Genomic DNA, 144,179 nt, shown 5'->3' with positions numbered 1-144,179 from the left:
CTAGAGAACCCTGACTAATTCACATATCAACCAAGCTTTGTTCATTCTCTTTTCTTCTGCAAGGATGGCTCCTCTGACTAGGTCTGGACTAGCTTCGTGGGAGAAAATTGACTGTGGGTTGCACTATCACAAAGATGCTTAGCCATGGTTGCATACCAGTATTTCTGAAAGGGTGCGAGATCCTTCTCCCATTTCCCTCATCCACCTGGGGCAAGTCAGGGCCAGTGAAGACAAAGATCTGTTTTATTCAACCTAGACAATGCTCAGCTAGATTTAAGCTAAGTTGGTTGAAGGAGAGAGCTTTGAATGGTCTAGGTCTTATAAGAACAAGTTTTGACCCTGTCCCCAGGATTCTGAAGCCTATCTGACTAAATCAGAATCAGATTTTAGTTTTATTAATGAATATACATTACACAAAGTTCAAAGGGCCCAGAAGGGTATGCAGTGACAATGTAAGCCCCCACTCATATCCTATGTTCATTCTCCCAGTTTCTTTCTCCAAAGGCAATTAGTGCTACCAATGTCTTACATGAATCTCTAAAAGGAGCCTGTATGTTTCTTGATGTATAATCTATTTCTTCAAAATTATGCTGGCAATCTATATGAAAAAATTGTGTCACATTTTACGTTGCACATCTTGAGGATCATTCCATATTTGGACACAAAGAGTTGCCTAAATATAGTAACAGCTCTGAAACTTGTCATTGCACCGTGCTCTTTTTTTACTATTGAAAATAGCTTTTCTCTCATCCAATACATCCCTACCACAGTTTCCCCTCTCTCCACCCCTCCCAGCTCAGCTCCTCTTTCTACCTCCCCTTGTCCCCAGATTCACCCCTTCCATTTCCTTTCAAAAAGGAGCAGGACTCCAAGAGACAACAACAAAACAAGACACAAGAAAACAAAGCAAAATCCTTCTTATTGAGGCACAAGGCAGCCCAACAGGAAGAAAGGCATCGCAAGAGCAGGTAAAAGATTCAGAAACACACCCAGTCCCACAGTTAGGGGTCCGTTAAAACACCAAACCAACAACTGTAATATATATGCAGAGGACCTGGGGTAGGACCTATGTAGCTTCTGTGCTTGCTGCTTCGGTCTTTTTGAGCCCATGTAGGGCCTGCTTAGTTGATTCAGTGTTATATTCTCCTACTGACCTGCATCCCCTCTAACTTTTACAAAGATATATCTTTCCATCTGATGTGAGAGAATGGTCTGTATTCTGTCAATTATATTTGAAATAAACGCTGATTGGTCAGTAGCCAGGCAGGAAGTATAAGTGAGACAACCAGACAGGAAGTACAGGCAGGGCAATGAGAATTCTGGGAAGAGGGAGGCTCTTTCTGTAGTCTGGACCCAGCCACAGAAGAAGCAAGATGTGTCTGTCTTGCCAAATAAGGTACAGAGTCACGTAGCTATCATAGACAAGAATAATGGGCCAGTATAAGTTATAAGAGTTAATAAGAAGTCTGAGCTACTAGGCCTATCAGTTTATAACTAATATAGACCTCTGTGTCATTTCTTTGGGACTTAACAACTGCAGGAACCAGGCAGGACAAGGACTAGGTGGTACAGAAACCTTGCCAACACCCATCTTCCTCGGTGTTTCCAAAGGGGAGGGACCAGATAGATACCTACAATTTAGGCCTCTCTCTGCATAGTGTCTGGCTATGGGTCTCTGTACCCACTCTCATCTGCTACCAGAGGAAGCCTCTCTGATGATGTCCAGACAAGGTACCGATCAATGATTATAGCAAGATGTCATTAGTAATAATTTCATTGATTTTTTTTTTTGGTGCCAGTTGTATTTGGTTCTAAGCTAGGTCTCTGTACCATGCTTAAATTTAGTTCACTCTCTCCTGATGTCCCTTTGGGCTGATGTTAGTCCTTTGCTTTTAGAAGAGCTCTGTTGCCTCAGGTATCACAGATAGTAATTTGTAGGCTAAAGGTGGGCATGCTGAGTCTAAAGACATTGCCCTTGGAATCTTGATACCTGCCGCTTCACTGTCCTCTATAGACTCTGAGTTGTCTTCCTAGCAGCACACAACATTGCCTACATCTGCACCAACAATATGGGAGCAAGATTTTTGACTCTTGCCAGTCGACTGAGTGATGATATTTCATTGAGGCATTAATTTAGATTCTTGTGTAATGAGACTCTTTTTGAATCTTTCACACACACACACACACACACACACACACACACACACACACACACACACATATGCATTACATGTGTGTCTCTGAACCTCATTCTCCATGGGTCTGCTTGTCTCCTCTCCCAAGTTTTATATTTCATTGTTGCCCCCTTTTTCTGTTGATTTATTGGTACTTCTTGGCGAGAGCATTTTGCTTCTCTGTGTTTTATATTTCCAAGTGACAAGACATCATTAGTTGATGTCTTTGTGTCACCATGACTCCTTTCCACTCATTCTTTTCACCCGTGTGAAGGAGAAGTCAATTATCCAGCGGATAAATTTGCTAGTTGGATGTATTCATATTTAGCTCAGCCATTTATCTGTCCCTCCCTGCTTCTGAACTTGTTCCACAGGGAATATGCCTTTCAGACAGGCCTCAGCTACACCCTAAGCTTAGACACAAAGACCTGACACCTGCCAAGCAGAGTCTATGGGCTTTCAGGATGGATGCGTTGGGTCTCTGCCTCTCTGGAGATGACCAGGAAACCAAGGCAATCCTGTAGCTGCGGCCTTGAAGGCAGAGAGAGTTTGCAGTATTTTGCCTCTTTTCTTCTGATCAAAATCAACCCCAGGCTGCAAACGTGGGATCACTTAGAGACCAAAGTCTTCCTGCATCAGGTCCTTGTTATTGTGTAAGTTCCTTTCTCATGTTATAAGGGAACATGCCTTCCGGGGAGCATAAGAAGCCATGTGCTTCTTTCCATTGGCCCCTCTGGGCTAAGCAGATTGAGGACCGCATCAGTTTCTTCCCACCTGTCTGTTTGCAGCCCCTCCTTCTGCCCACCAGCCCATCCCAAGATAATCAAACGACCTTGAGCTTTCTGTTTTTCATAAGCATACTTAAACACCGAGACGTTCATTGGTCTTTCTCTGATTTCTTATGTAAATCAGTGTGAATCTGGATGAACGTCAAGATGCCTTTTGTAGGTGTTTGTAAGCTGACTGTTTATTTACATTTTATTTATTATACCACATAATTTCTTTTCCTACTGCCAAAATTAGTTTTATGTGATCTTTGCTTAGTGTTTCTTTCCAGCCATCTCCCTTTCCTGTTCAGATATCCCCGAGAAACCTCAATATATGATGTACAGGCAGTATACTACAAAACTACCTGAATACCATTGACTTTATGATTTATAGAGCTGAAAGTTAGCGTGGAATCAAGGGCTCTGGCAGCCTTGTGACCATCCATCCTGTGGTCACAATTTACATAGGTAATTTTAGTTCTTTCGTATAATTAATGACTCATATGTTATGTCCTGGAGCCACACGGAAAGATTCTTCGGGTTACCTGCTGTTCTGTGTTATCCATGCTTAAGTCTCACACTAAGGCATGTGATTAAGAGTCACTCCCGCTTTCTTAGTTGAACCAAATCGAGAGGGTCAGAAGGAAATATCAGTTCCCCACTGAGGTGTGTGTGTGTGTGGTGTGTGTGTGTGTGTGTGTGTGTGTGTGTGTGTGTGTGTGTGTGTAATTCAGATGCCATTGAGGCTGACACGATCGGGGAGGGCTCATCTGATTCGGAGAGGAATCTATGCATTTCGAAGATTTGAGCTGCAAAGTTATTGCTCTGTGGGTGGGTGAGCTGCAGAGAAACCTTTCGTCCATGTGGGAAGAATATTTGAGAGGGGAGGCTTTTTCTTAATTGCCCCAGGGCCCATCAACTCTGCAGCCAGCAGGTTTGAGTGGAGTTTTTCCTGTAGCGAGGCTTTCAACACATTGTCAGTTCAGGACAACCAGGAGCGTTCTCAGCCTTCTGCTGCAGGAAAGACAGGAAAGACAAAGAAGTTGTTTTCCGCGATGCTAACTACTGGAGATTATAGACCTATGACTTAGAGCCTGTCAGTCAAAGGCATCGCTCCAGAACTGGATCAAGGGAGGCCAAGAAGCGGGAATAACTTGGGATTTTCTCTCATTAAAGTGGGATGTGCCTGAGGCCACATGCCCAGTGGTGGTGGATCAGAGAGTCTGCTGGGGCAGTGCGGAATTCTACGGTGTCTTCTCCCTTGCGGCCCTAGCTTCAAGCCTAATTTCTGGTCCCCTCTCTGCATATTTCCTGTGAGTTCTGTAAACTATCCAAGTCCTATTTTCCCAACAGCCCATTTCTGCTTAGGTCTAACAGTGTAGGAGCCGTAAGAGGACTTCTCTCTCCTTATAATCATGGTGACCCTCGCTGGCAAGTTAATAGACCACCTCCCTGGTGGAGGGGGTAGAGGAAAGCCTTTATTTGTGGTTCTTGTTTGCAAATTTCCTTGGCATAAATATATTCACCCACAGGCAATTTTGAAATGCCAACTTTAAAACCCAGGCCTAACAACATTCCTGAATCTGTATTCATCAGATATTAAAATCTCCTGAAGCCAGCTCCAGCACAATGCTGCTGAGTCTCGGAATGCAGAGGCTCATCACAGGACAGGAAGGATGTTGTCAGCATAGTTACCAAACTGATTATATGGAGTCCAAAGAGAGGAGGTGAACAAAATATAGTTGGTGAACTGGGGCATTACAGGTGAGGCCAGGGATCAACACTAGGCAACAGATTTGGTCAGTGAGAGCCTTTTTCATCTGTGGGAAGAGAATGTGTTCATTTCTATGCTTTGTTGTGACCAAATGCCTAAGAGAAACAACTTGGGAGGGCTTGTTTTGGCTCATGATTTCAACAGTTCCATCCATCCTTCCTTCCTTCCTTCCTTCCTTCCTTCCTTCCTTCCTTCCTTCCTTCCTTCCTTCCTTCCTTCCTTCCATCCTTGGTTGCCCATGTACCTGGGCAGTGCATTACAGCCATGGGAGTGTGTAGTGGAAAGGGGCTACCTGCTTCATGGCTAGCCAGAAAGCAGAAAGAAGGGAATGCTGCCTCTTGACTGGCTTTCTCATCTTCCTCTTTGATTCCTTCTGGGCTATAGCACCTGAGAAGGCATCCTCCACATTCAGGGTGGGCCTTCTCTGGAAGCACTCTCATAGACGTACCTAGTGGGATGCCTTGCCCGCCTTCTAGGTGATTTCAAATCCAGTCAAATTGACAGTGAAGATGAAACACCACAGGCAAAGATCTTTTGTTTTGATGGCAAACCCTGATTATTAGAGTGGTACCTGCCATACCAATGTTGTAAAGTACTTCTAATTGTCATGCCTTCTGTCTGGAAGCCATGGCAAGATAGCTCTGCAGGGAAAGCTGGGGCTGAGGGACTGAGTCTCAGGAGAGTCTCACGGTGCCTGCTTTGGGGTTTTGGCACAGGGAGAGCCTGCTGTGTGTCTGTGCTGTGTGCATGCTGTGGTGGAATTGGGCCCCAGGGACATTCAGCTCTGTGTGGCTCCAGGCATGTGTCTTGGATTACTGGACCTCAGCGGGTGAGCAGACGGCAGAGCCCCGTGTTAGAGGACGTGAAGAGGATTTGAATGTTTAATAAGAAAAGGATGGCCAAAACATGCTACAAGAAATCCACAAAATGTCACTGGCATCAGCTGTCCTGTTCCCTCTGGCGTGTGTTGACAGGGTTTTGTAAATAGTCTGATTAATCCATGGCCTCTTGTGACCTAAAAACTCACAATTGGGCTTCGGTTTGTTCCTGAGACTTAACATGTTGGTCAATCAGAGAGAGAGAAACAAAGGGGACTCTTGATGATTTCCTGGCCTTACATCAGAAAGGCCTTGAAAATAGCTCGTGGGCTTCTGAGAGCCACTGGCCTTCACACGCCAGCAAAGGTCACCCTGCTTGGAGGTCTGAGACACCTGGTGTTTTATGACCTATGGCTTCTTAGCCATCCTGGTTGATTCGTCTAGAATTAATTAGGGCTGAGCAAGAATGAAGCTCCAAAGTTCATAGGTGATGCTACCTGACCACTCAAGGGACTCAACTGTATCCTTCAACCTCTTTCCTTCTTGACCTCTGAAAGCATCCCTTTGGCATTGAACCATAAAACACTGGGGGCATGAATAGTGGCCTCCACCAGCAGCTTTTTTGTGTCTGAGCCCTGTTAATTCAAATCACCCCCAATTTACCGGTTTCAACAAATGACATGGCTTAGCTAACTTTTGTTAGTACTGTGAGGTGTCTCGGGACTCTTGGTTCAGACTCATCGCTCTACCCCATCACATGAGCCCCACTGGCATCTATCAGCACATCTGAGCAGAAGAGAGCATGAGACTGAAAAAGTCAAAAGGAACCTGATACTGGCTGTGATCATCCCAAGCAGCTGATTGAAGCCTGTGCGAGAGTCTTCCTCAGTGCCCAAGGCTCTTGCAGGGACTCAGGTGCAGATACTGAGAGAGAAGCCATCTGCATGCTGCTTTACCCCCACTTTCCCCAGGCCCTCTGGCTGAGGACCACAAGTGTCCTGAAGAGGTAGGCAAGCATAGTTTAATGACTTTGGACTTTACTTGAGCTATACACATCTTTCTCTTTGAATCATGCATGCATCAGGCTGTGAATCTTGCCTGCAAGTACTGTGTGCATGCAGCCATGTCTGAATAATGTGCCTAGCAATCTGCTAGCAATACCTGAACCCCACTTGCATTGAGATGAACATATGCCAGCTTTAGAAAGTGGAAGCAAATCACCCAGCAATGGGCTGACCCAGCTTGAACTGAGGGGTGTAACGGGCGTTATGGCAAAACTGAATACTCTGATATTTTAGTGAGAGTCCCTATTGATCATGTTATGCTTATGCACAATTGTGTGTATGATTAAAAATCAGATACATTATGAGAAGGACATATATGGTAAAGAAATGACTTTATCTGTCAATCAAAACAGAGAATGACCCAAACCCTAGTAGCTAAGACACTTCTCTTGAATCTCATAAAAGAAAGTCATGGAGACTAATCCTGGAGTATTCTTGGTCATGTGTCCTGCTGGTCTCTGATTCCAATCTTTCCTATTGCTTTGCTTTAAATAGAATTTCCCTGCTACTTTGCAATCTGCGTGGGCTTTTATCTCATGAAATAAGAGGCCAAGATCCTGGAATGCCTGCTCCAGGTCCTGACCACTGGGACCAGTGAGGGGACCTGGGAGAGAACCCTCTGACCTACTCCCCTTCTCTTTGAATAACTGGACAAAATGCCATTTGGTTGCAAAGATTGAGGAGGAGGTATGTGCTCAAAGGCACTTTTTGGGAGATAAGAATTCCCCAAATTATTCGGTTTTCCTCATTTAAAGCATGTGAAAGTAGTAGTCTAGGCTTGAGGTACTGTGTCTGAAATCAATGCAAAGTTACAATCAGTCTATGTTTATAACTTTCACAACCAGCTGGGCGATGGTGGTACATGCCTTTAATCCCAGCACTAAGGAGGCAGAGGCAGGCGAATCCCTGTGAGTTTGAGACCAGCTTTGATGCGGGAGAATTGTCTGTATTCTGTCAATCATGTTTTGAATAAACACTGATTGGCCAGGCAGGAAGTATAGGTGGGTCAACTAGACAGGAAGTAGAGGTGGGGCAATGAGAACAAGAGTATTCTGAGAAGAAGGAAGCTCTTCCCGCATTCCAGCCCAGACCACTGAGAAGCAAGATGTAACTTGGGCTAAAAGGTATCGAGCCATGTGGCTAACATAGATAAGAATAATGGGTTAATATAAGCTACAAGAGCTAATAAGAAGACTGAGCTAATGGTCCAATCCGTTTATAATTAATGTAGACTCTCTGTGTGATTTTCTTTGGGGCTTGCCAGCTGTGGGGTAACAGGTGGGATGGAAACCCCAACAAGCTGGCCCTCATGTTATACAGCCTGGTCTACAAGAGCAAGTTCCAGGACAACTAGGAATGTTACACAGGGAAACCCTATCTCAAAAAACTAATAAATAAATAAGTAAATAAAAAACTTTCACAACCTAGAAGGTATCCCCTTGCCCAAAGAGATACCACCTGTTATCAGCTGTAGACATGCAGGACCTTGTGGCTAAGGACCAGAAGGCTTTTCAGAGATAACTTTCCATTGAAGAAACTCATACTCATGCCTGGCCTGTGTTGGAGATGAAAGGCAGGATGGAGCATCCCTGAGTCCCAGATTATTACGGACTCTTCTTGTTATACGGTAGCAGGATATTCACTTAGGAATTAATCTAACAAGGTGAGATTCATGGTGCTTCTCTGAATATTACAGATGCTTTGAACACTGAGTAGCAGGGGGCAAGGCAGTACTGGGAAAATACTGGGTATTTTATTCTTTTAATTTGTGTGCCATTCAGAGCACTCAAAATGATTGTATCAGTTGTGCTAGGGAAAAGCTTGAGCTGAAAATCAGGGATGTTAACAGGCTAAGTTAAGAACCCAAGATAAGATGGGTCTTACTTAAGGGAAATCCTCTGTAAATTTCTGCCTTTTGAGTCTTTGTGTCTGGTGCCAGTAAATACTCATGGTCATTGGGATGTAGCATGTGGCTGTTGCTGGGATTGGTGATGTGCTCCTGAACAAGGATTAAGGCGTGGCCTTCCTCCTTGGACCCAAGTAATCCTTGAATGTGCATGTTCTTGAATGTCCATGCATGTGAGTGTACATATGTGCATGCATGTGTGTGTGTGTTGAGGCAGGATGAGAGGACTCCTTCTTGTGATAGACAGAACCCATTTGATGGTGTCATTTGACATGGCAATAGGTTGAGGTGGCTTTAAGAAGACATGCTAAGAAGTATGTAGTCTTCCTCTTTTGTTGAGTGTGTCTAAAAGTGACCATCATCTGGCAGGCTGAGAGACAGGAGGGATTTGAGGGCTAGGTGACAGAGTCATATATGTTACTTGATGGAAGTAGAGCAGGCAAGAAAAAAAAGAAACAATGAGTCTTTATTAGACTGAAGGAGGCTCGATAAAAATTCCTCAGTAACCAAAGGCTGCACCCCAATCCCCTGTCCTGGATTCAGATTGCCTACAGCTGTGATGGAAACCCAGTTATAGTCCAACAGCCCTTTTGGGCTAATAGTAAACACACTTTTTACAGATGTTGCATACCCTCACTGTCCCCTGCGGCTCCCGTAGGCCCTCACCCCTCCTCCATAGGGCTCTGTGTTTCCATTCTTCACTGGAGAGGTGAAGGAGGCCAAGACTAGGACGGGAAGTTGGGAGGAGTCTGGCCAGGCATCCCTGTCTGGGTCTTTGAGGCACTGGATACGGGCAGCTTCACCTTCTGCTAGCTGTTGGGCCCACCTGTTCTTCCGTTTGAAGACTCACAGTACACACTGGTTCACTTTAGGATTCTGAAGAGGTGGTCTTGCCTAAGCACAGAACACTGGCTGCGAGGTTGCTGCCACCTATTGCACCGGGCGTAGCAAGGGGCTTATTTTGACAACCTTAATCCACAGTATAAATGAGTAGTATCTCTATGATTCAACGTATCTTGAAGGCTGCCCTCAAATCAAGGCTTCCCAGTCTCAACACCACCTAGCTCTATTGCTCTTTCTCTCTGTATCCCTTGTGGATTAGTTACTTTTCTATTGCCACAATGAAAACATGACCAAGGTGACCTATAGAACGAAGAGCTTATTTGGGCTTATGGTTCCAGAGGGTTAGGGTCTGGGGGGCCAAGCAGAAGCCTTGGCAGCAGGAACAGCTGAGAGCTCACATCCTAAGCCACAAACAGGAAGCAGAGGGAACCAACTCAAAATGGCACAAGTCTTTTGAAACCCCAAAGTCCACCCCTGGTGGCATACTTCCTCCAGAAAGCTCCAACCCTCCCCCAAATAGCCATCAACTGGGGACCAAGTATCCAAATACAGGAGACTTTAGGCGGGGGATGTCTCATTCCAGCCACCATACTATGTATCTCCCTTTTTGGACATGCTGAGTGTTCCTGAACAAGTTACACTCCTCCCATTTAATTTATATATGAGCCCTCCAACTTCTTTTCTGCAGAATGACATCATATTTGGAGATGAATGACTTTGAAGAAGTAACTCATTTGAAATGGGCATATTAGTATCGGTGGCCCCTAATGAAACCTGGCTTGTACCCTTTGAGGGAGAAGAGACTGAGCCACACATGGACGAATAAAGGTCTGTTAAGCCAAAGGTGAAGCCTCTTCAGCATCTAGCCCCACCAAGCTGTTGGTCTTAGACTTCAAATTTCAGAGTCCAAAGACATAAACATCTGTTGGTTAAGATTCCTGCCGTGCTTTCTCTGCAATGGCTACCTGAGCTGTGCTACCCTATGGTCCCCAGGTGGACCCCAGAACTGAAAGTGCTCCCCACTCTGATACACTTACGCTCCCTAAATCCTGAGATCGTGCTTAGTTTCTGCAACAAACAGTTAACAGAAAACCAAGCAGTTCCATTTCTTTTCTGGGTTGTTCTCTGGTGTATTTTGGTTCCACAGCATCGTGTTGATTCATTCAATTGCCATGAGTCTCGGTTGTGTGTGCCTGTGCAGTGTTTCTCCCCCTGCTTCTGTTATGATCAGTTCTCTGTGTGTGTGTGTGTGTTTACTCTTTTACCTTCCTGTTGGGCATCTTTGGGTAGAACTTGTTCCATGGTCCATCTGTGTGTAGCACGATAGCAGACATGTAAGAGATGCTCAGTCATTATTTTCTAGATAGAACGAAGCATCGCCGCTGTGTTCACCCAGTGAGAGTGGGTCTCAATGTCAGCCTGAATTTGCTTAGGATGCTGGGCTTCCCACCTGCACCCCTGGATCAGGGAGGGCTGTGAGAAGGGGCTTTTGGGAGAGCAGATGTGGTGGAGGTGAAGTCAAATGGTGGTGAGAGCACCTGATCTGAGTTTCTGAGCAATCGTCCATATTGATTGATTGGGTTTTCAGGACCTCAGGGTTTTTCATGCAGAGCAGACCCAGCAACCACAGGAAGACATGGGTGGGTTACATGCAAACTCCCTGGGCTGTGGGCTTAGCTCCCTGGCCAAGTTCCTTCCAGTGACCCCAGTGGAGCCAGAAGGCACAGGTGACTGGAAAGCAGCCAAGCCTCAGGCCCACTTTGGGTCCCTAGATGGGTCACTGTGAGTGTCGGGTCACCGGCACCAAACCGGTGGGCTGCACGTGCATCTTGTCATGCGTGGTAGCCACACAGCAGTCTGAAAGACCCAGCCTGGGGGAGCCACCCCCTGGAGCGGCACTCTGACACCCTCCACTCTGATCTAAACACAGGTTTTTAATTTCCCAGTGTTCTGCCCTTTCTCCCTCTTGCTGGTTGGCTTCTCTGTCACTTCATTTCCTGCTGTGCTCTCATCTTACAACAAAGGTGAACGGAGCTGACCTCTCCTTGCCCCAAAGCAGAATAAAATACAGAACAGATTTTTTTGTGAATTAAAAATAGACCCGAATACCACCAGCCAGTCACTGCGGTGCTCCACGAGGTCCATCTGGTCTACTTCATACTGGCCCTACAGTTTCAACCCTGGGGCACAGAAGCAGAGGCAGGGCCAAGCCCTGGGGCAGGCAGTAGACAGAGGCCAGCTCTCTGAGCCTCAGTGAGGCTAAACCAGGTGGTGTTGGACAACTCTTTCCTGTGGAGGGAAGCTGGGAACATGGTGACCTCCTTTCAGGTTGCCCTCACCAGGGGACCAAGTAAGAAAAATTAAAATGCTAATCCCTTATAGGGAGGAAATATTTGGAACATTGGGGGAAATTACAAGAAGGAGGCCATGTCTTATCATGGCAGCAGTGACCAGTTAGAACCGGATAGGCCCTTGCTCTTTTGCAGCAGGCTGTGTTATGTTAGGGTGAAGACACTCCATCTCAGTGGTGCCATCTATGAAATGGGTACAAGGAGGCAGATTTTAGGGTTAAATAAGACATCACATGGGGAGTGCTCATCACAGCTCTGTGGACTGTGCTTTGACCGTTTGCTTGTTAGCCTGTCAGTGGGATCCCCTGGGACCTCATACCCCCAACTTTAGTCTCTCAAAAGTGTCCTGGTATTTTATGTCAGTTTTCTGCACAGACCAATGCTTCCTTCTTTCTGTGTGTGACAGTTGTCTCGCCCTAGAGCAGACTCTCTGCTGTATTGGCCGCTGGGGCGCAGCTCCCATCCGGGCTGAGCAGCAGGTGTACTCATGAATGCTTCACTGAATAACTGGATGTACCAACAATTGCTGTTTTAAGAAATGATGTCAAGACGGGTTTAAGATGCAGCTTTAGGTCGTGTCCCTCCATGCCTTTCCCTTCCCTGTTGAATCATAAGTGAGGCCATGCTTGCTGGGTTTCCCCTGGTCTTCAGAGAGCCCTTGCTAGGTTCAGAAGCAGAAACTGCCTGTAAGACGCTTCCCGTGCTGAATTTTGTTTTGAAAAGTTCTGAAAGCGTTGGAAAAGGTATAGTAGATGCATGGAAGGTGGGTGGGGGGAGAGTACAAGAAAAGTGGGGGAAGGGAGGAACATGACAGAAGAGACATTTCTCCCAAGTTTCAGAGAAATTCCCAGAAGCATGTGGGACATAAGGGCGCCCTGGAGCTTCTCTGAACAGCTTTGGTTGCTCAAGTGCTTTAGAGATATCATGGTTAGGAGAGGTCAGCACCTGGAGGATGTGGGGGGACCTGTCCTAGGGCTCTCTGGGGATGGAGTGGCACCAGCAGAATGAACTGGGATAATGGATATCTGTGCACAGACTCTCTAGGATTGATGGTTGATGAGTATATAGGGTCTTCCTGGTACCCAGATACTGCTTACAAGGCTTTAAAAGGCACAGGCCCTGGAGAGGCAGAAGCTAAGGAAGGGGATTAGGTCTAGAGCTCAATTGTTCATTTCCTTCTGTACTGTCTATCTAAACACCAAGTCTTTTTACAGATTGTGTAGGAAGTACGCTGGGTCTGTGTTTGGAGAAAGGGCACATCTGGGTACGAGCAGTGTCCTTCCTGGTCCTAGGTGGCTCTGTTGAGCTCAGGGTGCCATACCTTTGAAAACTAAAGAACCTGCCTATCAGGCTGCATTTTGCCATGAGCAAGAACATTCGTTATCTTTTTCTGTAAAGAAACTAAGTTTCACAGAAGGATCCTTTGTCCTCTAGCTGATGTCTGATGCCTGTGACTCTCCAGGGCTCTCTCACTCTGCTATTTCAAACATCACTATTCAGGAGGCCCTTGGAAAAGCCGAGGCCCTCAGATGGGAACGGTGAGGCTGAGACATATCACAGTGGCCAACTCCATGCTACTTTGCCAGGGAGCTTCTGCTTGGTTGGCCCTGGACTTACTGATTCACATCTCCATGGGACATGGCAGGCCCTCCTCCTCAGCTCAGTCTGAGAGTGGGATGGGGTTCCCCTTCCCACTCTTCCCTTGGCATTTCACTCTCAGATGGCAAGATGCCCTCCATTGCCTTTTAAAGGGCCAGCTTCCAATGACTTGCTTAGGAAGACAAAAGTAGAGATGGTGTCCTTGTCCACACGGTCTTCCATGCCTGTGTCCAGTCTTGCTGGTGACATTGCCCCCTGGTCCCGAACACAGATGGCCGGGTAGACTCATTCTTTCCCTCACCGTGGTGCTCAGTTCACTGCTTTGTTTCCATCACACACCACAAGCCAGTTATCTTAAGTCATTCTTCTCTTGGGAGCCAGAGCTGTTCACCCGGGACTGTGCCCAGCTGGGGGACTGTCTTCAAAACAAAGCCCTTGGGGCTTTGATAGTTTTCTTTATAGTAAGTGAGTATTTTCAGAGTGAAAGCATGAAGGAAGGACATGGACAAAATGACCCCAGGAGGCTTCTGTGGGAATCTGCTGGGTCATTGCTTTCCCTTTGGGATTAGAACAACTCTTCATCTGTGGATCCTCTGTGAGATGCTGTAGGGCCTGGCTGCCGTGGTGACTAGAGATGATGTACTCCCTGTTCCTAGGAAAACTGACCTTCGGGTCATCATTTAAAGTTCAGACCAGGTCTGGGAGCAGCTAGCACATTGCGAACTGAAGGCAGAGGGTACCGTCCAACAAGAAAGAAGACCTGAAGAAGAAGGGTATTGTGTGAAAGGTATTGGCATATCACATGTTAGCTGTGGGTTGCAGTGTGAGATGTGTTTCTAAGTATGGGTTGAGGTAAAGTGATGAGAAACACACTAGGGAATTCCATGTGTCATGGTAGTGGTGATGGGCAGTGGTGGTAGTGGGTGGTGGTGGTGGTGGTGGTGGTAGTGGTGGTAGATTGCAGCGGTGATGGTGGTGGTGGTGGTGGTGGTAGTGGCAGCAGTGGTGGTGGTGGTGGGTGGTGGTAGTGGTAGTAGTGGTGGTGGTGGTGGTGGGTTGCAGCGGTGATGGTGATGGTGGTGGTGGTGGTGGTGGTGGAGGTGGTAGGTTGCAGCGGTGATGGTGGTGGTGGTGGTGGGTTGCAGCGGTGATGGTGGTGGTGGTAGTGGCAGCAGTGGTGGTGACGGTGGTGGTGGTGGTGGGTTGCAGTGGTGATGGTGATGGTGGTGGTGGTGGTGGGTGGTGGTGGTAGTGGCAGCAGTGGTGGTGGTGATGGGTGGCGGTAGTGGTAGTAGTGGTGGTGGTGGTGGTGGTGGTGGTGGTGCAATGCTGAGCTCTTTCCAGACAGTTTCTTTAATTGTAGAATGAAACTTTACAAACTGTTCTTTCCTGAGACCAGAGAGGCAAATGGAGGGGCCTCAGTGAGGAGTTGGAGGCTGGAATTCTGAGCTGTGATATGTTCCTTTCTTACAAGCTCACCCCACTTCCACGTACAACTGTCTCTCTGAGTGGGGGAAACAATGGTGTCCGTGTGCCCTGCTGCCCTCTGCTGGCAGTCTCTGTAACTCACTGCAGCTTTAACTTTTAGCTTGGGTTCCTGAGGGCTATGGCTTTCCAGAATCTCTTGTTTTTTGTAGGAAAGAACAAGGGGAGGTTGATTTCCAGGTGGTTTTGTGAGGTCTCTGCCAAGGCACTTCCCATTAAAATATCCACCCCTTGGGGAGCGGGAGAGGGCTCAGTGGGTAAGAAAATTTGCATGAAAGCAAGAAGACCTGACTTCAGGTCCTAACTACTCCTATAAAGTATCCACCTTATCATTAGGTGGATACAGGTAGATCCTAAGAGTATGATGGTAAGCTGGCCTAGTCCAATAGCAAGCTTCAGTTACAGTGAGGCCTTGTCCCCCAATTAAGGGAGAGCAATAAACAAAAATGCTTGTTGTCTTCCTCTGGTCTTTGTGTGTGTGCGCGCATCTACAGACATTTGTGTGTGCGCGCGTACACACACACACACACACACAGACACACACACGCTGACCCCCTCAAGATATAGGCCCATGGACCATGGAATAAGGTAATGGACAGAGCTAATGGAAACATACCTTACAGTCAAAAGGTTTGATGAGACCCATTTCTTTCAGGGCACTTAGCTATGTGCCGTACACTCTTTGGGCATATATTACAGAGTAGTACCTGATATCAGAAAATTGAGCTGGTTGTCTTTTTAATTTTCCTTTGCATTTCCTTTTCTGATGCCACTTGCAGATGTTCATACTCCCCGCTAAGGGTCTAATCAAAGTCCATTCTGTCTCTGACCTCTTAGAAGAAGAATGGTTTCACTGCAGACTTTCTTCCTTTAATCTCTTGCAGCATTACTCTGAGGCAAATGTCTAGTAAGTTAAAAGGAGACTGGATGTATCTCAGCATTATCCCTCATTTGAAAAAAGTCAATTGTGCAGATCCACCTCTGAGGTCTAAGTCAGGGGCTTTCTATTCATGAGTCATGCATCTTCAAATCCCAGGAAGCAAGTGTTTACATGCAGTAGATCTTTAATAATTTTCATGTAAGAAATTCAGTCATTGTATGAGTAGGTGGAGTCTCAAGTGTGGTACTTGAGTTGTAGTTACAGAATGTCTAGTTACAGAAGTGAACTCCATCATTACATGGCAGGAGCCATCAATCCATAGTCAAGTCAGGGTATTTCAACAATGACACTGGAAAACCCAAACATACATTCGGCAAAACTAGCACCAAAGCATATTTCAAAACAATATTGTAGGTTACTAAACCATCATTTTATGAGGATCATGGGTGTGAAGCAGGAAGTTTTTAAATTTTAGACAAATTCCACTCTGCTTATGACTTCAAGAATCTCCATGATGGTTTGCCCTGGGAATGTGATAGTTTGAGTGTAATTGGCTCCCATACTCTCATAGGGAGTGGCGCTATTAGGAGGTGTGGCTTTGCTGGAGTGGGTATGGCTGTGTTGGAGGAAGTGTCTCACTGTGGAGGTGGGCTTTGAGGTTTCCTATGCTCAGGATACCACCCAGTGTCTCAGTTGATTTTCTGTTGCCCCCAAGCTGTAGGACTCTCAGCTACTCCTCTGGCGCCATGTCTGCCTGTGTGTCACCAGGCCCCCTGCCATAATGATAATGGACTGAACTTCTGAAAATATAAGCTCCCTCCCTCAATTAACTGTTTTTCTTATAAGAGGAAGTGTGATCATGGTGGCTCTTCACAGCAATACAAACTCAAACCAAGACAGAAGTTGGGACCAGGAGTGGGGTTGGAACTTATGCAGACATATCTAGTCAACTGCAGCTAAGATGTGATAAGCAAATGTCTACTCCACAGACACAACTTCTGGGCTGAGTTCAAAGCAGGGTCCTCAGCTTAATAATGATGAAATTAACTTTCCTTTGAAACTTCCCATGCTGGAAACATTTTGAACAGAAGATAGAAATAGTTCTGGAAATTCAGGGGCTCTAATGAAGATGTGGAGAAATGTTAAGTGCTTATTTGAGTTCTTGTCCACTTCCTATCATAAAGAATCGTGGAGAAAATGTCTTTCTTACTCTCTTGGTTGGAAATGGACATTGTTTCTAATGGGAGAGAACAAAGCTTGTCAGTAATGTCTCTCCACACCAGAGAATTTGCTTGCATGACTTCGGTGTCCATAGAGCCATGGACATAGCATGTACTAGCCATGCATAACATGGATTGAAGTGACATTTAAATGGTTAATAAGACTAAATGATATGATTACAGATTTAAAAAGGAATATTGGGATGCTACAAAATAGTTCACAGCAACATATCCCAAAGCAGGTGACATGCAGAATAATCTTAACAGAAACGTGGGTAAATATTTGTGTTTTAATGGCTATATCTTCATTTCAACACATTAAAAACATTTGTAGCTCAAACAACTTACCTGTGATCTTGTGACTAATTTTGTGACTCGTTTTCTTTGGGAAAGCCTGAAGTAGAAGCAACAAAAGATGAAGAAGGGAAGGTATGCTAAAGAAGACTAAAACTAAGATGTAGTTAAAGTCACGAGGTGAGTACCCAAATAATGAAACTTCAGGAATACACTGCAAAGAAATATTGTTTTTCCCATTCAGGGCTGGGAATTGAACCCAGGACTTTGAGCCTATCAGGCAAGTACTCTTACTCCTGAGTTGCATTCCCAGCCCTAAGCATTAAGTGTGTACCATCAAGTGTTAGCTGCAATTCAGGAGTTCATCTGGAACAAAAACAAATACTCAGAAACTACCAGCAACTTGGGACCAAGCTCAGGTGCTGTGGTTGTATTTGCTGAAGTCTTGGGAGTGTGGTTGAAGGGAACCTTGTAAATCTCTGTTCCTGTGACTTCACCAGCGAAGTTCACCATAAGGCAGGAATGACTATGCTCAGTTCCTCTTTCTAGGTGGATAGACTTTTCTTCTAAAATGGAGCCCAGAAATCCTCCCAGGGAATCAGGGAGTTCCAGAACCTTCCCTTTGTCCTTACTAGGATATAACTTTCCCCTAGCAGCCTCATACCCCACAGGGCATCACAGTAGAGGTCAGGATAGCAGGTGAGGTTCCTCTCTACCACCCGGAAGTGTGACCGTGTGAAAACTCCAGTTGTATCCCTTGGATGAAGACAAGGCAATAGGCTCCCCTTTTGCTCATATTCTTAAGGCTTTGTGAGACAGAGAGACAACTAGGGAGGGCAGATTAGAGAACATCTCGGCTGTGGAAGATCATTTCCAAGGTCCTTCCTCGTAAATATTCTGAAATAGAGAATCTATTCTGCATCTGGACTTATTCCAGATTTCTAGGGGCAGTGGGGGTGGGTGGCAGCTTGCATCAAGGTGGGATGTGGGATGCCAGTCCTGGATAAGGTCCAAGGAGGACTCATCTGGCTGAGTGCTCTCCTGGAGCAGGTACACTAAATACCCAGAGCTGGTGCTGGGGATGCCATTTGGTGGTCTGGGAGTTGCTGATTGCCTTCTCTGTCACAAAGCCTTTGATTTCTACTGGCTCATGTGTGCACATGTGGGCATTCCTGGTGGCCTGACCATTGAGCATAATTAAAAGAAATGATTGGCTTTCTCTTGATGCAAACATCTGGTTTTACTTGAAACAAGATGACTTAGCTGTTTCAGAAACATTCTTGTAACCCTGGATTCACATTTTCTTCTTAAAATATATATTTTCTCTGTTCGGGCAGCATGGTAATGTAAACACTCCGTGTAACTGACAACCGACACTTTCAGAAGTATGTGGGGCTCCAAGCACCGGAGGAACCGCAGAATGATTGCATTTTTGATTTGATCACTGGAAATCTGTTTCAACAGTCACTCTGATTTAAACAATTACTCTGATTTATACTCCAAACGCTGTAATTTGCAGAAAATGTAACCATGTGAGGACATTTTTGTAGAGTATGTCTTGGCATCTCTGTTGTGTTGTGATGTCATTCCCCTTGGCTTCAAGGAAACAGAAAGGGAACAGAAGGAGGGAAATGGGATTTTTCTTTTGATGTGCTTTCTTGACTGCCATGGAAAATGTTGCCAAGTCTTCCTGGCACAATGCACCTTACTCCCTGCCTCCAGGGCTACCTCTGCAAGGCTACAGATGGCATTCAGAATGGATGCAATATCAAACTCTCCTGAAAGTCAAATAATTCAGCTCAGAGGATGAGCTAGGTGGTTTTATTATGGTCCCATCTCCCATTCCTACAATCTAGACAGGTTAGATAAGCTGTCTGCTCTTACCTGACCTACACACACATCCATGGTAATGAGGCTCAATTTTTTCATTTACCAGGAAAGGAGGTTCAGCTAGCTCAAAGAACACTGCAAAGGTTCTAGAGAAAGCTATTTTCAGAGGCAAGAAAAGGAGTATCCTGCAGCCACTTAGAGATGTAGGTAATTGCCACTTAGTCCTGTTTGGTGTGTAAAGAGTTAATCTCAACAGAATGAGGGATATATTAGTTGGATGCTGTGATAAAATGCCTGACAAAGGCAACTTAAGGAAGGAAGGAGGGAAGGTTTTATGGTGGTTTACAGTTCGAGGGAATCTATCAGGCTGGCCGCATTGGACCCACAGCTAAGAAATAGAGAGTGGTGAACCAATGTTTGCCCTCACTTTTTAATCTCTTTTGTATTCAGTTTAGAAACCGTTCTCATGGGAATGTTATTGTTCATATTTAGGGTGGGTCTTTCTGCTCCAGTTAACTTACTATAGAGAATCTTTCACATGCATCTTCAAACATCTATTTCCATGGCGATTCTAAATGCTACCTAGTTGACAGTCAGTTACCATCAAGGTTGACAAATTTCATAAAAAAAAAATAGGTGTCCCATATTTTGTAGGGTTCATCTTGTGGGAGTTAATATTCAATATTAGCTTTGTTTAAACCTGCCACCCTCCCAGTTCAGCCAATTGTCCTTGTGCTGCCGGAGGGATAGCCATGAAAGGCTTGACTGTGAATTGACCCCACAGACTCACATGTTTGAATCCCTGGCATCTACATGATGGCACTGTTTTGGAGTCTCCCGACTGGACCTCTGTTTAGAACTCTAAATATCTAATTGCATTCTCAGCCTGGGTATCTAACTATAATATTATCTAGCCACTTTTTTCTTCCTCTTTTCTCCAACACTTCACCTTTATCCTATGCTTTTTAATATTGATGGATGTCATTATCATCCATTCAATTGATCAGGTAAAAATAGTGAGTGTTTCCCTTGAGTTCCCTCTTCATCTCATCCCTCACGTTCAGTTCATGGGCAAATTGCATTGGCTCTAACTTCAGAATGTGTCTCGCACCGTAAGCACTCTTGGTAGTCACCTTGGGGACTTTATTCTAAGCTACCTCTCCTCAGGTGGACCACAGCGGCAACCTCTGAACTGGGGTTCCTATCTCTGCTTTTGTCCTTCCAGAGCTGACATTCTCATCCTGCGGTTTTTTTCATCCTCCAGGGGACATTTGACCATATCGGGAAATATATCTGGTTGTAACTCCTGTTATCACCGAGGGAAGGGCAACTGGTATCTCATGGGTAGAAAGCATGGATGACATTGACAGTTTTACTTTGTATAAGATAAACACCACCAACAAATTCCTTGTCTCCAAAAGGTGAAAAGTACTCTAGACAGATAAATCCTTCTCAACACAGCAGTCAGTAGCCAAGCTAATCTTTCTATAGTATAATCTAAAATATGTCATTTCCCTTGAATAACGATAACACTTTCTATTGCCGTTAAAGATTATTTACTGGTTTATAAGGCTCTATAAAAACCAATTGCCCACCACAAACTTGACCTCTTTCTCATTTCTCCATCATTTGAAAGGACCACAGATGTTCTGCTGATTTTGATTCTTTGTGTGAATATGGACCCAGCTCCAAACCCCACCTTAGTTGGTTTTAGAAATATTTCTCAATTTTATGAACCTCTTTCATTTCCTGATCTAAAAACTAATCACTGATAATTGACTTATACTGCTCCAGACACCAGACCTGCAGCACTAAGCATGTCAGGACATCTCAGCCTGCCGTTCTCTCTCTGCTAGGAGCTGTGTCTTACCTCATAGATCTGAGGTCTTGGTTACTCAGGCTGGGAGGTGGGGAAAGGGGGAAAGCATGGAGGTCTTGGGACTTCTGTTGGACGGACCTCTGACTGAAGAACAGGACAGCTAGAATGGGGACAATAAAGGGGAAGTGGAGTCAGGTTGGTCTCAGTTGGGGGTCAGTTTGAGAAACTGATGATGAATAATGAGGTTTGAAGACTGCCAATCACAAGAGGTAGAGGGAGGCAGGGAAAGATGGCTTTTACAAAGGGTTTCTACATACTATGATGGGCATGCTGCTTGGGGATTTCCTTAAGAGGCCATGATACTGATGGATGCTGTTCTTGGTGACTTTGATTACCAGTCCAAAGTTTCTTTTCAGAGTCAAGATTCTTAAGAGAACAACCAGGAAACTAGACTTTATTCAGGTAAGAACCAATTTACACTGTTGTCATGAGGATAAAATATGGATTTTTGTGTGTAAACATTTGGCATAAGATCTGGTAAACATTAGGCACTAAATAAAATTCCAGTATTTGCTGTACCAATCCACAATGAAGATGATAATTTTCCTCTGCTCCCTCAAAATACTGAGTCTCAAGAGTATACATCTTCCTTATTTAGCCCTTTCTGTTTACCACTTATTTAGTGACTATTTTTACTGCTATGGGTTTTTCCTCAGCAGTTCCTCCCCCAGGCTCCTGAGTATCAATCATAGACTAAGTGCACACTCTTACTTTGAGAGTTAGAGCGATGGGATGGAGCTCAGCTGTAAGGGCGCTAAATCCCTTTCTCTAGATCCCTGGGATATGTCTTTGTGAATTAAGAAGAGGGATAATTCTAATGAGAAGTAGATCAGTTATAGATCTGAGTCTTTATAGTAGATGAGGGGTCCCAAGAATCCCTCCTTCTGAACCCAAAGAAAAACATATAGGCATCCTCCTGAATATTAACCTTCAGCAGGCGATGAGAGGAGACAGAGACAGAGACCCACATTGGAACACCGGACATAAATCTCAAGGTCCAAATCAGGAGCAGAAGGAGAGAGAGCACGAGCAAGGAACTCAGGACCGCGAGGGGTGCACCCACACACTGAGACAATGGGGATGTTCTACTGGGAACTCACCAAGGCCAGCTGGCCTGGGTCTGGAAAAGCCTGGGATAAAACCGGACTCTCTGAACATAGCGGACAATGAGGACTACTGAGAACTCAAGAACAATGGCAATGGGTTTCTGATCCTACTGCACGCACTGGCTTTGTGGGAGCCTAGGCAGTTTGGATGTTCAACTTGCTAGACCTGGATGGAGGTGGGGGTTCCTTGGACTTCCCACAGGACAGGGAACCCTGATTGCTTTTCGGGCTGAGGGGGGGGGGACTTAATTGGGGGAGGGGGAGGGAAATGGGAGGCGGTGGCGGGGAAGAGACAGAAATCTTTAATAAATAAAAAAATTAAAAAAAAAGAAAAAAAAGAATCCCTCCTTCTGACAGGCCTTCCTTGCCCCTACCCTGTATCTGTCTCGAATAAGTCCATCTTATGCTCTGCAGTTCTGAGAGCAGCTCGCTCCTCCACAACTGCAAGCTCAGGGCAGCTTGGTTATCATCTCTTGTGTGAATTATCAGGACAAGGTGTGACCCAGGTATGGGCACTTAGAGAGCGCTCGTGAGAACCCAGGACCTGGCATAATGCCTGGATCAGCAGAAAGGCTCCTGATAGTACTTGCCCTTGCTTCCCCTCACAGCCTTTTTGCTGAAGCTATGCTTCCTCGTGTTGATCAGGACTCTGTCTTTCCCTGAGAGGAAGCCACATGGAATGGTAAAAGATAGGTGCTGAGAGCTTAGACCTGAATTCCAGTCTCCTACCCCCAGCAGCTGATGACCCGAGTCAGTGACCCCATCTTCTGTGCTTCAGCTTCCCAATTTGTGAAGTGACCGTGCTAATGATATCTGACCCATCTAGTTGCTATGAATGTACATAAGTTAATATTGCAAGGCATGCAGGGATCAGTATGTGTTTGTGAGGATGATGATGGTGGTGGTGGTGATGATGACTTTGTTCCTTATGACAAAAGCATCCATCCAGGGATGGCCATCTAGAGCTGGGTACAGAATTGTTTGTTCTAGAAAAATCTCTTACTTAGCATAGCTTAAAGCAAGCCAGACTCTGAAGGCTCTGGACTAGGAGGTGGTCAATTTAGTATGTCTTTAGGAGTACTCGTGGGCCACCCTGTGGGCAGGAATGCTGGAGGATGTCTATATTCATGCTACAGAGAGTAGAAGAGCGCAGCACCAAGTATAACCCCAGGCACACTTAGCCCGTGCCATCATGTGACGCTGAATTAATGCAGATAGCCACAGTTATTGATAAAACAGGGATTCTCCCTTTGACTACAGATGCTCATTCCTTCCTGGGAGTGAACTGCCCACGTTGCTGTGAGAATGATTGAAATCTCTGTCAAGTATTTGGTTGTCACGGGAAGTGCGTTGGACGTGAAAAGCTTCTTCTTATGACCCACGCTCAGTACCCCGAGGATGACAAAGCCAGCACTCCAGGTTTCTAGTTTTTTTCTTTTCTTTCTTTCTTTGTGTTCTGCACCAAGAAGAGGTCAGGTCTTCCTGGGGCTGAACAGGTGAAGTGAAGTGAGCTAGGAGCCTGATGTGGGAAGCTGGGTTACCCGGAGCTGTTTGAATTTTACACTATAGCAAATCCCATTTCTACCTTCAATCGACATCCTCTCCCTCGCTATTATGGGTTCCACACTCAAAAGATTTATTGAACGTGCTATGGCATCGCGAGGCCAGCATGGTCTTTGGAACAGCTAGAAAAGATGGTGCTAGGATAAGCCACAGCTGGAGGCTGACAGCTGTAGAGTGAAGCTTTGCTTTGCTTTCTGCCCTGACCCAAAGCTTATCAGGGATGATCTGGCCCCACGAATAATGTGGGCACAAAACTATCCTCTTACAGGCATTTCTCATCAACATGGTAGGGAAATTCAAATGTGCTGTGTTGACCCTGGCTCCCTCCAGAATGTGAGAACACCACCTCATTCTCAGGTGATTCTAAATCCTTTATTCACAGTTGTATTAGGGGCTGTGACTTCGTTGGGATCATCTGAGGTATGCCCAATGGTATGGAATGGTATGGGTACCATCTCAATTTTGGGCTATAAGAATGGAAAGAGAAATCCCAATTAGGGGTCTAGGATAATCAAACCAGGCAGGCCAAAAGATATACCTGAGAGAGGGAGGGGCTGAAGGTCCCTGTGCTGAAGCAGTGGCTTTTTTCCAGTGTAATTAGCTCATATGCATCTTTGAGGCTTTTACACAGTGGCTGGGGAGGAGATGTCTACTATGTGAGTTGTGTTGTCTTGTTCTCAAATCTCAGGTGTCCTCTGCTTATCAAGGGTGGAGACTCTGCTTTAGAAGGTTATGGTTACCTAAACTTGAGAATACAATGTTTCCAGATGGTGACAGAGCTTCACAAGCTGCTCTCTCAGGAGTTTCAAAGATTTTTGAGGCATATTGAGGTATTGGATTTTATCAGCATCTTATAGTTAATAATAGCCTTGCTTACATTTTCTTTTTAAATGGTGGCAACAGTTTCTGTATACACTGCTCTTATGTGTCTGGAAGAGACACACAGGACAAGGTGGACTAAAGATTTTCATGTATCAATGTTAAAGGCATCTTTATATAAAGAAGAATGGAAGGCAACAGCTATCTATTGAATTCATGATTCTATAGGCGAGATTTGGGGCTGGGATCACTTGGGTCTGCCAGGTTCGGCTACTTTTGGTTAGACTACCTCACCCGTCTGTGGTCAGTTACTGGGTGGACTGGATGTGTTTGGCTGGAAAGGGCTCATGGAGAGGCCCACCTCTGACCCATGTAATCTGCTATCTGCCGAGTCTAGGTTTTAGCCAGTGACAGTGATGGCCTAATCCCAAGAGGCGTGTAGAAGCATGCAAAGATGCTTGAGGCACGATGTTGGGGCTCATATAACATTCTGGTCTCTGCATTCCATTATTTAAACCAAACCACAAGGTCAAGAAATGGAGTCTACCTCTTAACGGTAGAAGCTGCAAAGAATTGTGGCAATTTTTGCAATTGACCACAGGTGTCCCCCGTGCTTTTGTTAGCTTTAAGGGTTTGCTTCCAACCTTTTGAAGTCCCTAAAGTCACTCAGGAAAGTGAAATCTGAGAAGAATGCCAGTGTTTGAGAGATTATAAGGATTCATTTTTAATGTCAAAAAATTTCCCAAACTCTGCAAAATAGTTCAAGGACCTTTCAAATGAGTGTTTGAAAAAAATTACTTAATAACTAAATGTTACTGTGAATTTGAGAAAATCTTGAAGTAAATTTGTATCTTTAATCATGCTGGCTTTTATATGTGTTAAAAAGCATTTAAAGTTCATATGAAATAAGATGTATTAAGACTATAGGCCTTGCTCAGTGTACAGAAAGCTTCATGGAGCTCCTTGGAGTTGCTCTGGGACATGGTAAAGACTTGGGGACCCTAGTACAGGGACCATCGTTCCAGACCAACTGAAAAACTTGTCGAATGCTTTCGGATTGTGTCTCCCCCTGTGTCCTCTGCCCATAGGGAACGTGCAATTACATCTGCTGGGGCTGTCCTTACTGAGATGCTGCCCTGGAAACTTTCCCACATCCTTTTTACATCCTCACCTCTTACCCTCAAACCACCTACCTCTTGAGTCAACCATCAAGGTAAGAAATTCCACCATGAAAGTTCAAATACCACGCTTATAATGTCTAGGGTGAGCAAACAGCGTCGGCCATGTGTGTGTGTGTGTGTGTGTGTGTGTGTACACATGCACTACTGGTGATGGATACCATTTTCCTGTTTGTCCTTATTTCTCTGGTGTCCTGGGCAAAGGCCCGATACCTTAGCAATGGCCCAGCCATCAAGTAGTCAGTCTCTTCCCTGTCTGCTGAATCCGCGCTTTGCGGTTGGTGCTTTGACAACAGGCTTAGCACATAGGAAACCAATAACTCAAGTGCAGTTTATTTTGCTAAGGGTTCAAGCACTATTTCTGGTTGACTACAGTTTCCCCAGGCACTCATGGAGAATCAAAGGCAAGAGACCACAAGGGAAGAGGGGGAGAGAAGCAGGCAAGAGCATTTTCATTGGTTTTGGGGTGTCTTGCTGGGTGTGTTTCTTGGAGTCCTGGCTCTCCTTATGGCTTTGATGCTAGAAGATGCTTTGCCGCCTTCCAACGCGTCTCCATTCTGATTTACACCAGAGCCAGGGCGAGGAGAGCTCTCTTCCTGGCCACATTAACAATAGTGATTAAGACACATTCATTTAACAAATTACCAGCATGACCATTTGATCTTGCCTTTGCTGAGTTCTTGCAGCTGCCATCTTTGCCATGAACTCTGTAGCCCTTGCTAAACTCTAGGACAGAAAACGGATTTAGATAATTACTGTGTGGTGGCCAAGAGTCACCTCACCTGTGTATATGGAAGTCGTAGATTAACGAATGTGAATGTCGGCTGAGCATATGTGAATGTCACCTGACCTCTGGTGACTGTCAGCTGACCTGTGAACGTCACCTGACCTCCGGTGACTGTCAGCAGTCACAGAAAAATCAAGAGCAGCCATCACTCTCATTTTCCTCTTGTAACTGGAATGCTTAAAGGAGTTTTGCCATTTCCTACTCCAGTGCCTTTCAGAGTTCAAGTTTCCTCCTGAGGGGCTGCTCTGGATGAGAGCGCCTCATTTCAAGCCTGATTTCATTCAGGAAGTTTCTGGGAATTAGGCAAAGCAGTAAGACCAGCAAACTAAAAGCCTCTCCACATGACTTAGCTACCCTCTCCCTGGTGCACTTGGCAGGGGGTCAGTCTTCAGATACTGAATGCTTATTTCTTGCCAGTTTCCTCATTGTCCCTCCCACCACTGATGCCAACTATACTATCAATCCCATCTTTGCAAATTTCCAAACAATGTTGACATGACACTAAGATCAGCACTCTATAGACTGGTGTTAACCCTCAATGCTGATCTTGGCCCTTCCTGGGAGAGCTAACCAGGAGGATTACGCTCACTCACCTGCTTTTTCATCCTGCAGAAAGAGAAGTAGCCTAGTTGGTCTGGGAACTCCCTGTGCTGTCCGATAGATGAGAGCCCAGAACCTGTCTATCTGGGAGGGAGTGGAGGTCAGGAAGCTACAGGTTCGTTTTCTATCTGAGGGACACTGACTTGTACTTCAGACTGTTGAATCCAGAAGCTCCTGGCAGGTGGGAGTACCAAAAACATAGAAAACATCCATCATGGTTCAAGAACGTGGCGGTATTTATTCATCAGTGGGGCCAGTAGGGCAGAGTTTTGGAATTTCCACTTTATTGGGTGTTAGCCTGTATAGAGAGGGCCAAGAAGAATGAAAGCTGCTCCCAGGAGATTGCGGAGGCTGAAACCCAATGTGTGACTTCTCACCTTTGGGACCCGGATAGATAAATGGCAGCGAAATGTCATTTGTGTCCTTCCAAAACCTGCATGTTGACATGTAACCCCTAAAGTGAAGCAATTAAGAGATGGGGCACTGGAAAATCCTTAGGCTACAATGGCTATTTTGTGAATGAGCCTGGTACCTTTATAAGCAAGGACTGCAATGGGGCTTGTTGGCCCCTTCCACCACTTGAGGGATAAACAGAAGGTTGGGTGCATGTGAGTGACCCATGCTGAATGAGCTAGATCTTGAAATCCGAGCCCACAAAACCATGGGCAAGACATTTCTGTTGTTAATAAAGTATTTACTCAAAGGCATGCTGTTGGGGCAGCCTGAATGGACAAAGAAACAGCTGCTCAGAGATGATGGAGCGGGGGGGGGGGGGCACAAAGTAACTCCCGTTTCCTTGGAACAAAGCTTTCCACCCCATGAAGCTGATTCCTCCTAGGACCTGAGAAGCTCATCCCTCTGGCTCACAACTCTTATCATCATACGTAGGCCGACATTCCCACATTGTGATTTGCTAACTGTGTGTCTTTCGCTAACTTGCGTAACCTCACAAAGCCTTAGTTTCCCCAGCTGTCAGATGGAGATAATTATAATTCCAACTTCAGAGTGAAGGTTAAATGAGACGGAAAAAAAGTGTGCAAACATTTTTGTCACCGGTGGCCAGGAATGTACTCAGCAAGCGTGGCTTTACTGACAGACCCCTGGTGCTAGTGCTGTATTCTGCCCTGTGTTAGCACAGGTTGGCAGTTAGCAGCGCAGAGAGGCAGGGAAGCCGCCAGCTGCCTTCTTTAAATGGTATCAGGGAAGAGTCTGTCATATATTGGAGATGTCAGCCAAAGAACATTGAATTTCCAGCCAACCACCTTGTTTGTTCAGCTACCAAGAGTGGTCTAGTTATCAGAGGCGAAGCCACCACAGCCACAGCTTTTGTGTGTGTGTGTGTGTGTGTGTATTTTTCTTTTTCTTTTTTTGTCTCTGGAAATTTAGCCAGAGGAGGAAATTTGAGCCATGGCTTGGTTGCAACCCAAGTTGCAGACATTTTACATTTTCACTTTTGATAGGCGCATCCACCGCCCTTTCAATGGCCCCGAGAAACACGCAGGATCTGAGAATTTCAGTCAGCGGTCAGCCCAGGAATTGATAGCATTTGAAAGAGGGTGGAGAATAATGCAACTGTCATGTGACCAGTGCTCTCTGCACATTCCCTTGTAGGAGGAACAAACCAATTAACTAATGGAATGTGGAGCCTCTCTGGGAACTACAGGGGCTCCGGGCAGCCAGGAAAAGTCACCAAACAGGTCCTTGTGTGGTCAGGCTTTTGCTGCTGGTGCTCAGTTTGGCCAGAACTGAAGCTTTAAACTGGCTCTGGACATTCTCTTGAATTCTGCTTGTTTTCTTTCTCCCATGCAGGCAGTATATCCCTCTTTGAATGGGCGAATTCCTGTGTCAGGGAAACAGCAAATCTGGTTCTTCCCGTGCCAGAATCTTGCTGAGTCCCTAAGCATTGGCGACTCTCATGTTACCTTCTGTGGCTATGGTGTCTGATCTGTCTTCTCTGTTGACTCTTGCCTGTTCAGGCTGAAGATGCCATTCTCTCTGTCTGTCCCCCTGTCTGTCCCCCTGTCTGTCTGTCTGTCTGTCTGTCTGTCTGTCTCTTTCTCTCTGTATTTGCACATGTACACACCTATGCACATGTGTTTACAGGCCAGAGATACACAATGTACACAATGAGTATGCTTTTCTTCTACTATCTACTCTAGATTTTCAAGACAGGGCTTTTACTGAACCTGGAGCTTTCCCTTTCAGCGAGACCAACCAGCCACCAAGTCTCCAAGATTTGCTGGCTCTCTACCTCCCAATACCGGGTGATAGGTGCACGCCGCTGTCCATGGCTATTACATGAGTGCTGGGAATATGACCTCAGGTTCTCATGCTTTCACAGCAAGCACTTTGCCCACAAAGCCTTCTCCCCAAAGATGCCAAGTCTATGATTTGACTCCCAGAAAGAGAGATTTTTGCTGGGTGCCCATGGAGCTAAGTGAAGGATCTGGAGCAAAGTGTGCAGTGATCAACTAGTGATGTCTGCCATGGACAGGGACACATAGGCTAAGTAGGAGCCAGCATGCAGTGAGCCTTTTCGAAGTGTTTGGGGAGTGGATGGTCAACTGAGTAATGAGGAGGATGGAGGGGGAGGGGTCTTGCTGAAGGTTGCATAGACAGTTTGTGCCAGAGTATAGACTAGAAAGCTGTTTTTTTTGTTTATCTCTTGAAAAGGTCTCTCTATTTAGCCCAGACTGGCCTGGAACCTGGTCTCCATAGTAAGTACAGATGGCACCGTGGTTAAGAACACTTGAAGATCCACTGCATGGATGCCTGTGTTTGAGAGCCTCGTGCTTGTTAAACCCACACCAAAGACAGGATAACATCCCATGTAGGTCACTCTAGCTGGATAGCAGGGCTTTCTGTTGGCTCTCTTTCTCAAGGACCAGTCCTTTGGCTATGACTGCTGCATCCTGTCCACCTCCAGGGATTGGGTATCACAGCCCTTGCTTTCCAGGGACTGGGTAAGAGGGTGTCAGAGAGCGGAAAAAATTTAGGGAGCCAGAGCCTCACTGTGAGGCTGCATGGGGTATGTAAGGATATATTTTCAACTTTCATTTAATTTTCACTTTCAGCATGACTGGATTAATACACACCTAGGCACCTGGGTACAGTGGCACATAGCTGGAATCCCAGGACTCAGGAGGCAGAGGTAGGAAGATTGTCACAATTAGGAGGCCAGCCTGGCTACATCTCAAGCTCCAGTCCAGTCAGGCTACATAGTGAGAATAAGTCTTAAAAAACAGATCATTTAATTAATTTAAAAAAAGATTAGGGTTTAATAAGGTATACCATTGGGTACAAGTATAAGGATATTTCCTGAGAGGTCTAACTGAGCAGAATGTATGTGTGTGTGGGGGGGAGGGGGGGCTTGGGGGACACCATTATACAGGGTGCTTTTGGACTGAATATAAAAAATGGCAGGAGGAAGTCCACTGCTCACCTGCATTCATCCTTCCCTGTCTCTCCCGACTGTGGGTACAATGTGCCCAGTACCTCCAGCTTCTGACTCTAGACACAATGTGGCCAGAACCTCCAGCTCCTGATAATGGATACAATGTAGTCAGTACCTCTAGCTCCTGACTGTGGACACAATGTGGCCAGTACCTTCAGGCTCCTGACTGTGGACACAATGTGGCCAGAACCTCCAGCTCTTGCCACCACCTTGCTTTCTGTGATACAACCGATATTCCTCAGCTTGGAAGCAAAAAGAAACTCTCCTTTCCTTAAATTGCTTCCTGCATTTGGTCACAACAAAGTAACTAATACGTGGTGTCTTTACTTGGGAGGAGGCGTGGGGATGAGAGACTGAACTAAAGGTGTGAACTTGTGGGATAATCTGTTCATTTCATATACACGCAGGTGTGTGTGTGTGTGTGTGTGTGTGTGTGTGTGTGTGTGTGTGTGAAGTTGTATTTAAACATAAACATTCTACACTTTTATGTCCCACATGTGAATGCATAGGGCAGGTGCCAATGCGACATGCATATCTCCATACCCGTGTTTGGTTTCTGCTTTGGTTATCATGTCAAGAGGTGATGCTTAGACTATGTAACAGCCTCCCAGGGGCACCAAGCCATCAGAGCTGACACTGCAAGTAATCACTAGTGGTCATTGGAAATTAAAAAGGTCCTAGTATGCTGTAAACAAATAAACCACCAAAACAAAGTTATTTAATACCCCATACCCCTACAAGTCTCAGTTTCTCCATCTGTACAATACATATCTCAATATATCCCTTTTGGTTTATTGTAGCATCATGAACACTATTCATACCAGGTGATCTATAGCTGAGACCTGTTGTTATTTTTTCAATGGCATTGGTTGGAGCCAGTGACATAGGTTGGAGCACTCTCTAGACTGTCAGAACCTGAAAGCCTTTACAGACCTTTGGATTGTCTGTGTCATTTCACGGAAGGGATTGCTGTGATGGAGAGGTGTGACAGGACCAACCTCAGGCCTTTTGGGCTTGCCTATGTGTGCCAAGTGAGCTGGCTCTATCGCCCAAGAAGCTTCTTCTCACATTGCAAGGCTTGTGTTGATGCTGGGATGTTGATGTTTTAGTGGCACAGGCAAAAATTCCATTTTGACAAGGCCTACCGGAACCCAGGTACCAAGTATCACAGAAGCCAGTTGCTGCTTTTAGGGACGGTGGGAGGGCTAGAGGCTGGTGACGGATTTGCTTGCTACTCTGCAGAGTGTGTTTTTGGAGGAAGATCCAGAGATGATAGCAAAACTTTCAGGACATTTACAGTCTGTCAAATACCTAAGCAAACAGCACATGTTAACTTTCACACTTTGCACAAGGAGACTTTGCCCTGAGTCCAGGGACCTCCTCATTTTTCCATATGAAGAAACGAGGAGCACTAAACATTCAGTAGCTGCCAGGCCATGCCCCTCACAGGAAGGAGGGGAATTAGAACTCAGAGGAGGGGTCTGGGGCCTGAGTTTTCTGAGCCTCAGGTGGAGGATCGGACAGAGCACGAAGCCCCTTCTTCTCCTTTGGTGAGATTTGGGCAGAAGGCTGGGAAAGTGAGAGCAGAGGCATTGATGCCAGCAGAGGGAGGCTCTGGAGCTGTGAGGAGGGGCCAGTCAGGGCTCCCAAAGGGCAGCTGATGCCACATTCCAAGGCAGCCATGCACAGTTGCTTAGAGAACCTCAAGGGAATGTTGGGAACATCATTAATCACGGGGACCCTTGTCGGGACAGTCTGCTTTGCCCTGCCTCTCCCCTTTTCCTTCTAGAATTCTCCATGAGAAAGGGCTTCCATAGGAAAAGCATATTTGGATACTCTAGGATGGGGTCCTGGGGTCACCAATGATCTGTGGCTGGGACCAGCTTTGCCCAGTTTGATTGATACGGCTTTGCTTAGCCCTGCCAGAGAGGCCTGGGCTCCCATCACTAGCTACAGAAGGATCAAGGTTTGTGAACCAAAGGTCTGGCTATGGGAGTTCCCAAGCTGTGCCAGAAGAAGGAGAGGGGACTGACAGCCAAGAGGAGAAAGAATCCTGGTAGGGGAGGGGTAGGGTGAGAGAAAGTCTACCGGAGGAGAATAGTGTCGGGAGCTTTGAAGGTGTAAAGAGGTGACATGTCACTGGGCAAACGAAGTTAAGTCACTGAGGACTACTGGCAAAGCCTGGTCAGCCATTTGTGAGCTTGTGTCCTTTGTCAGCAGGACTGGTGGCTATACAGTGATGGAGCTTTGCTCAAAGGGTGTCCTCATACAGGCATAAGCAGAGTTTACCTGGGTCATTTATCTAAGTGTATTCAATTCTCCCAGTCCCTCTGTCCACACTACGGAGAAGGGATGCTCAAGGTAAATAGTTTGTGGTAACAGAAGAACTAAAGACAAGTAGCTAGGTATCTCCCACCCTGCTGGAGTATCCCAGCTGAGCCCACCTCAGGCAGAAGGGCCAGCCAAGCTCGCTGGAGGGGGTCTAGCCTTTCCCCAACACCTGAGATCGCTAGACTTGGTATCTAAAATTGCGCTGAGAGACCCCTCGTGGCTATTTAGTGGTACTGCACCGTGGGAGACTGCTCTTTTCCCCTGATATTCTGCCTGCAGCCCTGTGACCACTACTCTCCCATATTGTGTGCCTGCGGGAGATGCTTGGATGAGCCAGGAGGAAGGGAAAGCCCTAGTTAAAACCTCTTATGTCTTAACTTCCAGAGAGGCACGGTCCCTGGCCTAGTCTTGGAGAATTTCCTGGGAGACAGGCCACTGGCATTAGGAGGGCTCCGTGTCTTTCTCCAGGGAAGCCCACAGAACATTCAGATCCACCCTTTCCCCAACGCTCAGCATCTTATAGTGTCTAGGAGAGGAGTGCCATTAGGATTTACATACAAGAAAGAATTGTAAGTTCATTTCTTAGCTGGTGACGAGTTCATATCCCAGTAGGCAATGGGCTCCTCTCGCCCCTGAGCAAGCCTGAGGCCAACACAATGCCCTCTGTGGGGAGGTGAGCAGTGGCATGGGGAGGGAAGAAGAGCTGGAGTCTCGGGGGTCTTTGTGACTTGGAAGTCACCTCTCTGGGGCTGCCACCCCAGCTTTATGTTTGGTTCACAGGCATTCATATTAGACTTTTGCAGTTAATTCAGCACCCATAGAAACCATGCTCCTTTTACTTTCTGACCTAAGATCACACTGGTGCCAATTTCCTCTTAAAATAATTCATTACCTGTAGGCCACTGGCGTGAAACCTCAGCAGTTGCGCCCCATCAACCCTCCCTCCTATAATTCCAAGGCCTCCCCTCTCTCACCCTCCTCTAGGGGGTCCCTGGCCTCTATGTGTATACACTCATGTTTTTTTTCCTCACACAGTCATTGTGTGACTTTCCTTCATTTGGTGTCCCACCAGGTGCCAGTGGGAGACCACTCAAATACTATGTCAGTGATCTCAAAATTGAACCTCAGGGCTTTTTTTTCTGCCTGCAGCCCAGGCAGATGTGTGGCACACTTTATTAACTCAAGTACCCACGAGTTGAAAATTTCATTAGTTTGAGGGGAGGACTAAGTCCCATCAAGAGACCTGGTCTGGACAGATTCTTTGTGTCAACCTGACCCCTAGCAAAACGGATTATTGTTCTAAATGAGACAAGTGATCTAATGTTCTGCCTATTAGGCACCCACGGCCTGTAACCTTTTAAGACACAAGTGTGGGAAAACAGCGCGTCCTGCTACATCCCTGGCTGCACATTCCTGACAGGTGGCAGGCAGCATCTTAGCAACATCACAAGGAGTCCAGAATTATCCGGCGCTTCCCTAAGGCCAGGTATTGGGTGGGGTCAGGAAGCCACCTGCTTGGGATAAAGGGGAGCCAAAAACCAGAGATCAGCCTCCATTACAACCCTGTGATTTTAAATTAGAGGATAGCTGTGGCCAGGTTGGAAACTGGTGGGAGCCTAGGGGCAGCCTGGCTTTTGTTTATCCTGGGCCATCCTTGCTCTAGGCTTTGCAGTGGGACACAGGAGAGGGGAGTCTGACTGGTTGGTTGTACTTCAGAGATGGCAGCCCCTTTCAAAACCATCTTCCCTGGGACCATTCCCCTGCCTCCGGAAAAGGTAGCCACCCTCATCCTGTTCAGCACCTCGGGGATCCTTCCAGCCTGTGGAGGAGACGGTAGAGCTCCACCGGGGCCCAGGTGTGTACAAAGGACGGCACTGGGAAAGAGACGGAACGGGGTATGGCAAGGGTCGTATTCACATACAGAAGGTGGACAGAGGACGTGGCATTCTGCCCTAGGGGAGGAGAGTAAGCGCAATGTTGGCATAGCCAAAGAGGTGAGCTAGGGATAGGGTGGAAAAGCAACACAGGAAAGAGTGGGTCAAGGAATGGGGAAGAATGGCGCTGCTGCCCTGAGTTGCTTAGACCTGTGACTGTTCATAACACATTACCTCCACATAAACCTTGGGGTTTAGACACAGGTTGCCTCCAGACAGAGAACGAATCCTAACGGAGAGTACTTAGGCAGCATTCTGGTGGCCCTCTAGTCTCCAGTGGGGCCTGTGATGGGATCCAGACTTGGACACACCCAGATCTTTCGAGGTGGAAAGCTGGAAGCCTCGGGATGCAGGCTGAGAACCCGGGCTTGGATCTCTTAAGAGTTTCAGGGACCTGGCCTCCCAGAGAGCAGAGGGTAGCGCTACTCTGGCTTCTGCCATCTAGCAGACAGAAAGCAGAGCTGGCTGTAAAAACTTAATTAAATGAAACATTTTAACAAGAAATTCCAAGAACAGAATGCCCCGCTCATAAGCAAGCCATCACAAAAATAAAAACTGACAGGAAGTGTGTGCTCTGTCGAGCAGGGGAAAGTTTCTACAAGGAGGAATAAGAAAGTACCAAGGGCTGTATTGCGCAAGTGCTGAGCTGCTGGTCCCGGGGACAGAACCCCACTTGTCAGGGTCTGTGTGGGGCTAGAACCATCTGGCATTGGAGAGTTTAGACCACCCACCCTAATCTGCACACTTTAGACCTTTTCATAGCTTCTGCAATGAGCCAGGAAGCGTGTGAGGCTGTGGGTGTACAATGCCAGCAGATGGTTTGACAGGGTACTACTGAGGCAAAACTGAGATTAGCACTCAGGACCATTGGGTCCACACTCCCATCCTCAAATTCTTCACAGTTTGATTTACCTTTCCAGCCTGGCCACACCCTTCTTGGGTTGGAGAGACACTAACAAGGGCATCTGGCTGAGTCCACAGGCCCACACAATTGCAATCTCTAGGGATGGAGTATCTCCTTCTGCAGAGAAAACAGTAAAGCCTCTTTACACAGCAGATGGAGCATGGTCCAGGACCCTTCTTCCCATCCTGCGTCCTGTAGCCCAGGAGATCCAGGGACTCATTCCTGCTGGAATGCCAGGTTGTGTCAGGGATGCCCTACCCGAAAGAGGTGAGAAAAAAGGGAGATGAAGCATTGGACAAACAGTCAAATGAGTGAGCTCAGGCGAGGGTTGGATGTTCTTGGAAGGCTTCCAGGAGGAGACAGGACTTGAGATGACCTGGAGAAGGCATTCCTGGAGGGAAAGTGATATAGAGATGGGAATAGATGGCTCACAGGGACAGGCATGTTGTAGGAATGACCAGAGAACATCAGAAGGGTATGTGGGATGAGGCTTAATGGATCCATCCAGATATTAAAGTCAGCTCTGCAGACTCAGGCAGCCAGCACGTGAGAATAGCAACTGTTAGACTTGTCAATTCCTTATTTCTTGGATTTGCTTACAGGGCACACTATAGAAAAACTCAATTCGCAGGATGTCGATATTGGTCAGGCCCTAAGGATACTGAACTAGAAGCTGTGGTGTCAAAGGTCACACAGCCTGTTATGGTGGCGTAGAGATCTGCTTCTGGTGGAGAGACCTGTTTATAGAAGAACTCTACCGGCTCAGGATATAGAGGTTCTAGGAGGTCATATTTCTTCAGGGTTTTTCCTCTCAGGTCCTAGAGCCCCCACAAGGAGCCTGGAGGAGCTGGTTACCCCTGGAGGAGAGGGAAGTTAAAAGTTGGAAAGTCATCTATCTATTCATGTTATCCTTTGGGCCTGGCATTTCTGGGAGTTGGGGCTGTGTATGCATCCTGTCATAACATTGTGCCTTTGCAGTACTCAGGGCTGAGGGGAGATCTTAAACCCTCACTTCCCATCTTTTGCTGTCAGAGAAAAAGAGCTGGTGGGTCAAGGCCTCTGGGCATGTGTATGGGATAGGGTGGTGGGGCAGAGATGACACGCAATCTCACATGGCAGGAAAGAGCAGCTGGCATGGAAAACATTTACTCAAAGGTGCTAGCCTTAGGCCATTGGAGGCAGCACGGCATTGTCAGATACCATGGATATAAAAACACCCTGAATGAATTGACCTAAGACAGCAGTTCTCAACCTATGGGTTGCTGCCCCTTTGAGGGGTCAAACGACCCTTTCATAGGAGTTGCATATCAGATATCCTGAATGTCAGATGTTTATATTACCATTCATAACAGTAGCAAAAAATATAGTTATGAAGTAGTAATGAAATAATATGATGCTTGGGGTTAGCACAACATGAGGAACTGTATTAAAGGGGTGAAGCATTAGGAAGGTTGAGAATCACTGGTCTAAGACTTCAGAGAAAGGGGAAATAGTGAGAAAAGTTATGAGAGATGGACCAGTGGACTCAATTCTAATTCTATAAAACCCTAATTTCTACCTAGGTGTCTCCTGAGGACAAAGAAAGTAGAGGTGGCTAAGGCTGAGGTCTGGAAAGGTAGCTGGCAGGAGGGTGGGGCTAGAGGTTATCAGGGGAGAGGCGGGAAGGGCTGGTAAGGGATAGGGTAGCTCTATGGCTTGCAGTTGGTTTAGAGGAAGGGACAGAGGTGCTTTTCTGTGAAACCACTGCCAGCTCAGCTTTTTCACAGGACAGGGACATTATCTTTCTCTAGGACTAAGTTGGCCTTACAAGACTCCCATTCCCCAGCCCCCATGAGAGGAAACAAGCTGTAGCAGTTTCACAGAGCACCCAATTTTTCAGTGACCAGACAGCACATCCTGGAGCTGAGTGAGGTATCCTGGAGGAAACTGTAGATGGAATACTTGTTTCAGTAAACAATCAGGAAGCAACTACAAGGCCTTTTACTTTCCAGTCGGGTAAAACACAGGAGACATCCAGCAATGTCCTAGAGGGAGTCCTGGTAGAGACCCAGTTTGGTCTGGGCAGCAGCATGGGTCAGGGTGAGAGATTAATGCGGCACACAGCCAGGTGAGCTTGAGCAGCGGTCAGAGGTGAGATGCAAGGACCAAAGATGCTTTCTGTGGGAACTGTAGGGTTTTCCTAGAGCAGTGATTCTCAATTTTCCTGATGATGCAACCCTTTAACACTGCTCCTCTTGCTGTGGTGACCCCCCCAACCATAGATTTATTTTTGTTGCTACTTCATAACTAGAATTTTGCTACCATTATGAATTGTAAGGTAAATAACTGTGTTTTCCAGCGGTCTTTGGCAACCTCTGACATGTGAGTCCCCAAAAGCGTCCCGACCCACAGGTTGAGAAAAATTATCCTTAGTGGCACAGAGAGGAATCAGTCTTGAAAGTCTAAGACTAGATTGGCTAGGAGAACTCAAATCCAGCCAGCTCATCTAGATCACATTATTATTCTTTCAGCTAGCTTTCAAATGAAGTTCCTGAGGAGCAAGGGTGCCATACATTTCCCAGGGCACTCCAGCTATTTGGGCGGCAAACTCAGAACTCACAGCCAGCTCAGCCACCTAGGGGTGACATGCTTCTTCTTGCTTCCTTTTGTTTCTGTGACCCCAGGACTGTTGTGAGTCCTCATCTGGACCTCTCCCAATGTTGAAGGTCACCTCCAGTCTCCCGTGGAAGGACTGGCACATTTTCTTTTTGAATCTAGAAGTTTAGGATAATGCCTGTTCCAGAGAAGAGGCTTGCTAAATGCAAACAAAGGCATGAAATAATTTCCCCTTGAAATGGAGTTGTCCCTCTAAAAAACCCTGGAGTCATGAACAGGAAAAGGCAACATTGGATAGTTTAATGCTTAGTGTGTGCTAGCCTCTTAAATATTTCTCTATTCCTTCTATGTTATTAGTCAGTTCATTAGTATAATTTAGCTAGTAGCCTAATAGACAGTCCAGCTACTTTCTCAGTATCAGAATACAGCCACAGCAGTAAGGGTCCCTTCCACCCAGTGTGAGCTGTCATTGTCCTTTCTTCTGAAACCCATCCCGGATCGTCAGTTTACTGACCTCCTGTTTAAAACTCTACTTAAAAAAACCAAAAGTCATTGGTTTTCATTGAGTTTTAACTTTATTCCATCTTCTGAGACTTGCCATTTCATCCTATAACACATTGGTACAACTCTGCATCATTCTTATTGGACTTATACATCACTAATTTTGACTGTCACACTGGGACATGGTGGGTTTATCTCTGTTCTGTGTACCAGAGCTGACATTTGTTATCTCATACACTCTTCCCACCTACTCTAACAATTACTTCATTTCCCAGCAAACCTATTCTGTTGTGCTCTGTGCTCTGAGGGTTAGAAAAGGCAAGTTACATAATTCATGAATCAGCTGAAATTTGAATTCAGCACTAGATCTATTTTTTTCCTGAGCAAGAGGGGAGTACTGACTTTTTGGACTTTTTTTCTTGTTTAATATAAATCAGCAGATATTAAATATATGGGACAGTGCTGTGCCCTACCCCCCCCCCCACCCGATCCTTCTGTAAGGTCCAATGTATCACATCACCGTCTTAGTGATGCTGTTCTGCTCAAGCCAGTCCAGTTCTAATTAAAGGGCTTTGGGTGTCCTGAAGTCATCTTGGTATCTATTACTCTGTGAGGACCTTGATACCCTTCTCAATGGGCCCACTTTGCTGGAGGAGTGATGTGGGAGGGTCTTCTGTTTTGTATTGATTTCATTGGTTAATAAAGAAACTGCCTTGGCCCTTTGATAGGACAGAAAATTAGGTAGGTGGAGTAAACAGAACAGAATGCTGGGAAGAAGGGAAGTTAGGCAGATACCATGTCCCTCCTTTCCGGGGCAGACGCCATGGAGCCAGCCACCAGGTCAGACATGCTGAATCTTTCCCGGTAAGCCACCACTTCATGGTGCTACACAGATTATTAGAAATGAGTTAAGCAAGATGTGAGAATTAGCCAATAAGAGGCTGAAACTAATGGGCCAGGCAGTGTTTAAATGAATACAGTTTCTGTGATTATTTCGGGTGTAAAGCTAACCATGCGGGAGCTGGGCAGGATGAAAAGCAGGCCAGCCCGCAGCTCCTTCTACAGAGGAGAAGAGCATGAAGCCAAGAGAACCTTTGGTATGCTAGGGAAAATCTATGGACCTGGATTCTTCACAGAGCTGCCCCCTTCAGGACAGTGTCTCTAACAGGCTCTGTACAGTGAGGCTTGGTGTTCCTGTTACACAACTGATAGCTCGAGTCAAAGTTAACAGACAAAGTGGGACCACAGGCCTGCAGCTCAGATACCAGGTCATCCCCAAGGCTTGAATGATTCCTCCACTCTAAGACTGGATTAGATAGTGTCAGTCCAGGGCTTAAAAGGACACAGGACCAGAGCTTAAGTGTCCATTGATTTGAGTAGCACTGAAGTTCCTCTCAGATACAGGAGACAGGAACCATTTTGGAGGATAAGAAGAGGGCTCTCAGCTCATGGAGACACATGTACCTGCTCCACCAACATTTTATGAGGCTCTGGAATGTTGTTTGTTGGTGACCACCCAGCCATCCCACCAACAAATGGAGCACCCCAAAGGGAGTTGCAGTGACCTCTTAATGTGAAACAGCATGTGCAGAGATGAGCTAAGAGGAAGGGTCTGTTTCTGCACATTTATCTCTGGTTATTAGACACTTTTAGAGAGAACATCTGTTTGGCCACTCTGGCTCCCATATTGTAGGCCCCACTTGAAGGCTGTTTTGGCCCTTTCCCTGACTGAATGGGGACTAAGTCATAAATTATAACCATGAGGGGGGCCCTAGAGTAGGATTGTCAGAGGGGGATATTTACTCATCTCACCAAGAAAGGAAGACCTGGTATCTTCAACTGTTCAGTCTTCAAATGGTAAGTCAAAGAAAGTGGAGACCACACCAAATGCACGTCGTAAGCTCAGTTCATATCAATCCATTCAATATAGAGTTTCTGCTGGGGACAGTGCTATGAGCTGGGGCTGGACCTGGGAGTCAAGTCACAGCATGATTTGATCATGCTTACAGAGTTTTAGGGACCTGGGCAGGGCGCCATTCTTTGATTTCTCCTTTGATTGGAACTGTGGATGTTTGTTTTATAAGAGGAAAATCTGTGATTATAGGACTTCCCACGTCACCTGACAGTATGTTCTTAGGAGATGTACAAGGTGATTCACTTGCTGGATAATAGGCCCACTCATTTTACAAGAGAAAACAATGTGTTTGCTTATTAATTTTCTAAGCATATGTCTAATCTGTGCTATGTTGTCCCCATTTTGCTGGCTGTTGTTCTCTGGCACACATCACGATCTGATCCAAGTAGGAATTTTCCACTTGAGCACAACAGTGTAACTGGGTCTCTCCCATGTGGTGCCACAGTTGCATTGTGACTGTGACAATCTCGGAGTCCGTCACCCGCACCTGTAATTTCCTGCTCATCACATTATTCCTAGTTCTATTTGTGTAGGTTACACAGGTTCAAAATATTATAACTCTGAGGTCTGCCTTGCCCATTGCTATGGCTTGAGGGTATTCCTAAAGTCTTGTCCGAGATCTCCAAAGCAGCAGTATTATAAGGACCCAAACCTTATCAATGAATAAGGCCTTTTAAACAAGGGACTTGGTTAGTTATAAAACGGGAATTCGATGTCTGTCCTTTCTTCCTGCTTTCCTTCCTTCCTCCTCCCACCTCTATCACTTTTTTCTTGAGTTTGATTTTCATTCTACCATTTCATGACTGTGCTGGCTAGTCCTCATGTCAATTTGACACAAGATAAATCAGCTGAGAGGAAGGAACCTCAGTTGAGTAAATGCTTCAATAAGATCAAACTGAAGACAAGAACATAGTGAATTTCTTAACTAGTGATTGATATTGGAGGGTCCAGCCCATTGTGGGTGGTGACATCTCTGGGCTGGTGGTTCTGGGTTCTATAAGAAATCAGGCTGAGCAAGCCATGGGGAGCAAGCCAGTAAGTAGCACTCCTCCATGGTCTCTGTGTCAACTCCTGCCTCTGGGTCCCTGCCCTATTTGAATTCTTGCCCTAGCTGCCCAGTGATGGACTGTGGCATGGAGGTTGCAAGTGAAATAAACTCCTTTCTCCTCAAATTGCTTTTGGCTATGCTGTTTCATCGCAGCACTAGAAACCATGTCTAAGACAATGACCTAACATGAAAGCCCTCACCAGACACTGATGCTGCACTTGCGTTTCCTCTTTTTTAAAACTATGAAAACAGTTTTTCCCTTATAACCTACCCAGCTCTTCCATGCTCTTCCATCTCTTTCAGCAATCCCTCCAGTTTCCTACCCTGAACTCACTAAGTCATCTTGGTCTCTTCCAGTCTTTGCTTTGAACTATGAGTCACTTGATCCTCTCAACCCTGCCTTTATGTCAGCTTTTATTTGGATCCTGCTCACCATCCCCAACATTCACGACTTCTCAAGTCCACTTTTTTAAAAAATATGGACCCAGGCACAGTCTTATATTCCAGATTAAGTCATGCATATGTTACCACATTGATTTCTGTAACCACTGGTCAAAATGTTCCACTGGATGCCTTTCTCCAACAGTGCAAGTATCTCCTTTCTCCCCAATGCTCACATACTCTGAAGTCCTGCCCGGCTGGCCCATCCATGCGGTCTTCCTTTACTCCCCTTGTGCTCTGTCTAAAACATGGAATCCAGTGTTCACGCAACACACTTGCTTTTCTTTTTTTACCCATGTTTCTCCTCTTTGTGAATTGTCCCTTGTCTTTTATTGTCCACATATCACCATGGTACCTTCCAACCCTCCCCACAACAGCTTTCTGCTCCTTAACCTCTTCTATTTATAATATAACCATCACTGTCATTTGTTAATAGCCATCATTCCACTTAGACATATGGGAAGATTATCTACTAATCTGCCTCACCATTGTAAGCGATGATGAGTGAACGATCACTGAGGAGGATCAATTGCTCCACCTCTTTTCTTTCTTTAACATAAGTTTACCTTAAACAATAACCTCATTTCATAGTAATAGTATGTTGCTTAAGTGACAAAATATAAGGTTTATTATTAACCTGTTTTATAGGTAATAGAATTGAGGATTCAGGGGTTGAGGAGAATAAACTCTGTCAGGTTAAAAAGAAAGGATTCCAGCTATTATTTGAACCTGGAAAAATATCCTGAAATACATGAGCAATGCATAGAATAGCAGAGTCCAGACCTTGCTGGGGGCTCATCTTCCTTCCAACTTTATTCAACATGATGCAGGCATTCGAAGCGGATCATTGCACATCATATGGGGGATAGCAGGCTGGGAGCTGAGCTGGGGTAGTGTGTAATTGTACAATCATAGAATTCATAGCCCTCTTCCCCTCCAGATGTTGAGCTCCAGATATTGGTATCATTTCTTCAGTACCCAGGTCTTCCTTAGACTCCTCATTTCCCTTTGAATGAAGCCATAATTACAGGCTTCATCGCAGTTTGAAGATTCCCTAGGTTGTGGCATTGCTCCTCTTAGCTCATTATGGAAATTCTGACAGAACTAACTTTGGAGCAAGTTGCGTATCACTCTGGGATTTGAGCCTAATTTTCTACCTTTTTTTATACCCAGAATTGTCATTTTGGCTCATAAGTTCTGTACAGAAGAATCATGCTAAGGTATTGATTGTTGAGCCAAAAGTATCTCAGGACCTGTACCTTGAGCCCTATAGGACAGAGAAAAGCCTGGCTGGAGTTCAGGGTCTGTTGGACAGAGAAAAGCCTAGCTCGAGTTTGAGCAAGGTAGGTAAAACTAGGTAGATGCCCCTTCAGCCAGAGGAAGGGTTTGGCAGCCTCTCATTGGCTGGAGGTACCCCCACATCACAGGATGTCACTAAACATGTAAAGCTGATGCTCACAGTAATAAATTGAGTTCCTGCTTTGACTTGACTCCCTATCATGACTGATTGTCATGCGTTGTTGGGTTGCAGAAAGGGCGGGTAACACCCACCTTTCCTTGGGGAAATGAAGAGACTCAGGAAGCAATTGATAAACTGTGTTTCCATTTTAGAAGAATTTTAGAAGAATGCTTGTGAATTTTAACAGTGTGCTTCATCAAATGACACAAACGGGAAAATGGTGGTGATCGGAAATGACACTTTTCTAAAGAGCCCTCATTTAGGACTCAGAAGACACCAACTCTTGATTTCTAATTTCTCAAGGGTCCTACTCTCTGTTTTCCAACACCATTGATGCGATGTGCCATTTGATCACTATCCTCCTTGCTTGTCTCAGTAAAATTTCTGTCACCCACGTCCTTTGTGGCTTCCCAAGAGCTCCAATCAGAGGCAGATAAATGTTGTTCACATTCAAAATCAGCCTTTGAAATGGGTGCTCCTGGCAGAGTAACCCTCAGACTTTGCTCATACTTGGTATCGTCAGATACTGTATTTAAAACAAGGGGATGTGGAAATTTAAATGCATGTTTTGCTTGTAGAAGCACTTAGGGAGTCCATGTCTGTTTCTCCCTCATACCTTTTGTTTTTTGCTTTGAATAAGTCCTGGCTGAGCTATAGGTAGATATGTTGGGTGTCTCGTATCCTGAATGAAGCCCTTGAGTCTAGTACTCCCAAGTTATTCCCTCTTCCCTACTAGGAGGCCAAGTCAGATGAAAGTCTAGTTGGTTGATGCCAGATTGGAACAGAGAAGAATCTTGCCCAACAGACACAATCAAGTTGTCAAGGAAGATTGTGTGGCGCTTAATGACATATGAGGTACATGCAATGTTCATCTGGTTAAATTTATACAAAACCCTTTCTTGCTCACATAGTTAATGCAGTTAGTAAGATCAACTGAGTAGGAAAACATTTTCTTCTATAACTTTTCCCTTTCTTCTTTATTTTTATCACTTGAATGTGAGTGTGTGTCCTTGTGGAGGTTAGGAAAGCCAGAACCTTTGAACTAATACACTCAATCTAATGTTTCAATACAAATGAGCCAAGTTGAAGGGTCTGATACACAATATAGAAGTCATTTATTTGCTCACCCCTCCCACACTTAACAAAATAACTCAGATCTTGATTTTTATCTAACTTGTAAAAGTATGTCTTCCTGAATTCTTGGTTCTCTGGCCAGCTTGGTTGCATGCCTAGGGCACACATGCATCTTGCACTTCCTGGCAGCTGCAGGACTGGCTCAGTTGGATGGTTTTAATAGTAGCATCACATCTCCTACTATGTAAAGGTTTAATTATAATAGATGAATAAATGAATCAGAAGGTGATAATCAGTTCTCCTGGGGCAAGTTTTACATAGGAACTCACATTATTGGCTGTGGCCACCTGAAGCTCTTTCAGTAGCTGGGTGACATATTTTAGAAACACGTGGTAGCTCTGGACAGACAGGTCAATCAACCTTGTGGACTCAGCAATGAATTTTTCATAGTAGTCAGAGAGTTTGTCTGAAAAATCTTGCAGTTTGGAACTGAACTGCTGGTGGTAATCAAAAATGATTTCCTTCATTGCAGGGGCCCAGCTTTTAATTGCTTCCTTTGCGGTGATAGAGAGCTCTGCAATCTTCTCCTTCCCCTTTCCATCAATATCAGCAAGGATGCTAAGATAGTCTTGGATATTCCTGGACACAAACTGCTCAACTTGAGTTGTAATATTGTAAACAAAATCAGTAGCCCTGGCACTGTATTCAGAGTGGAAATCTTTAAGGATAACTAAGAGGGACTTAATCAGGTCAACCATCTTTTCTTCGACTTCATAATACTTTACTGTCCAGCCAACTGTGCTTGGATCAAAATACTCTTCACGAAGAGCCTTTATGTAATGATAGACCTGCTGTAGCTTGTAGGACGCCTCCTGAAGTAGACTTTGAACAGAGTCATTGAAATCACTGAAGATAGAATATAGCTCTTCTTTTAGTAATTGAAAAGCACTTGGGATGTGTATTTTGAAGATTGTATTGATATAATTAGTGAAACAATCAGATTCTTTGTCGCATAGGTATTGAATTTCTTTTACTACGTTGTCTAAAGTTTCCTCCAAAACAACCTGAACATCACTGAGTATCGTTGTAAGGTTGACATGCTGGAAGTCTTCGAAGTATCCTTGGATGAAGTCTGATGAAATGTTTAAGATCAACCTGTACTCCAGAATCACATCTTTTAGTTCCCTGGCTTTTGGAACTAAAGGAAATCTAAATTTTATGTCACTGAACAAACCCGATTTCTCTACTAGGTCTTGGACATAGGAAAGCAGTTTTTCTAAACTGTTATGGACACTTGAATATAGCCAAGACAGTGACTTTGCCATCCCCCCTATTACCATCGTGCAGAGTTCATCGGCAGTGTATGTTCCTGCATTACCTGGGAGCTTAAATGTATTGTACTTCAGGAAATGGATGAATGAGTCAGTGAGAAGCGCGACTGCCAGGTGGTACTTCTGAGTAACATTTACTATGCTGTCTACCACTTTCTCCTGCAGTCTTTCAGTGATGCTCTGGCCCTCCTGAGCCAACATTGCTTCATACAGATTCTGGGTCTTGTCTTTCCACTCCTGGTAAGCATCATGGGCTGCCCTCTGGAAATCTATGTTCATTTCATTAACTGTCCTTATAGCTCTCTCAGCATTGTTATGCAGACTTCTTTTTAGCTTTGAAGAAGCATACTTATTGACATAATCATAAATAGTCGCTGTAGCCTTGGGCACATTGCTTTTTAGGGAGCCTAGCAATCTGGAAGCTGCCTCGTCTTCCCAATTAATTTTGATGTACCTTCCATCATCAGACTTCTTGTACCTCCACTCAGTCTTGAATATGTTGAGTTTTCTATCTAGAGGGGACTAAAATCAGAAAAATAAAACAGATGAAAAGAATATACTCTCAATGACTCTGATTGTATAATATACTACACTAAAACTTCAGTACCACATCAAAGAAAAGACCAGAAGAGGCTTTTTCATATTCTGTAGGGGGGGGGGGGTTAACCTTTCTTTTTTTAGCTCATGTGTTTGTTTTAATAGATAGGCCAACTGATGTTAATTTCTCTTTATCACATGCTTCAGGGAGGATAAAAAGAAAAGTATGCTAGCTACTTAGTGACACTTAACACTAAGGACTTCTTGGAATGGAAAATTGGGAGAAGGAGGAAGAAGCATTGGAGGAAAAATGAGGAAAAAGGTAGGAAAAACCACATTCTGGATTTAAGAAGAGTCCAGCTCAAGAGCTTCCACTTCAGCCTTCACTCGCTAAGCTAATGATTGGCTTCAGTTTATAACTCTTCTTACAGCAATATGTTATCTTTGATTTGGTCCCAGCAGAGCTTATAAATGGCATGATATGAATTTGATGTGCCCCAATCAAACAATTTCACTGTGGGGAGGAATTACAAAGCCTTGAAAAGAAAGATTCCAGAAAGTCTGATTCTAAAAAAAAAATTTGGCACAATTTTTTTTTTTTTTTTTTTGAGACAGGGTTTCTCTGTGGTTTTGGAGCCTGTCCTGGAACTAGCTCTTGTAGACCAGGCTGGTCTCGAACTCACAGAGATCCGCCTGCCTCTGCCTCCCAAGTGCTGGGATTAAAGGCATGCGCCACCACCGCCCGGCATGTGGCACAATTTTTGCACGTCTCAGGAGATAAGGTATGACTCTTGTCTTGACCCAGAAAGCCATCAATCAACAGTGCTACTTGGGTACCATGGTGTGTCTATCAAGCTCAGCAAAAATTTACTGTAATGTTTTCAGGACAGTAGTACCTCAATGTAGACATTTGACTGGCTCACCACCTGTCTTTCATCTAGTTTGAGAATGCTCTCAGAGAACAGTCTAGGATGAAACATTGCTTTTGGCCATGGGATGCTCATCAACTGGGACTCACCTGAGGCTGGAAGTAGACATTCAGCCTCAGCCTCTGGTCATCTGTGCTTGACTCCAGACCCACAGCGCCTATGGCTGGGGAGGCCGCCCAGGCCCACAGACTGTTCTCATCTTCTTTGTAGTACAGGCGGAGCTCAGTCAATGCTGGGCTAGTGATGTCAAGGTGAGCTTCTCCCAGCCAGATCCTGAAATCAGAAAAGGAAAGGCAGCTGAATCAGAACCAGACGGGTCCAGAGATGGCAAGCATCATAGCGAGTTTTGAAAAGATATCCAGTGGCAGTAAAAGTTCCATACCACAGTCCTTGAAATACACCATCTTCACTGTACTCCACACTGAAGTCGCGGTGTTGAAGTGTTCCTTTGTTCTTATAGATGAACATGCGACCTTCCATTTTCTGTGTTCCCACAACTGTATAGAAGAGATTTTATATGTCATTGGCACATCAGTGTGTGTTTGTGTGTGTGCGTACGTGTGTGTGTGTAGTGAAACTTGGACAGATAACTTAACCAAACACCTAACTTAAAAGTTTAAAACATACCATATGCAGTTCATAGATTTTTTTTTAAAAAAGTTAATATTTTTCGTGGTAGTACTGGAGTTTGAGCCCAGGGCCTCATACATGGTAAACCTCTTCTCTACCACAGAACTATACTCCAAATCCGTATAATTTTTTTCTATTTTAAATAAACAGAAACTATTAATAGTCTTTAAATTATTATAGAAAAAATATTTTCTTTAAATTTATCCATCAATATCAGTAGATTTTCTAGTTTCATTTTTAAGATATATGGTGGAACATGCATATTCTCCTTTCATTCTATATTTTTCTACACAGAACGATGGTACTGTTGATGGTAATCAAATAAATAATTATGTACTCAAGAACCCAATTGAAAACACATAGTATCCAGGAGAGGTGGGAAAACATTTCCTTACCTTTTAGGTCATACTCCAGAAACTGCCAGATTGAACTGCATGTGGAATCCAGGGAGGTTTCAACATGGTCAGCTTTGTTTTTAAAACCAGCACTCCAAGTGACATTATACACAGGGGAGGCCACTCCAACGTGTGCAGTCAGTGCTCCAAAGAGAGGAATATAAACTCCGGTGGGCACAGTGAACTTAAAGGACGGGATCTCAGCGGTCTGCTCGGGCAGGGTGATGCTAGGCAGATCAACACCTGCAATCAGTTGGGCTATGTCTTTCAGATCAAAGCCAGCGCTGCCAACTGGAAAGTTCTTTGGAAGTGTGAATGGGGACACAGTTAACTGAACTTCAGGTATAGTCACCTCAAAAGCAGGAATAGAGGAGTCCTCTGGTTTGGAGTATTGTGTTAACACATCAACCCCAGGGAAATTTACCTTGGGGAGCATTGTTAGGTTGAGGGAAAATGGTGAAGTACTTAATTTCTTATAGATTTTTATCCCACTGAAGCCACCGAGGTTCATCCCTGGTATAATAAACCGATCAGCCAGTTCTTGCACAGGGAGTGAGAGGAGATAGTCATTGGGATTTTTGGTATATACAAGGGAAGTTGAAACCTGAAGATACTGTTTCTTTCCATCCATCTGTAGGAGTTCCTGCAAGCTTTTGTCATATACTGGTAGAATGATAGATTCAAGATCCCACAGTTGTCCTTCTGTGGATCCTGCAACATCAAGGCGAACCTCCTCTTGGTCATTGGAGAACTTCACATTGTGCTGAAGGACCCGTGAGTGAATCTGAACTTCACTCTTCCAGTCGACCTTCTGGTTCTTAGTATTGGCTTTCAGGGTCACTTCCTGGTCAAAGTGATGGAGATCAAGGAAGGAACTGGGTTGACTCACATGAACCTGTAGAAGGGTTGACATTGTCCATGGGGAGAGCTCCAGGGTGGCTTTGCACATTTGCTTTCCTTTCGTGACAAAGCTGTCTACGTGCAAATGGTTTTTAATACTGTGTTCCCATGTGGCATAGATGTGTGGGAGAGTGGCTTCTCCAGCAAAATTTTCTCCTACTTCAATGTTCCAGATCCCATCAACTTTGGAAGCTCCTTGTAGCTTTACTGAAGACCGAGTACCCCTGGAATCCAGGTATGTGTTGGCCTCGCTGGCAACACTTCCTGAATATTCCTGTGAAAGGACGGAACCCTTGATATTTCCTTTGGCTGATGACTCAATGGAAAAATAGGAAGCGAGACTTTCTAAGCTGAACTTGTGGTCCACACCTCCTTTAGCAGTAGAGTGCAGCTTTGAAGAATTGAAGTCATAGTTCAGTTCCATGAATGACGAGACAGTGGGTTTCGACTTGGCATTTCCGTTAAGTTCCTGCTTGAAGTTCATTGTTAAAACAGGAACATGGAGGCTTGCAGTTGTTTTCACTGACGCTTCCACGTTTTTCTTGTTTAAGCTAATGGTGCTGTCGTGACTGCCCTTCACAAATTTGTTAGTGAGAGAGACAGCTGTGGCTAGCTTTGGTCCCCTTTTCCGCGTCAGACGTGACGTACCCTCTAATTTGTACTGCAGGGCATCCGTGACATATGAAGAGGAAGAAAGGAAATGAGCCACGATGTCTGACTGGTTATAAAGTCCAGCATTGGTATTCAGCGTGATGACACTTGATTTAAAAGAGAAGTCATAGGTAAAATTGCCCAGAGCTGGAATGTAAATATTGTCAATAGTGCTTAATTTCTTGAGATCTGGGAGGGAAAACCTGAGGAGATTCCTAGGGGCAGAAAGAACTGGCAGCTCCAACCTGTATGAAGGCACAATGACCTTAGGACCCGGAATGGTGACACTTGGGGTACGTATTGCTTTGGGGATCACATAGCTGGAGGCCAGTGTCTCTACAGTGAATGGAGATACATCAATGTTGGCGAATGGGATAGTGAAACCATGACTTTGGAAGGTTCTGAGGGGCTGAGTGAGGGAATTTTCAGTTTTGTAATTATCAAACTTAACTTTTGTTTCATTGTAGGATGTGGTAAGAAAATCCAATGCACCGTCTCTGACTTTCTCTAGTTTCCTGTCCCAGGAATTGACATTGTTGAGAATAAACTCATAAAACATACTCAGAGGAATCACAATGGAATGCTTGTCTCTGTTCTTTTTATATTGGGCCTTTACACTTAAATCAAATGATTGCCTTGTTGTCTTCAAAAAATCTTTCAAGCCCGCTTCTTCCCAGATGGAGAAATCCTTCAGCAAGGGAGTTGTGAGCCCAATGTAAGGGAGACTAATTTCAGGAATTGTTAAAGGTACGTTTAAGAAGTCCAGGTTGGCATCTCCAGTCATTCCTACATAAGCTTCCATGTTGTGTTCATTGTTGACTGCAGAAAAATTTTGGTTGTATTTGTACTGGTTGAATCTAGCACTTGCCTGCCAGCTTGTTTGTTGGGCATGAGGACTCAGAAATAGAGCATAGTTATTCAGGAAGTCTATTTTCCCGGTCAGCTTTAGGGGAAAACTAACTTTCAAATTTCCCTCATTATTTGTGGATGCAGTAATCATAAACGGTTGTGCTGAAAAGAAAAGCAAATTTTTCAAAGTCCCAATAACTTTTCCATTGAAGTCAGCATTGTGCTCGCCAGTCATTTCTGCCTTCGCATCTCTGAGCAGTACCGTCCCCTTGCCAGTCAGAACGCTGGAGCCCACGTGCTGAGATTCAACTTTTGATTCAACTTCAAACTTGGAATAGTTGAGGAAGCCAGATTCATAGGCCAGTTTTTGGATGACCCTTAGGTGTTTGCCATTTATGTTATTAGACAATCCAAAGGAGGCAATGGGTCCTTTTACAGTGAAGCTAACTTTGGATGAATGTACGCCTTCATCTGAGAAGTTGGGACAGGCCCAGTTCCATGACCCGGTCCCTGAAGAAGTCCAGACCACATGTCCAGCTTCTAATAGTGACTTGATTTCATTGTTAAAAGAAGCCTTACTGGAGAAGTCCAGGCTGGGGACACTCAATTTGTGAAAGTACTTTGTGTGGCTGTCAAGGGTGAGCTGATTGTTTATCCTGACAGTCATACCATTATTAAACTCCACTGTGTTTTTCTCTATGTGGAAACTTGCAACCGTGTCTGATTTTCCCTCAATGGCCTTTTCAGAAAATAGCATCTCGCCCTCATGCTCCATCCTCACGTACGTACTGGAGAAGTTCATGGATTCCTTCAGGACCAGAGGATTAGGCTTTAGCTCCAAGAGTTGAGCTTGTGCTTGAAAATCAAAATTGAGAGCTTCAAATTTGGACTCTCCTGCTGCAGCAACAGAAGCCACCATCTCTGCTTTGTTCTCTGAAGTACTTACGTTCTGTATGTTGGCATTCGCATCTAATATAAAGAGGGGAGACTGGATCTTCAGGACGCCATGAAGTTTGCCGAAAGCAGGTATTTCAATTGTGTGAGAGAGGCGAGGAAGCTGGAATTCTGGTATGTGAAGATCAGGAACCTGAAAATCTTTGAAACTGACATTTGGAATTGCGAATTCTGGAATTGCGATTTCTGGTACCTGGAAGTCTGGCAGAGTGAGTCTTGCAAGAGGGATGTTCACCATCCCCAAATCTTTCAGGTACACTTCTGGAAGAGGCCACTGCAGCTCACTGCTCAGCATTTGGTCAATAGTTCTGATAATCTTTGTTTTTATTTCCAGCAAATCTATTGTAAAGGAGCGGACATGGTAGGTGTTGAGGATAGTGAATTCTGGCGTGGAAAATCTTGATGGGATTTTTACATTCTTTAATGTTCTGAAGTTTATCCGAATTGAAGGGATCCTCAAATCTGTCAGGGGGACTATGAAGTCAGGAGTCTGGAAGGTACCTTCTTGGAGAGCACGGAGACTGATCTCAAAGGCAGGCATGGTCCCCAGAAATGTTTGGATTTCAGGAACAGTGAACCCTTGCTCCACCAGCACTTTCGCATGCTCAGCCCAGTTTTGGATGGAATATTGTTCTGCAAAGTCTGTAATGTTCTTCACAGTTAGAATCCACCTGTCAGAAATGTAAGTGACCAGTGTATTGTAAGCTTGGCTTACCAGAGACAAGAAGCGCTCAACTTCCCATGGAATGTCTATTTGATAAATTATGTCTCGCACATCATCTAGGGTAATGTCTTTTATGTGAACCAAAGCATCTTGCAGCCAATCAAAGAACACAGTTACTGTGGTGCCCTTGAGTCTTTCCAGATAGCTGGAGACAGTGGCTTTGAAGTCTTCTACCAGCACTTTTAATGCTTTCATTTTCTGTGGAAGTTCAAGGGCTTGGATTTCAGCATTGATTCTCTGAGTCATCTCGCGTAGTTTGCTGTTGGTTTCGTCTATGAACTGGTGATAATCAAATGCTTTTAAAGTCTTCACCAACATGTCAAGAAATCTATTTAGTTCTTCAATGAATTTTTTGAAAGACAATGCTTTAAGCCACTCAACAGTTTCATCAATAAACCCAACAAATTTATCATAGCAATCTTTTATCTCAATTTCTTGTAGCACATTACTTAGTTTCTGAAGAGTCTCACCCAGGCTGTAACTGTGGGCCAACTCTACTAATTTATCCATTAAAACCTGGATTTGTTGGTTTACTTCATATTTCTCAATTAACTCACGGACTATAGTATTGATTTTCTCAGTTACTTTAAAATCCTCAATAAGATTCATAACAAAGTATTCGACACGCTCAATAACGTTCTTTACTCTTTGTAATAGAATTGCAGTTCTTAACTGATCTAAATACGTCATGACATCAATAGCTTCAATCCGTTGTTTTAACTCTGCAGCCAGCTGTTGAATGTCTACAGTCTGAATTAGTGTCCTGAGCTGCTGTAGTTTTTCTTGTATCTGGATTCTGATTTGATATTTAGTATCCATATTCTGGATCCAAGAGGCTGTACTACTACCAAGTTTGTTCAAATCAACATTTTCAACAAATACATATAGATTATGGATTGATTTTTCTAGATTTACACGGATATGATACTGTTCATCAAGAATTTTTAGCTTTTCAATGATTCGCTCAATAATCTGAGCAATAGTTTTTTTTAAAACCCGTGGGTCATAATTGTCTTTAATATACTGATCAAATTGTATCACGTATGTCTCAAGTTGAGAAAGTTTTTCATTGAAGTTGATTTTGGCACTATCTAAAGCAATTAGTACATCATTGTCTGTAATTTTATAATGGTCCATGAAAGCAGTTAGTTTTTCCTTGGCATTGGTTACTTGTCCCTCCCAGTCAGATGTATTCAGATAGTCATGAACTTGCTGTGGAAGTCTGCTCAGGGCTGCTTTGTATTTCCTCAAATACTGATCAATATTGATGCTTTGCAATTCTCCCTGCACAGCTTCCAGTAGAGTTATAATTCTTCTTCGATTTCCCTCCAAATACTCCGGTAGGCTTTTAAAGAACGGGAGGCTGATGGTGTGAACATCCTGGTTCTTATCATACTTCACAAAAGCAACAATTGTGAATTCTTGGGGCTTGTCCACAGCATCATTTATCTCTGAGTTGTCAAGGGCACTGACAGGCTCACTGTAGAAAAACGGTAGTTTAAATGGCCAGGAGGGCTCAGAGAGGTCAGCCCGTCCGCTAAGCTCAACGCCAATTTTGTCTTTAGTGTTGTAGGCTTCAAAGTCCTGTCTGTATACCTTGTCATTCAGTCTGGTTTCGAATTTCCAGGTGCTTGTCTGCTCAGCTGGTGTGAGCAGGGCAGTGGCTTCATGGTTAAGAGCTGTGCTGATGCTGCTCTTGTACACTAGATCGTGGTTTGTGGATCCCTTGAAGTCATGAGAGAAGCTGAGTGCCAGAGGTTCCGCTTTCAGCAGAAACTTACTATACAGCTTCCCAGCGTGCTGTCCCCAGAGAGCCAGTTTCCCATCGCCGCTCGTGTGTGTGTCGATGCCCAAGGTAAACGGTTTCAAAACAACGTGGAAAACATTGTTAAAGTTAAGTGGTTCTGAATTATAGTTGGTAATGACGTCCACAGAGGAAGCCAGCCCTTTAATGTCTGCATTAAGCCGATGGCTGAATTCTGTGCCCTGAACCTTAGCTATAGTGTCTGCTCTGTAACTTCCCACTACTAAGTTGGTGTAAGAGACGGCATAGATGTGCTTCAGCTCATTGTTTTGATAGGTTCCTTTAAAGTTACCACCCACGTTCAGCTTCAGCGGTTCTAGTCGTAGCTGCCCACTGTTGGCCAAATCTAGAGCATCGTATCTCAAGTCGTGGCTTAAAGTAGTTAGAAAAGAGTAGGGCTGTAGGTGTAAGTTAAAATTCTGCTTATAGAACTTGTTAGCACTGTAAATATTGTCCATTTTTGAGGAGAAGTCCAGCGAGAGGCCTGCAATGCTTAGACTGTGTGTGTGGTCGAGTTTCATTTCCGCGTAGGAGCCCATCATGTCATTGGACAGCTTCAGCCCTTCTCGGCTGAGTTTGAAGTTGAAGACGTTCTTGCTGTCTGCACCCAGAATCATGGCCTGGTACATGCTTCCTAATGAGACCTCTGTGAGGGCAGCTTTTCCATCCAGATTGAATTTCGCATGGTGTTCCTTGAAGCGGCCACTTGTTGATAATTTCATGGATGCCCCAGAGAGGCCAAGATCTGCATTCAACTCATTTTCCAGCACCAGGGGGCTGTACTTCAAGTTGGTGGTTGCACTCGTCGATAGTCCGTCTCGTGCGATCTTCAATGTTGCCTTGTGAGCACCAGTATTTATTTTGTCAGTGCCCAAGATGTCAGCATTTAATTCCACATCCTGGGAAGTGAGTGATCCAGAAAGAAGAGTGATGAAACTCAGGGACTTGTAGTTGGCCTGATGCTCAGAACGTAGAGAGGCGCTTTGCTTAGAGAATGTCATGTCCAGCTTGTTAGAAGCAGCGAAGTTCTCACACTGCCCACTGCTGTCAGATTTCAGAGTCAGCTCGTAGTTTTCGTATTTCAGGGAAGCTGTGTTCTTGAATATGCCATCTTGCAGATCAGACGTAGAAGTGATGGAGAGGGTTCCATCCTGGTACGTTGCCACTATCTGGTTGGTGCCTTGGAAGTAGGTGGAGTTAAACCTCATGTTGGATTCCCCACTCAGCTGACCGGTGGTAGGGTCTCTCTCACAAGACAGGCCATATTTGCCCTGAGCGTAGAACGAGGATGCTCTGAGCTGCCCATCAACCTTGAGGTCTTTGACATACAGATGTTGCTTCTTCTTAGAGTCCAGGTGAACAGTAGCAGACACCTGTGGTCCCAAGGCACTAGATGCTTCAAAGGTTAGTAGACCTTTTGAGACTGGGGTGTTTCCAAATTTTTCTACGTGGCTGACTTTGAACTTTGAATCTAGAAGCTTGTGGTGCAGAGACCCATCACAGGACAAGGTGAATGTGTTCCTGCTGTCAAACGTTGTTTCTCCAGAACCTAGCAGAAAAATCCGAGATATGGTTAAATCAAGCAACACTTTTCCAGAATAACCTTTATGTTGAAAGTCAACAGGAGCCTTATATAGCTAGACCAATTGTAATAGCGGCATTTCTAATGTATACATGAAATTTGAAGTCAAAGGCTAAAAGGCATCCCTCCAGGAAGCTTTCTGGGTTTGCTGCAGCCCTTGCTGGGTTCCCTTATCAAACACTTTCATGGCACCTCATACTATATAGTATACATGGTATCATAACACTTCTTACACTGAATTATAACTCCGCAGAGAAATGGCTGCTCTATTGTTACTACCTAACATATTGCTGAATACTTACCATATGCTTAATAAATATTTCCATTAGTGAATGAATGAAAAGACTTCCACGTAGCAAGAAAACTATTTGCAGGAAAGCCTAAATTGTTCCTTCCTAGAGCTGTCCCACCTGAATGTGGGATCTATTAGCCCTATGGACCCTTTACTGGAGCAGGCCTCACCTTGCACGCTGTAGGAAAACAGGTCAACTGCAGAGTCAGCCTTCATGCGGTACTGAGCCCGAAGGCTGAAGTGGTCTCTGCTGGTGTTGCCACCAGTGTACGATGCTGACCAGTTGTACAAGTTGCTGTAGACATTTGTGGAAAGGTCTAGAACACCCAAGAGAGGTACTTGCAGTTGATATGTCTTGGGGATTGTAAAAGTGGGGAGCTGGAACACTTGAGATGGCAGCTGGAATCCCATAGACTTGAAGTTCAGGGCTGGCGTCCTCACAGTCTCTGGTATCTTTAGATCCTTTGAAGACTTGCCGCTCAGAGGCAAAGGGATGTCAAGTTTTATACTGTTCTTGTTCAATGTATATTTGACCCGGCCATCACTGAAGTGAACAGAGACAGTGTCCCCACAGTCAGACATCAAGAACTCAAAATCCTTGGTCTTGACTCCCCCCCACCTTCTCCCAGCCTACTATGTTCTTTTCTCCATGATATTTCTTATGCCTGGGTCCCTTTTCACACTGCCCACTAAATACTTCCCAAACCCTCCCAAGAGCCACCTGTGTATCAAGATCCCTATATCACTCTCAAAAAGAGCCCGTCCTAATTCTGATTATGTCATTTATTGGTTCATTTATTGGTTTATTTGGCAGAAAGGATAAAACCTTACCCTGGTTCTGTCTTCTCACTGTTTCTGCTCTAGTATTTTGCATATAGTAGATACTTGATAAGTACTTGCTAAACCTAATAGAAGCAACTTGATATGTCAAAGAACACAGCTGTAAGAATCAGGGAAGATGGATGGTAGCTTTAGCATCTGCCAATTAGAAATGTTATTTTAGAATTAGCCTCTCCGAATCTCAGTGATGCTATCTGCATAGTACCCTTTCTGCTGAACCCCAGAAATGGCCTTGGGTATCAAATGGGGTTTGTCATCTTTTCAGTAAATACCTGCAGCAGACTATGATGATGATCTATAAAAATCAGGCAGGTAGTATTTGTTATATTTGAATAACCTCTCATTGTATACTGTAAAATGGGCAGGCAGGATGCTGCCTGCTCTGTCCCCCGCATTCCTGTTCTATCCCCATGCATTGAAATTTCAGTAGCAAGAAAAAAAATCTCTCATCTTCAGCAGTGTTGGTCTGTCGGGGGAATGGGAGGACTTCAGCCGTGTGACCAGTAACTAGTCATCAGGCATGTTCAGTCGTGTACTCGGCACAACCTTCCCAGGGGCCCATAAAACTCAGGGCATTTAGATTCTGGACTGGGAGGATTACATGAATTATCAATTTAGGAATAAAAATTGTCTTTTTAGCTCATGCTCCACCACTTTTTATAAAATAAATAAAGTGTCACACACATGTTTGTTATCACAGATAGGAAGTCAGCAGTGTGGTTCTGAATTTCCTGCTAGGATTAAGGTGCGTTGCTCTCTCTCTCTCTCTCTCTCTCTCTCTCTCTCTCTCTCTCTCTCTCTCTCTCTCTCTCATTTAATGCTTAGTGACTGTTTGCTCTCAATAGCTGAATTTGAATATCTTGCAAACTCAGGCTGTGATAGATGTAACACTAAAGAGCAGGATTTTCAGAATCTTCAATTATTTTCTTAAGTTCTTCAGACTATGCTGCTGTTCACATGGGAACCTCATTTTTAATGATACAAAACCATTGGCATTTATCCTATAGCTGTTTTTTGTCACCAAGTGCTTAAATAACTTCTCTGAATTTTTTTTAACAGAAAAGTGTAAATCAGGCTAGGTGAAATATTCCCTTTTCTTTGTAGAGTACAAAGATGATGTTCCCTGTTTCCCCCTCCTACCTCTTTAGGAAGAGGTTGTCTGGGATGTGGAAGTCAGGCAATCCCATTTTCTGGAGGTTAAACTCTGAGAGACCGTTGAGGTGATCCTGTAGCATCTGGGAGTAAGGAAGACCCCTGGATGCCATCTGAAGCCATGTGTTTGTTGCCTGCAGGGCGACAGGAGAGTTTAAGAGCAAGAAATGGGTCTCAGTGGCCCTCCAAGTACAAGTAACATGACCGACAGCTCAGGTCTGCAGGTCAGTTATCAAACAAAGTGATGCACTGAAACTTAAAGATAAGTTACTGGAAAGTGTGGGTCTCCAGTGCCTTATTTCTCTGCATTTTATTTTTACTCATTTATTTGTGTGTGTGTGTGTGTGTGTGTGCAGGCCAAAGGCCAACCTTAGAAGTCCTTCCTTCTTTAACCCTGTTTGCCTATCTTGTTTTTAAGCCAAGGTCTCTCACTGGGACCTGAGGTTCATCAATTTGTCTGGCCACTGAGCCCCAGGGATTCTTCTGTCTCCCACTACCTGTGGTAGGATTGCAGGCACATACCATCTTGCTTGGTTTTTTAATATGGGTGATGGGGCTCCAACTCAGATATCCATTCTTTGACAGCAAACACTTTATTGGCCAAGCTATCCTCGTCCTTTTTTATATATTTTCTATAAATATATATAACTATATATAATTATAATAAACTACATATATGCACATATACACATAATAATATATACACACATATACATATGTATGTATGTGTATATATGCATGTGTGTATTTATAGGTATGTGTGTATATATTTGTTCGATCCTCTAGCCAGTGTTCTGAAGCTTCTCTTAACACAGAAAACTCTTCAGCTTAGTGGTGTCCATTAGATATTTGTTCTATGCAGCTTTGTGTGCTTGGAAAACTAGCCACTCATGCTTTGCTTATGTCTTTCTGGATATTTCTGCACCTAGCTCAGTTGTTGAGGCAGTTAGCATCTACGGCCATTCATCTATTCTGCTGCAAGGTCATACTTACAGCAGTTAATTTGGAACCCACGTGCCGGAAAGTCATGTCTGTTTGAGGGACTCTTTGATCCAGGAGACGATTGGCATACTCATGCAAAGTTCTAGGGTAACTGGAAAGATCCACAGGGAAATTGGAGGCTACTTTTTTGGTATCCACGTTGGTTCCTGTGTTCCAGTTAAATTCGATTTTCTCGTTGTCTGAAAATGCACATGTAACATGACCATCAGTGATGTTAGCTGGGCCCATAGTTTTTACCCTTAAGCACACAGAGCCCTGGAAAGGGCTCCCGGGATGGAAGGGACACATACCATAACGCCATGCCACTCTCTTGGAAATTGTTGAGCCATAAGCTGTAGCAGATGAGTCCATCTGGAACAGCAGTTTGGTGGGGGACCAGTGCGTGTGGACCTCACTCCTGGCTTCTGCTAGCAAACGTGGTATGGAAACAACCCCTTTGATCTTGCCATCTCCCTTTCTGTCATAGCTATTGAAAGAGAAATCAGTTGGCATCGATGACTTTTAAGGTATCCAGGATTCAATAATTAGAAGTTTCATTTTTTTGGTGATGAAAGCCAGACATGAATAAATCAGAGATCTGACTATACATAGACCAGACTCATTAACTTATAAAGCCAATATTCAGCATGGAATATAGAGTTTGCAGGGAGGTAGATAAGCTTTATAAAAAACTATTTGCTTTTTTCTCTCTCGCCTTAGCCAAGCAGTTAAACCACTCCGAGCTATCATATCCTTGTCAGTAAATAGGAACAAGAGGCTGAGACAACTTTTAATGTGTAAATAGATGATAAGTGCTTATTGAATAATGGAAATGTCCAACTGAATATGTGTAGGGGGGAACATGTTGGGAACTGTATTTGCAGGTGGCTTGGCCAGATATGAAGCTTGGAGAAGAAAGCAAAGAGACATCAAGGCCTCCAGTTCAGCTCAGGTCACCCAAACCTTTCCTTACCTCACATGGCCCACAAAAGAGACCTCAGTGACTTTTTTGTTCTGGATGTCCAGGATGAGTTTGTAAGCATTTTTGTCCCTCGCAGATTCATCATTAACTCTGAGGATTGTCCCAAAGTCAACATCAAACCCTGGAATTAGGACTTCACTGGAGAGAGTCCTGCTTTGACGATTGTATTTGAACACTGCGGTGGCTTCAGTCTGCTGTACTCCTGAAAGGGTTCATGGGAGAGTCAAGAGTGTGCCGTGAGGCTATGCAAAGGAAAAAATGAGGCAGGGAAGAAAACCCCTGACTACCATAGGTTTAAATGAGGACCCTGGATAAGATTTTCCCATGGACCATGTTTGCTGTCCATTCACTTCACTTCCAAGCATTTACTGATGGCTTATAATGAGCTGGGCAACGTTCTTGCCACTGGGGTACCCAGCCCTTGTATGGTTCATCTTTTTGTGGTCAATGGGGTCTGTGGACTGTATGCAAATCAGTTACCTGTGTCAGAGGGCAATAAATATTATAAAGACATGGGAAACAGGCTATGAGGGAAGGAAACAGAGAGGGACAAAAGGGGGGGGCTATTTTCTACACGCTGGTCACACAAATATTTTCCTGTTAAAAGGATATGTGGACAAGACCACAGTTTAGAGAGGACTGAGTCATGCTGAGTTCTGGATGCGGGGCATGTAGGCAAAGGCCTGAGGTGGGGGATGCTCAGATGATCAAGGAATGCAGCTCTAATTCTTCAAAATTTAACAAGAATATGATTTCTCACCTTGCCCTGCCCCTCATCAATTTTTCTTGTCTTCCTCCTTCCCAACCCTTTCTTTCCACAGCCACATGTCATATCCTGAACCCAACTCTGTTCTTTTCAGTAGCCTGAAAATTTTCTCCAATGCAAATACCTCCATCTCTTGACTGGATTACTGACATCGCTCGCATATTAGATTCTCAGTTCTGTCTTCTTCCCATCTTTTCTCGACATGTTCCAACCTTAGAGTTTTTGCACATGCTAGTCCCTTAGCCTGCAACTCTTTTCTCTGTGGCTTATTGCCTCTCTATCCTGTCATCTTCCCTCTTTCTCTTTTTAAAAAGATTTTCAGGCAGTAGTGGCACACATCTTTAATCCCAGCACTCAGGAGGTAGAGGCAGGTGGAGCTCTGAGTTTGAGGCCAGCCTGGTCTACAAAGTGGGTTCCAGGATAGCCAGAGCTACATGATGCGGGTGGGAACCCTGTCTCAAAAAACATAATTGGAACAAAAGACAAACAAAATTTCCCTTATCATTTTCATTTTACTGTCTCTCCCACCCTCCTTTCTCCCTACGGTGTATACTATTCCCTAGAGCCTTTTATATTTGATTCCCCCCTCAAACCCGAAGACATGTTTGGTTGATTACTATAACTTCCATGAAGGTGAAGCCTTCATTTCTAGCCTCAGCTTTAAGAAAATGTCTGACACCTACTGGGAACCCAGGAAATACTTGTGAAATGTATCACCATAAAGATGTGTGTCCTGAACCCAAGACAGAGGCAGTGATGGAGCAGCCTCATTTTGGATACTCACCTTCGGCTTGAACTAGGAACTTCAGTGTGTCCACCAAAGCCTTATCTTCTTTTTGGAGTTCATAGGTTGCACTGGCAGAATATTGCTCCACCTCTCCTGTGGGCCTCAGCTCTAGCTCATACCTAAAGATGTCACGGCATGTCCAGTACAAACTGTTAGCTCCTTTCAAAGATGATAATGATGCCCCCCAACAATCCAGCCTCACACACCACAAAAATGCATGTACGGTTTTAATACCATCTCTTTCTCTTAGCTAGTGATAGTCCTTATGATTCCACTTTTTCTCCCCAAGAGGCCTAGGCAAGGGAAGCTCCCAGGATGTCCAGGGCTTTTGGATGAGTTAAAAAGTTGACCTTTCATGCTGAGAACAAGCAGTGGGAATGGGGGTTGAGGAGGGATGATGTACCCCAAAGCATGGTGAGGGCTTTGAGCACACACACTGGTCAGCTTCACAAAGCTTATAGTGATAGGTATGGAGACTCAGTAAAGGAACTGATAGACTTGAATATGACACTGTGATCTCCTCATCTAGTGCATGAAGCACCTCAAGGGGGGACCCACAGTGTTGACCAGAGGGCCACCATTTTAAGTTCCCAGACAATGATGTGAGCTCCTAAGGTTGGAAACATGGTTCTGCAATCCTTGGCATTTTGCTTTTTGTCCCCCCACTCCAGGTAGAGGGGAAGCATATACTAGGATAGCATCGAGTATCTCTCACCTGGTGTCCCCTGTCAGTGGGTAGTAGGAAGCGGACTCTGTGGAGCTGGCATTGGAGTAAGCTCCCGTGGTGCAGTAGTTCATGCCAGTGAAGAAAGGTCTGCAAGTTGACCAGGACTGCCTGTTCTCAATCAGAGGAGGGATCTCTTCCGTTTTGGTGGTAGACACCAAATGCAGCGTGTTGCTTGCGAGGAATGAAAAGGGGACGTTACCTTTGTATTACGACCTGAAATGCCTATGGTTGAATCTCACTGTGGACATGCCTTCCCCGCCCCCATCCTCGATCCTTCTCTTTTGTTCACACCCACCTCACATTATGTTTATGGGGAAACAAATATGAGTATAAAGAGCATCAGTAACATAATCATAAGGACCCTTGTTTCAGATGTTACACTGGGTTCTCTGCATTACCCTCGATCCCTCCGCTGCAGGCCTAGGATTCCCATTTTACAGCGCAGAGAAAAGCTTGGAGAGAAACTTATCATTGAGGTTGGGTGCAGGCTGGATGTAGGGACTTTGCCTTTTTCCCATGCAAGGTTTCTTACATTCTGAGTTCTTTCTACTAGCACTAAAATGCTCAAGTTTTGGCACCTGCCCACCCTATACCCTGACCCCCATCTGCAAATCCCTTTATTTCCTTCTTAGCTTAATTTGTCTCCTTTGTATCCAAGAGGGTTTTCTCCCCTTGAAGTGTTTTTTCTAAACACTTTACACTGCCTCTTCCTCCGTATGCTCCTGAAAACGCTTTCTTTGGTATTACCAGTCCCTTTCTTGCTCTTTAATTCGATGGTGTGTGTGTGTGTGTGTGTGTGTGTGTGTGTGTGTGTATTATTTATCTTCTTTGGCCTCTCACAAGTGTTTTATAGAGATGCTCACACATATCCACATTAAGGTATCAGATTCTAACCTCTGAGAACTTTGCAACACTTTAGAGATGTACTTCAAAAATGAGAAAATAGAACCAATTCCACCCATGCCCTGGTTTCTTCTTTGAAATACGTGCTTTTAAATTCGGGATCCCCACCCCTAGCTTTTGGTGGTGTCTTAAGTCAAGCTTTGCTGATGTGTTGATAGCTCTGATGCCAGCTGAGGGGTCTCCTTTGCTCCCTCTTTACCACGGTTCCCTGCTTATTCCTCCCCCTCCATCCACATGATTCTATCATCTGTGCTCTGGCTCCACTTTCTCCTGGCTTGCCCTCCCCTGACTGTTGTTTGGTCTTGCCTCTACATGCTGATCTCTTTACTGGGCTCGGAGTCCAGGTCCATTTCATGTCTAGGCAGTTTAGATTAGTCATTCCACAGGACACCAAAAGCAGCAATTCAGCATCTCACTCCAAGCTGCAGCTTTCTCTCTGCCTCCTATCTCAACAAAGGCCACACCACTTCCCTTTCTTCCTTCCTTTTCCTCTCTAACAAGTCAATCTTGAAACACTAATTTTTCTGCTTTCTTATAATCTATGGAGCTTCCTCACTCCCTTGTCTCCCTAAATGTTCCCCCAGGGCAAGCCCCTGTCTCCTCCCACTCCTAGCTGAGCTCCACTCACATTTTCCTTCTCCCATTTTGCACCCCAGAGTTGGAGTACTTCCTCTAAAAGCACCAGCTCATTGAATTTATACTCCCTTTCTCAATTCCTTTGGCTTCAGAAGGGTCTACACTCCTTCCATAGCCTTGAGAGGCTAGCTGTGGTCCGAGATGGCCTACCATCTTTTCTACCACAGAGCCCGTATATTCCCTGTGCATTTTACTAATTCAGCTCACCTTAGCATACCCAGTCATTTTCTTATCCTTCAGGCCATTGCACACACTCTACCCACTGCATGGACACACACTCCTTTCTCCTCTGCTTGCTTATCCCTGACACAGGCCTTCTAGCAGATCAGAAGTGGGTACTTTCAAAAACATCCCGGCTCCCAAAGTCTTTATGATCTATGATTTTACCGTCTCCCACTTCTCTGACCTAGCCCTTGCTTTATTACAGCCATTTCCTTAATTGTGTGCCTTCCCTGGACAGTTAAAAATCTAGAAGACCAGGGTCCTCCTGTATCTCCTTCAGCAAGTTTGATACAAACCGGGCAACTAAACTCTGTTTCTGAGCAAGCGAACAAATGTGTCAGGAAGCTATTGAAACAGGAACTCTTGATATGAACCTGAGCACTTTGGATGTTTTATTCAGAGTTGGCCACCACAAACTAGTGTGACCTTTGGTGTTTCTCCTGGGCAGGAACGCTTGTTTCCCAAACAGGACTTTTCTAGCATTGCCATTTCTCTGTTCTCAAAGTAAATGAGAAGTTAAACAGCGCCCCAGAGGCAAGTAACTCCTGACAAAGCAGCAGATGTGAAGTGTTGGTGTTGAGAGGCGTAGGAAACTTTAGGAAAATATACCAAGTAGAACCATTTCACTGGACCTTGAATTACCCTGGTTAGTTAGCTCGTCTGGCTAAATCCTGTAGAGACATACTCAATTCTCTCCTCCAAACAGGCCAGGTAGACCTTGATGGTAGAATTACCTGCCACTGAACAGCTTGACCGGCCTCTTTGGAGCAGGGATGGTGACCTTCAGCTCTCCTGCCTTCAGGGCCACTCGAGCCTCCAGGCCTGACTCATGGAAGAAGTTGGTGTTCATCTGGACACCGCTCTTTGCAAAGTCTGGGATGATGATGCCCATATTCGTCACAAACTCCACGGACACAGAGGGCTTCGCCACTAGTTCTGCCTGAATCTGGAAGTCAGAAGGTGACCTATTCAGTTTCACCCCGGACCTCAGAAACCTGACAGACAGCTCGACTTCTCTTTCTGAACTCTGACAAATGCCTCTGCTAATCCACACTACAGGGAACATAACTGTGATTTGAGGGGGAAAAGCTGAAGCATCCAGTTTCTCCAGAGCCAGTGTGCATTTCCCAAGACTAGCAAAAGCCTGGACTAACTTTAAGCACTACTGGATACAAAGATAACCAGGGTCTTCATTCATGGCAAACATCCAGGCTCCCTTTTCATTACTGCATCTTAAGTGGAGATGGTGAGAGATAATACATGCAGGCAAAATCCCCAAATTCCTCATAAAAATTAGCAAGAAGATTGTAATTATAATTCATGTTGCCTTGAGTTGGAGCATGTCTTAAACATGTGTGCAAAAATCCCACCCGGAAGGAAAAGAAACAGTCATTGATGGTGATCAATGCTGAGCCTTACATTGGCTAGTTCCATTCTCACTCCAGCCTTGGTTCCGGGGGTGATGACTCCAGAGGAGGACACTTGCAGCTGTACCCCAGCTCCAGTAGGGAGCTCAAAGGCATTGTCCATGAAGATGTAGTGAAGGTACAAGTCGTTCTTTGACCCATCTCTCATGGCCTGTGCAATCTGCAAATGCAACGAGGGGCAGCAATGCAAAGTAAGCCGGATGTGGGTGAGCTGTGTTAAAGGTGATCTCCCAAAAGCCACACAAGATGCCTCTTTATTCACAGAGGGGGGCTAGGAATTCTGACTAGCTCGGTGGTCTGATGAATGTAAGCTCATGATTACTGGCGTCAATGCACTGGGGTAGAAGCAGTTTCTCTGGCTTGAAAGTCACGTCATTTTAAACTGCTGATTTAGAGGTCTCGAGAGGAACCTCGCAGCTTGATGAACTTTAAGTATGAGTTATGACATTATTCTGCTCTTGTAAAAATCCAAATGCAAATGAGACTTTACCGGAAGTGTACTATATTATGGTAAAGGCAACTTTCCGAAAGTGAGTGCCTACTGAGGCAATGCCCCCGTTAATAAGATTGATTCTTGCTATCTTATAGAACATTTTCATAAAAGAACTCAAGACTTTTATCCTTTCTTTCTTTCTTTCTTTCTTTCTTTCTTTCTTTCTTTCTTTCTTTCTTTCTTTTGCAGTGCAAGGGATGGAACCTCGGTTTTGCAATGCTGGGTGACCTCTATGTCACTGAGTTACACCCCCAGCTTTTGAGACCTCTCTTCTTAAAGTCCACAGGATTATTTATCTTATCATAGGGAGCATATTTGTTTATTTTCTCCTTTTATGATATACTGATATCCATATAACACAAATGTGGATAGTGGGTTATAGTTTGCTAATAACTCATAATTGTTGTATCATTTCAGCATTTGAAAGTACTGTTAGCATAGATTGAGGAGGGTATACTTAGAACTGTTTTCTAGAAGATCAAACTAATATTCTTGAAAGATACAGCTATTATGAATGGCTTTATTTCCAAATGCTATCAATTTTTTAGCTACCAAGAATAATATTTTAAATAGTTTGTGTGCACGTGGTGTGTGCGTGTGTGTACATGTGTACTTATGTATGTGCATGCACTTTACTGTGCATGCATGTGTAGAGGGCAGAAGTTAATCCTGGGTCTTTCCCTTTATCATTCTCTGTTCTTTGACAGGGTCTCTCACGGATGTATTCCTGTGTTGTCCAGGCTAGCTGGCCAGTGAGTTCCCAGGATCCGCTTAGGTTGTTATGGGCACGGCTGGCCTGGTTTTACATGAATGTCAGAGATCCAATCTCAGGTCCTCACGCTTTCACAACGACACAGAACTGCCTCCCTGGGCCCCTCTTTGAAGACTGTGTGTGTACAGGTATATGCATGCTTACATGTGTGTACTTGCATGTGGCTGTTCATGTACATGCACACCTGTATGTGTGTGTATGTGTGTGTGTGCATGCACGTGTGTGTGTACCACATCAGTCTCAGATGTCATTCTCAGGATCCTATCCACCTTGTATTGTGACACAGTCTCTTGGTTTTACCCAGAGCTCGCCGATTTGGCTAGGGTGAGTCTGCCAGCCAATCCCAGGAATCTGCTTATCTCTGCCTCCCCAGTGCTGGGATTATTGGGGTGTGTCACAACACCCTGCTTTCTCATGTGGTTTCTGGGGGTCTAAACCTAGATCAGTCTTCAGGACAGGTCAGACTTTACTGATTGAGCCCCCTTCCTTAGCCCTTGAAAATCATCTGTACTCAAATTCAAGGCAAACTTGTATTTCCTTTTTTTTTTTTTTTTTTTTTTTTTTTTTTTTTTGGTTTTTCGAGACAGGGTTTCTCTGTGGTTTTGGAGCCTGTCCTGGAACTAGCTCTTGTAGACCAGGCTGGTCTCGAACTCACAGAGATCCGCCTGCCTCTGCCTCGTGAGTGCTGGGATTAAAGGCGTGCGCCACCACCGCCCGGCCAAATTGTATTTCAAAACCCTTTCTCAGATTTGTGAGGCTGGCAGACCTAAGAAGGTTCTGGCTCATCAGTGCCCATACAGGGCCTGGGTCACTCACCATCTGGGGGATTCCCCGCAGAGTTTGTGCACTGTTCAGCAGCAGCCTTCCCAGGACTTGGAGGTCTTGGAGCTTGACAAAGCCAAGTTCTTCCCCTAAGACGCGGAGGTAGGCTCGGGCTTCAGGGATTTCCATAGACTTCAGTTCTTTGATCAACTTGTCCACCATGGGCATGATTCCATTCACCATATCCTAGGATTTTAGTAGCAAAATGTCTAGTGAGATGGCAGCTCTGCTTAGCACTTACAGACCTCTCTGGCCAGCCTATCTGTGCAGCTGTGAGGTGCTCACACTCAAGCGTACACAACCTAGTTTCTACTCCTTAAAGTAGGGGCTCTTTGCCAGCTTTGGAGTGGAATTTGTTCTGACTTGCCAGCACAACGATATGAGTGACAGCCAAGGAAAAGTTGCTGATAATGACAAAAACATTAACTTAAAATTTATGATCATGTCTGCTTATTGGAAAATCAGTAGTAATGTCAGCCACAGTGACCTTGTTTCATTTAGTCGTTAAGTGAGGGTGTGAGAGATGGATTATTCGTAGCCCATTGACCTAGGAATAGGTCAGTCACATGTAATATCAAGCAGTTTTCCCAAGGTTCACGACTTGGAGACAGCGAGGTGTGAATCCAAACTCATGTCTGAGGCGGCACACTCTTAAACATTTCACTGAAGTACTTCTAGTCAATCTTGTTCCCACTAAATTTCCAAGAGGCCCTTACCCATAGGGGATACTGGCTCTTAGTCCTACAAAGGTGTCTAACAGATAGCCACATCGAAGATTTCAGGTAGGTAGAACCTTCATGTCTTCTAGGCATAAAGATATATGTCTGATAGCAAGATGGCAGGCTTCCCTTAAAGAAAAAGGATACCTAAAAAACACACACCTGTTCATGCTTGTCATCTTTGGTATAGCCAAAGTGGTCCACCAAGACCTTGGAGACACGATCAGGAACTTGTCCATCGACCCAGTACAAAGCCTTGCTGACACTGTCTGGGAAGAATCCTTGCTTACCGAAAAGAGCTTCCAGTGTCGGCTCAAAGCCTTTTCCCTCTAAACCAATCTGAGAAAGAAAACCAGGCAAACATGTCATTAGGCTTTTGGTTGTACACCAGACAGCGTCTCCCCACTTTTGCTCTTATAATTAAACAAGCAGCAGGCGAACATGACAGAAACCCTTGAAGGAAGTTGTTTGGTTAAATCTCAGACTCCTGAATGGCAGCTCTCCTCTGGCTTGCCCCAGAAGACACAGCTAAGGATCAGAGAGGATAAATCATTTCACTAAGGATTCAGAGCTGAAAAGAGATTCAGGGTTTGATGGGAGAAAATCATGTATTTAACTCAATGGAGAGCTCATGCATTTTTCTAGGGTTTGGAGTTCAGGGGTTTCTCTGAGACATCTTTGATAAAAGAGTCATGCTTCATGTGACCCCTAGTGGAGGCCGATGGTGTTGTACTGGATGGATTAACTACATTGAGATCCTTTCACACACACCTCAAAGAGATCAGTTGAAGCAAGTCCAAAGACCGCGAGAGTTGTTTTCAGCATGCTTTCTTTGGGAAGGTAACTGCTTGGATCAAATATAAGATTCCCTTCCACTTTGGCGGAGACTGGGTCAAACGATGGGAGAGAAACAGATTTGGAGATTTGATAGTTCTGGGAAAATCTCCTGAAGTCCATGATTGTTGGAAGTTGAGAGCCTTCCAGAGCACTTTCAATCAAATTCTTCAGACTAAATGAAAAGAAAGAATACACTTTGAGTAAAAATCCTGTGTTACTTGTTGGTTGTCTCTTCATATCCTACTCAGTTAGGAATTTCTAATTACTAAGATATGTAGATTTAGAAGTCCCAAGACTTTGGCTTAGGGTCCACACACATTCACTTTTAAGAATCCGTGAGGATGGGCAGTACCACAATCAGGGACTGGTGTCCTAGCCCAGGGTTCTCAGTGGCTGATGGGGGAAAATGACTTTTACTTACTCTTGGACATACAGTTCTTCTGAGTTCAAGATGTTGGCGATGTGAGATGCCACGAAGTTCTTCACCTGTTCACTCTGCTCCAATTGGAGAAGCTGGATAATTTTGCGAATTTCTGATGAGGAAGGGCCCCTCATCAGCAAGAGATAGGCAGCCAGTCTCTTCTCCACAGGAGCGGCACCATTCGCAAATGTATCGAAAAGGACCTCTTGGACCTGCAGTCAAATGACGAGACTGAGATCGCTGTCTTTTGGCCAAGACAGAGAGCATGCCCGGCTGATGCTGGTGTGTCTGGTGTTTTACAAGAAACTCTAATTTCTGTCTAAAATAGCCACAAATGCTGATACCTAGTCTTCTTTTCAGCATCCCCCAGGGCAACCAGCCCAAGGAATGGCACCCGGAAGACTTGTATAGACTATGAGCTGAGCTCAAGTCTTGACCTGCCACTTAGTGAAGACAAAATTGTCTCATTGTAGGTTATTTTGATGTCAAGACAAAGATGGAAAATGATAGTGAGTTTGGAGAAGGTATTTCTAATGCTCTGGAGTTATTTTTTGTCACCTCGGGTAGAACCTAATTCACTATCTGGTTGATGAGATTGTGCAGTACCAATGTTTTTGCAAGATGAGATGATAGTCAACTTGGTAGCAGGATAGCATGCAGAAAAAAAAGGTCTGTGTTCTGCATGTGGATGAGCTACAAAGTGGTGTCTTTCATGTGCATATAGTAGTATGTCAACGGGCTTACTGAAGCTGACACCTAGACGGTGGTACAGGGAGGCCCAGGTGGTGAAACAAAAAAGTGATGTCCTCATACGATCTGAACCTCATTGGCCAGCATCAGCTCTCACTTTTAGAACCCCACTGCAAACTTTACCTCTTCTCCCAGTTCCATCTTCCTCAGGGCCTGGATAGCAGCTTTCTGAATCAGCAGCGATGGTTTTGTACTTCTCACACAATTCAGGACTGAGGACTTGAGTGCTGGCATTACCTGTTCCATGGTTCTGCCCATATTTCCGATGACCTTCATTGGAGAAATGAAACCAGAGCTCACCACAGTGCAGAAGTAAAGGGTGTCCAGGGTGAGCAACTTTGTAATGATGTATATAATACAAAAGACTGAAAGAATACCCTCAGGATCAAGTAGGTGTGGTCTTCATTCCCCGTGCACTCATTGTCAATCTGTTTCAACAGGTAACCAGCAACATCTTGCAGATCGGGGCTCCTTGAATGGTCTGCATCATAATAGCTACCAAGGAAAGGAACAGAGATTGAAATCTAGCAAGCATAGTTAAACTTCTCTTAAAATCCAAACTTGTGTTTGCTGGTCCTTATCTCAAGCTCTCACTCAACATGAGCAATAGGAAACCAGAAGAAAAAGCATTGGGATTCGAAGGTGAGGGAAAGCGCCATTGAAGCAGAGATCTAGTGCTTCCCTTGCTCCCAGGAGGAGTGATGTAGGATGGAGTAAGGTGAGGTAAAGACTCACTTGTTAACCACGTGGCTCAGGGCATACAAGGTGGCTCGGCTCTGCTGCTCCTTGGCGGTGTTAAAGATCTCCCTCAGCCTCTGGGTTGAAGGATTTGGGATCAGGGCCACCAGGTAGGTAACAATGTCAACCAGCAGGGGGTGAGCCTTCTCCATTTTCAGCCACTGGAGGATGTGAGTGTAGCACTGGGGTTGTCCACACTGGACCAAGGCTTGTAGAGTGATGGGGCTAAGGAGAGATGTGCAGGATGGAGTTACACAGAGGACCATCACGTCGAACCCAGTATCCTCATCTCCTGGTTTATCTCCAGACAGGAGAGTCCTTGCATCCTTTCTGCACTACCTGGACCTAACCATCTTTCACACTACAGCTCAGAGGCCAGGAACCACGATGACTTCCACCATGGTGTCCACCCTAGGGGTATTGCTACTGCAGAGACATGATGGAGGAAAGGAAGCTAAAGAACCCTCAGACCAGAAGCCAATGAGGATGGTTATCTCTGTCTTTTTGTTGGGACATAAACTGTGCCTGGCCAGCACATGCACGGGCCATTCCTGGCCTCAGTACCTTCTGTGACCTTCTCAGCATGTAGAACAAGTACTGTTTGTGTGGTAAGTAGAAAAACTGTACTATTTTGTCCCCCTGAGTTCTCTTTCTATTAGCCTGAAAGTTTCAAGAAAGGTTCAGAATTTTTCTTTCTCAATTTTCATATTGCTCACAATAGCATAAGGAATTAGAAGACACAGATGCATGTATGCTTCAATGATGTGTGTGTGTTGCCTATAGAACTCTAAGCTCCTAGGATGATGGTTTTTCCCCGTAGTAGATATTAGCTGATCAACTGGTTAAGTGGGTTGACAATTAAATAGTTCCAAAGATTCTTGGGCTAAAGGTTCTACATCTTCTCTAGGTCATCTGAGACTCTGCTTCACCACCATTAAAGACCTACCTGGACACTCCAATCAGCTGTGGCAGGAGAGACGCGACCGCCTCATCGCTGAGACCTCTCAGCTCAGTAACCAGTTTATTGAAGAGGTTTGCTCTCTGAGCATTCTGCTCCGAGACAGACAGTCCTTTCAGTTCTTGAAGAGTACTCAAAACAGCCTCTGTTTGCTTTGTGGGAGATGTGGACTTGGTGCTCTCAAAGGCCAGACCCACCTTCTTGGTACCTGGAAGTAGAGACGTGTCAATGAGTTTTGCTTCTGTAGCTCAGCATCTTTATTGAGTCTAAACTGGAAATGGCGTAGGAATCAGTCAGGGGAGGGGAAAAAGGCAATGAATTCTTTCTCAACTCTTATTAGACATCAGACTCTGAGCTGGATGTTTCCACTCACTCATTACAGCCTTCCTTGGCGGTGGGGGTGTAAGAATGTTCTACAATTTAAAGTGGGAAAAAGGGAAATAATATGAGTAACAAATTTGGTAATTCTTTAACAGTTTATTTGTTTATTTGTGTGTATCTCTGTGTGGATTTGTGTACGCAAGTGCAGGTACCCACAAGGGGCAAAGGAAGGAGTCAGATCCCTTGGAGTTGGAGTTTCAGGAAGCTGTGAGTCACCCAGTGGGGATGCTAGGAACTGGACTCAGTTCCTCTGGAACAGTAGCATGTGCTCTTAACTGCCAGACCCCCTCTCCAGTCCCATTGCTTTGAGAATTCTTACCCAAGAACTCTTTAGATCAGCGAGATTCAACCTGGAGTTGAATCCAAGCTTTTGTGAATCTGGCATCAGACCATCCTGTGCTTCACAGAATGGCAAGGAGGTACTTCTGCTGCCATGGCAACACTGAGGCTCAGTGGTCCTCACCCATCAAGTCTTCCACTGGGACCTGGACCTCTTAGCAGCATATGGAGAGGGATACTCTTCTGCAGTCCCACCAGCTCATAGAAATAAACTACAGTGTTGACTTTGATTGGAATTAGGTCTCATTCTATGACTGAGACTACCTCATAAAGCCCACTGTGTGTCATTTCCCTCTACATATAAGCACATGACTCTACCTACTGAACTCAACGGCTCTACCACCAAGACAACAATAAAAATAATGCACAAATCCAAGTGTTGCCTGATTGACATACAAATGCATCATTGGCCTGGGGTTAGACTGGAATTCTCTAAAGTTCCTTTCAGCTCTAAAGATCAATTACTTAGATTACTACCTGGCCTGACTCTGAAGTTCCTTTTCCTGTTTTACATCATCTGACATCATGGCTCTGAGTCTTGTGGAAACATGACGTTGTCAGCACTACCAGAGCTTCACATCCAGCTTAGACTTCCCATTTCTTATCCATAAAATACCAGGCAGTTGTGGATGCCGTCTCCCTTCACTTTGTCCCACAACCACTTAGCATCCTGAAATGCTTTCTTGACAGCTACAGTCTAGTGGCCAGAATGCCAGAGTCCACATTGGTCCACAGACTGAACAGGGAGTTGAGCCATGAATAGCACCCCGTGGTAGATTTCCTGGTTCCCCGGAGACATAAAGTCTTACCTTCATTGAAGAAGCGACTGTTGATCTTTGGTGTGTCTTCAAGCCTCAGCGTCTGTGTGACTTGAGTCATGATCCCATACTTGTTCCTGGCAATACAGGAAGTACATGGCATCATGGATTACCAGTTATTGAAGGAAATGCTTTTCTTTTCAAGGTAAAAGGTCTTCATCTATTCTGTCACCTTTCAAAGGATGGTGAAATCCATCCATCTTGATCATCCAATGGGTAGTGCCCACCTCTTCCTGCTCACATGAATTATCCTGTATTATTTTCTACACCCATCTTGAATTCCCAGAAGGCTTAGAGTACAGCTGAGTATCGAAACTCTTTTGTAGCTCTCCCAGCACAATCTCAAGGACATAACAATTATCTAATGAATGTTACTTGAATGTCACTGTTTAACATGGATTTGGATATATAAGTCTCCATCTTAAATCCTTCATGAAAACCTAAGTAGAGCACCATAGAGTGCACAATTCACAATTTTTATGGATCTACAAACCCTTCAGGTCTGAGATACCCATTGTTGTGCTCAAATTCTTTCAATGTTCAACACCTTTCTGGGAAATTCCATGTTAACTTAAAAGCAGGACTGAGATGGACTCTGCCTTGTATCTCCCATAGCTTCCTCTAAGACCAGCCTTGCCTGAACTACACCCAGGAGGTACTCAGCTACATCAGTCCATTAAATGATGAGCTCTGTAAGCAGGTGACCTACTTGTAAGAAAAAGGCAGGAAAAGGTGCTGCTCATTGCAGATGGCTTCAGACACGTGCTTCCTCTTGGGGTCCAGGGTGTACTGGCAAGATTGGCTGCTGCTGACCAGAGTTGACAAGGGGCGGACCTGGGAACAGGAGCAGAGGAGAGCATTTTGGTCAGTTCCTGGGATTTCAAGCTGAGGCTTCTGCATAGGGGGTTGTCTTTAGGGAAGTATAGGATAGATGTCTGCATCATGAGGGAACTCAGGGAAAGAAAGAGAATGCAACACTTGACATTAGCTAAGGGGACACGAGATGGCACACTCAAGGATGGAGACTCTTCTTGTTCTACACCTGTGTAGTGTCCATTAAGTATAACATGTGCACCTTGCATCCTACAAAACCTCCCATGCAGGTGCACACCTCACAGCTTTCATTTATACAAGCTTGGGACTTTGCAGGTTTGTCCCACATCTTCCTTGTGGAATTTGCCAATGTAATAGGTGAATGGCAGATGCTTGATCTTTTCTGGTCAGGCCTAGGGATGTTTCTCTGCACAATTAAGTTTATTATTGTATCAACCATAGTATGCAGTGTCCTTTACTAGCAGGTATGTAAACTCTGTTGCCACATCCCTTGAAAGGATGCTGTCCACTGTCCATGGTTCAGTTGCCTGCCTTCCTTCCTTCCTTCCTTCCTTCCTTCCTTCCTTCCTTCCTTCCTTCCTTCCTTCCTTCCTTCCTTCCTTCCTTCCTTCCTTCCTGTTTTCCTCATTCCCTCAGAGCTACCCAGAACAAGGATGAGCACAGAACAGATTCTCAGATGCCAAACCAGTGCATTGACCTTGTATAAGTCTGGTCCTCATGGTTATCAGATTATCTCTTTCTAGCTTCAAGGACAATATCTAAGAAGATTGGGAGAGATGGCAGGAATTGTTCAACAGTTCATGCTGACCAAGACAACTTGTGACTTATACTTTAGAACATGTTACAGGGACTGGGCAAACTTAGATAACATGTACTATAGGACCCTGTGTGGCAGCAAAGGAGGTTAGTACTGAGAGGGTGGCTTAGGCAGGACCTGGAGGACTTAGCTCTAGTTGGGTTCAACTGGGGATGGAAGAACAAGAAGCTGAGACACAATCATGTCACTTCCTGGACTGAGAAAGGTGAGAGAGCATGGGTCCTTCGCTTAGGAACCCAGATCTTGAATGGGGAAGAGAAGTGACAAATAAGTCATCTCAGAGATATACAGGCTTGGTGCTGTGTCAGAGGGATATCGGGAAGGACCAAGCTCTAGGGTAGGAGTCCAGAACCCAAATCCAGTGCAGCATAATTAATAACAGTCCTTCAGGCTTGGTAGTCTTTCCCATTTCTGGTCCTGGGGTCCCACTGGAGTCTACATAGTGGACAAGCTAGACAGGCTCTTCCCTGAGATCTCTACTAGCTAGACCATTCCAAAATTTTCCACAGAAGGCAGTTGCATATGAGGAGACAGTACGAGACTCACCAGGCCTTTGATGAGGGCCAGAGGGCTGACACTCGTGCTGGTGGGCAGGAACCCATCACATTGCTGCAGGTTTCTCTCTGTGGACATCTCTGTTGCCACGGTGCCCTTTCTTGAGTTCACGGTGACCTGAGTTGAGCAGTTTCCATACACGGTATCCTGTGCAAGACCAAAGTAAGGTCAGGTCTGCTCAGTATGGGAAAACAACTTCGGGAGCTGGAGAGGGGCTGGGAAAGACTCCTTGGACCAGAGGCAGGATTGTTGCGAGGTAGAGTCTTCTTTGCTCCCAGGAAGAGGGTAGCAGTGCTATGAAAGGCCAGCTGGTATGGCAGGGGTGGGAGAATGGTCAGACCCAGGAGAGGTGGTTCCCAGGGCAAGGCCAGGCAGGTTGAATCTCTATCGTTCAAGCATAGTGGAGCTGAGAGCTTACAACACAGGATGCCCTCATGTTCTTGTGTCTGAGTACATTGAATTCTCTCTGAGGTTGATTCGAAATACAATGTATTCCAATTTTTTTGGTGTCTAAAATACACAAGACTTTCTTGTGCTAAACTATGAGCACAGGAAAAAAACCTTTAATCAGAGCATGTGGATTGGTTAAGAGACCCCAGGAAAAGCTTTAACATTAGACTCAGCACCACGAACCTGCTCAAGACGATCTATTGGTAAGATCTGGGGACATGGGCGGACTCTGATCCCTGGTGTTCATATCAATCCAGGGTTTGCCATGTAACCACTCTACTGCCCATCAAGGGACAACATGGCCTCTGAGATATGAAGACATACTTTGCAAGGCCACTGTCACCAGCCTTTAAACGTCTCACCAGGAGCAACACTTGCTTGTCCTCTTCTGTCTCAGGAGGAACCAGCAGGGCAGAAATGATGCCCCTCTTGATGTTCAGGATGTGTGTAGGCTCATCCTTGTCGGGGTACAGGACCACTTGTTTCCCTTCAGGAGTGGCCAGCTTGAGCTCGAACCTGTCCCGGGAGAAAGGAGGTGCATGCACACAGTAAAGACCTTCTTCCAGGGTAAGCCCACAGAGGGAGCCAGAAGTGTGGGCAATGCTTCAGTTCGTCTTTGGACACATTTCTCTCTCTCTCTCTCTCTCTCTCTCTCTCTCTCTCTCTGTCTGTCTCTCTCTCTCTCTCTCTCTATATATATATATATATATATTTTCCATCTTCCACATGCATTTCCCCAAAGTCTACAAATATGTGTCACTTTTCTCTTTCTGTTTCCCCTTGCCCTTCTTTTTTGGCTTGGCTCATCCCTCCCTTCTCTGTTCCCCTTGTCTTCTTTCATCTTCACCCTTCCTATGGGCATCTTCCTGCATCCTTCAATGTCATCACCCCGTTAATATAATTCTATACAGACTTGCAAGGACGCAAACACAGAGATTTTTATTTTATGTTTTACACAAGGAACATTGCGTTATGTGTACCTGCCTTCATCTTAATTTTCTCATTTAATTATATTCTGGGAAGACCTGAATCACTTGGTGTAGTTTCACTAGCGTCTCTACTAAGGCTACCACAGCATTTCATCCTTTGGTTATTTGTGGGTCCTTAAATATTGCCTCACTTAAGGGCATTGACTTTCTCTCTTCCTGGACTTCTTTTTTGGTCCCACAAATGATATAGAAATAAACAGCCTTATGCATCTGTTTTCACACACGGCTGTTTAATTTAGACGAGCCAGGGTCCCAGAGATGAGCACTGTTATGTCAAGGGACAAATACTGTCGATGAGACTGGGCATTGTTTAGTGACTCTTGTGTCTTCCACTAGTGTACGAGAACGTATTTCCTTCCCTGTAGCCATGGGTGCCATCTCAAGTTTTGTAGCTCTCTGGGTGTGGCTGAGACAGTCTTTTGTAACACATCATTTGCCTGTATTGACTTCCAGTGGCTCTGAGCCTTCTTCTCCTACGGTTGTCAGACATCACTTTATCATTCATTCACTCTGAGGCCAAGATGGAGGTCCAGGTCAACTTTGATCCTAGGAACTGACTTCCTATTGGGGACTGCTTGAGCTGCCAAGGGCCTGGCTGTACCTGCTCTTAGTTAAGCCCCTGGGAGAAGAACACCAGGTCTATCTCCCACAGCTCTGGACCTCTCAGAGTATTCTAGACACAGATGTGCAAGTCTGACCACAAATGCTAGCACTGAGAGGCACGCCTGTCACGGCTCACTCACTCATATTTCCACAGACGCAGGCGTACATGCGTGTACCGTACCATGCTCGCCTCAAGTAGCACTCGCAAAGTTTAGGTACTCAGAGACATAAGCCCATGCCTTACCTGGACATGGCAGCTGCAAACTCATCAGAGTTCTTGGTTTTCTTCATCAAAGCCTTCCCCTCAGGGTTGAAGCCATACACCTCCTTAAGGGTACACTGGCTGGTCCTCATGATAAAACTGCAGAGTTGGGGGACCTCCAGCTCTACCTGAGAATGGAAAGTAGTGACACACTGAGTTTCTCCATCTAGAATGGGGGACATCCATGCAGCCCAGTCTCCAATCAGGAAACTGAGGGAAAGCTGCTGAGAACATGGTCATCGAGTCCCCAGTACCACACATTCTAAACACATCTCATGTGTTCCTAGGCTTACCGTAGCTCACCTTCCTGAGTTAAGAAGTTTATGTTTGCCCTTACGCATGGGAAGGAGGAGTCCTTGCATTGGTTTTAAATGTACTCATTTTAATTATAAAGAATCTGGGGTGACTGCTTCGGAGAAATGCACAGTGGAGTTAAGAAAACAGAATGAAACAAAGCAACAAAAAGTAGCAAGCAGGAAAAGCAAACGTTTTCCCACTGACATTCCCTCAAACTCTACCTACAGGAGCCTGCTGAAAGTGTCAAACCTGGGCAGCTCAAAACTGGTTCTTGGCTGTTTTTTGGAGCTATTCAAAGAGCCCTCCAGCACGATGGAGAAACTCTATGTGTGTGTCATCTAAAGCAGCTGCATGGGCCACAGGTGGATGTTGGCTATACTGAAATATCGCTAGTGAGAGTAAGAACTGAATTTTAAATTTTATTCAACTTAAATGGCCACCTGTGGCTAATGCCCATCTGTATGTGAAGATCAGCACTGTGGCCCAAGAGGGAAAAGACAGCTCAGCAAAATGGGCTCCTCCTCCCCTTGCAGACCTCAGTAGCAGCTTTTGGATATACTTTATCTGCACAGCCGGGGATAGAGTATTGTCTCTCAATAAGTAACATTGCATTTTACCAAACCAAGTGCTTTCAAATTCTCCATATTCCCTCAGACAACAAAAGTATATGCTCAACTATGTTCATAGCAGCATTGTTTGTAATAGCCAGAACCTGGGAACAGCCGAGATGCCCTTCAATGGAAGAATGGATGAAGAAAGTATTGAATATATACATATTAGAATACTCTCAGCAGTAAAAAAACAATGACTTCTTGAATTTTGCACACAAATGGACAGAAATAGAAAACACTCTCCTGAGTGAGGAAAGCCAGACCAAAAAAGAGGTTCATGGGATGTACTCACTCATATTTGGTTTCTAGCCATAAAGAAAGGACATTGAGCCTATAATTTGTGATCCTAGAGAAGCTAAATAAGAAGGTGAACCCAAAGAAAAACATATAGGCATCCTCCTGAATATTAACCTTCATCAGGCGATGAAAGGAGGCAGAGACAGAGACCCACATTGGAGCACAGGACAGAAATCTCAAGGTCCAAATCAGGAGCAGATGAAGAGAGAGCACGAGCAAGGAACTCAGGACCGCGAGGGGTGCACCCACACACTGAGACAATGGGGATGATCTATCGGGAATTCACCAAGGCCAGCTGGCCTGGATCTGAAAAAGCATGGGATAAAACCGGACTCGCTGAACATAGCGGACAATGAGAACTACTGAGAACTCAAGAACAATGGCAATGGGTTTTTGATCCTACAGCTCGTACTAACTTTGTGGGAGCCTAGGCAGTTTGGATGCTCACCATACTAGAACTGGATGGAGGTGGGTGGTCCTTGGAATTCTCACAGGGCAGGGAACCCTGATTGCTCTTTGGGCTGACGAGGGAGGGTGACTTGATCGGGGGAGGGGGAGGGAAATGGGAAGCGGTGGCGGGGAGGAGGCAGAAATCTTTAATAAATAAATAAATTAAAAAATTACTTTCAGGAAAAAAATTCTCCATATTATGTTTGACATCAGAAAAGCTGCATGTTCTGTGCTCTTGTGCAGTAACTACCTTCTTTGGAGTCCTCACTGGCGTTTCTCACAGTCAGATCTACAGGCCGATCCTGCGGGCCTCCTAGACCGTGACCAACTATTACACTTTGGGAGCTAACGGGAGAATAATCTGTCTGGAAATTTTTTCTGTGGCAGTTTACTCATTCAGGTGACTTATTGTAGTATGAAGTTCCAGCATACGCTGGGAACTGCTGGACGGTTCTCTGAGGGGCCTACGGTGGGACAAGGCTCAGTAGCTGCAGGTCCCTCTCGCCCTTATCCTCCGTACCTTGCAGTTGATCTTGGTGGCGCTTCTGGAATCAGCAGTGCCCCGGATGCCGCTGGAACTCTCTGCCTCATAGTTGTACACGTACTTCCGGAGGTGCTTGAATCGGGTTGCATCTTCTGAAGTGAGGAGAAAATATGTCAGCCCTGAAGCTGAAGCAACTTTCTTAAGGCAGCTACTGCTGGACAGAGAGGGGCAGCGGCAGAGGGAATGAAAGTGGTGGCCAAACTCAAGTCACTTGCGGTTGATTTTGCATTGTTTAATTTGTCTTTATAGATTTAACAATGATATCTTTTTTTCTTCTGAGTCTGATGTTTAAATTATTTGGGATTCCTTAGATCATCTAAAGTACACAAAAGGGAGGGCACTAAGCATCAATTAATGGAGCTACAAAAATCTGTAGGAAGACATTTTGAAAAATTATCAAAGTTATCAAAGGGATAAGGCTAAGCGTTTTCTCCGTGTGAAGATGATGTCCTGATCTGACTTTGAAATGCCTGAGACAATGTTAGTTGTTAGGGCTGTCTAGTTGACTTTTGGAGACCCCCCAATAAGAAACTTCTGGAAGTTTCTTTCCACTATGCTTGACGGGAATTTTCTGATTGACTTGAGAAAAATAACTGGCTACGAATCCAGGTGTAGTACTGCCCAATGACCACCAGATGGCGGTGCTGCCCCATGAGAGGAGAGGCCAACCCTGGCGCGCTCCCGAGAACACTGCGTATCGCTGCAGGGACTGATCCTGTGACCCAGAGGGTCAGGTAAATAGGAAGGGGAGGAGAGGTCTGGAGTTCTGCACAAAGGTTAAAGTCGGCATTTCCTCATCCTCACATACTCGGAATCAATGATTAGTCCGTGATAAACAGCACAGTAATGTCTCCTCACAGTGCCCCAAGGTCTCTCTCTTCTCTACCCCACCTCTGGACCAAGCGCTGGAACAGCACAGAAAGGATATATAGAAAGTCTCCTTCCCTTTGCAAAAGGAGATTGGGTGTGCAGAGACGCAAAACCTTGGCTTCCAGGGGTCAGAGCAGTGTCCCCTAATCTTAGGATGTGGGTACTGTATGGAAGAAAGGCCCTTAAGAACGGGGCAGAGGAGGATGGATGGAGAGGAGAAAGTGTTGGAGGAGCCCGGCGTGCACTGTGAAGAAATGCCTTACTTGGACAGTTCGAGCTGGCGCTTTCCAGGACTTCATCTTCTGTAAGAGAAAAATGAACCCTTGACTTTCCCGTGTTTTCCGTGAGTCCCAGTAGCTGACAGGACGGACCTCTCAGAGGCCTTAATTATTTTAGGGCTGTCGAGAGTTTTTCTAGCTTTCCCATCCCCAACTCTCGCCTGGGGTCCGGAGTGGCCACCTGCTAGCTCAGTTCTCACCACCCCTTCCCTAGGACCCCTGCAGCTGCCCTCCTTCCAACCCAGCTACCGAGAGGTCTCCCTGCCACGGGTTTCCATTCCCTGATGTAACAGATGGATTTGAAGCCACAACCGAGGGCTCTGGTTCCACCCTGACATTCTCCCAGCCTTCTCCCCTCACTCACGAGCCCAGACGCTGGTGTCTAAGAACAGTAGCAGGAACAGCAGTAGCAGCGGCGACCGCACCACAGGCCTCCGTGGGCCCATGGCCGATGTATGGGTGGGATGGTATCCTGGCTTTGGCCTGGCCACGGCCTAGCCCCGCTGCTCTTTCCGCAGGCTCTCTCGAGGTGTCACCCAGACAGGTACTCGATTCACCACAGGCACTGATGGGAATGCCCGGCCACCTGAAAAGCGCTCCCTTTATAGGAGGCCCTGGCTTAGGGAGAATTGCCAAAAGTCCAAAGGGCATCGCCCGGGCCTGTTTGCTTTTCCACACAAGCTAATATCTGGGTGGCTAAGACCGAGTCTGATGGGGGTCTCACTGCTGGTTCAGCCACCACCGCCTGAGACTTTTCTCATGCGGGCTCAGCAGTGGATGGTGGTCGTACTGTCCTCTAAGCCTGCCTTGACCGCCAGCAGGAAACAACCAGCCATAGGGACAGTGGACCCTGCTCCTTCTCTGACTATGGAGCCATTTAAAAAAACTGTTCTTAATGTCTTGGTGGAGGCTCCTTCCTATATTCTCTCCCATTTTGGTGGACTGTTGGACTTGAGTAGACAGCTCTGTTTTGACTAATTTAACCAGCACAGGTGGCTGTGGGAAGGGAAGAGAAAGAGGGGGCAACCGGGGAAGTCTGCTGAGTCCAAGTCTCCGGTAAATCTGAAGAGGGGCTCCTAACAGAGACCAGTCCCACGGTCCACTGTGAGCAGTGTCAGTCAGGAAAGGTGGGACTGTGATGGCCTAGAAAGTGAGTGTCTGAGCTGGGCTGTGTCCTCACAGCACCCCCAAACTAGCTGGGGGTACTCTACCTCATAAAGAAGCTGCAGGTAAAAAAAAATTAAGGTAGGATGGAGAGAGTGTTAATCCCGGCGGATGTTTGGAGACAGAGGGGCATCTGGGAAGGAATGGTTCTAAGTGATGGCCTAGGGAAAATGGGGGTGGGACTGAAGGGCTGGAGTCCTGGAAATCCAGTTGTAAAAGTCAGCATCTATCACCACAGTATGTCGTGTGTGCGTGTGTGTGTGTGTGTGTGTGTGTGTGTGTGTGTAGACTCCAGGGCACACATGTGGAGATGTGTATGCTCCTGTGTGTAAATGCATACAAAGGCCAGGGATTAACCTATAGTGTTTTTTGAAACCAATCTTTGCCCTAACTTTTGAGGCAGGGTCTCTCACCGAACTGGGGACTCACTGACTAGTTTGACCAGCAACAAGCTTCAAGGACTCCACCTTTGACTTCTCAGCTCTGGGGTTATAGGCGTATGCTGTCACCTCGAACTTTCTTCGTGGGTGCTGAACTCAGGTCCTCCCGCTTGCAGGGCAAGCCCTCTATGTCCAGAACCCACAGGGTATCAGTTGTGATTGGTTTATGGTACAGCCAGAGTGACATGTGTCTTACGATATTGTTCAGGGGTTCGGATGGGTCAGGCAGGTGGGTCTAGACTCTAGAATCCAGGGCATCATTAGGGACCCATGACCAAGTGTACACAGCCCCTGGTTTCCTCAAAAGAGACTCCATAGAATCTCCTCCTTTTCTGCATTTGACCCTTCAGCCCTGTCTCCATTTAGATGTTGTCTGTAACCACAAACTCCCTATGGGTGGTTAAACTCCCTTTAGTGGTTTGTTACTTTGGGCTGTGCACGTCCATATGGTTAAAGGTGACTATTTCAGAAGTCTCACCCCAGGGCTAGCCAAGACCAACAGCACAGAAGGACTAGGAAAGTTATCATTGCTCTGAAACCCCATTTCTCTGAGCGTGGACTAGAACTGTTAGTGTTCGAGGAGAGGGCTCTGCTTTTCCCATACACGCTTGCTCCAAAGAGAATGGGCAGAATACTTCCAAGCAGAGAAATAAGGAGATGGATACAGATGAAGCCCGTGCGCTATCATCAATGGGGGGGGGATGTAATTTCTATGAATTGGGGGTCAGGGATGGATCTGATAGCCTGCAGGCAGACCAGATGCTGAGATATTTTGATGTCCAGAATCATCTCTGCAGTCTCTGAAATACTGAGTTCAGCTTTTCTTCTCTTTCCTTGATGGCCTTTGGAAAGTGTCCCCTGGGCTGGGGCTTAGCCTATGCTCTTATCTGCGGACAGGGTCCAGCGCACAGGCCCCACACAGCAAATGCCACAGTGCTGAGCTGACAGAGGACACTCAGAAATGCTGAAAGGGCCACAAGTCAATCTTTCTTAAATTACAAAATCTGCCTAGATGGTTGACTAAAAGCCATCTGGACGTGTTTGTGACCACCCCTGTGACCTTCATCCATCTTCCTTAAGCAGATACCATCTCAGCTTATTGCAAAGAACAACCTAAAAGTTTCAAAGGCCATTTGAAGAGAGATTTCAACTAGAACAAAGAGTCGGGGGATCCTGGAGCATGAGCAACTCATTGAGCAGAGACAATCCTGGTCCCTCGGGGGCCAGTGGCTCTGAAGGTAATCCCTGGGGGTGTTTGGCTCGGGGAGGTGGGGTTGGAGTCTAGCTGGTTTCACCAGAGTTTGTAAGTGACGCCAGCCTGCTAGATCTCTGTGAGGTCACTGGATTAATAATATTTACTTCCTAGGGATTTTGCTGAAAATCCAGGAAAATAGTGGGAAACACAAGCCATCTAGCAAGATGTCTGGTAAAGAAAAAGCCTTTGATAAAGGAAGATGGCGACCACTCCTCATGTGTACATGGTTACACGTGTTTGCTGGGTACCTGTCTGAGTGCAGCAGCCCTGTGTAGGAAGAGAAGTTAACAGAACACAGGCGAACACAGGCGGCAAATCAAGGCCAAGGGAAAGGAGCATGTGGACAGGGCATCTGTGAGGAATGGTGACCACGACTAATCCTCCATTTGGCATTTCTCATTTCTGCCTGCTTAAAACTGCTGCCCAGTCCAAAGAAGATGGAGGCCCTACTGGAGCAAGCTGGTTAAGGAACTGCCATGGCTGTGACGCACAGACTGAGTTCAGCTAGTCACTGGGACTTATCAGCTCCTGGATGCAAAGTCCTGTTGGTTGGACAATCAATGGAGCAATCATAGGGTGCTGGGGTTTCTATTAGGAAGTCATGTGACCAATGGAATGTTAAGGAACCAGTTAAATAGCCCCATTTGAATCCCTGGGAGCAGACTCTTCATTCAGTCTTTTTGTGGGTGACCAGAGGATCCTGACCAAGCTCAGGGAACCATGGAAGCTTTTAAGGTCCCCGTCAGTCATTCTACTACGCTGAGCTCAGTGGGGGCCGGAGTGCTGGAGTAGCAGCTCAGACATAATTTGCTGAATATAATAAATGAATCTATGCCATTTAGTTATGCCCCATTGCTTCCAGGGAATTTATGTACAGTGACCATGATGCTAAGGAAACGTTTTCAGTGATATAAAATGAAGAAATACATTTTTATATAAATTATCCCCAGTCAGCCTGTTACAAGAGCAACAGCAAAGCTCCTGTGGTAAATAGGGACCGGTATTGACAGTGATTAATTAGGCTATCTCTTTTCCGCCCGTGACAGCATTATAATTGCAAATGATGCCCAGCAGCTAGGAAGTAAATTTCAAGAATTATAGAGATCGTAGATGGAACCATGCCGAGCAATTCAAAACATGCGCATAACAAAGCACGCACAACACACACACATACACACAAAACACAGACAAAAACTTGCATACATAGATACATAGACACACACACACATACACACACAGATGCAGCTGGTGACTGTCTCCCATGGAAGGCTCTAAGGTGCGTCAGTGTCAGCTGAATGGAGTCACCACAGGTGAATGATTCTTCATCTCCCACAGGAAGCAAAAACAAACATTTTTCTCCTGTCTTTCTGCTACCCAAGAGATAAGGTCAGAATGCCTGAGTGGCAGGTTTTACTGGGGAGAAGGGTCAGAGGGCAGAGGTATTCAGTGAGGAGAGAGCTCTCTGGGGGGAGGGGTTATCTCTCCCTTTACCTCAGGTCATTCCCTCCAGCCTGGAGACCATCCCAGGTAGATCTCATGGCTTCCAGTCCTAATTTTCTGTCAGTTCGTGTCAGTATGGAACAGGAATCATGAAGGATCTTTACACACATGTGATAAACAGGGACAAAAACTTAATTATATTTTAGCTCATAACATTCTTCACTTTTTTACTTGTTCACATGTTATCTTGCTATCCAGAGCAATCAGCTTGGCAGGCAGGGGCCACAGCGCACACATTACATGTCATTTTCTTCGTCTTCTAAGCACAAGGGCTTCACGCCAGGTGAGGCAGAGCATGGCGGTTGTTTGTCCCACAGCCCTTGGCAGAGGGGTCGGGATTACTCTTCAGCATGGCTAAGTGTGGTTTATATTTGGATTTTGGAAGTGCGCTGAACATGAAGCTATGAGAGAAGAAGGAGCTACGAGCATGGATCCTGTGACAGCCTTTGAGCCTGGTGTCAGTCTCTTCCTGTGATGGAAGGACAAAGTCAGATGATCTCCCAGGCTTATTCTAGCTCTGACTGTGTGGAAACTTTGGGATTAAGAAATAAATACATAGATCATCTTGTTTTCAGACTTTGTGGTGGTTCGAAGCTCAGGCTGAGGATTCAGGATTCCTGTTCAGGCTGGGTTTCTGAGAGGCTCTCTAATTCTTCCAAGATTGTGCTTATGCTGCCTACAAAGTAGAGGGGAGCAGATTCCTGAGTGAGGAGAAGACACACTCCCCCAAGGACATCCATCATAACCTCTGCAGTTTCTTATTCAAGCTTGGGTAGGTTTCATCCTTGCCTTGACCTCATTCACCTCGGTGTTGTCAATTGATTTTTATTAATCTTTTAAAAATATTTGTATGTGTGTGTGCGTGCACATGTGTGCATGCATGGGTGTGTGCCAATGAGTGTGTGGAGGACAGAGAACCATCTTGAGAGATGGTCCTTGCCTCCTTTCTGGTTTGAGGCGGGGCTCTTATTGTTGGATGCTGTGTCGTGTACTCCGGGCTAGCTGGCCCATGAGCTTCTGAGGGATACTTTGGTCTTTATCTCCCACACTGCTGTAAGAGTGCTGGGATTAGATACATGCACCACCATGTCCAGCTGATTCCACGGATTCTGGAAATCTGTGCAGCAAGCGCTTACTTCTGATCACCTATCTGGCTCTACCTTCATTTTAATTCTTTAAAAAAACACTTGACTTTATATTCTCATAAGACTAGGGCGAGAAAGGAAGCACACTCAGAAGAGTGAGACCTGTGCTGGAGACACAAGTAAGCCTGATCCATATCACCTCCGAGTCTGGGTCAGGATTCAGGGATCCTTCTCAACACTGACCTCTGAGCGTTTACAGATGAGGAGAAGGTCAAGATCCTGAGTGTAGGACGAATGTACGCTGTGACATCAATACAGTTGGACTGCAGAGGCCCAGTGTGGTCCACAGGTCTAGAAGGGATGAAACTGAGCAGAGTCTTGGATGCTGGGCAGGGTTTGGGTCCTTGGGTGAACGGTGCTACTGAAGACAGCAGCAAGTTAGGATTATGTTTGAAGGGTCTGGCGACCTGGGATGCAGCCCCCCAACTGGAGCCCTTGGAGAATCTGGGGCAAGTGTGACCTGGGATCTGGGGGTGCACCACAAGCAGGCTTGGGTCAGGGCCAGGGCTGCCAGGCTAATTGAAGTCACCACTTTAATTGCAGGCTACTACAGTTGCACACAACACACTGAACACTGAGTATGCAGGGCATGTCTGGGATTAAAAGTAGATCGCACAAAAAGCCACGAGCTCTGGGCTGGAGGCTCCTTGTCAAGAGCTGTGGAAGGAGATGGAGGTATAGGAGCAGGAATTAAGAGTCCCAGAGGCGGAGATGCTTTTAGGTATCCCTCTGCGACTAACTGTATTATTTTAGAATAGAGAGGCTGAGATCTGGACATTTTGCTGTTGTAATGCTATACATGGTTTTTAAAAGATGTTTCACAACAGCAACGGGACTGGATTTACTTCATTTACAATGTAGAATATTTATTCTGGGGTAATCGCTGTGTGTTGACTTCATAAAACTGCTATAAAAAGATGACTCTTTAATTAGGATCGGTATAGTTACTTATAATTTATTGCTTAATCAAAGTGAAAAAATGTAATTTACTTTCTGTGGGTTTGAATTTAGAATGAATATTAGTCTGTGGTTCATCACATAGAAACATAAAGGCTAGGGTTCTTAAAGGACTGGAGGTTCTTGAGTATCTCTTTAAAATATGCATGTTCATCCATCTGTAAATACCCCATCAGTAGGCTGCCTAACTGATGGGATTTGAGGAGATAAAGTAACTCTCTAGTCAGCTGGCATTCAAGAGTCTGTTAAAGGAGAAGCACCACACTGTTTCCATGACTTGGTGGATCCACCATCCTCCCCCCTCCATATACATAAGCGTGTGTGTGTGTATGTGTCTGTATGAGTGTTGTGCATGTGCACATGCATGCATGTGTGTGTGTGTGTGTGTGGCTTGTGTGCATCTATTCATGTGTATATGTGTGTGTGCCTGAAGAGGTCAGAAGAGGGTATTGGATCTCCTGGAGATGGGATTTTACAGGAAGTTGTGAGATGTCAGATGCGGGTAGAAGGAACTGAACTAGGGACTTCCGAAAAACCAGCAAGCACTCTTAGTTGAGGAGTCATTTCTTCAGCCACAAGATAAATGTTTTCAAGTATTAAATGAATAAACATTTTTAAACATGATTATTGGCAATTTTATATCTCCTCTGGAAAAATGTCTATTCAAATCCTTATTGTTGCTATTAATATTATCATATTATTAACATTATATATTATATAATTACATAATTATGTAACATATTGTTATATTAGTCATATAATTATGTAATTTATTATTCTTATTCTTATTATTTTGGTCTCGTTATGATTCCCCAACTTGAAATTCTCCTGCGTCAGCCTCTTGGGTTTTGACATATTTGATTGGTTGCTTGAGCATCTTACTATTAAATTCTGAGACCTTTCTTTCTCTCTCTCCAGTCCATTGGCAGATCCAGGGTCTGTGAGTATCTTCTCTCCGTCTGAGTTGTCTTTTTCCTTGTTTTTGCAGTCCACACATTTTAAATTTCAAGGAAGTCTACTTTATTCTTCTCACCTGCTGTTTGTCCTTTTGGCTTCATCTCCGAGGAGCCATTGCCGAAATCTAGGTCAAGGAAATCTGCCTCTCTCTTCTGTCCTGGTCAGCTTATAGTTTTAGGCTCATCACAAGGGTCTGGAGTACATTCTGAATCAATTTTATATAGAAGTTTCCTTCTCAGCCTGGCCCTGAGAAATTTCTAGGATCTATGAGCTGCCAAGAAGCTCTGAGTTGCTTCTTTTGCCTCCTTGCTCATAGGGCGTGATCCAGTCCCTAAGAGGATGACGTCAGCCCTGTTGCTCAATGAGCAGGACACGGGATTCTCAGGCTCTGCCCTCCTACATAGACCTGAGACCCAGTGTTTTCAGAAGGAACCAAGATGCCTTCTAGGTATCTGAAACTGAAACCACATGCTCCGCTGGAGTCCTCAAAGCCCTGAGAACATCTTTTTCTTAGAAAGTACGTGTGGTTAGAGAAATAAGGCACACAAAAGCAATCGACACCTTTTATGGGAAGCGTTAGTGACAAATGGATGAGACAAAGTGACATCCAGCACCTTGAGATAGTGACCTTTGGCCAAAGGGAGTGATAAATCTTGGAGTGGGGATGGGGAGTGAGGGTAGGAAACCAGCAAACCAGGAGAAGGAGGCAGTCTGTCACTGGGGGACTATGGGGCTCAAGCAGTGGGCACTCATTTCTCCACCCCTGGGCACCAGCAGAAAATCCTCCAGCACTATAAACACATTAGAAGCCCTATTATTTGCTAGTGCCCCAAATCTGTGATGGTTTCTTTTCATAAAAAATCTCATTTACTTATGTCTTTTCTGAATTCTAATTACTTTCAAAACAGTGGGTTTTCTTACGCAATACCTACCACCCCCACCGTTTCCCTCTGTCCCTCCTCTTATTGTTCCCCTCCCCTCAATGATCATCCTGATGTTCTTATGTATGTTGTGTATGTAAATCTAGATTGTGTGTATGAGAAAAAATACTCAATATTTTGTGTTTCCTTGCCTTCATTTTCTTCCCTTGTTTTTCCCCCTCCCCCAGAGTTTCCTCTTCTGCTTCCTATGTAGACATCTACGTGAATATGCATTTAAGTCTGGATTCTTCACGTGAGAGAAAAATGTGGTGTTTTGTTTTTTTTTCCCTGAGTCTGGCTTATTTCATTCAACACACTAACCCTGGTCCCATCCATTTTCCTGGAAATGCCATTTTTAGTCATTTCACTTTTCTTTATTGATGAACAAAATCCCATTGTCTGCAGATTCCATACTTTCTTGTTCTGTTTAGTTGTTGATGGACATAAATGATCTCATTTAATAATCCAATGAAAAAAATCATAAGATAGATATTGTTAACCATGATTCTTAAAAGTGAGAAAGCCAAGGCAAAATACCCTATATGAAGTCAAATACCCTATATGAACTCAAACTCCACTGAGTTCATTTACAAGTATAGGCACCTAGAAAAGGTAATAATAAAAATACATGCATAGCAAATGAACAACGGTAGTGTCTCATTGCCAAGGCTGCTGCCCTCTTCATCAGGAAATGAGCTCTTGCCTTATTGTGGTACTGTCTGTACAAATTTCACAATACTTGTTTGCTTTGGTGTCCATTAATCCCTTTAATCCTAATAACTGTGGATTTATACTACATACTGTAGGTGAGGTATTTGCCTGCTTTTAAAAGATACGTTAGGACCACTTGACAAGTAAATAGATCTGCCGGAACTCAGACTCAGGGGTTCTGACTTTGTGTTATGAAGTCCAAACTTGCCATCTTGGATCTTAGTGAGAAGGTGTGGGGAGCCAAGATTCTTTATGGCATCTGTTGGGAAAACAATATGGAGATTCCAAGTCTTAACTGGTTCACAGGAAGGACACTCAGGGAGAGAATGTGAAAACGCTGTGACAAACTACAGCTGACAAAGGCTAGAGGACTTAAAGGTATTTCCTAGGCTACGCATTTGCTAATATCCAACATTCAGAAGAAATTACTCAGGGGAGACGCATGAACAAGTGGAACAGCTATGTTTGCCTTATTGCATTCATAACGCAAATGCTGTTTATCATGATGCTTCTTTTCTGAAAGCCTTCCTGGGTTTCTTTTCCCAAGCAGGTAAACAGAAAAGCCAATGAGGAAGCTCAACAGCCTTACATCAACCAAGCGGCACAGTGACGTCATTCATGAAGTGGGAATGAGTCTCTGTCTGGATTTCAGTGTCGAAGCAGCAAGGGTATAGCATCCAAAAGAGCATAGGGATTGAAACCAGTCACTCCTCTACTGTTTCATGTTTCAGACTTGTCCAAATTAAGAGACAGAGTTGGACTTAGGCTTGGCCTAAAGGGCTAGCAAGAGACCAAGTACTGCCAGCCCCTCCCCATGGACGCCAGTTTAGACGCCTGACCTGGCTGAGATAAGAAGACACATATCTCATTTTATCCTGACTCAGTCTTGAGAGTTTTTTCTGGGTGTGATTCAGTGTCTCACACCCAGGCTCACCTCACTGATGACCTCTCTCCATCATTTGCACAGTAACTGCTACCCTCTGGGTCCTGATGCCCTCTCCTGCTGTCCTTTGGCGGAGGGAATGAAAGCCTTCCCCTGTGGATGTCCCTCCCCCAGACCATGGCCCTGTCACCCTCATCCTCGTCTCTATGTCTGTCTTTTCCTCAGGGCATTTACTCTCCTGCCCCAGATGCCAAAGCTCATCTCCAAAACCTCCTACACTCTTTATGAAAGTGATCTGCCCTGTTCTCCCCTCACTGGCCCAGTACGTTTCTCATCTCTAGCACTCAGTGCCCCAGGGCACTGATTTATTTTGAGTTGTTTTATGGGTTGTGAGGCTAGCACATGCAGAATGCCCCTAGATGACTCTTCCCATAGCCTGGGCTTCAGTCAGCTTGAGCTGTTGTACGAACGGCCTACAGACTGGGAGGTTCAGACAATGGAATATTTGTGTTCCCCTCGGCTCTGGATTCTGGACGAGATGACGGCGCTGGCATGTTTGGTTTCTTCTGAGTCTTTTCACCCCGACTTGAAGATGGCATCTTCTTCCTAGATCATGCATGCCTGTGCCCTGATTGCCTCCTTATACGGATGCTTGTCCTGTTGGGCTAGGGCCCATCCCAGTGACCTCTTAGAGCTTTTTTAGTGCTGCTGGGTGATAGGGCTTGCACCCCTGCTTTTGTCCACTTGGGGTTTGGCTTTAACAATTCATTTTCTAATTTCTGGAGATTGGCAACATGAAAGGAGGATGAAAGTTCTCTTTCATGCTTGTAGATGCCACCTTCTCAGTGTCTTTTTACATAGCAGAGACTAAGGGGGCGAGACCTCTCTGATACCTCGTCATAAATGGACATTTACTCCATCATAAGGGTCCTGTACTTACGCTGTAACTTAGACATAACTACTTCGCAAAGGCAAACCTCTACATCACTCTGTCAGGGAGACTTTGTTGTACAAAGAGGGCACAGCTGGGTTCACAATAACCTGAAGACAGACTTTACAGCTCCTTAGAGTGGGCAGTGGCATTGAGGGACACCTACTGTGTCTCCCAAGAATGGCTCTGGAAGACCACTCAAGGACCTTGCCAGTCTCCTAGGTGACCAGGGACTATGCTCTGAATGATGTTGTGATTGCTTCCCAAGTGTGGCCTCCCCCATGTCTAAGTGGTCCCAGAGATGAGCTTCAGCTGTGGCGAATGTTATATGGAGGGACACTGCTGGAGAACACTGCTGTGGCATCTTGCTGGTCAGCACGACTCCTCCACCCTGGGTCATATTCCTTCTCAAGGGAGGACAAACCCAGAAAACAACCGCTCAGAACAAAGATAGCTTGTTCACAGCTGCAAAACAAGCCCGGGAGAAGCCCGATAAGGCTTGTTGACTTTGCCCCGTGGAAGGATCAAACAGAAACTTCCTAGAGAGCTGTGGGCTCTCCCGCGTCTTCAAATTAGCAGTCTCTTACTTAGCTCAAGAGACAGCACAAGCACAAGGGCGCGCATCTGAAGATGCCATAACGGGGTCGATTATTTTGCAGATTGACGAAAAGAAATAATAAAAAGGACAGCACAACCTCCAACTCTGCTCTGATCAGGGAGGAGGGATGTGTCAGTGCTGTGAACAGTTTGGCCGGCAAATAAGAGACATGAAAGTATCACTTTGCAGTAAAAGAACAGACCCAAAACTATGAAATTAGAAAAGCTTCATTTGCATGCAATGGCAGGCTTCTTCAAAGAGGTGGTGGAGGAAACATTTTTGGCTCTTTCTGTGATATCTTTAAAGGGACTCTGAGGACCTCAGCCAGCCTATGAACAAAAGGCATGTTAATAGAATATGATATCAAACAAAGCGAAAATGTTATATTACTTCTCTGAGCATAACAATAGTTTGATTCTATTATGGTTAGAGCCTTTACTCTGCATGAGTCCAAATTTTTTAAGTTTGTAGAGATTTGTTTATAGCCTAGACTACAGTTTCTATTGGTGAATGTTCCATGGGTAATTGAAAAAAAAATGTATGTTATGCTTAGAATTCTTTTTCAATTTCTACAAATACTGGCTTAATACTACTTGTTGGGACTGTCGTTTTTATTTATATCCTTGTTGGTTTTGTCTTTGAACCTGTATCTCAGAAACAAAAATAGTAGAGCTTCCTCGACCAGGACTAAAGTATTTATCAATGACCTTCAGTAACCCTATCTTTTTACTGGGTGCTGAGAGAGAGGAGATAAGAGTGTGGTAAAGAAAACTGGGTGCGCCCATCATATATGAAAAGATGTCCTATAGCAATACTGACGAATATCTTGCATACCACCATAGAACCTTCATCTGGTGATGGATGGAGATAGAGACAGAGACCCACACTGGAGCACTGGACTGAGCTCCCAAGGTCCCAATGAGGAGCGGAAGGAGGGAGAAGATGAGCAAGGAAGTCAGGACCATGAGGGCGCACCCACCCACTGAGACAATTGGGCTGATCTACTGGAAGCTCACCAAGGCCAGCTGGACTGTGACTGAAAAAGCATGGGATAAAACCGGACTCTCTGAACATGGCAGACAATGAGGGCTGATGAGAAGCCAAGGACAATGGCACGGGGTTTTGACCCTACTTCATGTTCTGGCTTTGTGGGAGCCTAGCCAGTTTGGTTGTTCACCTTCCTGGACATGGACGGAGGGGGGCGGACCTTGGACTTTCCACAGGACAGGGAACCCTGACTGCTCTATGGACTGGAGAGGGAGGGGGGGAGTTTGGGGGAGGGGGAGAAGGGTGGGAGGAGGGGGAGGGAAATGGGAGGCTGGGAGGAGGCGGATACTTTTTTTTTTTCCTTTTCTCAATAAAAAAAAAGAAAAGAAAAGATGTGCTTATGTTCGTGCTGACAAACTCAGGAATTTGTAACTTTCCTTTATACTGATTTTTGTTTGTGTTTGGTTAATTTGCCTTAGTAACTGCACTTGGTTCTAGGTGGCACCACGAAGCAACTAGAAGGAAAGCATGACTTCTAAATATTGGAAGGCCCAGGGAGTGACTCATTGTTACAGACCAAGGTGATTCTTGGCAGACCAAGAAAATACTCACCGTTTTCCAGAGCTACCTCCTCAGGATTCTGCTGCTTTTATATCTCATTAAAATGCCCCTTATAAGGTCCAGATTCAATCTGTGTGTGCATTCTCAAGATATATTAGAAAGCTAATAATGATTTGCAAGCGACAGAAGCTGTGCACGTGCAGTTTCGGATTGACATACGTGTGATATCAAGAGACTACTTCTGAGATCTACAGTATTGGTGGTCCTGAAGGGCTATCCCGCCACCTAACAGAGACAGGGGCGAAACAGACAGACAGTTCACAACAAACGACCTGAAAAGCTGTGAAATCTTTCTTTTCAAGAAAGTATACCATCATAGATACTGTGAGTGTTCACATGACGACCTCCTAGGGGTTGGGATGATACCCCTGGAGAAGGCCCAGCGGGAAGGGAGGAGCACATCTCTTTTCTCCTATCTCTGGATCCTTTTGCTCTTGTTTTTCCAGCCACGGTTTCTAGTTTGAAGACAGCGCGTCTTTGAGAGGCCCCTCACAAAATGCAAGGTCATCTTGAGTTTATGCGCTTTATATTTGTTTCTTATAACTGTCGTTCATCTTGTCAGCACTTCTGTCATGAGCCCTAGCCACACTCTGCATGTGCTATCCACAAGGGACAGACATATACGACACCATTGTCACTCTCGTAAAAACCAGAAGGCAGCAGAAAGCGAAGTAGAAATGTGTAGAGCAAGCAGAAGAATATGCTGAGCTCCTGATTTTTCCCCCACTAATTCAGAATTGGTTTTATTCCCCATTTGGGCAAGCCTCCAACCAGTTGGGTCTGACAGTCCAAAGGAATACGGGAGGGGTGGCGGCTGGGTGGGGAGAGGTGGGGATGTTGCTTTGCTATGATTCTCAGGTTTCTTTGGAATAAAGGCACCATGGGATGCCACCTATTAAAGGTAGCTGCACTGGATTCATCAGGCTTCCTACCAACATCTCCTGTCCTTTGGGTGGGAGGGATGCTGGGAAAAATGTTTTTCTAGTGTTCTGGGATCCTGCAGGGGGTCTCAGCAATAGAAGATAGGAGGTCATTCTGTTGGGATGGGGAACTCTAGTGAGCATCAAATGCTGATCACACACACAGACACAACACAGAAACATGCACACAAACATGCACACACACAGATGCACACACACAGAGACACACACACAGACACACACATACAGACACACACACACAGACTTATACATAGACACACACACAGACATATACAGACACTCATACACACACATACACACACACACACACACACACTTGTGATCTTGTGATGGTCATGTGGCTTCTTTCCATTACTCTTCCCACCATCTTCTGGTCTCTGAACTTCCCCAACTCGGCAGACACGCTTTTCCCTGTCTGATTTTGCTAATGGTTTGCTTAAGAAGGCATCACAGTGATCTCTAAGATTGTTTTCTCCCCTAATCCTGTGCTTTTTACGTTCCCAAGCCCGTTGGCATGTTTCAGACAACAGACTATGCTGTGTCTATGTTCTTACCCTCTGCTGTTTTCACAGTTTCCCGATTCACTGTTCAGGCTGCTTCTTCTAGCTCAGGATGGTTCCCTCAGCAACATGGTTGCTCCAAGCCTTGGAACTAGGTTTGGGTGTTCAGCCTGCTTCAGGATTCAGTGGCCTTGGAGTAGGAAAATTGTTTAACGTCCTAGAATCAGCTTTTCCACCTTCAAAAGGTCAACAAGAGAGATCTTGTTACTGCCTGGACTTTGAAGCCAGACTGTGTGCTGTGTCCTAGCTTTACGCCCTCTAGAAATAGTTTACTTCTTTGTTCTTCCTTTTTTACCTCCAAAATGGGTATGAAAATAGCCTGAAGGGCAAATGAAGTAATAAATAGCAATTAGAACCTTGTCTGACACATAGCAGATACTTAATAAAATTTTAAGTCCTGTCTTTCAGAGTGATTCCGAAGTCAACTGGGAAAACATGTACAGAAAGCACTAAATTAGCACCTATGTAATGTGTCATGCTGTTTGCATGTAAAATATCCCCAGTTTATCTGCCATCTTGAAAAGTAATTTGGACCCTGGTTCCTACCCACCACTCCCTATTTGCCTTGATTTCCGTATAAATGTCTTTAGAGTGTGCTTCACACATCTCATCTCTCTCTCCTCTTTCCTCAGTTCAGAGCGGTCTGTTATAGCCCTCCTCTCTGCTCAAAGCCACGGCACTGCCTTGTTAACATTGCTGAAGCTTATTGCATGGATCCAGGGGCAGCATCTCAATTATTTCTCTGCTTAACCCAACTCCTAGTTGTTCTTGTTTAATTGAAAGATGCCTAATGTATATGAAAAAATGCTCAACATCACCAGTCGCTAGGGAAATGAAAGTCAAAATCACAATGAAGACTTGACAGATGGCTCAGTGGGTAAAAACATTTGTTACATAAGCCTGACAATCTGAGCCATGGGTGTGGAGATGCATATCTGTGATCTTAGTGTTCTGATGGTCAGATGGGAGGCAGAATTGGGAGATTCTGGAGTACAGCACACAGCAGTGGAAGCAAGAAGAGACCCTGTCTCACAAGGTGGAAGGAGACACCTGATCCTGGAAATTCTCTTCTGACTTCCAGAGATGCACTATAGCAAGCATCCCTGCTCACAGCAACGCATGCATACAAGTGCACAGTACATGCATAACACACACACACGCCACATCACCACATTGAAACATTATCTCACCCTGTAGGTAATAGAAAAAAACAAAAGAGACAAAGGTGGATAAATGTTGGGGAGGAAATAGAGACAGAAGAACCTTTATAGACTGGGGACAGGGACATAGGTTAGTGCAGCTACTAAGGAAACACTGTGGTGGTTCTTCAGAAACAAGGAAACAAGCAAACACTGAGGCGCTTGGCACTGTGTGCACTGTTCACGTTTCAAAGCCCTGTGTTTCTGCTGGCTCTCATGCCATCATGTCCCACTGGTCCTCTAGCTGGCACTTGAGTGTGTGCTGATTGCGTCATACCCACGGGCACATCTCCTCTTTCCACGTCACTTTTCTTTTGGGCTCTCTCTTGAGTTCTCTTGCAATTCTTTAAAATCATCTCTATATACTTATGGCTTCATATTTATATTTTTAGTTTAGTTCCCACCCTATCCCTTGCTTCCTTATCTGTTGAATATAACGGCCAACCAGATATGTCTGAAGACATGTCAAACAGGCATTCAAAAACAGAATACATCATTTCAAATATCTTTGATGCCAAATAAATTTCTTCACCATATATCTTTCCTATTTTCCCAAGTGGAACTTAGTTTCCTAAGCCAGAAACCCAGTAGCTGCTATAGTCCTCTCTCTCATTTTCTACTCCCACCCCATCAATCTTGAAAACTAGGAAGCTAGCTTTCTGAGTATGTCCTTTGCACATCCCTCTGATGCCTCTCTATTGCTACCCACCTAAACAAGTCCCTTGTACCATTGCAACAGATCCTCTGCTCTCTGGTTGCAACAGACACAAAATCAGTCTTTGGTTTCCTTGATAGTTCACACTGCCTCGTAACTCTGAGTCCTTGAAGATGTCTATATTTCTGTCTGGAATGCTCTCTTTCCATTCATTTGACAAATAACCTTAAATTCTCTCTGTAGCCTCAAAGGAAAAAAAACCAGCAAATTTAACTGTTCCTTCCAATGCTATGCATAGCTTTGTATATACTTTCTTTCTAGAAATCGCTGATTTTCCTTGAATCGTTCCCGTTACTGTAATGGCTCGTTTGGCCGATCGTCCCTCTGTTTCTATGAACATTTGGAGCGGTGGCCATGCACTTTCATTTTTGTCATCTGCCTGCCAGGCACAGCAGAAGGTTTGTGACTGGCACAATGTCCTGCAGACACGCTGGACGTGTGAACAAATTAATTAGTTGACAGAACCTTCTCTCTCTTTTCTCTCGTGAATGTGAGAAGAAAACACGTCCACCATCTTTAGTGACAAATATTTGATGCTTAATCATATCTTGATAATCAGTTTGTTCCTGTCATTTATCGCAGCCCCCTCCCAACCCTCAGTTGTCTGTTTAAGTGACAAGTCCACTGTTTTCCCCCTTCTGAGGCAGTTTCTATTGTTCCATGAAAAGCTGTCATTCGATCAAGTCACCGCATTGATGGGAATGATTCCTGGATGCACCATGTGATTTCTTAGAATTTAGTTTCCTCTTATAGGACACGTATTTTAAAAGATTAACAAAGATAAAAGTGGTATCATCCGAATTCACCTTTTAAAGAATTGCTTATGTACAGATGTGCTTGGTAAGTCTCAATGCAGTGATCTTTGATTTGTAGAGTCACCTTACTTTCGAGCATTTTTCCAAAAGAGTTGATGTCCAGGGTCTCAGGGAGACTCTCCCATCCCATCTCCATGGCCGTATTATGCACAAAGAGCGAAGGCATGGAGACAGAGCTCGTGTTCATGAGTACAGAAAAAGAGAAAGAAAATGTGATTATTTGTGAGCAATAGAATTCTGTTGGGCAGTAAAAAGAAGGACTTTTCACTATGCACCAATGTATATGAATCTTAAGGGCATTATGCTAAATGAAATATGTGAGTCACAAGAAAATACTCTGTTGTTCCTTTTAGAGTGAGTTATTTAAAATACTAAAATCCAGAGGAAGAATGGTTGCTAAGGATCAAGCAAATAGGGAATTATTAACCAACAGGCTAAAGTTTCATTCAAGTATAGTGAGTTGAGTGTGAGAAGCTTGCTGTTTGTACAGTTTACAACAACATGTGACACACTTAGAAATTCAGTGTGCCCGAAGATCTCATGTGTTATTACTACAACCCACTCAAATCCAGTGCACTTCGATGTTTAGTGACAATTGACGGGAATCTCTTCACACACCTTAGTACAATATATAGTGACCTTTTCCAGTTTCTGCTGCTTGGTTAGACACAGAAGAATGCTTTTCCTTTGGGTCCAGCTCTGCTCTTTGAATAACACCACAAGCAAAGGCACACAGTGAACTTTATCATTCTCTGTATGATTCAGTAATAAGCTACAAGCTTTATTTAATGAAACTATTGGAGATTTCAGTAAAGGAAGTAGTTTAGGCTGAGAAGAACAAATTCCTTGTTACAGGGACAACCAGCTTGGTTGCCTTAGCAAAAGGATGTATCCGTTAATAATGACTAAACAGTTATTGGGAAGATGCTGTTTAAATAACTTTAATCATCTTTTCCATTATCATTTGACCATCACTCACTAAATGGATGTTTTTAAATTGTCTCGTTATAGTCTCGCTTGTCACAAAACTGACATCATCTTTTATCTGAGCAGTCAGTCAGAACTTTCTTTTGTGCAAATCTTACACAACTGTCCCAAATCAACATTACATAATTGAAGACACGTGATATGATTAACCATTAACTCTACCTTTTATTACTCTATGAGTAATGACCTAGTTCTGATAAAGATATTTATTAACAAAATAATTGAGAATAAATCAAGGACATATTACTTTTTATAAAATCTAACTTCTCACCTGTCTTATTACAGCATCTAGTGAATACATTAGTTTTGTTAATATAAATTACCCATAAGGTGTTTCCCACCATAAGTAGGACTAGAACAAACCCAACTATTCATTTGCCATTTCTTCTCAGGCAAAGTATTACCATAAAAGGAAAAGTGTAAAATTCTGCTTCAGATGTACAGTTTACATTTCTTGGAAAGCTATTATCTGTGGAATTAGTCTGCAGTTCATCTTTTGACAAAACAGCTAGATTTCAGTTATATTTTGTGAACAATTTAGGGGGCAATTCCAAAATGTAAACTCTTTTTTCTCCCAGTTTCTCGGCAGTAGAGACATTCTTAAGTTAGAAAAGGACTTGTCTTCACCACTACAAAAGAATAAAAATCAAGTTTAGAGTTACCTAGATACAGATTTTTAAAATTCAGGTTATATATACACACATGATCACATGAACAATTAGTAAAGGCAGGTCTTCAGATTGCAGTAAGCAAACTCAAACAGTAGCAGTACGGCAGGCCTGGGGATGAGGCCCACATGGCCTTACTTTCTGCATTTTTAATAGCAGCTACAGAATCTGCCTTGAGGGCTTTTTTACATCTCTCCAATGACAGGGCTACGTGCTTTACACCATAAATTGCACTGTTCTGTTTTCTTGGTTTTGATCATGTTGCCATGGTGGGGCTGGAACTGGAGAGGCTGTGTGGATGTTGTATGAGGAAGTAGCATGTCACACAGAACTCGGAAAATCAGGGCTGCCCCTAAGTTTTGCCCAAAGAAGTCTAGTTGATGTTTCTTCATAATACATATACCATCAATGCAGAGATAATTGGACTGCTAGAAGCTGCTATCTGAATTCTTGTTGAAAATGTTAGGTGTTGGGATAGATGACACATGGGTGACAGTTTCTGCTGGTAAAGACTTGCTCCTTTGTCTTCATCTAAGGTATAAGGCCACTTTTCTTACCATCGAAATACACAAAAATTACAGTTGAGTGAGGAAACCAATATTATTTTTTCATTACATATCCCTTTGATTATCTGATACAAACTAGAGTTTTCTTATTAAAAAAAATCCACAAATGCTGAGAAACTTTGTATAGAACTTCAAGAAATTGTGGAATTCATGAACTCCACCTGAGAACCCTTTCAACTCCATAGCTGAGTTGTTTGTTGAGATGACTACAGGATCGAGCACACAGCTTCCTCATCTTCCATCTTCTTACCCCAGAGACTGGATGAGAGTAAGTTTACAGTTACTTTGGGAAGGACTGATTATAGGGGTCTGGATTGTTCTCATCCACACAGTTCTCTATGGCACAAGTGGAAAACCTTCTGGACCCTCACTGCTCTAGAACCTTCCATTCGTGGCATTTCAATGCCCTCCAGCAATGGTGTATTGCCTGTGTTCAGGATAGGAGGCTTCTAGGGTGACTGAGAAGGCTGGCCCAGGCCCTCTATTTCATCCCATTTGAGAAACAACTCCAATTTTACCCACCATTAGAAAGTCCTAAACGAGGTCACTGCTGTGAGGATGAACCTGCTTTGACCGCCCCTGTCTGTCCATGGGAGTGGAGTGGTAGACGTCAAACCAAGACTTCCTCGGAGCTGGAAGTGAGTCTCTGGAATGAGATCAAGAAGCCTGCGTGCTGAGTCACAGGTTCCGATGATTGGTCTTGATAAGCAATGAATGGAGAGAATAACTTCAAAGTTGTTTGTGGTCCAGTCTTAGAAACTTCAGAGAGAGGAGAAGATGTGTTTGAGTCTGTGCGCATGTATGTCTGTGTGTCTCTGTGTATGTTTGTGCATCTCTGTGTTTGTGTGTCTGTGTATGTTTGTCTGTATGTGTGTCTCTGTGTGTCTGCTTGTGTATGTCTGTATATGTGTATGAGTGTGTGTTTGTGTGTGTCTTGTGTATGTGTGTCTGTGGATGTGTGTGTGGATGTCTCTGTATGTGTGTGTATGTGTGTCTCTGTTTCTGTGTGTGTATATCTTTGTGTGTTTGTGTGTCTGTGTATGTGTATATCTGTGTGTGTGTATGTGTCTGTGTATGTGTGGATATGTGTTTGTGTGTAACTATGTCTGTGTGTTTTTCTGTGCGTGTCTCTGTATGTGTCTATATCTGTGTGTGAGTGTGTATGTGTTAGGCTACAATTTGAAGAGAAGGAGCTCCCAAAGCTGTGGGTCTTTTCATGTTCCGAGAGATGCCTTCAAGTACACTTTCCTGATTTGTGACTTTTGCCCTAGGTTCAAACCCTCAGCAGCATCTCAGAGGCTGACTTTAAAAGTGCATTCACAGGGCAGCCACACGGAGTCACGCAGGTAGGATGTGTCACTGATAGCTCCTCAGAGCAGATAGCAGCGCTCTGAGAATGGCCTGTGGGCAAAGGTTCCCTTCAAGTACAGTACATTAAGAACACCAATACGGGAAATCAGGGTGCAGGCTTTTCCATGGTGCTGTTTCCTGCCTCTTGCCTTCCCCTGGTAGGAAGGATGTATAGCAACCAGTCAGAGTCAGGACTGAGAGAATGAAGGGAAGAAAAGAACCAGATTCTATGTGGGTGCTCAGAGTTGGGATGAACCCGGCAAGCAAAACTTCATTGGCTCAGGCTCGGCCATCCAATCTAGGTCCCCCATTTTCTTTTTCTATGAATCTCTTCTCACTTTTCCCCAGGAATTGTACCAACTGGACATCTTGGAGATTTGATTTAATCGCCCAACTCTACATGTTGTTCATGACATGCTGTTACTGAAGAGTGGCCTGGTGTGGCAGATAAATATTCTGAATATTGTCTAGTTCTTTCTTGTCACTTGTCTGCCAAAGGCAAGTCCTTGAGTGTAAGATGTCTGGATGGTGCAAATATTGAAATTAAGAAATGCTGGTCTAAGTTGATAATCAACTATAAAGTCATAAAAAGGAAGTGAGACTGAATCCAAATAATTTTATTACTCACCTCAGTAGCTTAAAAAACCTTTGAAATTAACTAATTAAAAAATCATTTCCTTAAAAATTTGTTTTCTCATCACAATACAGTATATGCATACAAAAGCATAAAATAGAGACAAAATTACCTGAAGCAAAACTTACGCTTACTATGCACAATATATTATATTCTAGTATTTTTGAAGTATATGTATTTATATATACAAATATATGTATATATACCATTTATATTGACAGCAATTTTATATAATATATATACATATAATATATAACCATATATAAAATTGGAATGCACTCATTGTACATGATACCTGGTTTTATAAGAACATTTCAATGAAAGCATATCATGTACCTTGAGCATATTTTGCAATTACACCTTTCTTTCTTTTTCAGCCCCCACTCTTGTTAGTCCTCTTTCTCCAGAGACATTTTTGCTTCTAGTTTCATGTCATATACGTATATGTGGTTTTCTGCATACCTAGGAAACCTAGGAACCACATCTAAGAGGAGAAATGTGATAACCGTTTTTCTGAGACTGACAACTGGCTTAGAATGATGATCCCCAGGTGCATGCATTGTTCTCCATGTAAGTCCATTGTTCTTTATGCCTGAGAAAACTTCCACGGAATCTAGGTAGCACAGTGTGTTGATCTGTTTCTCTTTTGATGCAAACCTGGGTTAGAATTAACCACTTAATGGATTTCTCTGCTGGCTAGCGAGGTCGAGGACATTTGGATATCTTCATTTACCAGCTGTACTTCATCTTCTGAGAAATTTCTGTCCATTTTATTTGCCCATTTAAGAATATTGAGTTGTTTGTTTTCTTGATATTCAGTCTATTTTTTGAGCTATTGTAGATCCTAGATATTAGTCATCTGTAAGATGTATTGCTTGCATAGATTGGCTGTCTTTTCATTTTGTTGTATTTTTCCTTGACCATGCACAAGGTTTTTTGAGTTTATAAATTCTTATCTGTGAATTGTTGCAATTGTTCCCAAGCAACTGGAGGTTTACTTAAGAAGTACATGCCTCGGTCTTGAAGTGTTTCCCTTCACAGCCTCAGAGCTTCATGCCTTATGTTGGAGTCTTTGATTCATTTGAATTTTAAACAGCGTATGAGGCAGGGATGTAGTTTTTTCTATATGCAGATATCCAGTTTTTCCAAACATTTTTCACTGAAGAGGCTATCTTTTTCTCCAATGTATCTTTGGTATTTCTTCGTCAAAAATGAGAAGGCTGCATCTGTGTGTGTTTGTATCTGGATCTTTTATTCAACTCTGTTGATTTGCATGGCTATTTTGTGCTGGTACCACGTTGTTTTTGTTATTATACTTCTGTAGTATATTTGAAATCAAGTATGGCTATTCTTCTAGCCCTCTTCTTCCTGAACAGCTTTGACTATACAGAGGCTTTCGCTTTTCCATATGAGTTTTATTATTTTTTCTAATGATATGAAGAAAGACATTGGAATTTTGATGGGAATTTTATTGAATCTGTATAGCCATTTTTTTCACAGTATTAATTGTCTTATCTTATGAATATGACAGACTCTTCAATCTTCCAGTGTCTTATTAACATCTTTCTTCAGTGATATGCCTCTGTTTCCTGTCTGATTTCATTAAAAAATGCTCATCATTGTCGATTAGATGTATTTCTTCACGTATTAAGTAGATTTGTTCGGTAAACACTGTCTGACTCCAGTGTGGTTGTATTATACTTTATAAGGAACTTTACTCTATTTGCATTCTTTTCTAAAACCCCCAAGACTTCTTCCTACTTATTAATTTACATACTTTTTAAAGTGAATCTTCACCACAGTTTTACACTGCGTTTTACTAGGTCTTAAGGCTAAAACATGACGACACAGCTATAATTAGTCTCTAGATTCCAGCCCAGAAGCTATTTCCGCTCACGATGCTGCATCTGGCATCTAAGGTGTACCTCTCTAACCTTTCAATGATGCGATAATAACAGAAAGGCCAAGAATTACTTAGTGCCCCACTGGGTTCCTAGAAAGTAATCAGCAGATAGGTAAGAAACAGAATGGAATAAAAATACCTCTGGTTCCAGGCCATGTCCTAGTTTTGACGTGGTGTTTGGGGAGAGCTTTCTGTTTAATCTCTGCATTGTATGTTATAGTCCTGTCTTCTTCGTATTCTAGGGTCTCTCCAAATACTTAACTAATTCTTTAGTGAATGTTGGAGTTACAGCCGGACACTATTTTGTCTCTAATCATTTCAGAAAGACCAATAAAATCACTAAGCAGGAAATGTCTGTTTCTTTACATTTTCCAAATATTTAATTTTCTTAAGGCTTTGATTTGTAGACCAGGTTGCCGCCATACTCTGGATGGATACAGAACGAGCAGATGCACAGTTTCAATTGCCTGGGATGTTTTTCTAAATAAATCAGTCACAGAGAAACATCAAATTCCTGTTGCCCTGGGTTATGCACATTGTGCATGAAGAAGCATGTAGCCAAGTTGTAGCCCTGAAAAAACACAGAATAATCAACTTATGAGCAGTTAAGGTGTACGTGGATAGATGTCAAAGCATGAATGGATTCTCTACATATCTAGACATTCAGCATTTAAAAGTACTTAACGTTAGAATATGAAGTAGTGGGTTACTGTGACGATTTCACACATGTATGCAGTTTTATACTTTGCTCTCAAGGCTTTTTAGTGACTTTTTGTGAGTCTGTTCCCCTAGATGATCAAAGTAGAGATAGAGGGAAAAGATCCAGTCTTGTGGGCAATTAGGAAAGAGAAGACAGGGAGAAAGAGGAATTGTGGGAAGAAAGGAGAGAGTAAACAGACCGTAAAAACAATTATGGGAAATATGTAACTGAGGCTGCAGGAAGAAGATCAGCAGCTCTGTGGGTTGCTGGCGATCTTTGTTAGCTCTAGACTCAGCTCTATCTTGGCTGTTGCGCTGTAGACTTTGCTGAACTCAAAGTGCAGGTTCCTGTGATGGCAGTCCCTTGTTGACTTGTTCTTCCTGACGACCCAGTGTTCCACGGCTTGTGTAACTATCTCAGCAGGTTTCTTGTAGCTGAAACTTCCGAGCTGAGGTAAGGGCTAGGGTCCAGCAGTGCTGTGGATTCCTAAAACCAGTTGGCAGGAATGACTGGAGAGATAGAGGAAGCCTTCCGAGATGCCGAGTCAAATGGAAAACTTGTGGGCAGAAGGAAAACAGAAGTGTTGCAATCATAGGATTTACCTTTCTCCCTCAGGCTTGATAAGGTTTTGGGGAAATAGCAACATTCTTTACAACAGTGAGGTCAGCAGTCTCTCCGGACTTTGGTTTCTCAATCCCACTTTGCAAAGTCAAATAAACGGAAGCCCCTGGCTCAAGTGAAGTTATCAGTAAACATCTCTGCTCTCCTGAAGGCTGTGTTCTATACCAGAATCTTCTGAATTAGCATTTCCTGCTGGAGAAACAGCTTACTCTTTCAGGGAAGCATATGGAGATAGATTTGAAGCCTGGAATTTGGGGCCATCTACTCAAGTGCCTTGGACAGGCAGCAAAATCATGGACTTGGCTTCTTCAGTCATACTTCGTGGGTATTCTACAGCCATACTTTGTGGATCTGTGCCTCTGCCACCAGGCGTGTAAGTCACACATTTTATGCTTATTATGTGGAAATAGAATAAAACAGTCGGATAGAAATAAATAATTTAATCCAAGTGAGTCCTCCAAACAGTATCTACACAGAACAGGCATCGAGTGAAGTACTACATGCGATAATATTTTCTTGGTACAAAGTTATTCTTGGTGGCTTTTCCCTTTTGTCTAAAGATTAATCAGCTTAGGACTCTTATAGTGCTTGATCTGAAAAAGAACTTTGATAACACAAATGGGTAACTGAGACACGGACAATGAAATTCCTCGGGGCTGAGAAGATATACAGTGGTAGATTCAAGGTCAAAAGCCAAGATTCCTGGTTCTAGATCTCTATCTCCACACTGGGGTAGAGGGCAATGGGTATGGGAGAGCTCAAGGGAAGAGCGGCACATTAGCAAAAATATGAGGAAGGATGTTGGTGGAAATGTCACCATGAGCCCTATTACTTTGTGTGCACACTTAAAAGATAATAAAAATAAAGAAACTAAGCTCTCAGAGAGAAAGAATCCTATATCTGTCTAGTGCTTTGGCATCGTATGACCAGTTTTTGATCCATCATTGCATCTGATAAACCGATTGCATCGTTGCATGCTGCGAGAAAGAGATCCAACATGAATTCATGAAACTAAATGCTTAGAACAGTTTTACATTTACCGGCAGTATTAGGACGGCAGTGCAGAGTCCAATACTCCTCCGCACCTAGCTTCTCCCAGTTCTGTAAAATATTTGCTACAACGAATGGACACAGTATGTAAATTAAGGCCTATCTTTTATTGGATTTTCCTACAGTTTGTATGAAACACTTGCACTTTTTCTTTTCCAGGATCTTGTCAAAGATCCCTTTCATCCAGTCCTCTTGTGTCCTTAGGGTTCCTCTGGCTGTGACTGTTTTCTTTTTTGGTTTGGATGACCTTGACAGATTTGAGGACTAACGGTCGGAAATATTGAATCAACCTGTATCTCTCTGATGGGATTAACTGATATTTCTCTCAAGATTCAGTTATGACTATAGGTCTGTAACTGGAGCTGTGCTTTTTTTTAAAAGGATGACCAGATGAGATGCGACATTTTTATCACATCGTACTACACGGTATACGCCGTGACTACATGTTATCTGACTGTGACTACTGACCTTGCCTGAAGGCCTATTTTCTGGGTTCCTCCACTGCAAAGTTACTCTTTGTTTCCCCACTTTCTGTGTGTACTTTAGAAGTCTTTATCCATCTCCCAAAGTGTGTAGTGGGATGTGGTAGCAAGTCTCCTTGAGGGTGGAGTGTCTTCATAAACACTTGGGAATTTCTATATGGGATATTTGTCACTTCTTTCTTATTAATTTATTTACTTATTCAGCTTGTCATTTATTTGCCTCATTCCATTCATGGATGCTTGTCTTATTCTTTGTAGTTCAATCTTGTGGTACTCAATTCTAGTTTTCAACTTGGCATAACCTAAAATCACCTTGGAAGAAAGTCAAAGTGAGGAGTTATCTACATCAGGTTGCTTTTGTGGATGTCAGTGGGGAACTGTCTAAGTTAACTAAAACTGGAAGACTCTGCTCACTGTGGGCAGCATCATTCCTTGTGAAGAGGGTCCTAAACCGTGTGTGTGTGTGTGTGTGTGTGTGTGTGTGTGTCACAAGCAAGCAAATGCACTATTCTCTCTTTTCTTGACTGTGGGTATGATGTAAGTATCTGTCTCAGGTTCTTGCTGTGAATTCCTTGTAGTGATAGGCTGTAACCTGGAATTGTAAACTAAGACATACCCTTGCTCCCATAAATGATTTTATTAGGGTATATTGTCACAGCAATAAAAATGAAATTAAGGGAAATTTTCTGCTACTTTTCTTTCTCGATTTGTTCTATCTTTGGCCATTAGGGTATTTTTCCCAGTTATAGTCAGTGTGCCCTTTGACACTTCCTCCATTCCTGTGTGTCTACCTCTTACACCATTCCCAGAATCAATCATTTGTCCAGGAAGCCCAGGTTTCCCTGCACTGGAAGATGGCATTAGAAATCAAGATCTGGATGCAAGATAACACGCATTGATACTTGCTTATCATTGCCTCAGATCCTCCTGATCTGATACAGCAAGAAAATTTGTGCATATATGAGCCCATGTATGTACGCAACTATGTATATTTACATATGCAGCATTGTATGTATACTAAACTATGTATGAACTGTATTATATTTTACTTCTCATACAACATAAATCATTATGCCTTCCTTCCCCTGTATTGTATTTTGTAATTTCCCTCTCCGACAGAGGAAGCCTAGCTTCCTCTGTCCTTCCTACATTAACATGTAACTGTTCAGTCCTAGGAGGTAGCATTATCAGAATTGTAGTCACACTGAAAAACTGCATCAACCAAAGTATGGTACACGCACATACACACTCACATGCATGTATATACATATACACACACATATATATATATCTACATACATGCATATATGTTTTGAATTTACAGACATCATTTATTTCCAAGGTTACTTAGATGAACACTATTCTTCTGACTCTCTTCAGTGATGCTGTTCCATATATTTTAAAAAAGTTTTTATTCATTCAATTTGAGGGTTTCCTTGACTTCCTAAATTATTTTTAAATATTTGAATGCATAAGGATTTTTATTTTGTTGCTGCAAAGTTTATTATGTTTTTGAAAATGCACAGCACCTTGGACAATAGAGTCATTGTCCTAAAAATATCCCCTAAAATAAAATTTTACTTTGCCTACTCCAATGATTTCCTTTTCTCTCCATATTTCTAACAGACATTAATATTGTAAATGACTCTATATAACTATTTCCTCTTTTTTTTTCAAGGCAGAACAGACTTTATTAGTTTTTTCTGGTAATGTCTGGTAGGGCTTGGGAAGGGTCCTCTGGTACCTCCTGGTTACGTTGGTTTTTTTTTTTTTTGGCAGCTGCTGCAGCATCTTTTAAAGCCTTTCTTTGCTTCTTTAGCTTTTGAAACTCCTGGAAAACCCGAATGCACAGAGCTTTCTTGGCCAGGATGCGGCGATGGACCTTTTGGGCATGCAGAGGAGCTATGGTATATTCCACCCCTAGCTCCTTGCACACCTTTTCGAAGACTTCATAGTTGGTCTGACGGAGGAGTTTGAGCATCTTATTCCTTCGGTCGATGCTCATTAGCAGATGGCGTTTGTGGGCTTTGTCCTTCCGATGTTTCTGCATATGTTCTTTATAACTGCGGATCCTGACAGTCAAGGCAACAATTCTAGCCTCCAAGGTTCTGGAATCCTCAGGGTTTTCTGCAATCTTGTTCATCAATTGTTCTTGCTTGACTTTTGACTTCTCTTTCTTGTTGGCCATTTCCAAAGACAAGATTCTTTTCACAACATCATCAACCTTCTCCATCTCTTGGGAAGGATGCTGTTGTATTCTTTGATGAACGCGGAAGTGGGTGGCTCATCATCTCGTCTGGGCTGGACTGGTTTCTGGGTGGCGTCTGCATGGGCAGCAAGCAGGAGACTCGGAATCTGCAGGTCACAGCGTGCTGAAGGCAGACTGGCGCTTCCTCCGCCTTGCAGCGCAGCCCCTGGAGCCTGTGCCACTGCCTGGGCACGAACAGAGCTCAGCGCATGCCACGCCGCCCGCAGCATGGTGACTCCTGACCCAATGGGCCTGCGCCGCCATTGACTGCTCTGCGGTGGGGCCAGTTACATGGGCACAGCCATGACGGTTCAGCTTTTCTTGGATTTTTTGAGACAGGGTTTCTCCGTAGCTTTTGGTTCTTGTCCCGGATCTAGCTCTTGTAGACCAGGCTGGCCTCGAACTCACAGAGATCCGCCTGCCTCTGCCTCCCGAGTGCTGGGATTAAAGGCGTGCGCCACCACCGCCCGGCACTATTTTCTCTTTTTAGAATGGCATATAATCAAAATGATAGAATTCCAAAGACATGGCATCTGTTGAAATTGGTATCTTTCATTTATCAATATGTATTTGAGGTTCATCTATGCTGTTTTTTATTGCTGAGTAATATTCCATTGTAGAGTTATATCACAGTTTACCTTCTGTCTGTCACGACTTGCATGTATCTGAGTTGTTTTTAGTTCCTAGCAATTATGAATATCCCCACTATAAATATTTGCATGAGGGATTTTGATTTGAAATTTGATTTGAAGGAGAGAGAGCACGAGCAAGGAACTCAGGACCGCGAGGGGTACACCCACACACTGAGAACATGGGGATGTTCTATCGGGAACTCACCAAGACCAGCTGGCCTGGGTCTGGAAAAGCCTGGGATAAAACCGGACTCTCTGAACATAGCGGACAAAGAGGACTACTGACAACTCAAGAACAATGGCAATGGGTTTCTGATCCTACTGCACGCACTGGCTTTGTGGGAGCCTGGGCAGTTTGGATGCTCAACTTACTAGACCTGGATGGAGGTGGGGGTTCCTTGGACTTCCCACAGGACAGGGAACCCTGATTGCTTTTCGGGCTGGGGGGGGCTTAATTGGGGGAGGGGGAGGGAAATGGGAGGCGGTGGCGGCGAAGAGACAGAAATCTTTAATAAATAAATAAATTAAAAAAAGAAACGCATTTGTAAGACAATTGATTATCCTCGAGTACGGTTGCTAGCATGCAAGCTTCACAACTCTCTCAAGCAGCATGCTCATTCAACATGGGTTTCTCCCCACAGCAAATGAGATTTGCTGCTTTACATCGTCATTACTGATTGGCCTTGTCAGTCTGCTGGACATGATAATAGGTGCAATAGTACATTAATGCTGTTTTGATTGGCAGTGCTTTAATTACGCATGATGGTACGTGTCTTTTCATGTGCTAATTTTGTCTTTTTTTTGTCTCCTTTGGTGCAGAGTTTGTTTAGATTTTTGGCCCATTTCTAAACTGCATTTTCTTCTTTTTTGGTGTTAAATCTTAAGAATTCCTTGTAAATTTGAGTACATTCTTTTATTTTTGACTTGTGTTCCATTTGCAAGCTATTTTACAAATATTTTCTCCTAGCCCATGGGTTTGTTTTTTCATTATCTTAATGATGTGTTTTTAAAGAAAGAAAAACTTTAATTTAAAAAGGAACAACTTGCCATTTTCTCTTTGAAAAGTTTCATATTTTATATTTACTTTTATGGTTAATTTCACTTTACTTTTGCCATTTTTTTAAAAAAATATTTTAGGTGCAAATGTCCAATTATTCTAGTACTATTTGCTGTAATAACAACTCTTTCTTTCCTAACGTTGTTTTTTTCTTTCCATAGATGATCAGTTGACTATTTGTGTGGGTTTATTCCTGACCTCCTCTGTGGATAATATTAAAGATGGATATGTCTATATCTCGCAGTCAGTTTTAGTTATTGCAACATATAGAAAGTTTTGAAATAAAATAAATAGCAAAGGGGACACACCAAGACAGAAATTGTACTGGAGAGGTATTAATGTAATAGACCTGATTTTGCTTTTTTGTTGGAAGATTGTGGAAATGTCTGGAGTTTTGAGATGGAAAAAACTTTGAGTGCTCAGAGCTTAATTGGTTGTTTCATGGGAGCTCAGTAGATATGGCTGAGACAAATGCTGATGATGGAGGCCTGGCTTGTGAAGTTTCAGAGGGAAGTGAAGGTTATCAGGGCTATTCATGTGATCTTTTGTCTTAAGAGTCTATGAAAGTAAAGACTTCAGTGGCCATGAGACTCTGGTCAGTGGGGATTGAAGAATCATCCATGACCAATAAGAGATCAGTATCTAGGGTAATTTGTAAGCGTTAGCGCACAGAAGCCTTTGGTGTAAAGCATCACATGTTAGGGTTGGAGTTCCTGCAGTGAGGCCATAAGGCCATTGGAGTAGATCTAGCCTCAGTTGCAGTGAAGACCCCAGCATATGTCATAACTGTGATATGACTATCAAGGACATCAACAGGTGAGGACTGGCACTGGCTTGTTTTTATGAGACAAGTTGTATATGCTGTAGTTTGCAGAGTTGGATAGGTGGGGCTACCCAAATTCGTTGGAGCCCAGAAGATAATAAGTGAATTCTATACATTGGAAACTGAGCTATTACGCTGTTAGAGTTTGGTTTTGCTATGATCTTATTGCAGCTATGCCTTGGTTATTCACTTTTGAAATAAGAAATTATTTTTTATTTTATAGAACCCCACAGTTAAAAGACTTTGAAGTTCAAAAAATTGTTTTATGTATGTGAGTATCTTGCCTGTGTATATCTGTGATGTGGGATTTCCCTCTATATGCTGTGAATATATTTTATTACCATTGGTTAGTGAAGAAGCTACTTTGGCCTATAGTGGGGCAGACTATAGAAAGATAGAGAAGGAAAGAAGGTGGAGTCAGAGAGATGTCATGAAGCTGCCAAAGGAGAAAGATGCCAGAACCTTACCAGACTTGTGGCAATACACAGATTAATATAAATGGGTTAATTTATGATGTAAGAGCTAGCTATAAATATGCCTGAGCCATTGGCCAAACAGTGTTATAAAATTAATATAGTTTCTGTGTGATTATTCGGGTCTGGGTAGCCCATAAACAAAAGAATAGTCTTTGTTTACAAATGGCACCCAACATGGGACAAGAATTTCAATATAAATCCTGAGAAAACTTTACTAAAAGGATTCTAGACAGACAAAAGAACAGAGTCAAGCATGGCTTCTTGGTATCAACATTGACTTGGTTAGGCTCTGTTTGCTAGAGGCAAGCAGAGGTACAGCTCCTTTAAGAGAGGCTTTCTGACTCAAATATAGCAGCAAAAACCATGTAGCTCTTTTAAGAGGCCCTACCACCAAACACTTAAATGGTGTTTATGAGCAGCTGGCAGCAAATTTCTTGGTGGTGGTATGGGCCTAGAAAGTCCACAGAGTTGTGGGGAAAAAATCGCTCCCATCAGTATCTCTGCCATGAAGCTAAACTCCCCAGAAGCCAAGGAGTGGGGTAGATCTAGCCACAAAAGTTACAGCTTTAGTTCTAGACATATCACCTACCAGATTAAAGACTCATGTGGTCAGAAAAAAAAATAGAGATAGACAATAAAGACAAATTCGGACAAGAAAAAAAAAACTTCTAAATGCTTTACATTAAGTTTAAAAATATATGTATGTTTGGGAAAGAAAAGAAAAATGATAGAGAAAATTCTTTAAAAAAGAAATAGTTTTTAATTCCAACACCTAGGAGGCAGAGGCAGGCAGATCTCTGTGAGTTCAAGCTCAGCCTGGTCTACAGAGTGAGATCCAGGACAGTCAAAGATATAAAAAGAAACTTTGTCTTAAAAAAAAACCCAAAAATTTAAAAATAAAAATAGAAGAAATAGAGTAAAAAAAAGCCACATAAAGATGGAAGTTGCACAGAGAATCCAGATACTGTATGTGATTGTGTTTTCTTTGATTCTCTCTTTTTTTTTTGACTGCAGAGAGACATTTGATTCTGGGGGCTGCTAAGCTAAACCAACAGATATGTTTTTAAAGGTATCCTTACTTCAAAATTTGAGTCTAAGGATATGTTACTTTGGAAAAGAGGTTTTGCTTTTGTTTCCACAGAGTATGGGAACCTGTGGATTCCTTCCAGACTAGCATGATTTGATGGAACAAGATCTCCCTGAAATGTCTTCTGCAAGCCCCCAAAATATTTCACCCAACAAACAGTAGGAAGCAGTTTGGAGAAAACTATGTAATGGGGATATGATATAGAGATGAATGTTTTGTATTGGTATGGATCTTGGTCTATTGATACAAATTTGGGGTCAATTTTGTTATAATGTGTGTATATATATTTCTGTTCTTGTCTGAGGTATTGTGTTTGTGCAGCTCATTTAAAAATGTATTGCATTTTTACAAATTAAAGATTAATAGATAGACATTTGTAATAGTCAAACTTGTAGTCATGTTAGTTAGGTTTTCTAAATATACAGAGATACATTTCCATTAGACAGATAATCTTCAGCACTTCAAAGGCCTACACAATATGACATTTAAAATGCTTTAAGAACTTAAACTTTTCTCGACAGTGAGACACGTCTGCTTCTGGCAGCAACAATTACTTCAGAGGTTGATGGACATTGAAGAGACTCATTATGGAATTTGCCTTCAATGTCACGAGGCTAGTCATTTGGACAAGAAACTGCTCTTGCCTGGACTGCTTGATGGTATGCTGTATAAACTGGATATGCAGGAGCCACAGAAAAATAACTGCTGAACTTCCCAAAAGAAGGTGAGACAGTCCTTCAGGGTTCCTGTTTCATGAAAGAGTCTGCCAGATATTCTGTAGGACACAGAAGAAAATTACTGACAAACTGCGAATATAGGTGAAACGGTCATTCAAATTTCCTGATTCATGAAAAAATCTGCCAGATACTACTGGCCTGTAGGCTGAAGATGGATGCCCCAATGTTAAAGAAGAACTTTCAGAGACTGTCCAGGCAGCAAGAAATCTCTGTCATTTCTAGCATTTTGGACATTGCTTACAATGTACTCACTTCCTGTTTACTTAGGTAATATTATCTCCCTATGGGGTCTTTGATGGTGTTGAAAACTAGACAGTTATAATTATAGTTTTCCCTAGTTATGATAAAAGATAAATTAGATATAAAATTTTAGCTATAGTTTTTTCTTAATTTGCCAAATGTAAATGAACTAAATATTGTACCTATAATTCTTGTTGATAACTGTTTTTCATATGTAATTTTACTATGTTAAAGTTAAAATCTTCCTTTTTATTTAGACAGAGGAGGGGAGATGATGTGGGATTCCCCTTTGTATGTTGTGAATATGTTTTATTATCACTGGTTAATAAATAAGCTACTTTGGCCTATGGCATGGCAGAATATAGTAAGCCTGAAAATCCAAGCAAAGATAGTGGAGGAAAGAAATTGGAGTCATGAAGACACCATGTAGCAACTTAAGGAGAAAGATGCAAGAATATTATCAGTAAGCCACATCCTTTTGGTGATACACAGATTAATAGAAATGGGTTAATTTAGGGTGTAAGAGCTATATATAAATATGCCTGAGTCTTTGGCCAAACAGTACTTTAATTAATATAGTTTCTGTGTGATTATTCAGGTCTGGGAGGTCCAGAAATGAAAGAACAGTCTCTGTTTACATGTCTGAGCACCACATGCATGTCTGGTTCCCATGGAAGCCAGAATGGTGAAGTGGATCCCATGAGACCAGAATTACAGGGAGTTATAAGTCACCATGTGGGTGCCAGGATTCAAACTTAAGTTTTCTGGAAGAGCAGTCAGTACTCTTAACCATCCAGCCATCTCTTAAGCTGAATTTTAAAGAGAACTTAAACTTATAAATTGTTAGAATGTTTAAGATGTGGAGACCTTTATAATTAGGACTGTGTTTTTTATTGTGATATTATTATGAGCTCCCAGGGGACAAGAAATGAAAAGCATATGACTTGAAGATATGTGTTTGTGTGTCAAAGTTCACAAGGGGGGATGTCATAGATTTTTATCAGCTTTATACAAAACTAGACACATATGAGAAGAGGTAATCTCAACTAAAGAGTCCTGTCTATTAGACTGATCTGAGGGTCTGTCTGAAGAGCATTTTCTTGAGTGTGATTGATGTTTGAGGGCCCACCTAATTTTGGGCAGTGCCATCTCTGGAGAAGTTGTCTGAACCTGGATAAGAAAGGTGGCTGAACAAGAAGAGGAGGGGCCAGTAGTTCCTGCCTCCAGGTTCCTTCTTGAGTTCCTTCCCTGACTTCCCACAATGTTGGACTGTGATGTGGAAGTATAAGCAAAATAGTCTCTTTCCCCCTGAGGAGCTTTGGGTCTTGGTGTTTATCATAGCAATGGGAAACAAACAGACTCTTTAAAAAAACCCTCAGATTTCAATTGTTTATTATAGGCATATAGAAAATTGACTTTTATATGTTGCTATAATTATTTATTGGTCTATAAAATTTCATAGTAAACTGAGAAGACTTGAAGAAGACTCCAATGGGGATGGAGCCAAGACATACCCAGGGAAGTAGGTCTTATATATAGAGCATGCTCAAGACTTTTTGAAATGGGAGCTTTCCCCTACCATTTACAGTGGTGATATTTTTCTTGGGTCTTAGTATAAAAATGTATAAGGTTTCTGCAGGTAAATCTTATGTATAGGCAAGGATTCCCATGTCTCCGAGGCCCCAGAATATCTCCACTCTCAAGCTAGACCACGTTCAACTGCAGCAATATGCCAAACATTCTCATTAAACATTCATATTTATTTACAAATCCAGTAGTTTCTACGTCAGGCAACTCAGTCTCTGATTCTTTGGATTCAAGTTTGTTCAGGTTTGTAATCAACCCTTACAACTTTAGCTCCTGGAAGCATTCTTAGATAATCATTGATTTGAATGTCAGTCAACTTTGTATCATTGTAAGATTATGAGTAGTGATTTTCAATAATTTTGTGTATTGAGCTGGACCCTATCATTTCAACTTTTTTATTAATTGAATTTCTTTTCATTTATTTTAAATGCTGACCACAGTTTCCTTTCCCTCCTCTTCTCCTGTTCCAATCCCATCCTGTCCCATCTTGTCCCTTGTTCCCCGATCTCCCCCACCACCGCCCTCCATCTATCTACCCCCCATCCACTCCTCCTCCATCTCCATTCTATTTGGATTTGCAGTTGTACCAGTTACATTTGTGAATTTATTTCCCTTTATTGACACTCCTGTGAAAACACCAATCCATAAATATGAGGGACTCTACCCGAGTTCTCAATCCTAGTCCATTGATCTGTGCCTACTCTGTGTCAGGTGTCTAGTGTCTTGATTATAAAGCAATGTAGTCATTTTAAAGTAGCCTTTTCTCTAGATAAGGTGTTCTTTGCAATTCCTTAGCATTTCCTTATGAACTTTAAGATACCAAGTCAATATCGGCAAGGAAATCAGATGAGATTTTGAAGCTGTTTTGATCAAATCTGTTGCTGAGGCAGATAATCTGCTTGTTTCAATAGTGTGAGCCCTTGAACTCTTCCCTCATTTACTTCTCTCCAGGCGTTTCACTTCTTTTGTTAAATGTACTTCTAAATATTATATTGTTTCAATACTGTAGTGAGTGAAATTGCCTTATTAGTTTCAGTTTTGACTGTTCATTGCACTTTATATGAATAACATTCATCTTTGTGTACTGATATTGTATTCAGAAATCTTGTAGGCCTTTTTATTAGTTTCATTTATTGATTAAAATATTTCTTATAATTTTATCATGTCTCATTTAAAATGATCAGATAAAGCTTCTCTATTACTCAGAGACATTGGATTCAAGGTGTACACAAGATTGGTCAGTTAGACCCATTATAAAAGAAAGCATTCCCTTGACAGTGTTAATAAGATTGTAAGCATCTAGAAGAATCATAGAAGCAAGATGGTGTGTTTTTTTTTTTTTGATGGGTCTGATATGGTGGTGTTTCTAGGAGGCAGATAGAGGCTCTGAAAAGAATGGTCTTCATCTTTGAGAAGAGGAGGCAGCTGATGAAGAAAGTGTTAAAGGAGACAGAACAAAGTGGGGCAAAGTTGACACATCAGTTGGGAGAAACCAGTTTCCTTCACCAGTGTACGGGGTGTAGAAAGAGCACAGGAGGTGGAACACACTTAAAAGCCATCACTGCAAATCCAACATCTGCTTGAGGGAATCCTCCATGATTCTGATTTCTCTGTGAAGTCAAAAATGTGGGGAGCGAATGGGTGAGGGAATGGGATTTGAAAGAGGGGTAAAGTTTGAAATAATTATTTGGGAAACTATTTGGACCCTGGGAATTAAAGTAGCCTTTAACATGGAAACTCTGTAATAAAAATTCTCTGAAGTCATCTTTATACAAAGGATTCTATTTAAAAAGAATAGAGAATTCTCTGAAGTCTCCTCACAGCAAATTTCCGCTATTGCTGAAGCAACTGCAATCAAACCTGAATGAAGACAGATGCATGAAAGGTCCTGGGTGTGTTTCTACCTTCTGGTGAGCTGGCCAAGAAAGCCTCAGGAAAATTTTAATTAAGCTTTGCATGTACTGTTTTACATCCAAAGCCCACTCAACTTTGTGTCTCAGCAGTTCTAGCCCTTCCTAAACTTTTTGTTAGCTCTGAAGTGTATCAGTGACCCAGACTCTTAGTAGGGACGGTGAGCCTGACTCTGCTCCTGATAGATGGGTCCTACTCCTGCCTCAGTGCCTAAGGAGGAAACCTTGAAATGGGTTCTTCGACTGAAAACTGAGAGGCCACCTTATACATGAACTCCTGGAATAGTGTCCTTAACATCTGTTTGGTAGAAACGAACTCTGGGCAGGTTAAGGTTTGAAAGGGATCACAGGCTGAGGGTCACAATCGGCCATTTACGTCTATTGAAACTCTGACCATTATTGAGGTTGTGCTTGTAGGTAGACTTTTTAGAGATATTTCAGGATCAGACAAGGTTCTGAAGGTGATCGTCACTACACACACACACACACACACACACACACACACACACACACAGAGAGGTAACACGAGCATAGAGTAAGACAGATGCTCCTACAAGCCAAGAGAAGACTGCAGAGCAAACACGTACTTGCTGACACCTGGCTTTTGAATTTCTATGCTCTATAATTGAGAAATTAGTTTTCTATTTCTAAAGTTATCTAGTTTATGGTATTCTGAAATGGCATCCGGAGCTGAAACAGAGCGTAATATTTGCTAAGTGTCAGCTATGCGTCAGGTGTCCTCCCTCGTTTAGTTATCAGGACAGTGCTGGGAGGTCGTGATTGTTTCCAGGTTACATTCATTCATTCATTCATTCATTTATTTATTTATTTATTTATTTATTTATTTATTTATTTATTTATTTATGATTTCTGTCTCTTCCCCACTACCGCCTCCCATTTCCCTCCCCGTCCCCCAATAAAGTCCCCCTCCCTCGTCAGCCCAGGTTCCTAATGGGGAAATAATCTCAGCATCACATGGCTAGTAAGTGATTGGCAGTTAGCACTGCATCACCTTCCACTCCAAGGAAGCCGTGGGGACTTACTCTCTCTCCAGCAATCCACAACCACCCTTGATCACAGACCCCTAGACCGTTGCATGGTCCATGGTAAGTCTGTCTCATTGTCAGGTCTTAATCTTATTAACTTCTTTTTCAAGATAATGGTGAAAATGGTGGTAGCTTCTGACCTTGGCACAGATATTGCTTCTTAGTAGTTTACTTTCTAAATTTGTTTTTAGTCATGTGTATGTGTGCGCGCATGCAAATATACCTAAGTGAGTGCAGGTGCCTGCAGAAGATCCCCCTGGAGGTGGAATGACAGGCAGTTGTGAGCCACCTGACAGGGGCACAGTAAAAATATCTACATTTTTCTCTAGGTGCAGAACGGTAGTTTAGCTGTTGGCAATTTCCACGATTTTGAATAAATGTGCTTTTCTAAAAAGTGAATTGAAAGTTTGTAATGGAGATTTGCCGTAAGAAGACTTCAGAGGATTCTCTATTCCTTTTAAATGGAATCCATTGTATAAAGATGGCTTTGGGGTATTGTTATTAGATAGTTTCCATGTAAAAGGCTTACTTTAATTTACCCTTGTCTTACTTCTGAGAGCAGAATCTCAATGCTATTGCCAACTAGTCTTGATAGTTTTAGGCATTTGTCCAGTCTCTCTAAGCAAATGGAAATGTTCGTAATGTCCCTTTTGTATCTGAAACCTCCATGTTCTCCACCTAGTTGTCTCTGGCTCTGTTTTTAGCATTCCCTAGTATTGACAAGACAACTCCAAGGCAGTGTACCACTGATACTTGATCTGCAATGTTTGCTGCGGCACTCAGCAGTAGCTAAGTTACAGAACCAACTTAGGTCTGTCCAGAGAGGGATGGAAAAAGACATTGTGGTTTATATGCACAGTAAAATATTTTTCAAATATAAAGAAAAAGTGTCGTTTGCAGAAGAACGGAGGCAGCTGGAGATGCGGCCAGTAAATGCTCAGTCTCAGAGAAACAAATACCACGTTTCTCATTTATAAAGTTTTATAAAATCATAACTATGTAGAGGACATGAACTAGAAGTGAAACCAATTGGGAGGACAAAGGGGATTAATTGATGGCAGGCTAGAGAAGAGGGGGAAATGAACTGTGGAGGGGAGTACGCCCAAAGTGCATTGCATACATCATGAGAATGACCTTTTGAACCCAGCATAAGAAGATAAATTGTTTGTGATAAAATAATCATAGCATAAAATTTGCCATGTTAACCCACCCTAAGTGTAGAGTCTGCTGGTGTTAAGTACATTGACTCTGTTATATAACCATCACCACCATCCATCTCTAGAACTGTCTCATCACCCCATGTGCAAAAGTCTGCATTCAATAAATGCAACTAGTCCCTCACAACCACCAGATGGTTCTGTGCCTGTGTCTAAGGACTCCTGGTACCTAGTATTCACAGAGTTACACTATCTTTAATCCTTCATTCCCGATTTATTTCACTTAGACAGTCTTATCCATGTTGCATTGTATATTATATTTTATTTTTTGACTAAAATTGTATCTCTCATCTTTTTCTCTCTTGCTAACTAGTTCTCCTGTTAATGAACCTGTGTGTTGTTTCTACCCATTAGCTTTCGTGAACCATGCAGCTGTGGATGTTGGTGTGTGTCATGTGACAATCTCCTTGGAGAGATGTGAACAACTGTTTAGTCACCTAGATAGGGAACTAAGATCCCAAAATAAGGATACTACCAGAGTTCAACGTGGTGAACTAAAGAATTTTATTGGAGCTATTCATAGGAACATGGGTGACGGACTCCTTATAGATGCACAAGTGATTCAGAGACAGCAGTATCACTATTAGCTCACTCTGCGTGAGTAACAATTCACAAAAGATGGAAATCTCGAGTCTACTTCATAGCCTCTAGGCAGCTCAACAGGTCGAAGGATGCCCTTTACAAACAGCTGGGTTGGTCAGAGTCTTCCTGAAGCCGCCCCACTTGTGTCTGCTTGCAGACAGCTCAGCTTACATGAGAGTGACTCTCAGCAGTCCTCACTGCTCCTATATGTTTGGGGAGAAAGGGTTCTAGTGAATCTGGTTCATTTCAGGGACTTCCTGAAACCTTTAAAGTTATTTACTTCCTGAGTTTTAAGGAACTCCCCTGTTGGATGAAATGCTTCCCTTAGAACATCCTGATGTTTAACCTCAATATGAATGGGATATCTTGTGTCTTAAGGGGCTATCCTAGAAGACCGAAGGTTTAATTTTGCTGTATACTTCTCTACAGTGTGCAAGTTTCTTTCTGAGTCTTTGCTTTAAATTCTTTGGATGCATTCCTAGAGGTAGAACTGATGAATGGTGAGATGACTCTCTATTTAAGGCCTTTTAAGGAACTGCTACATTGTTTCCTATAACTGCTGCACCATAATTCATTGCCATAATCATAGACAAACATCCAAATTTCTCTGTACTAGGCCAATGCTTCACTATCATTAAAATTTATCTATATTACAAAAAAATGAAAGTTCAAAAATAGTATATATCAAAGTAGCAAAGTGAATGTGTATAAACAATTAACACTGCTGAGACAGGATTTCTCTGTGTAGCCCTGCTTGTCCTGGAGCTCACTCTGTAGACCAGGCTGGCCTCGAACTCAGAATCTGCCTGCCTCTGCCTCCTGAGTTCTGGGATTAAAAGCATGTGCCAACATTGTCCAGCGTAAGGTTGTTTTTATTATTGGGAAAATTAAAGAATTTCTGTTCTCTGAGAGTCTTTCTTGTATGCATTTTTGATTCTGAGCTGCCGAAGAGGGCAGCTCAAATATTGAGAAAAAATTTCAGAAGGTGAACCACACTCATTTCTCAAGCTACCAAAAATGGCTACATAAATACCAGGAAGGATTTAGGTTAGATAATAACTGAGCGGCTGGCTGGGCAGTGGTGGTACCCACCTTTAATCTCAGCACTTGGGAGGCAGAGGCAGGCGAATCTCTGTGAGCTCGAGGCCAGCCTGGTCTACAAGAGCTAGATCCAGGAAAGGCTCTAGAAACTACAGAAAACCCTGTCTTGAAAAACCAAAAAAAAAAAAAAAAACCAAAAACAAAACACCCCCCCCCCAAAAACAAAAACAAAAACAAAAAACCAAACATAACTGGTGTAGGAGGTCCTTCTGTATTATTGTTGCTTTCATTGGTTGAATAAAGAAACGGCCTTGGCCTTTTGATAGGGCAGAACTTAGATAGCAGGAGGACAGAACTGAATGCTGGGAGGAAGAAGGCAGACAGAGAGAAGTGCTGCCAGGTCAGACATGCTGAATCTTTCCTGGTAAGCCATGACCTCATGGTGACATACAGATTATTAAAAATGGGTTAAAGCAAGATGAGAGAGTTGGCCAAGAAGAGGCTAGATGTAATGGGCCAGACAGTAATTTAATTAATACAATTTCTGTGTGATTATTTTGGGTGTAAACTAGGCAGGCAGCCAGATGCAGTCCGCTCCTTTTACAACACAAACCACCACCAACAACAAAACTGAGTGGCTGGCTGGCATTAATAAGGTATTGGGAAGGATATTTTGAAACATTTCAGGATCTGAAAGATGTTGTATGTTGAATCCTACTCTATCATAGTCTGAAGGCATAGGAATCCATTCAGGAAATCTTTGTTGGGTCACTTAAAAGCAAGGGACAAACTGGATGATTTCATACAGAATCTTCAATTTCTCTGGTTCTACACAGAATCATTCCAATTGACTGGTATCAATGAAGAAATTTATTCTTTGTGACAGTGGATAAGTCTTGTTTTCTTAATCTCTTTGTATTTGATCTGCAGAGAATATGGACCCCCACACTCAATTAAATTTCTTACTTTCAAAGTACTAACATCTCAGAAAAGATGTCCAAAATGATCTGGTTGACCAAGGGGGATTTGGGGGTTAGGTAATTAAAATAAAACATGGTCCCATTTTTGTAGTCTGGAGCTAACTATGTAGACGAGGGCAGCTAGCCTCAAACTCATAGAGATCTGCCTGCCTCTGTCTCCTAAGTGCTGGGATCAAAGTTGTGTACCAACACACCTGGTTTGGATGGGCAACTTTTTGTAGCTGTTGTTTTTTTCCCTGTGAAGGTGTGAAAGGGTTGTGGTTTTTGTCTGATATTAAAGAAGACAATACCAGTATCTGACACTTATATATTTTCAACAACGAAGTAAAGAGTAGGAACCAGGCTTAAGGTATCCAGCCTAGAAGAAAGAAATCTACTGGGTTGTTTCTGTATTTACATACTTGTCTAGATTCATGTATCAGTTGTCTGTTTAGAGTGACCTGTAGAGAATGTTCAAATGTGGGTGACCTGATTTATGCTGTGAAGAAGCAGTTCGGAGTCTTTCAGGGTTTAATAGACATGCCTAGTTTCCTTGCTATGACAAAGGAGGAGTCAGAATTGTCACCCGAAATGTCATTAAAATCAACAGATGGCGTCAAGGCCAACAGAACTGAGGCCAGCATTGACCTGGTACTTCTTATCTAAACTCATATCTATACCTAAGCTATGCACATCTCCCTTGTTCATAGAGACCACCCTACCAAGACAGCCTCTACTTTTGCAGAACAGCTCTGGAAGCTGTTGGCTACACTAGTCAGAGCAGGGTCAACAGCATCCCACAAACTGTCATCTTCTGATTTCCCCCCACTCAACTACTTTCTCTCACTTTTAATCACATGGGTTTTAGCATCTGTGATGAGAACTCTGGGGTAATATAACACATCTCTGGAACCCACTTATTTGAAAGTGAGGCTCCCAGGATCTGACCTGATTTCACAATTTTCACACCTCGTTGCGAACAAAGTCCCTAAGTATACTTTAATGTCCTATCCAATCAACTGCAAAAACATAGGGTTAAAAAAAGATTAGAACCTGCACTTTTCATTTCCATTCTGTGACCCGTCATTGGATAAGTTATCTTTAATCACAAAAAGCCTGGCGGATGAAATAGGTTGCAGTAGAATTATGAAACACAAAACTTAAAATCCTTTGGAAAAAAAACAAAAATAAAATATATTTGTGAGTTAGAAACAGACAGTTTGAAGGTAACTCACCAAGTTTGCTAAGAGTTGTTGGACTTTGGGACATTGTATCTTCACCATTCATTTTTGAATGAAATGATACCCTGACATTAAAACTCTTGGCTAATTTAAGGTCATATGATTTCATGAAATATTTAAACTCATCATCATTTTAAATGATGGGCTTTGGGATGATTTTCTGTTCTAGTTGTATCATGTAAAACTGAAGGTTTGGGGTCTGAACACTTCAATAATCCCTACTTGAGGGGCCAAAATAGAAGACAGGGACACCTCTGGGATAGAGGATAGAGGCAAGTAGTTTGGACACCAATTCCTGCTGTTTCCATTTCTTGCTTTGAGTGACTAAGCAAAATGCTCTTTGTCCTGTGTTCAGAGTCAGAGACATCTCTGCCACGAAGCACACAGATTTATAACTCTGGCCAAAGGTTTCAGCAAATACAGATTTCTTCTGTCCAAAGTCCCCTGTGTATGTGCTCTCTGAAACTAAAGCAGAGTTTTTTTTTTTTTTGTCAAAATCTCTCTCACTTCAGAACCTTGGGTAACAGGAGCAAGAGCTGCCAAAGGTCTTCTTACAGTTTTGGTGATAACAGCTGGTATTGCCGTGGGGATACCCCCCATACTTTATCTATCAGTCTCTTTTCAAACTGAGGTAATGTCAACACAGACACAGCGAGACCAGAACAAAGGAATAGCGCTCATTATAATGTTTACTGAGGGTAAATGGATATGTTATAATCTAAGGAATTGATGAAAATGTGCCTCTTGTTCAGAGCATCTACTATGTTGCAGTTGGCAGGTCCCTTTCAGAGAAAGAATGAATTAAAACAAAGCCCAAATCAGGACAAATCCTGGGGAGTCTCTAGATTTCATATCACGATCTAGTTACATGCTTGATATATTAATCATAATCTTCAATGACTATATTGCCCTGTCTGTCCACGCCAACCCCTCCCATGAAGATAGGGAACAGGGAAGGTTTGTGAACTCTTTCTGGCTTCAGTCTCCCTGAGACATTTGTTTCCTTAACATCTAACACAAACATAACTGGAGTAATAGTTTACTCTCACCATTGTGCCAGTTAGCACTGTATGAAGATCATACACATTACCATCTAAAAAGCATCTTACCGGAAGCTACTATAATAGTACCATATCCACCAATGTAATAGAATATACAATATAATTATGCCAGAGTATTCTGTGTGACGCTTCTTGCCTAGAGATTAGTCTCCAAAGAAGAGGAATTCAGCAATACAGGGCAGTCTGTTTTATCATAAGGTCTTGAGGCAGAGCCCAGGTCTGAGGTTAACCTTTGATTTGCGTTGTCTGGAAAAGAGCTAATTGCCCTAGGGAGCACTTGAAAATGAAGCACCATCCACCCAAGTTGGGAAAAATATTCCTTCCCATTCCTATAAAATTTGATAAGACATCCTTGATAGACAAAAGTCACATGAATGGCGGCAAGTTTCAGTTCTTGGGAAGTTCATGGTCTAGTGAGAAAACACGGACTATGGACAGCACAGGCTGAGTGTTCTCAGAACCTCAAATCCAAGTAGCCAGGGAGAGTCAGGGCCAGCATCAGACACAGAGGAAAGCCAGCGCTCCCGAGCCCTCTCAGCACAGCTTGTCTGAAGATGAGGATGGCTTTCCAAATAAACCTGTCCCAGAGATGTTCCAAGTGCCCCAGCTCTCTGCCCGCACTGCCAGCATCCATCTGATGGAGGATGGAAGGAGGGCTGGAAACACGGCTCCTTAGACACAGCCTGCTGCTTCAGTTTTGGCATTTTTAATTCTACATCCTCATGGAAGATGAGTATGGCCAGTCAATGCATGTCTGTTATAATCTGCAGCAGTTCAATCAGGGACACTCATTTCCATCTGCTTCTGACCCATCCTTGGGAACCTTCCAGATCCTCTCTTCTAGTGGTTTAGAAATCCTCCAGAAGTTATTGTCAATGATGGTTGTCACCATTTTACACCCATGGAACACTGCGTAATTTGTTGAACTGACATTTTCCTGTCGTGTTTTTCTGTTACAAGTCAGTTCTTTCTTGCCTTCCAAACAGAACTTGTGTTTATCTCAGGCAATTCAACATCATTTCTTTCTAACCACTTAAACTCTCTAACTTCATTAGACAACTTTTTTATCCCATAAAAGCAGAATAACTATTTTTTAAGACAAGGTTTCACTGACCTAAAACTCACTATGTAAACCAGGGTCTTTGAAACTCAGAAATCTGCTGTCTTCACTTCCTCCAAGCTGGGATTAAGGCGTTTCATTACACCGGGCCCATAATGGCTTTTGATACTCTCTTTGGTTTACAAGATGTAAGATTTTACTTTACTCAATATTTGCCCCTGCCTTCTCCTTTCTGTTTGTTGCTGGTGTCCTGAACATACATTGAGCAAGTGCTCTGAGCCTGACTGTTGTATTTTCATATGAGCCTGGACTTTATACCAAAAATCGAAAAAATATGTATTAATTCCTTGTAAAGCTGACCTGATATGTGAGTGCCCTGAGAAGTAGAGAGTGCGTTCTGAGACTGCAGGGGGAGCTCACAATCCTAAAATCCCATGCAATTTCTATCCCTTCCAGGCTTGCTCATGCTCTTTGCATCAGGGTGGCTCCTATCCTAGGGTAACAGACATCTAATCTGCTTGCCTTGTGACAGAATGGGACAGGATGTTGGAAATAACTATTCCTATTAATCTTTTCCTTCATGTAGTGATCACGTGATCATTATTCTGGAGGAGGATTTGGAGGCTGAGAAGAATGGGTCCCCTTAGCGCTGGCTGGCATCAGTTCAAAGGTGTCTTTTGTATGAGTACATCATCCCGTAATCTGTTGGAGTTAGATGATTATGTTGAATTACGACTGATCTCAAGAGTTCTCAGTCCATATTTAGACACAGGTCAGGGCCACATCAGTTTTTCTGTGAATAAGGAGGTGATGGATAGCAGATAGATTATTTTGGAATGTTTTCAAAATCCACCTCCAGGGCTGGGGGATAGGTCACTCGTTAAAATGCTTGCTGCACCAGTGTGAAGACATGAGTTCAGATCCCCAGCATTCTTGTACAAGCCAGGCATGATGGGTATGTGCCTCTAATTTCAGCACTGGGGGGTGAGGTGGGGTGGGGGGCTACTTGTTGCCTAGCTACCCTGGCCAGTTAGTGAGCTCAATGACAGATCTTGTTTTTTGTTTGTTTCTTTTAGATAAAGGGGAGAACAGTTGAAGATCACACTTGGCATTGACTTCTGGCTTACACACACAATCCACAAAATACTCCCAGTTCAAAAATAGATATTATGTACCAATTAGCATGCTTAAACATTTTCTTACTGAGTCCTCTAATGTGATGGAGTATACCAACACATACCTTAGTTTGGTTATAATTCATTTAGCATGTACTTTATGCAAATAAGGGACATAGTTTTTAAAGCACAGGCACAGAATTTATACAGCCATCACCACCATTTAGCTTTGGAATCTCCTCATTACCTTCAGGAGACATCCTATATCTGGTAGCTATACTCACCAATTTCCCCCTTTCTGTTCACCTCAGCCTTGGGCAACCATTAATGTAGTTTCTGCTCTATGGAATTTTCTATTCTGGGCACTTCGGGTAAATGGAATCAGATGGTTTTTGGGACCAGTGTCTTTTTCTTAGCATCATTTTAATGTTCTTCAGGGCTGTGATGCATATCACTAGTTTTATCCTTTTAATTACTAAGTAATTTTCTCTTGTATCCTATTGTCTTTAGTATATTTGTTTATCTGTTCACCAGGAGAGGAAATCTGGATTATTTCCACCTTTGAGCTATTAATAATCCTGCTGCTGGCATTTGAATATGAGTGTTTGTGGGGATATGCTTTTGTTTCTCGTGGGAAAAAAAGAAGTGACATTCTGAATTACATGTTATCTATGTGTTTAATCTGCTAAGAATTGATTTAAAAAAGTAAGTGAACAAGACCACAGTGAAAACTTTTCTCAAGTAATTGTTAAGGACTGACATTCAAAGGAGATTATTACTGGGACAGACACAAGACTCCCCAGACAGTGTTTCAACTCTGAGGACCTGCATGTTGAAGATGGCTAACAAAACTGTTTCCAAGGCAACCCTTAGAAAACAAAAGTGCCAGCAGATCTCTCTTTGGTCCCAACATCCCAAGGTTATTCTCTGAGGCAGGGGAAGGTAGGAAGATTTTCATATTCGTGCTTGTTAGTTTGAAATAATGGATATCAGAAGCACTTAGCGGGAGAGTGTATGGGCTATATTGCTTACAGGAAGATCTGGGGTAAATTTATTTGGTCTAATATAATGTCCACTAGTCACTCATGACTTTAAAATTCAATTCATTAAAAATAAAATAAAACAAAATTTAGTTCCCGGTAGTGCCGTTCACATTTCAAGTGCTCAGTAGCCACCTGGTGTTTGTGGTAAGAGCACAGCACAGCACAGCACAGCACAGTGCAGGACAGAGCAGCACAGCGCAGCACAGCACAGCACAGCACAGCACAGCACAGGGTAGCACAGTGCAGGACAGAGCAGGACAGCACAGCACAGCACAGTGCAGGACAGCACAGCACAGCACAGTGCAGGACAGCACAGCACAGCACAGCACAGCGCAGCACAGCACAGCACAGCACACGGTAGCACAGTGCAGGACAGAGCAGGAAAGAGCAGGACAGCACAGAACAGCACAGCACAGTGCAGGACAGCACAGCACAGCACAGTGCAGGACAGCACAGCACAGCACAGCACAGTGCAGGACAGCACAGCACAGCACAGCACAGCGCAGCGCAGCACAGCACAGCACAGCACAGTGCAGGACAGCACAGCACAGCACAGCACAGTGCAGGACAGCACAGCACAGCACAGCACAGCACAGCACAGCACAGCACAGCACAGCACAGGGTAGCACAGTGCAGGACAGAGCAGGACAGCACAGAACAGCACAGGACAGGACAGATAAAGCTATTCCTCTTTTCCAGTTAGCACCCTCAGACAACAGTGTTCAACAACTGCTGGTGATTTTTAAACCTAATAGAAAAAAGGCAATGTCTGGGAACATCTTACTTCATATAACTCAAAAGAAATTAGTGCTACTGAGTGAAGGCAAGGGATGGCGGTAGCATCATATGACACTTGGGACACTTTCCACAACAGTTGGTGATCCCCGACGATCAATAGTACCCAGAACAAGCAACACGATTAGATTAATCAAAAGATGGAGAAAGGGCTGGGAGATGGCTCAGTTGGTAAAATGCTTACCTGACAAGCGTGAGGACTGAGCTCTAGTACCGGAACCCATAGAAACATTAGTATGCTGGCATGTGCTCGTAATCCCGGTGCTGGGAAGACAGGGGTAGGTGAATCACTGGGGCTCACTCAAGACAGCTTAGCCTAGCACAGTCAGTGAATTCCAGGCTAGTGAGAGAACCTGTCACAAAGGACATAGATGGTGTCCTTGAGGATGACACCCAAGGTTGTCCTCTGGCCTTCAAGCATCATCTACAACCTCCTGCCCCCTGACCCATAGATCTGAAATGCAGATATTGAAAGAATCAGTTGTCCATTTTTAAAATAAAATTCATACATGGGTTCCACCTGAAAGGGTCTAGGGAATATGCACAGATTTTAGGGATCTATGTAGTTTCAACCAAATTAAAGAACTATTGCATTAGTCTGAATCTCAGTTCTCAGTTCAGAACAAAATCACCTGGTAAACATTAGCACTACTCCCAGAGTAAGCTAATGATTCCAAGGCCATTACACCTTCTGTTTAATTTCTGCAATTACTTCTCTATCAATTAATGGGGTCATTAAGCACTTAAGACTTGCATTAATTTCCCTCCTCTCTCTTTCACTTCTTTCATTCTGCATAAATCTAGTTTGCAAATGATTACATCTTGTTAAATAGTGTACACTTTCTGTTTATAAACAGAACAAATGGCCTAGAAAATGCTTGGCAGCTGTCTTTGTTCATCGGGGTTTAATGAAAAGTAGCTGAGCCGGCAGGAACACTCGCCCTGTAGGTGGCATGGTAAGACATATTATAGTCCATTCGTTTCCTCCCAGATAACTCAGGACAGGCAAGTGGAATTTACTTCCGATGGCTTTAAGTTGCTTATTCAAAAGTCAATATATAATGCTATGTAACTTTAAAAGTATTTAAAGGAATTACTTTTGGAATGAATATGATTTTCCTTCTATTTTCCTGATACCACTCCTTAATAAATTATGAAGAGGGAATGTGTCATATTCTTATGACACCTAAAAGGTCCCACAGTGCAGACACAGGAGCAAGATACAAATGCCAGCAACTGGAAGGAAAGAGCTAAATACTCTCAGAGGAGGTGGAAGTTTGGAGAATGGTCCTTCCAGGTAGAGACCTGGGAAATGCCCATTGAAGTAGTTTAATTTTAAATTAATTTAATTTTTTTCCATCTAACTCTAAATGCTTGCCTGGACCTACTTTGTGCCAGGTTCCCCATGCCATCAGGAGTTGCCTCTGCTTATGGGGTCAGTCAGCCTGGAGGCTAGCCACTCAGCGCATAATTGTTTATTCTGTAGATAGTATGAGAATACAGACGGACGGATAGGAAAGACTACTAGGCTTCAAAGTAGCAAGTGTTAAGATTGGGGAAAGACATGGTACAGGTAATTTCCTTTCTGGTTTTCACTTCAGTGTTGTGTATTAGTTAAATCACTGCTTGGCCTTTTAGCTCTAACATCTTTTACATCTTAATTTAACCCATTTCCATTAATCTGTGTCACCACGTGGTTGTGGTTTACTGGCAAGGTTCTGTGTCTGTCTCTGGCTGCGGCTCCATGGCTTCTTCCTTGATTCCGCCTTCCTTCTCCCAACATTCAGTTTAATTTTCCCCACCTAGGTCTGTTCTACCCTATCAGGCCAAGACAGTTTCTTTATTAACCAATAGTATTCACAGCATACAGAGGGGACTCCCACATTACATCAGTTTTTGAAAGCACAAACATTTCATTTGCATGGTGAGGGTCACAGGGCATTTGCTCACCCCTTAGCAAAGACGTATCAGGCTCTGGAATGTAAGCAGGTGTTTAGGGACAGGTTGCAACTGTTTGATGGGAACCAGTCTTAATTCTGGCCTCCAGAAATCAGTAAATAATTGGAGCCAACAATATACTGACACAATTTTCAGTTTATAATGCCTCTTAAAGACTTTTTGGGCCAGTGAGCTGGCTCAGTGGTAAAGTACTTGCCAGTGCATAAGCTTGGTGACCTGTGTTCAATTCCTGGAGCCCACATAAACGTAGAGATAGAGAGGTGAGTCCACAGAGTTGTCCTCTGACACCCCCTCTGTGGTTCTCATGCCCCTATATTATACAGACACGATAATAACAAATAAACACTTTAAAGTCTTCTGCTGGAGCTAGCACATGCTGCTCTTGTCTTGTGGGATTTTCCTCCGGAATATGATCATACACCGTTGGGTTAAGTCTTTAGTACTAGCTGCCTTTATTAACTTTCAGGTTATTGTATTAGAGCTCACAGACAACCTTTAAGTACGTTGTGAACCCATTCTTCTCAGCATTCGATTGTTGAAGTTTAGACAAATGTAGAGTTGTGTGGCTACCACGAGGTAAAGAAAATTTCCCTCATCCTTGGACATCCTCCCATGTTGCCATTAGTCATAAAATCCTCCTTCTCTCAACCCCTGGCAATGGCTGACAGAATCTCCATTTTCCTTGTTTCTGGTTTTCTAGATGCCTCCAGTGAAATGGCAGACACAATATATACACGTTGAGCTTTCACTTGGAATTGTGTGTACTGTACAGGTGACATTTCCATTCCACGAAGTGTTCCTTTGTCATCTACCACTCCTCCACTGCTCTCTCTTTCTCCTCTTTGTCTTTCTACATCCTTGACAATCTCCCCTTTGCATGCTTCATCCTCTTCTGCTAGATTCTGCTATTTAGAGAAAATGAGATAATCGTATTTGTGAGACTGGTTCATTTAGTCCTTTTAAAATTTGTCCATACCTATTTTAATTTTATTTTTTATTTATTATTAGCAGGTGCTGATTATAAATAGCCACAGGTTTCATAAAGACATCTTCATTCACATGCATCGTGTATTTTATCTTAGTGTCCTATTGCTGTGAAGACACATGACCACAGAAACTTTCATAAAGGAAAACATTTAATCAGGGCTTGCTTACAGTTTAGAGGTTTAGTCCATTGGTCATGGCAGGAAGCATGGCAGCATACAGGCAGACATGGTGCAGGAGAGAGAGAGAGAGAGAGAGAGAGATAGAGAGAGAGAGAGAGAGAGAGAGAGAGAGAGAGAGAGAGAGAGAGAGAGAGAAGCACTGGGTCTAACTTGAGCATCTGAAACCTCAAGGCCTATCGCCCCCCCCCCCCCATTGGCACACTTCCTCCAACAAGGTCACACCTACCTCAAGACCACACCCCCTAATAGTGGCACTACCTATGTGCCTGTGGGGGCCATTTTTACTCAAACCATGGCATCCTTTAACTGTATTTACTGCGCATCATTTCCCCTCTCTCCTCCATCCTTCTCCTACTGTTTCCCTTCCTTCCCATAGTTTCACTTCTGCTTTTATGGCATAGATACATATTCTTGTTTATATACAAGTTCTAGGATCCACAAATGAGAGGAAGAAGCAATACAATATTTGTCTTTCTGCATCTGGTTTATGTTTCTTTACCTGATGATCCCAGCTGCAGCCATTCTCGTGCTAACGATGTAATTCTATTCACTGTGGCTGAAGAATGTTCCATTGTATATATGTGCTGCAGTTCCTTTATCCACTCATTTGTTGAAGGGCAACTGGACTGGCACTACAACCTGGCTAAAGTAAGAAGCAGGCTTCTATGTGCAGCTTTGCTGACTTAGAGTTTGGGGATGTGTGTGCCCCAGAGCGGTACAGTAGGGTACATAGAAATTCAGGGTTGTATGTAAGGGATCTCTCTCCTTTCTTCTTATCATCTGCTACTGTTTTTCTTTATCAATGAGAACCATTCTGGGTAACCTGAGATGGAACTGAAATGTAGTTTTGATTTTCATCCTTGATGGTTAATAAGGGAAGATAATTTTCATGCGTTTCTTGGCCATTTGTATGCCATCTTTTAGGAACTCTGTTCATTTCATTAGTTCACTTATTGATTGGGTTGTTTTGATTTTTTTGTATTTAGTTTTTTGACTTCTAGATATATCTATATTTTCTGATATTAATTCTCAGTAAGATACATAACTAACATGGATTTTCTCCCATCCAGTAGGCTGTCCATTCACTCTAGAGATTGTTTCCTTTGTTATGCATCTCAAATTATATTAAATGATAACCCATTTAAAATACACACACGTCTATAAAATAGATACTGCAATATGAATTTCCTGGGAGAGATGCAACCCATACAGTTCTTTTCTTACGGGAACCCGACACAAACCAATGTGACATTTGTACCAAGGTCCATCTTGGTGAAGCAGAAAATGTTTATTGGGGCCGCTAATAGTAGTGTGGGTGAGGAGTGATTTGCAGGAGCAGGGATGATTCAAACACAACTGTATCACTAGCAAGTCCACTCTGACAATGGTCACAGGCCAGAAAAACTGCATCCCTGGAGCTTTCTGCACAAGTTGCAGGAAGTTCGGCAGGTCTCAGCATCTCTGCTCTGCCACTAGACTCGTCAGTTTCTTCTTCAGCAATAGTTCACTCCTTCTGCAAAGCTGGGGGTGGGATAGGGTAGGGTTGTGTCTTAGTTAGGGTTTTTATTGCTGTGAAGAGTTACCATGACCATGGCAGCTCTTATAAAGAAAACATTTAATTGGGATGGCTCTCTTATAGTTTCAGAAGTTTAGACCATTATCATCATGACATGGCAGTGTGCAGGCAGATGTGGTGCTGTAGAAACAGCTGAATGCCTACATCTTGCAGGCAACTGGAAGTTGACTGAGACACTGGGCAGTATCCCGAGCATAGGAAACCTTAAAGCTCACTCCCACAGTGCCACACTTCCTCCAACAATGCCATACCTAGTCCAACAAAGCCAAGCCTCCTGATAGTGTCACTCCCTATGAGATTATGGGGTCCAATTATAGGGAGGACATTTTGCAAGTTTCAGCCTTCACCCTTCACAACCATTCTTGTTTTTTCCTAGAAGAAATTTTTCAATTTGGAGTGAAGAGCTATCCAACATATATCCACAGATACCTGTAGATAAAATCCGGCATCTCCTTGTGTGGAAGAGACTGTCTCACAGCATATCTCCCGTTCTTCTGGATCTCACAATTTTTGTGCTCCTTCTTCCATGCTATTTCCTGAGCTTTAGGTGTAGAGGTGGTATTGTAGGTGTATCAACTGGTGTTGAACACCACACGGTCATTTGTGGATCTCTGTAGCTGTCTCCTTTTGTTGATGAGTATGAGAGATACATTTGTCTATGGGTATACAGATAAGTATTTAGAATACAATCTGGAATTATACTGACTTATTCAATTGGCAGTGAGTTTCTTCTCTAGGTCCATGACCTCTCTAGCTATAAGTACTTGACTAAGTTTACAGAACCAGATACAGATTCCCTCTGCTGAGTGCACCGAAAGCATGATTAGACAGCTGTTGGTTACCCTTAAGATAAAAGTGATATGGGCCTGGCAGTGGTGGCACAAACCTTTAATAATATCACTCAGGAGATAGAGGCAGGTGGATATTTAGGAGATTGAGGCCAGCCTGGTCTACTGAGTGAGTTCTAGTAAGCCAAAGCCACACAGAGAAATCTTGTCTTGTAAAAACTAGAAAAAGTGCTACTATTGCACCATTGGGATTTTTCTGGGGGTTTTTCATTTCAGACATCATGTGTAAAACACCTAAGAGTTTGTTTGAGAGGCCAATGGAGGAGTATTGTTTCTTATTAGTGGAGAGTTGCTAACACAGACACTCTGTTTTTGCTGTTATGAGAAACAATCTATAAAAGCAGACAGAACTTAACAGCTTTACTGACTCAGGGTATTTGCTATAGAGGCCAACAGTCTTTCCTTCCTTGTACCGTACTGTAGTGAGCACTCACAATAAAGACCTTGAAATGCTCAGACAAGTTAAATGTTTAAGAGCAGGGGAGATATATATTATGCCACATTTTAGAGAAATGCCATCTGAAAATTCCTACAGTAAGGATTTGGTCTATAGAAAAATAAGAGTTTGGTTTGTATCTTAGTGCTAGGGCACTTTGCCCAACATATGAAAGGGCCTGGCTTCCTATTCCTGGCATCATAACATCATACCCATACCCACAGATCCCTATCCACCTCCCTGTGATTTTATATGTGTGTGTGTGTGTGTGTGTGTAGATATAGATAGATAGAAAGAGAGAGGAGGTAATCATAAAAATCAGAGACCTAATTAAGTATAATCAAAGTGGGAGATATGACTCTAATTCAGTGGTAGAGTATTTATTTTCTTGACCTAAGCAATGTGACTATGACTTCAGTCCTTGGTACTGAGAAACAAAACAGAAGAAAGTAAGTAAGTTAAATAAAGTGGGAGCACTGAATCCTTGGCAGTTATGGATAAAATGTATAAAAATCCCTTGTAGGATTTTCATAGCGATCTGTTGCCAGAGTTGATTTGTATCCGTGTTCTTGCCAGATGCTCATGTATGTTTTGGGTTACTTGCTGTACTCAAGTTTTACCTTGACATTTTTAGAGGACATAGAGAAGATCATGAGAGCGGCAGTTCTGCTTTGTAATCACGGATGGGGCTGAAGTGTATGCTAAATGCTTCCTGCCTTTGCAAATGTGTTACCTTTGTCTGGCTACGTCAAGGACTTTATTTAAGATTTTGCATTCCATCGCTATACAGGTCACATATTAATGGCTACTTTTGTACTTCTGTAATCCTTTGAAAGAGGCTAAGGCTCTAGTGCAAATGGGCCAACAGTATATATTATTTATTATAGTTCAATTTCCAACTTCTAAAAGAATTCTTCTCTACACAGATCACAATGACTTTCAAATTAAATTAATTCAAATCAATTTTTAAAAATGTTTACTTGTATTTTGTCTTATTTCCTTCTATTGCCCCACAACTCCAAATCATAGATATTCTTGGAAATATTAACTACTCTTTACCTTTCTCTTGACAAGTTCGCCAGGACGCATGAATTAAATCACTTCACTTATTTTTAGGAAGAAGCTGACCTGCCGTCTGTCTGTAACTACTGTTGTGGAAAGAAGACCATTTTTGCCCCACTGGTAAGGTAGAAATATATCTAGATGGCATTTAAGATTGTTTCTAAATTGTCAGACAAGATGTTTGAAGAGGCTTACTTGTAAAACCAACAAATGACAAGGAAACATCAGTTAGGAATGAGAAGGGTCACAAGAAAAGAAAATCTGTACTAGGAGAGGAACATGAAAGGGTAAGCATAAAACACGAGAATGTTTTTACTTCTCAAGAAGTAAATGCACATGCCAATCCATTGTACTTGGCCTGGGCATGGACGCTATCAGACTCTGGGGGCAATCAGGAAGGTAACAGAACAGCCCTTGGAGACCATGAGGGTTAGAAATAATTCAGGAAGAATTTCTTTGTGAATTTATGGTAGAAAATGATGGCACAGAAAGACAGACTGGCACTTAGGGGAAGGGGCAAAGGTGGGAGTTGAAGATAAAGGGGTGGAGCTGGCTTTACCAGCCTGCCTTCAGAAGGGGTGCTCCCTGGTGAATGAGGAAGAGTTGTAAAAACTGGAAATGGAGCATATCTGTGTTGGAAGAGTAAAGCTGGGCCTTAGAGAGGGATAGAGCACACTGGAGAGAAGGACCTGAGGTCTTTGGGTCAAGTCTGTCCAAGAGGGAGGACACTCTGAGTCTGGACAGTGCTTTGTGGTAAAGAGATAGAATGAGAAGACAACTGCGGTCCTTCCATGTACCTCAAAACTGTCACCTGTGCCATGTTTGGTGATAGCTGTTCCACTGATGTGGGATTCCCTTTGTATGCTGTGATTACCACTGATTGATAAAGAAACTGCTTTGAGCCTGTAGCAGGCTATAAAAGAGCTAGGCAGGGGAAACTAAACTGAATGCTGGGAGAAAAAAGTTGGAGTCAGGAGATACCATGTAGCCCTGCCAGAGACAGATGCCAGATGGAACCTTGCTGGTAAGCCACAGCCACATGGCAATACACAGATTAATAGTAATGTGCTAAATTAAGATGTAAGAGATAGCCAATTAGAATCTAGAGATAGTAGGCAAAGTAGTGATTTAATTAATACAGTTTCTATGTGGTTATTTCCGGGCTGAACAGCCGGGAACAAACAAGCAGTCTTCCTCCAACATTCCACATTTGGGGAAACTTTCTTTTTTCCTAACAACTACATTTTCAGCAGCCCTGGGCTAATGTATTGCATGATACAGACATTCTTTTGTTGAGATTTGTACAGTGTATCTATTTAATATTATAGCCACATTGTACTGACTCTTTGATAACTGGTTGCTTACAGTCTGAATCCTTTCTTTAAGAGAAATTGCTGTGGATGAGAGGAGGCTGGGCACTGGAAAGGGGGGGGGTGCCAGAACAAAGTATGTGATGATATGTTGGCTTTAGAGCTTGTCTGGTTTCTGAACTGTACCAAGGAACACACTGCCACAGGTGTAGGAAGGTCCACACATCCTCAATGAAATGGAAGTGATGAGATATAATCTGCATCCTTGGTAGAAAGAACATCTCCTTTTAAGAAGTAGCAAGGTGATTCTGCCAGTTACAGTAAAATCATCATTGATAAAGTCGATGCTGCCTTCTGGTGGCAAGACAGAAAAATAGGTGTAAAACAAAAAGTACCTTTAATTTATCCCTTGAAAAGTTCCTGTGTATGGACATGCAATGTGTCTTGATCATATCCAACTCCCTTCCCCATTCCAACTCTCCTTGGGTTACCCCAATATGACTTTCTTCCAACTTCATCATGTTCTTTTATTTTAGACCAATTTTATTGAACCCGATTATTGTTATCTGTATGCCCATGGATATGAAGCCATCCACTGGGCCATGGGCAATCTGCCAATGGATATATATCCCCTGCAAAATGTTACTTCCCGACCCAACAGTTATCAACTACCAATAGCTCCTCAGCTGAGGGCAAGATGATCTTTTCCTTAATCATGATGAAATTTTAATCGGCTTTGTCTTGTGCAGATCTTGTATAGGTAACCACAGCTTCTGTGAGTTCTGGCATGCCACAGCCACAGTATGGCCAGAGGACATCATTTTATATCACTCCTCCTTGTTCTCTGGATCTTATATTCTTTCTGACCCCTCTTCCATGATATCTTAGAAAAAGAAACATTTTTCATTTGCTTTTCTTCTTCTCTCATACATTACATCATGACCTTGTCTCTCTCAGTCCCTTCTTCCTACGTTCCCTCTCCCCCAGACCCACTTCCTCTCCTTTTTCTTAAGAAAAGGACAGCCCTCCCAGGAATAGCAACAAATATGGCACATCAAGTTATAATAAGACTAGTCACATCCCCCAAAGATACTTTCTAATTATTGCTATTAATTATTTGAAAATTTCATACAAAGTATTTTGTTCATATTCAGCTACCATCCTCTCACCACCCAACTTAGTGTACTCATTTCTTTAGAAACAAACAGACAAATGTCCAATATCTGTTGTACATATACCTCAGGTGTGTGGGCATCCACAGGAGTATTGTTGACCTATGAGGGATCACACACTTGAATAAAATTGACTCTTCATCTCGCCCAGCAGTTAAGTATTGGCAATAGATCTGCATCTAACCCAACTCTTCTCTCTAGGACGGGGTTTTGTCTGGCTTGAGCTTGTGTGGGTTTTGTGTACACTGTCACAAATACTGTGAGCTCATAAGAGCACTGACCCTGCTGTGTCTGAAAAGGAAAATTTATCTGTAGTCACCAACTGCTTCTGGAGCTTACAGTCTTTCTGCTACCTTAAAAACAAGCTATCAGTCAATTTAGTTAGGGCTAGCATTTTAGAAGGCGGGTAGAAGAAACTTGAAAAACAAATGGGCTTGACTTTAGGCTGTTAGACCATGAGAAGGAGAGGAAATACCAAAGTATCTGATATGTTGGGTATGGAGCATTTAAATGATTTCTTAAGGTGAGGAACAGAAAATAAAATTAATGTTTCAGTGGCTGGCTCTGGGAACAGGCAGATGGACTGCTTGTGTCTCAATGGTTACAGAGACAAAGGAACTTGCCCACGACCAAAAAATTGTGTACTAAGAAAATCACCACACTGAGAAGAAAATGGTAACAGCAGTAACACACACTGTGTCTTATACTCAGTTTGGCAAATCAGGTTTATATTTATATTCATTTTTGTAAAACATGACGCTCTGGAGAAAAAGAGGAAAAGAAAAAGGAGAAAGACTGAGAAAGCAAAGGAGTCCTGTTGTCTGCTCTGAGCCGTCCATTTCCTGATGCTTGTCAGAGTTCCATCCCCGCTCTGCTCCTGAGAAAACCAGAGCTGCCAGGATGGCAAACAGAACCTGCACATGAAGGCATTTGCCCATTTAGTCACTCATTTACGTTCATGGAAGATAAACAAAATGTTCAGTGTTGATTCTGTGAGTCTCGCTGATGGAGAGACAGACATTAAATAGTAAGATCCATAAATATTTATTTACCTGTTAGCACAGGTAAGAGACACTGGTGAGGTTAATAAAAGAAAGCATGGTCTAGTTAGATGATTCTTAAATTCTTGTATTGCCAATGATTGATTGATAGATTGCCTAGATACTTGAATCTTCTTTTGAAGTACTAAAATTAGACTATCTGCCTTGAAAAATAATTTTCTACTCAGACATTAGAGACATCTACTTTCTTAATTTCTGAGAACCTTGAAAAAATCCCCCTAAAAATTACCAAACTGTATCTATTACCATTTTACTTAAAGTGCCTTATTTAATGGATATATTCAGAACATACACTATTGTTTTCAACATGCTTTTGCTAACCCTTTTCCTTCATTTCAGTGATATTTGATATACACACTCTATAGAAAATCATCTGCAACATACTGTTAGCAAACCTTTAAGGCATATACACTGGCAACAATCAGATCTTGTTTTATAATCAGTTTATACACTTTTCTCTTATAGTGTTCATGTCTACAGAGTCTTCCAGTTGGGGTATGCATCCTTCATAAGATCAAGTACTTCTGCACTCAAACTCCTTCCTGACATTCTTAGGTTTTCTATAGCAGAGCTATCCCCCAGGCACACTGTGTCTGCTTTATAAGATGTCAGAGAGATGGATGAAAATATTACTTTTGCTATAGTTGCCAGGTGAAAGAAGACTTCTCAGTTCAATCTGGATCTCAGGAAAATAGTTCAGTGTTCTAATAGTATATTTATACTAAATTACTGGCTACTTATCTGACATTCAGATTTAATTGCACCCCGTATTTTTTCTTGCTAAATTTGGTAGCTCTTACGTGACTGTATAGTATGTCTATCAACAACTCAGCATGCATTGCATCAGGGTATGCTATTTCAAATGCCATGTTTGCCTCTTGCAGAATACAAACAATATAGACTAAGACATAAAGGGGTCACAAAATTTTTTGATAATGCTAATATTTTGAATGGTTGCTTATTAGGTGTCTGAGGGGAATTTATACTCCAGGGAAATGAACAATAGCATACAGAGATGACAGAAACATATTTTGACTTTGTGAACTGTGAACGGGGCAATGGGGGAAGGGAAGGAGACAGGAGATCTGACAAAGTGTTTCTGGCCTGGAGTTGCTTTGGTTTCTAAGACAGACCATTATCGTTGAAGAGTATACACACACAAGGTCAGAATGTAGGGACTGAGTCTTTTAATATTATTCTGTATCCCTTGGGTGAGTCACTTCATTCACTCCAAAGGCTTTTTAGCAGAAACAGCATTTACACTGACATCTGAAGTTGAGGCCAAGGCTAGTGCAGTGTTGAGGATATTCTGCTCACTGGGTCTTCCCAGAGACTCCCTTTAGGAGAGACCAAGTGAGGAAAGTAGGATCAAGTGGTAAAGAAGGACGTCTACAGGTCACAGAATGTGCAAACCCCTTGCATTGTTTACGATGAGGCTAAAGACATTAGTTCTAGAATCTACTCAAGTTTTGGCTTAAATAAGAATCAAAATTGTAGGATGATCACGAAAAGGCAATACCCAAGTGGATAACTTCCTAGGTGGAAAAGAGTAAACAGCATATGATGTGGGTAGCAGGGTACAAAACAAGTAGAAAAAATAAGGCTGGGATAGTTCCCAGAGAAGCCATTACTGGGGACAGTGAGCGAGCATCTAGAAATAACAGCCAAATAGAATGTAAAACAAAGTAGGAAAAATGAATAAAAAATCAGCAATGTCAGTGTCATGACCAAAAGTTAATCCCACAAGCTTCTAAGATTGAATAGAGGAGCAAAGAGTTAGCAAAGAAAGACATTAAAGTTACATATTAGTTATAGTATATCCAAGAAAACACAAAGAAGCAACACAGAACGGTAACAGCTGGACCAATAGAAAATAATGGACCCAGTGACTTAGTTACTTTCCTGTTGCTGAGACAAAATACCATAATCAAGGCAACTTGTGATGTGAAACAGCTTTTAGTTCCTTAGGGAAACAGAGAGAGAGACAGAGAGAGAGAGAGAGAGAGAGAGGAGAGAGAGAGAGAGAGAGAGAGAGAGAGAGAGAGAGAGAGAGAGAGAGAGAGAGACCATTGAGATTCCTACCAGTTCCTCAAAGTCTACCCCAGTGACACACTTAAGGCCATGCCTCCAAATCCTTCACAAACAGTTTCACCAACTGGGGACCAGGTATTGGAATATACATGTCTATGGGGCCACTCATTTAAACCACCACACCATGGTAAGTACCAACTGAGTGTAAACAACAAAATAAGTCTTACTAGGAACCAGGGACATTTTGAATTGTGAATGATAAAGAAATCTGCATGAAAACTTAAAACTCTACAACTTAAACAGTGTCTAGAAGGAAATTTGTTAAGTGTAGTTTTTTGAGAAACAAAAAAGTTTAAAATGAAAACAACAAAAATTCAGTTGAAGAAGACAAGAATAAATGGTTGAACAAATTCGAAGAAATGAAAAGGAAATGATACAGTCAAGGAATGAGAGGCAAAATGGAAAACAAAGAGATTAACCAAAAGAGATTTAAAAAACTCTTCAATAAAAAAGGGAGTGATACAACCAAGACATAGACTGTGGCTGGAAATAATCAGAAATATATATTTTAGGATAAATAATGGAATTATCAAAACTATGCCGATTAAATATGAAAACTTAGAGAAATCAGAATGGACTGATTGGAAAATTCGCTGAGACGTCCAGGTTTCTATCATGAACAGTCACAAACTGGGTCTTTTTCTTAATCAAGTCTTGGGCAAACAGAGAACTGGAGGGTCACCCTCTTCCCTCGCACAGCGTGCCACACGCAAACAAGCTATACCCAGACTCTGCCAGTCTACCCTTGGCTACCTTCTGAGACACAGGGGAAAAAAATGCCTCAATCTCTGTGACTGCAACCTCCACGGCAGGCAGCTGGTGAGAGGGGAACTCCCTCGTGCAGCTGGTTCGCCTTCTTCTCTGGGCGTGGCCTCAGGGTCAGCAACAGCCTGGGCACTGGCAGGCGCAGAGTTCGCTGCCATCTTGGTCCACCCCGCGGGCATTCCCGGAACCGTGGGCCTCGCCAGTGCTGAGGTTGTTGGTAAGCTCACTCTTCTTATGGCTTCTCTTGGCTCTAGGCTCTGTGTCTTGCCTCCTGTTTTTCTGCCCTGACCCGCCAGTGACTTTTAGCTTCCAGGACAACGGCCTTCCCCAGGCCTGAGGTCTCCAGAGACCCTTGTAGGTCCCCATTCTTCAGGCTCCAACGGTGATTATTCGACCGCTCTCTGGGGCCTACGCCCCAGCAATCATACAGTCCAAGCGTTCTTTCGTGAGGTGTGACATTGAAAGACACAGGGAGAAATGAATGTATGAGCTACCGTTTTAAGTTTTTTTTTTTTGTCCTTGAATTACTTAATTGTAACAAATACACATCCCAAAAATGTTTTCTCCCTGACTCCCCACTTTTGGAATGAAAAACTAACAAGCAAGTCCTTTGCAGCATGTCTGTTCAACCAGGGAGTAAAGGGAGACTGTCTTCTGCTTTTCCATTAGGTAATATTTAATGGTATTCTATGCATCCTTCTCTCTTTGCATTTAAATATTTTACTATCCCGTGTATGTTGGCATGGCAGATTTTTTTCCCCCAAACTAAATGAAATTTCTAAAGTCTTGCCAAAAGTTAGTAAAAATATGGTGTGTGTGTGTATATATATATATACTAATTTAATTAATTAGAATATATATTAATTAGAATAAAAGCCTGCCATCTTTCTGCTAGCCCACCTTTAGTAAACATTGAGGTTGTGCCGCTCCTCCCAGGTCCCTGTGTTTTACAGCTTTACTAGAGAGAGTATAACTGAGCCACAGCAAACTGCACGTATTTGAAGTGTTTAATTTGAT

General features: G+C 43.5%; 1 protein-coding gene and 1 pseudogene across 1 annotated transcript; both read right to left on the bottom strand.

Annotated features, from left to right (window-relative positions):
* Nucleotides 1-44,610: 44,610 nt before the first annotated feature.
* On the bottom strand, nucleotides 44,611-82,056 carry Apob (apolipoprotein B). Its single transcript, XM_075983973.1, has 29 exons — nucleotides 81,864-82,056; nucleotides 81,485-81,523; nucleotides 80,328-80,443; nucleotides 78,135-78,280; nucleotides 76,661-76,814; nucleotides 75,840-75,995; nucleotides 74,352-74,476; nucleotides 73,634-73,719; nucleotides 72,093-72,312; nucleotides 71,144-71,371; nucleotides 70,786-70,903; nucleotides 70,532-70,678; nucleotides 69,659-69,870; nucleotides 69,172-69,409; nucleotides 68,563-68,739; nucleotides 67,676-67,867; nucleotides 65,587-65,754; nucleotides 64,902-65,113; nucleotides 62,395-62,577; nucleotides 61,677-61,798; nucleotides 60,118-60,328; nucleotides 59,456-59,631; nucleotides 59,157-59,344; nucleotides 58,152-58,297; nucleotides 56,342-56,715; nucleotides 48,416-55,846; nucleotides 47,773-47,887; nucleotides 47,480-47,663; nucleotides 44,611-46,446 (listed from the first exon to the last, which is right to left on the bottom strand). Exons 1-29 carry the CDS (start codon nucleotides 81,943-81,945, stop codon nucleotides 44,872-44,874), a joined length of 13,521 nt encoding a protein of 4,506 aa, XP_075840088.1. The 5' UTR covers nucleotides 81,946-82,056; the 3' UTR covers nucleotides 44,611-44,871.
* A 27,396-nt stretch (nucleotides 82,057-109,452) lies between these two features.
* Nucleotides 109,453-110,246, bottom strand: LOC142855617 (small ribosomal subunit protein uS15m pseudogene; annotated as a pseudogene).
* Nucleotides 110,247-144,179: the final 33,933 nt, after the last annotated feature.

This window comes from Microtus pennsylvanicus, chromosome 8 (genome assembly GCF_037038515.1).
Source record: "Microtus pennsylvanicus isolate mMicPen1 chromosome 8, mMicPen1.hap1, whole genome shotgun sequence".
In the NCBI taxonomy this organism is placed as follows: domain Eukaryota; kingdom Metazoa; phylum Chordata; class Mammalia; order Rodentia; family Cricetidae; genus Microtus; species Microtus pennsylvanicus.
This window is presented reverse-complemented; position numbering and strand designations above follow the sequence as displayed.

What these genes read in the sequence shown, in the direction of transcription:
- Apob (XM_075983973.1), bottom strand. Translation starts at nt 81,945, where the DNA reads ATGGGCCCACGGAGGCCTGTGGTGCGGTCGCCGCTGCTACTGCTGTTC. An exon ending in TTTGCAGCTGCCATGTCCAG is followed by an intron (nt 76,815 to 78,134) that starts GTAAGGCATGGG and finishes CTCCCGGGACAG; the next exon opens with GTTCGAGCTCAAGCTGGCCA. An exon ending in CAGTCGCTTCTTCAATGAAG is followed by an intron (nt 72,313 to 73,633) that starts GTAAGACTTTAT and finishes CTCTACTTCCAG; the next exon opens with GTACCAAGAAGGTGGGTCTG.